Source organism: Rutidosis leptorrhynchoides, chromosome 1, assembly GCF_046630445.1.
Source record: "Rutidosis leptorrhynchoides isolate AG116_Rl617_1_P2 chromosome 1, CSIRO_AGI_Rlap_v1, whole genome shotgun sequence".
In the NCBI taxonomy this organism is placed as follows: domain Eukaryota; kingdom Viridiplantae; phylum Streptophyta; class Magnoliopsida; order Asterales; family Asteraceae; genus Rutidosis; species Rutidosis leptorrhynchoides.
Window position 1 is genome coordinate 460789743 of NC_092333.1, and position 144179 is coordinate 460933921.

The following is a 144179-nucleotide window of genomic DNA, read 5'->3' on the forward strand; positions in this document are numbered from 1 at the left end:
TCAAAAATTAAAACAAACATCATGATAAATTAGAGTCAATTTATATTCATAAGTATATAAACATTAAACATAAATTTAATATAACATAAATGATAAGTAGGTGACAGTGTCGACCATGTGTAAGCAATCATAAATAAATGTTATATAACAAAAATATAAATATTAGTAAACATAAATGAAAATTTGGCGACAGTGTCGACCATATATTTTTTCAGGTGGTATAACCGACCTATATCATTCTGGTGGTATAACCGACCATATATCATTTTGGTGGTATAACCGACCATATATCATTTTGGTGGTATAACCGACCATATATCATTTTGGTGGCAGAGCCAACCATATTTAGTATTAAGATTATCGTGCTGATAACGTGTTATAATTCAGTAGGCTTATAACTACCTTTAGTGGTTTGATTCTTGATGTTATAATTCAGTAGGCTTATAACTACCTTTAGTGATTTGATTCTTGATTTAGAATACTAATAATGAAGTGTAAGAACAAAGATGATAATGGAGAGAAAGAAAGAAACACTTTGTAAGTGTGAGAAATGGTGCAAGTTTAATGCTTGCATTCATGAGTATTTATAGCCTAAAATCTCAATATAAAAATACATACTTTGTGTACCAAAATTGACTATATGTATACACCAAAATTGACTATCCATATCTATATTATTATTATTATTATAACATATATATATATATATATATATATATATATATATATATATATATATATATATATATATATATATATATATATATATATATATTCATTAAGATGTAATTGGTGTAGAATAAATTTTTATCTTATTTTATGTAATTTTTATCTTCTTTGATAATTGTTTAAAATTCACTTAAAGATGTACATTTGATTTGTGTGTAGTTTTATTAATATATGTATATATAAGTCCGTTTTCTTTGATAGTTGTTTTTATCTTTTTTGATGGTTGTCAACTCTTGCTCACTAACGATTCGATACATAAATTTTAAAATATTAAAATTTGGAGCAAGCCGTGCAACGCACGGGCATTGACCACTAGTATTGATAAAAAAAAAAAAAAAAAAAAAAAAAAAAAACAAACAAACAAACAAACAAGAGGCAAAGAAACATTGAATAGAGTTAATTCAAAACGGTCATTAAACAAACTAAACATAAATATCAAATGCAATCTTTCAGATGAAGGTAAAGTCAAAGCCCATCTAAAATCACTATCTTGTTCCTACTTCTACTATTTATTTTGCGAGTAGACATTTTACTACCTAAGACTACTGTAACACAACCAACAATGTAGCACACGAATATCTAAAACAAACGTGCAATAACATACCAAACACACTAAAACATATAAGAAGCACATGCCAAATAAAGAGAACATATAAGAAACACATACCAAATAAAGAGAAAATGCAATTAACAAAATCACAGATAATATAAAGAAAAAGACAGAAAGAAAACATCACTACTAAAACGTATTATCGCTACGAAAACAACAAACGCACTACAAATCGGCACTCCAACCAAAATGCAAGCGGGAACCTGAAGAGAAGAAACATAAAATACATTACAATAATGGACACACGCATACGCCCTGCTTTTCACAAACTAAAAAACTGAAATTGTAATCACAAAATCCAATGTTAGCTACTATTAGTGTGATCACAGTCAACAACGGAAAAAAGATGTTAAATAGATGCCTTCGCAAAAGTAATGAAGCCCTAACTTTTCAAACCATCAACCACCGCAAACTAAAGGAACCATAGCATTTCAAACCGATAAAACCTTAACTTTTCAAATCGAAAAAGCCTGTAGAAGACAACAGTGAAGACAAAAATTGAATAAGAAAGGCATACTCATGCTTATAGGAACTGCTTGCTTAGTATCACTTATAATTTGAGCAAATTATCTAAAAAAAAAATAGTCAACCAAATGAGCCAAACGATTGAGACCCCAATTATTTATGTCGATCGCAATAAAAGAACAAAACGTAAAACCTTATTTTTTTAACCTCGTCGCATTAATCAGTACCGGAGCCACTAACTGTCACCACCATCACATAGTTTAAACACGTATGCCATATAAAAAAGAAAAACTAAAAATTAAAGAAATTATATAAATATGAATCATATAGATATGAATTGTTATACTAGTGTTTTAACAACATCAGACACTTTGTGATATAATGAATCTAACCAAGTTAAAAGATATACAAGCCAATAATAAACATATTAGATGATACAAGCCTTATCCCACGCTAGGCATGCATCAACCTTACAAGGGGAAATGTAGAACTCACTCTCAAAAGCTAGCTTGAAGGAGGAGGGAACACCCAACCTTATAAGGTATCAAGTAGTTTGTTCTCTAGTCAATGTGGGATCATATCAATACCCCACCCTTTAAAGATCCAACGTCCTCGTTGGTCACGGTTGGCACCCTTTCTTTCGGTCCAAGCCACCACTCCGAAGCCTCGTTGGTCACGGCTATGTTGGTCACGGTTGGCACCCTCTCTCTTCCGGTCCAAGCCACCACTCCATAGGCCACCACTCCGAGGTGTTTGGATCTCGAAAGATGGGATCTCTCAATGAAAGCACCAATGATACAAGCCTTATCCCACGCTAGGCATGCATCAACCTTACAAGGGGAAATGTAGAACTCACTCCCAAAAGCTAGCTTGAAGGAGGAGGGAACACCCAACCTTATAAGGCATCAAGTAGTTTGTTCTCTAGTCAATGTGCGATCATATCATTAGACAAACATAAATTACTTGATCAAATTAGGGTTGTATAAAGCAGAAAAAACTAAATATGTTACCAGGAAGGCTATGTTGTCCTTCTTTTTAACAGATTAACCGCTTTGGTCTCATAATCAAGCCCTGTGTGGCAGTAGGAAATCCGCAAAACAGTAAATGAGGATACAGTCATACAGTAAGTTTGACATAATTTGTTACTCCGTTGAAACAACCCAACCCGTATTCCATGCAATAAATTTTTTCTTTTTAAAATGATACACGTTTACGCGCCAATTAAACGATGTAAACCATTCCCCAAGTTCCATTTAAAACATACAACAATCTAAATGTTTACAAAAGGCACGAAGGCCATTAATTAAGTTTAACACAAGTTCGACCCATTAAAATGATAGTTTTAATCCAAACAACACTTCGAGCATGGTTTGGGGCTAAACTACCCAAAACGCTAGGCCAACTTCAAAAGCTTCAACAAGCAACATCAAGGGACATCTAGTGCCCAACAACCCCTTTGCCCTTATTCGCACCTGCATCTAAAAAGATAAACAACGAGAGGGGTAAGCTAACGCTTAGTGAATGCAATAATTATACATGTTCATATATAACCTACTTACTTGCAATCACTTACAAAATACCACATACGAGCTAGCAATTCGACAAACATACAAACATCATGCATAAACTACTATCCACAATTCACAAGAAGCTAGCAACCAACAATAGCATATAGTTCATAATTTAATATGCTAAATACACATTCACACATCCATGGTTAACCGATCATACACGGGAACGGCACTCGAAAGACCGCCGGAGTTCATAACATCCATTAGTGTTACTTAAACACCGCGTAATCACTAATTCCCCCGGGTGATGTCTTAAACACCGCGACTAATTCACCCTCATGACAACGTGGAGTCTTAAACACCGCGATGAATCCACACGTCAATCAAAACAATGAGTGGTGTCTTGAACACCGCGACAATTCCACTCCCATGACAATGTGGCGTCTTAAACACCGCGACAATACCACATGTCAATCAACCATGAGTAGTGTCTTAAACACCGTGACAATACTATTCGTTACTTAGAATGTGGTGTCTTAAACACCGCGACAATGCCACATTCATACTACACAAATAAATACATTATATACGTACACGCATAATTATTCCACTCACCTTAACACCTCGGTGGCGATTTAATGCTTCCGAATGCTTCAAAGTAAGTACCTATTACATAAGTACACATTCAATTACACAACTAGTGGAATTAACCACATTACACATACTTGAGCATTTAATGACCCAATTTGCATTAAATAACTCAACTACATCAAAACCGCCCTTAATTGGCCAAAACACATGTTAAATCACTAAAGGTAGTGATTTAAAGTCTACTAACTTAAACCAACACAAACTTAGGGTAATTCATACCCATTTCACCCAAACTAGGTCAACTTTACTCTTTTGACCCATTTCAACACTTAAACTTACAAACTTGGTCAAACTTAACCCATTTACAATTCTTTCACCATTTAGCAAGTGTTTTAATGCTTAACAACACAATTAACACTTACAAATCTCATTTCATTTGACCAAAACCCTAGATTGTAGCTATTAGGGTTTCATTACAACAACATAACCCAAATTCACCCATTTAACCCTCAAATGGATCATACAAGTCTCTAGTAACCAAAACCCTAGCCATTAACCAATTAAGACTCAAAACATAGAGTTAGAACTTACCGAGACTATCAAAGTGTAGCTAGAGACGCAAGGAACAACTTTAAAACTCGGACTTGGACAAGATTTGGCCTTCTTCCCTTCCAAAATGAGCTCTCTCACTCTAAAACTCAATTTCTCGCTAGATTTGATTTTAATTAAATGAAAATGTGAAGAATGAGTTTTGGATAAGCTTGAACCAGCTTTTGACTCCCAAAACCGGCTACCAAGTGAAAAGACTAACATACCCTTCTTTTAAATTACAAAATAAAAAGGTATGCTGATTTAGGGGTGTGCGCGCCGCGCACACTATATACGCGCCCCGCGCACCAAGTGTAATTTGTGTGAGCCGCGCACCTATAATGCGCGCCCCGCGCACCAAGTGTAAATTCTGTGAGCCGCGCACATGAAAGTGCGCCCCGCGCACCTAGTGTAATTTTTGACTCGTCACTTTTTCTTCATACAAGCGCGCCTCACACCCTAACAAGCGCGCCTCACACATTCTAGAATTTGATTTTTGGACATTTTCTTGCACTTTTAACCAATCGAACTTATACTCACAACCTTTATAACCCGCGATAACATAAGAGCTTCAAAATATAGGAAAACAACACAACTTTCGCGATAAACACTTTAAACTATACATAATTGAGCACGGTTAATATTAAACGTTTACAAGGTAAAAATACTCACCTTAAGTCATCCAATCACATAAACAACGGAATATAAACGTACTATCGATCAAATATGTACCTTAATTTGATGCATGCGAAAACGGGATGTTACAACTCTCCCCCACTTAAATTCGATCACGTCCTCGTGATCCTAGTCAATACTAGAAGTTAAGCACTTCTCTCTCGAACATTTCCATTTTCAACGTGGAGTCACACATGTAGTAAATCACGCATCCGAATTCTCGCCTCGTACACTAACGCATCATTTACAACAACCGTACTTATACTTCCATTTAAACAAAATTTCCACCACTCACTCGGGAGTATACCGTGAAAACTAAACAACATTTTTTTTCCAATGGCCTTATTATTCTATCATTTTCAACGCTATCGGGTAGTCAACCTACGAAACAAACAACCACAACAGTTTGCTCCTACGGCGAGTATCCCAACTCGTGCCATACACTTCACAATCGTCCTAACAGTAGCACAATTCACCGACAATCATCGTCGTTACACCCTTCAATCGTGGGATATTCGGGAATCATCCCGATGCTTTCAGAAAATATCTCGTATTCCTCTTTCGGGAACTTCGCCATTCTAACTCACGTCGCTAACTACCTTCACAATTATTCCAAAGTCCAACTTGGGACTTTTTCGAAGACCACCAAAGCTTTTCTTTCCTAAATAAGCGACACCCGCTAGTCACTATCCACCTAGGCCGCATAGCTAGCTTATTTATCTTTCAACTCAACACTAAGGAGGCGCTTGAAACACCAAGGCTTACACCTTTCTAACTTCGTCCTAACCATTAACTCGGTTACCCACATACATATAGATAGTTAACCACCATGACTCTACTCGCACACAAATGTGATTAACGGAAAAGCCTCTCGAACGGCATACCGCGTACACCCCCAAAATCATAGAAGAAAGGGTGGCCGTCAAGAGCGTACAACACTCGCCACACAATCACAAAACCGCCATCGAAATCGAATCGCCAATTAACATTAACTCTAAGATCATTCCATTTGATCATTTCACATTTGCAAGCATTCTAGAACATGCAATGCACACAATATCTGAAATCTACTACAATAGTTTAGTATACACGGAATCATCACGCGTTTTTCCAACTCCTCTCACCAAAATTTCATACCGAGACATCGTCTCTATCGTATACCATAACAAGCACAATGCTATAGTAACCACGTCCCTAACATGAAGTCAACAAACCAACCGATGAAGACCGTCAAAAGTGAATCCTTACGGGTAACACTTACTACCTAACATTCCTCTTAGTGCGCATACACGGCTAATACGCAACTACCGCATGTATTTGATCAGAACACGGCTATTGTATCACTAGTCACACAACATGGTCCTCATGACCGAACCACCGGCGTATACAACCAGTAGTTCTCAATGCTAACAATAAGGTTATTCAATACAAAACTCAAGGTGTACAAAAACGGCTATTGCAACACTACCAACAATATGTGAGCGAAATGCGGCTACCGCGTTATTATTACCAACGTGTGAGTGAAAACCGGCTATCACTCACAACCATGTGCACAAAATGGCTATGTGCACAACTCCTACGGGCAATCAAAATCATTAATATACAAGTAACGGTTCTTTCCAGGAACCTCTTACCATCAATCACAACCAAGGGTGGTTAACGGAGAGCTAATCCTTCCGGTTATCACTCATCACCTATCACAAGTCAAACGTGGTCAACAGAGAGATAACCCCAAATAAACACATAAATGTAATTACCTCGTAGTACACAAAATGGTTATTGTGTAACTACTACCCAGAGTATACGATGATGAGGCATCGTACCCTTTCTCAAGGTCCCATTACGTTTCCTCGGTAGGAATATGAATCCTTAATGGAGTCGACACAATTTCTTTGATATAACATTACCAACTTCCTCGTGTGGTAGCACAAACTCCCCAACTTAGAACTTCGTTCTTCAATCAAATCGTCAAGATTACAAAGTCAAACGATTTCGCCATTTACCGTCGTACCCGACCATACTTGGCGTAGGTCCCTCCTCCCGAATTCTCAAGAGCTCGATTCGATAATAATAAAAAACTTACGTCTACCGTCACCCGTTTGCGCTACTAAGCGATGACACAATGTCAACATAACACGTATATTTTTAGAACGAATTTACCGCTACCCGCAAGGTAGACGTTTCCAACTATCAACTTCCTTCTACCCGTTACCACCACAAAATCATCCGGCACGATATACACATGCTCTCAAAGGTCTCACCCACCCGACGAACCTCATGGATCACCCACTTCACTACAAAAGCGAACACGCGCTCACAACCCAACACCAAAGTCCGTTCTCATGGCTTAGTAGAATCATTTACCCCATCACTAAGAAATGCTTGGTTGCACCAAGTCTTACGCCCTTGTCCGTCAATACAAACGTCATCATAGGGTGTTTCCATTAGGAATGTTACCCATATCAATACTACGTATTACCGCCATGCATTTGTCCGTAGGGTGCATTTCCACGAGTCAACAACTCAAGCGCTACCCTGGTGCACTATCATCAAAACCACCAACAAACCGAATCTTCACTTGAGACTAATTAGATCTCGAAACAAAGTTTAACCCTCTAATACATTCACGAATCCATCGGCACACAATAAACAATAATAAGGCATATTAGTACCAAAGACGAAAATACCTGAAACAGCATCGTTGGACCCTTGCGCTTCACTGATCATCAGATAGTCACGCTCTAGCCTCCTAACCCGATCGACAAACGATTCGGAACACTCTGACTTTCGGTGTCCCTTCTTTTGGCAAATAAAGCACTTGATCGTGCTTAAAGGTACACTCGTACAATCCCGTGCCAAATTACCTCGTCCTCCACACCTAAAGCACGTAGGCCCATAACCTCCCTTACTCATCTTCTTCACTTTTTCAACACATTCGGGCGTACTTCTCGCCCTTTTACTAGGAGCACCTCTTGATTCGAACTTTCTCTTACCCAAAGAGTGATCAGCAAATTTTGGAGCATGAGATTCAATCCCCATAGTTGCTCCTTTGTCACCGTCACCTTGAGGTTTAGGAAACCTCTTTTCTAACTCTTCCTTCACGACCTTAGGCACTTGGTCTCGGACCATCTCGGTCACTATTCCCTCAAACGACTCCTGGAGAACTTGTTTAACCCTGTCGGCTAAAATCGAAATATAGCGTTCGAACTCGGCCTCAATCCTTAACGTTAACTCATCCTTCCCTTCACGAAGAGGCCCGTCCGTCCCATATTCATCTTCCGTCTTCATTCTAAGGAATGCAAAAACGATCAAACCAAGAACGCATATAAACTCACTCGCACTACAATGTCCCATCTTGCTCGACAATCGTCGTACATTGATCGTTTGGCACGATTTGAACCCGTAACAATGGTAGCTAGTCATTGTTATGCGAGCACACCGCATCAACTTTCTAGTACAACGTCCATCTCGCTTGATGATTACAAACACAACACAAAATTATTAGCGTAAGGTTAGTTCACATAAACCTATGCACTAACCAAACCCGATCCGACCCGAAATCCTACAAGTCCCGCATAAAGCGCACACACAATAAAGTCTAAGTCTAAGCACCTATCTCAAGTCGCCTAAATCCCTTAGACCATGCTCTGATACCACTTGAAACAACCCAACCCGTATTCCATGCAATAAATTTTTTCTTTTTAAAATGATACACGTTTACGCGCCAATTAAACGATGTAAACCATTCCCCAAGTTCCATTTAAAACATACAACAATCTAAATGTTTACAAAAGGCACGAAGGCCATTAATTAAGTTTAACACAAGTTCGACCCATTAAAATGATAGTTTTAATCCAAACAACACTTCGAGCATGGTTTGGGGCTAAACTACCCAAAACGCTAGGCCAACTTCAAAAGCTTCAACAAGCAACATCAAGGGACATCTAGTGCCCAACAACCCCTTTGCCCTTATTCGCACCTGCATCTAAAAAGATAAACAACGAGAGGGGTAAGCTAACGCTTAGTGAATGCAATAATTATACATGTTCATATATAACCTACTTACTTGCAATCACTTACAAAATACCACATACGAGCTAGCAATTCGACAAACATACAAACATCATGCATAAACTACTATCCACAATTCACAAGAAGCTAGCAACCAACAATAGCATATAGTTCATAATTTAATATGCTAAATACACATTCACACATCCATGGTTAACCGATCATACACGGGAACGGTACTCGAAAGACCGCCGGAGTTCATAACATCCATTAGTGTTACTTAAACACTGCGTAATCACTAATTCCCCCGGGTAATGTCTTAAACACCGCGACTAATTCACCCTCATGACAACGTGGAGTCTTAAACACCGCGACGAATCCAAACGTCAATCAAAATAATGAGTGGTGTCCTGAACACCGCGAAAATTACACTCCCATGACAATGTGGCGTCTTAAACACCGCGACAATACCACATGTCAATCAACCATGAGTAGTGTCTTAAATGTGACGACCCGGAGATTTCCGACCAAATTTAAACTTGATCTTAATATGGTTTTGACACGATAAGCAAAGTTGTTAAACTGAATTTCAAAAACTTTGAACTGTGTTCATGGATACAATTTAATTTCGACGATTCCCGACGATTCACGAACAATTGTTTGTAAATAAATATGTATATATACATATATATAAATATAATAAATTAAAATAATAAAAATACAAATTGAACATTAAGATTAAGTATGTAAAATAATATACAAGATAATAAAATAATTATTAAAGTAAAACTATTAAAGTAAAACTATATATATAAATATTTATGATTTCTACAAATGACTATTATATACATACCGGATTATATATATAATTAAATATTATATGAAATAATTAATATTTATAATATTAAAATATTAAAAGTAATTACAAGTTATAATATAAGTTATCATTATTATTACTTTCATTAGTATTATTAACATAAATATTAATATTAACATCAGTACTATTAATATTATTATTTTTTTTCTATAGGAAATATGATACATGTAATTTATTATATTATTGTTATTGTATCATTATTTTGATTAACATCCAATTAATTATCATGACTATTAATTATACTATGAATATTATTAATGTTATCATTTTAATTATTATGATTAAAAGATATTATTAGTAATATCATTATAAGTATTATTTGGTATTATTATTGATAATATTACTAGTATTTATGTTATTATTATTATTATTATTAGTTTCACTTTTATTAACAAAAGTAATATTAAAAATTAATACATGTATAATTAACATTATTATGTTTTCTTTATAAATTTAATATACAGATATAAATATACTTGTTATACAGCCATACAAATTCAGTTATATATAAATACATATATGTATACTAATTACAGTTATATTTTAGACAAATATTTATACTACTATATATATACATAAATACATTTACGTTTTATTATATATAAATAAATACAGAAAGATTGTAACCAGTTGTAATCGTGTTAAGTCTATAGAATAATTGATTTTCCTGTCTCCAATTATTAGTATCAATTAGGAATTCAAACAAACAGATCCAGCCAAAATTAGTTACACATCAATTTTATCTTTTATTTCTTTTTCTGACTTTCCTAACTATCTGTGATTCCCTGTCTACATCGTTAATTCTATACAACTACAAATCAACTTTAGTTGTTAAATATATCTTTCAGATTACACCCTCAATTACCAATTATAAGTCACTGGAAATGTGGAATTAAACAGAAAACCCAGGAGAAAAAAAAAATTCGCTGCACCAGTTTATCCCCTGCTCGATTTTTATTTTTTTTTACAACTCAAATTTGTTTGAATTTTCAAAATGTAAAGATGTTGTATTGTTAGGATTCTTTTACCCAAACTACCTGCAAAATTTCCCATTTCAATTTCTTCTATCGATCGCGAATTTTGGGAGTCAAACTTTTGTTTTCAAAAGTCAACTAATACGTTCTTGGTAAAATTCGAGATTTATGTGATGAATTAAGTTAAATTAATGAATCCAATAGTTTCAAAAGGTGAATTGAAACTTATTTCATTTTATAACTTCTATCTCAAACGTTGCTAATCTCAAAATCAATTTTTTTTTTTAAAACCGTCGCACAGCAGAGAGTTGATTCTGTTTTTTTTTCATTTTTTTTATCAGTGACTCTATTTATAATCTTATTAGTCGTTTACAAGCCCTAAATAAAACCACGAATTAGTTATTTCATGTTTTGATGTTGGTGGAATCGTTAGAGCTGTTGGAGAAGATGATATACCATAAAACAATCGGGTTTAATAAAATAGATATGGGGTAAGAGTCAGATAAGCGAAACAGAAGGATTGGTTATAGGGTGTGGTGCGTGTACGTAAGGTCTCGGGTTCGAACCTCGTTCGATGCATTTTTCTTGAGGGTATAACTTTTCTTCTTTTTCCATTATTATTATTATTATTATTATTATTATTATTATTATTATTATTATTATTATTATTATTATTATTATTATTATTATTATTATTATTATTATTATTATTATTATTATTATTATTGTCATTATTAATTGTTGTTATTATTACTAGTATTAATATTATTGTTATTGTTATTGTTATAATTATTTATTGTTATGGTTATTGTTATAAGTATTAGTTATTATTTATTATCACTATCAAATATTATTACTAAGTATTATTATTATTGATTGGTATTATGGTATCATTAATTAGTATCAATATTAATAACAATAACATGATTAATAAGATTATTAACCTTAATATAGTTATATTATCATCATCTGTAGTATTATTATTAAGTAACATTATTCATAATAATATTTAAGTAGCATTAGTATAAATAATATTTAAGCATCATTGGTATAAATAATATTAATACGATTATCATTAAGTTTATCATTTTAAGAATTATTATCATTATTATAATTATCATTTATCATTTTATAAATACTAGAACCCTTATTATTAACATAAGTATATTATTAGTATTAATCTTATTTTAGAGTTATTATTATTATTAGTATCATTAACATTTATCATTTTCACTTTTGCTATTAGTATTATCATTATTAATAAAATTATTATTATTATTATTATTATTAGTAAATCATTATTATCTAAAATTATTATTTTAATAAATAAATCTTTTGTACACTATATATATACTTATAGTACATACTAGGATTGTATTAATATTCACTAATAAAATTTCAAAAATACAATACTAATCACAAAAATATGTATATAGATATATTAATATCACTAATTGTATAAACACTAATTATTATAAATATATATACATAAAATCGAAATATATAAAAAAAATAAAATAATTTAAGCTATAATATAAGTTTATGTTTTAAAATGGAATTTAGAATAAATTCTATAAAACTATAAATATATAAAGAATACATACTAAAAAATAAAATTTTGTGATTTACATTATATGTATTAATAAATACACAATTGATATAGGTTCGTGAATCCGAGGCCAACCCTGCATTGTTCAATGTAATCATATGTATTTTTACTACAAAATACATTAGGTGAGTTTCATTTGCTCCCTTTTTAATTGCTTTTGCATTATATATTTTTGGGCTGAGAATACATGCGCTGTTTTATAAATTTTTTACGATATAGACACAAGTAATCGAAACTACATTCTATGGTTGGATTATCGAATCGAATATCACCCTTATTAAGTCTGGTAATCTAAGAATTAGGGAACAGACTCCCTAATTGACGCGAACTCTAAAGATAGATCTATCGGGCCCAACAAGCCCCATCCAAAGTACCGGATGCTTTAGTACTTCGAAATTTATATCATGTCCGAAGGAGGATCCCGGAATGATGGGGATATTCTTATATGTATATTGTGAATGTCGGTTACCAGGTGTTCAATCCATATGAATGATATTTTTGTCTCTATGCATGGGACGTATGTTTATGAGAAGTGGAAATATGAAATCTTGTGGTCTATTAAAATTATGAAATGATTATTTATGTTAAACTAATGAACTCACCAACCTTTTGGTTGACACTTTAAAGCATGTTTATTCTCAGGTATGAAAGAAATCTTCCGCTGTGCATTTGTTCACTTTAAAGATATTACTTGGAGTCACTCATGACATATTACAAAAGACGTTGCATTCGAGTCGTCGAGTTCATCAAGATTATTATTTAGATAATTATAATTAGATATGTTATTAAATGGTATGCATATCGTCAATTTTCGATGTAAGGAAGTTTGTCTTTTCAAAACGAATGCAATGTTTGTAAAATGTATCATATAGAGGTCAAGTACCTCGCGATGTAACCAACTATTGTGAATCGTTTGTAATCGATGTGGACTTTGTCCGGATGGATTAGGACGGGTCTTCACAGTTGGTATCAGAGCGGTGGTCTTAGTGAACCAGGTCTGCATTGGTGTGTCTAACTGATAAGTCGTTAGGATGCATTAGTAAGTCTGGACTTCGACCGTGTCTGCATGTCAAAAGTTTTGCTTATCATTTCGTGTCGAAAATTACCTGCTTATCATTCTTAGTCTAGACACGTTTCACTGCATTGACTGCATGAATAGTGTATAAAAAAAATTCATATCTTAGCGTATCTACTACTTCATATCTTAGCGTATCTGTTACTGTAACTTTGCCTGACAACTTCTGTAGATTCTTCCGTAACTTATGGGATTTTAGTATTGTATATGCATATGTAAATTATGTATTACAGGGTACTAATCTACATCCTATAATCTATTTCTTATCGAAAATCCTTCATCTGATCGTACGAGATGAATTCTGCAACCAGTTCGAGTCCCTCAGATTTCGATATCTATTCCGATAGTTATTCCGACAGCTATTCCGACATAGATGTTCACCTAAGCTCCGAAAATAACGCCATCAGCATGAATCAACCAATCAGCCATTATCAATTAATCTGATGGGTTCGTAGTCGACTTAATTAATAGAAACGCGCAGAAGGCAATCCCTTCCACCAACCGAATTCATCTCTTGACAATGAACCTGAAGTGTTTACCGGTGAACCTGTTCGAGACACCATTTTTAGTCTCATTTCCAGGGTAACTCGACAATATTATATTCTATCCACAATTCTGAACCTTATTTATTCGCTCGTTACCGACAATCATCCTGAAAAATAATAAGTCAACGAACTTCGCGCTCGAATAATCAAATCGGAGAATATGGTGCAAAATCTACCAGCTTCAGCAACATCACCGACACCAACAGTACAATCAATAACAGCACCACTACCATCAACAATCCATGCTTCAATATCATCATATGTACTTTGAGTATGATCTTTGTTCTACGTATCATTCTACCTCATTTATCTTCGTTCGACATGGCGAATATGTAATCTCTAAAGTTTTAGAGATTATTTATTCTTGTTCCAACTGAAAAGCAAATGAGTTTAATATCATATTAAATCATTAAATCCATGAATACATCTGAAGAAAATATATATGTATATATGTTTTCATAAAGATTGTAATTAAAAATCCTCTTGTACAAACTGTTAATGGTGAAAATATTTTAACGGGTAGGTAATACCCGAGGACTATTTAAATTTCACATTAATAAGTTACATTGTACGTTCTTCGAATCTGTTTCGACAAGTCATATACTATCCTACTTACATCCACCGATATACAAATCTGTTCACCACAGAATAACCATATTCATACAATTACATTTTTGGATTTTGATCTATCAGAATCCATCAAGTGGCATAACGAAGAAATAATGGACACAATAAAAATTGATTAGAAACAGATTAATTAACAATATGAAATTCTATTAAGAATCCACGCTAACAAAATCCTAGCTAACTGTTCCTAGCTAACTGTTAATTCCGTATTACCATTTAATTATCACAATTTATTTATCGCAGTTATTTTATCGCAATTTATATTCTCGCAATTTTATTTATCGTCATTTAATTTCTGTTATTTACTTTACGCATTTTATTAATTGTCATTTAATTTCTGTATTTATTTTACACACTTTAAATATCGGGACACGTATACAAGGTTTTGACATATCATATCGACGCATCTATGTACATTATTTGGAATAACCATAGACACTCTATATGCAGTAATGATCGAGTTCTCTATACAGGGTTGAGGTTTATTCTATAATAATATATATACTTTGAGTTGTGATCGAGTCTGAGACGTATACGGGTCACGACACGTATTAATTAATTCGAATATTATATATTAAATTATATATAAATTATTGGACTGTTAACTGTGAATTATCGACTGAGGTCTACCAACATTGGATAATTAAAATGAATTAAAATATTGATTATAACATATGAAACTAAACATTTCTTCAAGTTGTCACTTGATTTCATCTTAAACCTCATTTGTATCTTGACGATTACAATCTGCGTTTAAACCTTCATGATTCTTGAAAACACCCCAATCGATAGGATGAATCAACCGCACTTCATCTACGGAAGGAAAGATTTATGCATATAGTTATGCACCTGAGAAACTCTCGGCAACTGAGTAAAAGTTTAACACGTAGCCGCGTCAGATCCTTTGGCATTTATTAGCAAAAATAACTTTGCGATCCCTTTTCAAAGTAGCAAATTTTGTCACAGCTTCAACAAATCAAACTTCAAATTTTCGTTCGACACAACCTTATTATCACCTTGACTTATATGTATGTTCTTTTATTGTTACCGGGGAACCTTTTATATTCCACCATATTACCGTCAGCGTTTAATCAACTAAAAACACAATTCTCTTGAAATCACCTCGGATCGATACCTAATGATTCAGTTATGGTAGCAGTAAATGTAGAGGAATCGGCAATCAGTACTTTGAAAACTCACAGTATTTCTACATCAATAGTTATATGTATACATATAACAAATATCTCCTAGAATTACGATCTTCAAATCTGAAATTTTGAAAAGGCACCCAATTTACGAATCGATACTCTGAATGTTGAAAAAGCTGAATGAAGCAGCAAAAACTGAAGGCAACCGTAAACGACCTTAGTCGTCGAAAGTTTGATGATAAAGAATAATATGTTGGAAAAGCTCAGAAACATTAAAACTGGAAAACGGATAGAGTTAACCATGAAGGAGACCAAGGACAAATACAAGGACCATACCCTATATTCAAAGAATCCAGATAATTCTGGGTCCGTTGAAATCTTTAGAGAATATCTTGCTCCGAAGTCATGCGGAAAGTCTTTCTCCATCAACCATCGAACTTAGAAATTCCAAAATATCATCATCAATATCTTCGATATTTCTGAAAATATTTTTTTATAAATATTCTCGTCCGAAATTATATACCTCTTCGTGTTTCCTATGTATCATTATATTAGAAACATTCAATAGAAAATTTAGTATCGAAAAGAGGATTATGAAAAACTATGAAGGAAGCCATGGATAAATCACAAAGAATAAGTTTGACTTTAAAGAATCCAAATGATTCTGTTTATGATGAAATCTTTAACGAATACCTTGTTTCCGAATCTAAACCCTTACGGATAAATCTTTTTCATCATCCTTCGATATTAGGAATTCCAAGATATCATCGTATCTTTCATTATAAATATCCTCCATATTTCTGAAGATATTTTCATAACTATTCTTATCTGAAATCATTAATCTCTTTCTGATATCAGTGTTACATCATATAGAAACTGTTAGTTTCTATATTCTGTAAACTTTCGAGTCTAAAATATGAATGTTATTGAAGTGATGTTGGGAACTGATGCATGAGTTAGTATAATATAATGACACTTGATCAACGTGATTATATTACAGTAAGTCATGCTGAGTTCGAATGAAACGTGATGATTCACAGACCATAACGTCATCATGTGTCATGTTACATAACTCTTTCATTCTACATAACCTCCGAACATATCAAGAAGAATATATTCTTGATAGTTCTATCTTCTGTAATTTTGATAAATTTGAAAATCAAATCGTGCTATCACGTTCTACCATGCTTAGAACATTATAATCATTTGAAACTCTATATCTAAGAATTCTGGATCATTGTTCGTTTGACTTGGAGTCGGGAAAAGAAAACAAGAGCATGGAGCTCCGAAAAATAAAGGAAAAATATAAAGCCGGTCACAAACATAGGAATTACAAACCGTGTATATCAATGGTTATCGCCACATAAAGACACGGGAGAATCAAAAACACTATAACCCCAAGGGCAAAGTAGAAGAAAACAGATTCCTCCGGTGAAAGTTGGAAAAGGAGAATGATTGTGGCAATAGTCATGATAAGGACAAGGATCAGAACTGGATTAAGCATTTTCACAATCTTTTGGATGTATGAACTAAGAAAGAAAGTATAGGAATTGTGAGAATAATGGAGCGGAAGAGCTTAATTTATAGTGGAAATATTAAACAGAGTAATCGAGACAGATCACCGTATTTAATTATAGAGATCTTAATCTCCTTATTCGACGAAGAATCAAATCTTTTAGATTTCGAAGATTTACTTAAATCCCTTGAATTCCGGAATTTAACCAAGACTACGTCAAAAGTTAAAACGAAACTTCATTTATTCATTTCATTCTTTTGTGATAGCTTCATTCGTGCTCTTCGAATAATCGAATTAGTTTATCTGTATTATTCAATAATGATAAAAACTCTAGTTATCAACTCATATTCGTCATGAAGACATTTTTATTGTTAACCATGATCACCTCGCTCAAATATCGGGACGAAATTTCTTTAACGGGTAGGTACTGTGACGACCCGGAGATTTCCGACCAAATTTAAACTTGATCTTAATATGGTTTTGACACGATAAGCAAAGTTGTTAAACTGAATTTCAAAAACTTTGAACTGTGTTCATGGATACAATTTAATTTCGACGATTCCCGACGATTCACGAACAATTGTTTGTAAATAAATATGTATATATACATATATATATAAATATAATAAATTAAAATAATAAAAATACAAATTGAACATTAAGATTAAGTATGTAAAATAATATACAAGATAATAAAGTAATTATTAAAGTAAAACTATTAAAGTAAAACTATATATATAAATATTTATGATTTCTACAAATGACTATTATATACATACCGGATTATATATATAATTAAATATTATATGAAATAATAATATTTATAATATTAAAATATTAAAAGTAATTACAAGTTATAATATAAGTTATCATTATTATTACTTTCATTAGTATTATTAACATAAATATTAATATTAACATCAGTACTATTAATATTATTATTTTTTTTCTATAGGAAATATGATACATGTAATTTATTATATTATTGTTATTGTATCATTATTTTGATTAACATCCAATTAATTATCATGACTATTAATTATACTATGAATATTATTAATGTTATCATTTTAATTATTATGATTAAAAGATATTATTAGTAATATCATTATAAGTATTATTTGGTATTATTATTGATAATATTACTAGTATTTATGTTATTATTATTATTATTAGTTTCACTTTTATTAACAAAAGTAATATTAAAAATTAATACATGTATAATTAACATTATTATGTTTTCTTTATAAATTTAATATACAGATATAAATATACTTGTTATACAGCCATACAAATTCAGTTATATATAAATACATATATGTATACTAAATACAGTTATATTTTAGACAAATATTTATACTACTATATATATACATAAATACATTTACGTTTTATTATATATAAATAAATACAGAAAGATTGTAACCAGTTGTAATCGTGTTAAGTCTATAGAATAATTGATTTTCCTGTCTCCAATTATTAGTATCAATTAGGAATTCAAACAAACAGATCCAGCCAAAATTAGTTACACATCAATTTTATCTTTTATTTCTTTTTCTGACTTTCCTAACTATCTGTGATTCCCTGTCTACATCGTTAATTCTATACAACTACAAATCAACTTTAGTTGTTAAATATATCTTTCAGATTACACCCTCAATTACCAATTATAAGTCACTGGAAATGTGGAATTAAACAGAAAACCCAGGAGAAAAAAAAAATCGCTGCACCAGTTTATCCCCTGCTCGATTTTTATTTTTTTTTACAACTCAAATTTGTTTGAATTTTCAAAATGTAAAGATGTAGTATTGTTAGGATTCTTTTACCCAAACTACCTGCAAAATTTCCCATTTCAATTTCTTCTATCGATCGCGAATTTTGGGAGTCAAACTTTTGTTTTCAAAAGTCAACTAATACGTTCTTAGTAAAATTCGAGATTTATGTGATGAATTAAGTTAAATTAATGAATCCAATAGTTTCAGAAGGTGAATTGAAACTTATTTCATTTTATAACTTCTGTCTCAAACGTTGCTAATCTCAAAATCAATTTTTTTTTAAACCGTCGCACAGCAGAGTGTTGATTCTGTTTTTTTTTCATTTTTTTTTATCAGTGACTCTATTTATAATCTTATTAGTCGTTTACAAGCCCTAAATAAAACTACGAATTAGTTATTTCATGTTTTGATGTTGGTGGAATCGTTAGAGCTGTTGGAGAAGATGATATACCATAAAACAATCGGGTTTAATAAAATAGATATGGGGTAAGAGTCAGATAAGCGAAACAGAAGGATTGGTTATAGGGTGTGGTGCGTGAACATAAGGTCTCGGGTTCGAACCTCGTTCGATGCATTTTTTTTGAGGGTATAACTTTTCTTCTTTTTCCATTATTATTATTATTATTATTATTATTATTATTATTATTATTATTATTATTATTATTATTATTATTATTATTATTATTATTATTATTATTATTATTATTATTATTATTATTATTATTATTATTATTATTATTATTATTATTATTATTATTATTATTATTGTCATTATTAATTGTTGTTATTATTACTAGTATTAATATTATTGTTATTGTTATTGTTATAATTATTTATTGTTATGGTTATTGTTATAAGTATTAGTTATTATTTATTATCACTATCAAATATTATTACTAAGTATTATTATTATTGATTGGTATTATGGTATCATTAATTAGTATCAATATTAATAACAATAACATGATTAATAAGATTATTAACCTTAATATAGTTATATTATCATCATCTGTAGTATTATTATTAAGTAACATTATTCATAATAATATTTAAGTAGCATTAGTATAAATAATATTTAAGTATCATTGGTATAAATAATATTAATATGATTATCATTAAGTTTATCATTTTAAGAATTATTATCATTATTATAATTATCATTTATCATTTTATAAATACTAGAACCCTTATTATTAACATAAGTATATTATTAGTATTAATCTTATTTTAGAGTTATTATTATTATTAGTATCATTAACATTTATCATTTTCACTTTTGCTATTAGTATTATCATTATTAATAAAAAAATTATTATTATTATTAGTAAATCATTATTATCTAAAATTATTATTTTAATAAATAAATCTTTTGTACACTATATATACTTATGGTACATACTAGGATTGTATTAATATTCACTAAACAAACTAATAAAATTTCAAAAATACAATACTAATCACAAAAATATGTATATAGATATATTAATATCACTAATTGTATAAACACTAATTATTATAAATATATATACATAAAATCGATATATATATATAAAATAAAATAATTTAAGCTATAATATAAGTTTATGTTTTAAAATGGAATTTAGAATAAATTCTACAAAACTATAAATATATAAAGAATACATACTAATAAATAAAATTTTGTGATTTACATTATACGTATTAATAAATACACAATTGATATAGGTTCGTGAATCCGAGGCCAACCCTGCATTGTTCAATGTAATCATATGTATTTTTACTACAAAATACATTAGGTGAGTTTCATTTGCTCCCTTTTTAATTTATTTTGCATTATATATTTTTGGGCTGAGAATACATGCGCTGTTTTATAAATGTTTTACCATATAGACACAAGTAATCGAAACTACATTCTATGGTTGGATTATCGAATCGAATATCACCCTTATTAAGTCTGGTAATCTAAGAATTAGGGAACAGACTCCCTAATTGACGCGAACTCTAAAGATAGATCTATCGGGCCCAACAAGCCCCATCCAAAGTACCGGATGCTTTAGTACTTCGAAATTTATATCATGTCCGAAGGAGGATCCCGGAATGATGGGGATATTCTTATATGTATATTGTGAATGTCGGTTACCAGGTGTTCAATCCATATGAATGATATTTTTGTCTCTATGCATGGGACGTATGTTTATGAGAAGTGGAAATATGAAATCTTGTGGTCTATTAAAATTATGAAATGATTATTTATGTTAAACTAATGAACTCACCAACCTTTTGGTTGACACTTTAAAGCATGTTTATTCTCAGGTATGAAAGAAATCTTCCGCTGTGCATTTGTTCACTTTAAAGATATTACTTGGAGTCACTCATGACATATTACAAAAGACGTTGCATTCGATTCGTCGAGTTCATCAAGATTATTATTTAGATAATTATAATTAGATATGTTATTAAATGGTATGCATATCGTCAATTTTCGATGTAAGGAAGTTTGTCTTTTCAAAACGAATGCAATGTTTGTAAAATGTATCATATAGAGGTCAAGTACCTCGCGATGTAACCAACTATTGTGAATCGTTTGTAATCGATGTGGACTTTGTCCGGATATATTAGGACGGGTCTTCACATTAAACACCGCGACAATACTATTCGTTACTTAGAATGTGGTGTCTTAAACACCGCGACAATGCCACATTCATACTACACAAATAAATACATTATATACGTACACGCATAATTATTCCACTCACCTTAACACCTCGATGGCGATTTAATGCTTCCGAATGCTTCAAAGTAAGTACCTATTACATTAGTACACATTCAATTACACAACTAGTGGAATTAACCACATTACACATACTTGAGCATTTAATGACCCAATTTGCATTAAATAACTCAACTACATCAAAACCGCCCTTAATTGGCCAACACACATGTTAAATCACTAAAGGTAGTGATTTAAAGTCTACTAACTTAAACCAACACAAACTTAGGGTAATTCATACCCATTTCACCCAAACTAGGTCAACTTTACTCTTTTGACCCATTTCAACACTTAAACTTACAAACTTGGTCAAACTTAACCCATTTACAATTCTTTCAACATTTAGCAAGTGTTTTAATGCTTAACAACACAATTAACACTTACAAATCTCATTTCATTTGACCAAAACCCTAGATTGTAGCTATTAGGGTTTCATTACAATAACATAACCCAAATTCACCCATTTAACCCTCAAATGGATCATACAAGTCTCTAGTAATCAAAACCCTAGCCATTAACCAATTAAGACTCAAAACATAGAGTTTGAACTTACCGAGACTATCAAAGTGTAGCTAGAGACGCAAGGAACAACTTTAAAACTCGGACTTGGACAAGATTTGGCCTTCTTCCCTTCCAAAATGAGCTCTCTCACTCTAAAACTCAATTTCTCGCTAGATTTGATTTTAATTAAATGAAAATGTGAAGAATGAGTTTTGGATAAGCTTGAACCAGCTTTTGACTCCCAAAACCGGCCACCAAGTGAAAAGACTAACATACCCTTCTTTTAAATTACAAAATAAAAAGGTATGCTGATTCAGGGGTGTGCGCGCCGCGCACACTATATAAGCGCCCCGCGCACCAAGTGTAATTTGTGTGAGCCGCGCACCTATAATGCGCGCCCCACGCACCAAGTGTAAATTCTGTGAGCCGCGCACATGAAAGTGCGCCCCGCGCACCTAGTGTAATTTTTGACTGGTCACTTTTTCTTCATACGTGCGCGCCTCACACCCTAACAAGCGCGCCTCACACATTCTAGACTTCGATTTTTGGACATTTTCTTGCACTTTTAACCAATCGAACTTATACTCACAACCTTTATAACCCGCGATAACATAAGAGCTTCAAAATATAGGAAAACAACACAACTTTCGCGATAAACACTTTAAACTATACATAATTGATCGCGGTTAATATTAAATGTTTACAAGGTAAAAATACGCACCTTATGTCATCCAATCACATAAACAACGGAATATAAACGTACTATCGATCAAATATGTACCTTAATTTGATGCATGCGAAAACGGGATGTTACATCCGTATCTTATTGTGAAAAAATATTAAATTGAAGAAATGATAACCTTTTAGATTTAAAGCGATACGAACACGTAATTAATTAAAATGTTACAAATATGGGGGACCAACCATCTCAATTGTGAAATTGGCTGTGAGCTCAAACATCTGATAAGATCATCTATCACTTCCTGCGGCGACAGATCTACGGTGTGATTTAACCAAACAAATCAACGCGGAGTTGATATGCGGTTGATTTTTAGACTACTCGTAACAGTGCTGGCCAATGCCGTTGTAGCCTAGCTGGAGGACCAAAAATGCCGGACAAACGCCGTAACGGCGCCGTAGTGGGCGGCGTTGGGGACGATGCAACGGAGAGGGAAACGGGAGTGGTGGACAGGTGGATGATTGTGGTTGGGCTAGGAAACTAGCCGTTGGCCAACGGAAAAAAAAAATTTAATATATTTATTTTATCTATATATATATACATAATTACCTTATAATTTTACACACAACAATTATCTTTCTTTCATTCTTTAACTCTCTTCTTACTAAAAAAATCACAAAAATGGATAAGGCCTTCAAAATGTTTAACTTTTTAATCGATGATTCGGATGATGAAAAAATTGTTACGTTCGTTAACAGTTTATGGGAAGAAGTATTTACGTAAACCAACCGCCGATGATATTGCTCGGCTTTATAATTTTCATTCACAAAAACATGGTTTACCGGGTATGCTTGGTAGTATTGATTGTATGCATTGGGAGTGGAAAAATTGCCCTGTTGCGTGGCAAGGGCAATATACTCGAGGTGATCAAAAAGGCCCGTCTGTTATGCTCGAGGCAGTAGCCTCTCAAGATTTGTGGATATGGCATGCATTTTTTGGTATGGTGGTTTCAAACAACGACATTAATGTTTTAAATATGTCGCCATTATTCAACACCATAAAAGATGGCAGTGCTCCACCTTCACCATTTGAAGTAAACGGGCATCACTATGAGAGAGGGTATTACTTAGGTGATGGTATATACCCGGATTGGGCTATGTTGGTAAAAGCTCCCCACAACCCAATTTACGAACCACGCAAAAAATTTAAAAGGTTTCAAGAAAGTGCAAGGAAAGATATTGAGCGTGCATTTGGGGTACTTCAAGGAATATTTGCAATGTTAAAAACTCCGGCGAGAACTTTAGACTTCAACAAAATTAGAAGACACATGTACGCTTGTATTGTCTTACATACCATGATTCAAGAAAACAATAGTTTTGTGATAACTCACCGAGAGGAAAGAATGATTGCAAGGAATCCGCCACGACGGTTAATCAGGAATTTGAGGGATCGAAATGCTATTGTTAAGGAAATACAAGATCGTCAAGTACACAATATGTTGGAGGCCGATCTAACCGAACATGTTTGGAACTTGTCACCGTTTTTTCGTTCCGCTAATAATGTCGAGTAGTATGTGATGTATTATTCTATTTTATTTTTTATGTGTTTCAGTTTGATGTACTTTTTTTTTATCAATTTAATAATTTATGTATTTCTAGTTCCGATAATATTAATGCAAATGTTGTTTACTTAAAATAGCCGTTTATTGCATTGTTTCATAAAACGATTACATTAAAATAAAAAACCACATAAATTCCTAAAACGATATTACATTATTTCTTAACGGCTATCTTGAACAACTGACTACTTGTCATCGTCACTTAGTGCAGCACCACCTTCATTTGGTGCAACTTCATCGTCACTTGTTGCATAAAATGAGGCTCGCAACTCTGGATCTTCACTGTTCGAGCTTTCTGGTACATCCTCTCCACTGCTTGATGGTACATCTTCAATTTTGGTTGCGCGGACGTTTGGGTTTTTGAAATACCAAACTTCTCTCGGTTGGTATGGTACGTCTCGCTGGATAATTGGAAGGAAAGAATACCAATAACGATACTCACGCGTATCGACCCAATAACTAAGTGTGTCGCAGGGTGTGTAACTCTTCATGTCGTCGGAAAACTGACCTCCGTGATGAACTTTGATGTGAACATTCAATTGACTCATTTTGAAATTTGAGAGGAATTTGAGATGAATTTGAGAGAGTAAATATGATAAGTGTGTATTTTAAGTTGAGGTAAATGAGTGTTTATATAGAGGAAAATTGAAAAAAAAAAACGGCTAGTTTCTAGCCGTTGCAATTCAATTTTTTTTTTAAAATTTAATTTTATTACATTAAATAATAATAATAAGTTAAAAAAATAAAATAAAACAGGAAAATACAAAAATAAATGCCACATCAGCATTCCACTACCACAACACCAACCCACAACACCAACTTTCAACACCACCACTACTCCACTCTCTCCCACAACACATCCTAATCATCAAATAACTCACAACACCACCCTACAACATAGCACACCATTACAAATGGTCTTATGAATAAGCAGATTATTATTATTATTATTATTATTATTTTTTGGAAATGGAAGTAGGGATTGAAGGTATGGGTTGAAGGAATGGGTGGAAGGATAGTGAAGTTTGTAAGCTACCTCAAAGTTTACAGTACCCAATTTTTTTATTTTTATTTTTTTATCAGGTGTAAATGAGCTCAACTAATGTGTAAATAAGCCCAACTAATCTAAATGAGTCTATTTAAAGAGCAATTCCTTAGAACGCATAAAGCTTTAGAAAAAAAAAATAGAAAAACACATGTAAAAAAATGTGAATAGTGTTTTTTGGACCAATGAGAAGTAAGCAAAAAGGGTGGTCATTAGAAGATGGATAATATATCAAATATTAAAGAGAAAATTGCGCTGATAGTCTCTGTGGTTTGTAGCACCCAGCGTGGATAGACAAAGTTGGTGATTTGAGGTTGGATTGTCTCTGTGGTTTGCAAGTGGAGCAAGGATAGTCTAGTTCACTAACATAGTTAACTTTTTCCGTTAAAATTTAACATGTATCAAGCATGTGAGGGTAATTTCATCATTTATCATCCCCTATTTATCCATGACTACAAAATAGAATATAATATAATATAATATAATTTAAATTAATAAACCTACAAATTTTCATCTCCCCCATTTCCTTTAATCTTCATCTTCCCAAATTATACAAATACATCTTACTATATCTCTTACTACATCTTACTATACCCAAGATTGCAGGATCAACTTCATTGTTGTGTTTTGTTCAACTGTGTTGTTTCCCACGTTCTTTTTATGCCAAATCAGGATACGTTTTCATGCAACTTCACATGCTTCCTCATTTGATATTACATCCCATAACCCATCACTCGCTCAATATAAGACACTCGTCTTCTATGGCTAGGGTGTGAATGTGACCTCAGGTTCGGGTAACCCATCAACTGCTTGAAGCTAAGACTCATTAGATAATTTACATTTAATTACTAATAATTCAAATAACAAATACAGTCATCTTGACCCTAAATAGCCAAAAGTCATACTTCATATCAAGATTCAAACAAGAGTACCCCAAATAGGTAAGTAACACTTACTATAAAAGTATAAAACACATATTTATGTAACTATTGAATAGATGAAAATTGAGTAATCATAATCTAAGGGGTCGAGTTATACCTGAGCGCCACCATGTCCATCATACACACCAAAATGTCATTAACAACTGACATAGTTTCATCAGCATCACTTTCTTGAATCATAATGTCATTAACAACAACTCCTTTTTCCATTAATCCGGTGCAGTTTCTATTAAGAATAGTGGATTCAGTAAATACAGCCATTTGAGCAAAATCAACATGATTTTCAAGCGTAGATTCATCAGAAATCGAATTGGTTAAACTAAAAGTAACTGAAACCGTAGGTGGAATCTCGTCCCTCTAATAACCCTCCTAACTAATTACAAATATATCTAATAAAAACACTACGAGACTCGGCTCTTTTTTTATTCAATTGAGATCAAGTTTGAACCTTTATTAAAAAAAAAAAGATATAACAATATACAATTGACCAACAAAGGAGATTTGGTGAGCAGATCCCACTGGATCTGATAAATCCTTTGGATTAATTTCGATAATACAAGAGATTAGGGTTCTGTACCCGATTTCCAGATCTGTATTTGTATTTGTTCATTTTTTTATTTTAAGATTAGGGTTTATATATGTATATGTTGAAGAAATGTTTTAATATATATAGTTATGTATAATCCAAATCTTGTTTGTTGATTTCAATTTGTTGAAAATGTTTGATTAAGAAGAAAAGAAAGAGATGACGAAATTGAGTGGAAGAAAGTGTCAGGACCCGTTCATATACATTATAAACGATTCACAATGGTTGATTTCATCGCGAGGTACTTGACCTCTATATGATATATTTTACAAACATTGCATTTGTTTTTAGAAGACAAACTTTCTTTACACCGAAAGTTGACGGCATGCATACCACTTCATAATATGTCCAACTATAATTAACTTAATAATAATCTTGATGAACTCAACGACTCGAATGCAACGTCTTTTGAAATATGTCATAAATGACTCCAAGTAATATCTCTAAAATGAGCAAATGCACAGCGGAAGATTTCTTTCATACCTGAGAATAAACATGCTTTAAAGTGTCAATCAAAAGGTTGGTGAGTTCATTAGTTTATCATAAATAATCATTTCATAAATTTAATAGACCACAAGATTTCATATTTCCATTTCTCATAAACGTCATGCATAAAAATCATTCATATTGATTGAACACCTGGTAACCGACATTAACAAGATGCATATAAGAATATCCCCATCATTCCGGGACATCCATCGGACATGATAAAAAAAACATCGAAGTACTAAAGCATCCGCTACAACGGATGGGGTTTGTTGGGCCCAATAGATCTATCTTTAGGATTCGCGTCAATTAGTAGACTGGTTTACTAATTCTTAGGTTACCAAGCAAAAAGGGGCATATTCGGCTTCGATCATTCAACCATAGAATTTGTAACATCCCGCCTTTTTCCGTTAGACTATTTTAAAGTCCGTTATATATTTATAACACTTTCCGTTAATAACCGTTTTAAATTATCTCGTTTAGGTAATTCATGCACCCGAATGGAACTTGAGGGACTAGACTTGCCAAATGATCAAAGATGTTACTAGGTCAAAGAGTCAAACCTTCTCTCATCCATTCATTTCATCTCTTTCTCTTTACTACTTCAACTTTTTCTCTCAAAATCAAAACCAAAGAATCATCATCCAAATCTGATCTAGCAAGTGTTTTGCAAAACAAATTACATATTTGGAATCCTTGCATCTTCTTCTTCGATTCCATACCGATTTCATTACATTTGGGTAACTTTCTAAAATCACTAGATTTTGTGTTCTTGATGTTTTTAACTTATAAAAGTGTTAATTAGTGTCTATGGCTCAAGTCTAACATGAATATATGATTTGTATGCTCGATCTTGTTGTTTTGAAGTAACTAGCATGAACTTAAATTTTGGTGTCTTGTTCTTGAGATTTAGTTGCTTAAAAGTTGTTAGATGTTAAAGGTTCATATTTTAATTGTGTTACTAGTATCACTAGCTTCAATTTGATGTGTATGTTGTTTTAGAAAAACTTCATAAACTTGATTATTGATTTTGGTGATGTTGGTTAGGGTTTGATAGAACTAAATGTGAACATTTGATGCATTGAATGCCATGAATTGTTGTTGGTAAGTGTTTGGTTGGATTGTATGCTTGATTACCTTCGAAAAGGCATATTGTATGTAGGTAGTAAGTTCCCGAATCACCAAACCGCATTTATGAACTTGAATGTAATAAATGTTGAGCATTCAATGTAATTTTGGTTGTTGTAAGTGGTAGATTGATTGATGAAATATGCTTAGTTGTTTTCCTCGTCAAAATACCTTTCCGATGATATAAGATACATGTTTTGATTGTTTGCGGGTCATAAATTGGGATTGTTTGGGTTTTGGTTCGTGCATTTGTTTGTTGCAGCAAAGCAGGGTCTGTATACTGATCTGGACGCCGTCCAGATTCTTGGACGCCGTCCAGTCCTTCAATGCTGGACGCCGTCCAGATGCACTGCCAGTGACTGTTTTGATTTGCCATTTTACGAAAAATGTTTGCTATGCTACGCACCTCCGATTCACATGTAACTTGTTCTAACATGCTCATATATGATTAAAAACCTCAGAAAAATAGTTCGAGACCCGACCCGAACGTGTTGACTTTTTCGTTGACTTTGACCCGACATAAGTTGACTTTTAATCAAACTTAACCAAATGTTTGTGCAATCGTTCTAACATGCTTTTATACTTGTATCTTGCATGAAACGTGACAACTTGACTCACATGCTATAGTAATCGAGTTGTAACGAGCCATATGACTAATTGAACACTTTGACCGACCGTGTTTACCGATATTGATACAAACCTATTTGTTTAGGTCAAGACTAGCATTCGTTCTTGCACACGTTTACTTATTGAAGTACTTTTACATACGTGCACTCAAGGTGAGATCATAGTCCCACTTTTACTCTTTTGAACTTACATTTGTGATGAGAAAACATAAACGTTTCTTTTTACTAAGTGAACACAGGTACAGGAAAACAAACATTCTACATACGAGTTTAGAACAAAATCCTCAATTCGATTATCATTAGTTACACTTGCCGGGTGTAAGAGAGAAATTATGTTGTATGGATCCATATGGGTTTGACAAACCCTCATTCAGACGGTTCGCTACCGTCTACGAATGAAATATATTTTCGAGAAACAGTGTATGTTCTAACACTATTATGATGGGGCTCTATGGAAGGAATGCTAAGCCATGATAATTGGGTGCTCGTGAAACCACTTTTGGAATGGTTTACTATTATTTCAATAATATAAATCTTGTGGTTCATTTGTACTTACTTACTTAAACCTATGATTTCACCAACGTTTTCGTTGACAGATTTCTATGTTTTTCTCAGGTCCTTGAACGTTTTGTGATACATGCTTCCACTCATTTCTTTTGATACTTGCTTGGATGTCGAGTATACATGCATACGTGGAGCGTCTTTTGACTTTATCTAAAATTGCGTCGCATAGGTTTCAATTGTACTTATAACTTAGTAACGTAACTTTTGGTTGAACAATTCTTGTAAACTTTGAAACACTCTTACTTTTGAAATGAATGCGACATATCTTTGGTCAAACGTTATTTTAAAGACTTATGACCACGTGACGGGACCTAAGTAGATGGCGCCGTCAAATGATGATTTTGTCGGATCGCTACAGATGGTATCAGAGCGTTGGTTGTAGGGATTTAGAGTTCATTGGTGTCGACCCCGAGTCATAGGGTACATTAGTGAGTCTAGACTACAACCGGCATATAGACTTGAAGTAGGAATTACTTGACTACTTGTGCATTTATACTCGAACGTTTCCACTCATATCTACTCTTATTTCATCTTAATCTCACGTTGTTTAATTTGATTGACACGTCACCTTGACAAGATGAATTAATGCCGAATGCACATATGTGATGACCCGAAAATTTTCGACCAAATTTAAACTTAATCTTATATGATTTCGATATGATAAGCAAAGTCTGTTAAACTGAATCTCAAAATTCTTGAACTATTCAATTACCTTTCGTTTATTCACGATGATGCACGAATAATTATATGTAAATAGATACATATACTATAACTTGAAAACGTAACTAAGTGTTGGGTATATGATACTGTGCATTAATCTTATTTGATTGATTACCTGATTGATATATTTAACTACGGAGTTAAAAGATTATGCCAAACGATTCAAGTAAAAGACATTTACTGAGTCTCTTAAGGATTATGATATCATTACGGGTCTCTATTGAGAGGTCCACGTTGATTTGAGAAATCATTCATTTTTAACGGTATTCGGAACAAATGATAAAGTGTTTGTTTAAATAACGTAACTTGGACACATACAATAATAAGGAATATTAACTGTTGGAATTAGATATATGAATAACCTGTGTTATGTATTTTAAAAACATGTTTATTAAATATTGAATATATATATTTAAATATAATATTAACTTGGTCATAAAACAATCTGTTATTATATATATAATAACAAATAACGAGACGATGATTTATAGAAGTAAATGACCAAAATACTCGAAAGTTTAAGATATACTTTGAGTGGTATAGTTTAGGAATAATTTAAGACTATATTTTGACAAAGGTACGAGTCGCGAAACGTAATGTACAAGTTTTCTCAACGTACGAAGGGACACTCGAAAAACCAGAACCGGAACATAAGTCGAGTGATGACGTACGACTTATCGGAACAAAAATTACAAGTCAACTATGCATGTGAATTTAATATAATATATAATTAATTATTTAAATTAAATATATTATATATATTATATTAAATTATGTCGACAAACAAAATTACAAAAAATATGTGAGCTGGATCTGACGGCCATGCGATCGCATGGCAAATAGGCATAAAACCCATGCGATCGCATGGGCATCAGAATCAGGCCACACCTATAAAAGCTCGAGCATTTTGGTCTCTGTCTTACACACATACATATCATACTCCATATTTATATTATTATTATTATTATTATTATTATTATTATTATTATTATTATTATAATTATTATTATTATTATTATTATTATTATTATTATTATTATTATTATTATTATTATTATTATTATTATTATTATTATTATTATTAAGATTAATATTATTATTAATCTTATTATTATTAATATTATTAATTAGTATTATACATAAAATACTACGACGAGGTTATGAGTGTGTCACTTTCAAAATGGTTTTAAGAGCGGGATAGAGCTAAGGAAATTATGGGTTATTGCCAAAGAGGTTATGGGTAATGTTCGAGGGTATATTTATGAATCAAATCTAGTGTTTATCATCTCGGTTGCGTCTACGTACTTTTCTACAATATTGAATCTCAATATTAATACGTAAGCATTTATATTTTATATTTTATAAATTAATAGTGTATACATACTAGTGCTCGAGTGTATATATTTATACATTATTGTACGCTAAATTTTGTCGTTAAACAGTTATGATGAATCACGAAGTAAATACATATATTACTGATAAAAGGTATATGATATGCATGTTTTTGGAAAGCTGGCGAAAAATCAATAACTTTTCATTTAGAAATCGCGTAATTTCGGTGAACGAATTAAAAGATATGATCAACTGAATTATGATTGACATTGATTGAAATTGCTTTTGAAACTTGTTTGTAAGAATGATAAATTGGATTTTTGAATATTACCAGGCAAGTAAATGAATCCATATATAAGGCACGTCTCGTTTTGTTGAATTATTGTCAAAATTGACTTTTTGAAACGACTTTGGATAACTTTTGTATGTCGATCTCGAGCATTAGGATTGTTATACACTATGACCTGACCTAGCTTGATAGACATTTATTGACCAACATATGTTCTCTAGGTTGAGATCTACGGTTATTTGGTAATCCGAGTTTCGATCACATTTTGGTGAACGACTTTATATGCTGCTAAGGTGAGTTTCATATGATCCCTTTTACTCTTTATATTTTTGGGCTGAGAATACATGCACTTTATTTTAAACGCAATGGATACAAGTACATACTAAATTCTACACTGAGTTTGAACTGAAAATCCCTTAGCTTTGGTAACTAGTAACTGCCAGTTATAAGAACTGGTGGGCGCGAGTAGTAGTATATGGATCCATAGGGCTTGATATCCCCGTCCGAGCTAGAGCACTAGCCTTTTAACGGACGTATGCTATTTGAGAAGCGTACACGTTGGTTTACGTGTATTATTAAGATGATTATACAAAGGGTACAAATTATATATACGTTAAGTTTAGTTACCAGGGTGCTCAATTTCGTAGAATATTTTGATAAACGTTTCTGGATGAAACAACTGAAATCTTGTTATCCACTTTTATATGCAGATTATGCGAAACACTAAAACTATGAACTCACCAACCTTTGTGTTGACACTTGTTAGCATGTTTATTCTCAGGTTCCCTAGAAGTCTTCCGCTTTTTGCTTATATGATAGACAAGCTATGTGCATGGAATCTTACATGGCATATTTTTCAAGAAAACGTTGCATTCACCAATTCGTCACCATGTACCTTATTTAGACTGCATTGTCAACGGAAGTACTATTGTAAACTATTATATAAGGTGATTGTTTATATGTAGAAATCATCAGATGTCGAAAACCTTTGATTTAATATTCATTTATGGTGTGCCTTTTCAAAAGAATGCAATGTTTATAAAACGTATCATATAGAGGTCAAATACCTCGCAATGAAATCAATGAATGACGTATTCGGACAAATGGATTTGGAGCGATCGTCACAGTTGGTATCAGAGCGTTGGTCCTAGCGAACCAGGTCTTGCATGAATGTGTCTAACTGATAGTTGTTAAGATGCATTAGTAAGTCTGGACTTCGACCGTGTCTGCATGTTAAAAGTTTTGCTTATCATTTTTTTGTCGAAAATTACATGCTTATCATTCTTAAGTCTAGACACGTTTTACTGCATTGATTGCATAAATAGTGTATAGACAAAAATTCATATCTTAGCGTATCTGTTACTGTAAACTTTTCCTGACATATTCCAAAAATTTCTCCGTGATTTATGGAATTTGGTATTATATATACATATGTAAATTATGTATTGAAGAATACCAAACTAAATTCTATAATCTATTTCATATCAAAAATCATCTATCTAATTATACAAGATGGATCTCGTATCTAGTTCAAATTCCTTAAATTCCGACAGCTATTCCGATATGGATATTCTCCTGAACTCTGAAGAAAGTGTAACTGGAATGGATCAACCAATTAGCCATCATCTATTCTGGATGAATTGGGGATGGGTTCGTAGCCTACTTAATTATTGGAGACAAGAAGAAGGCGATCCCTTCCATCCACCACATTGCCCTCTTGGCGAAGAACCTGAAGCACTTACCGGCGAACCTGTTCGTAATACCATTTTCTTTCTCATTTCCAGAGTATCTAGTCATGATTATATACTATCTCACATTCTAAATCTTATTCGTCCGCTCGTCCGAATCGACAATCATCCCAGTGTAGTAGAAGAAGTCAACGAGCTTCGCGCTCGGGTAGTGGCTTTGGAGAATATGGTGCAAAGGTTACAAGCACTAGCAGCATCACCGGCATCAACAGTACCACCGAAAACAACACCAACAGTACCATTACCACCACCAACAACATCCGCATCGCAAATCTCAACTTCACAATCTGTTCCACGAGCATCAACGTCATACGCACCGTAGTTACCAAGAAATACCAGCAACAATAACCGATGAAGTATTAACTCATTTCCCCTGAAGAAATTTTATGTATATTTAATATATATGAATTTTGAAATCAAAATAAATCTTTTCGTACCAAGTTATTACGTGTGAATCTTAACTGGTAGGTACTACTCGGTTAATTCATATTACTAATATGCTATGATGTACATACTTCATTAATGACTTAACCATCGTTAACTACAATCTCTGTTTCCAACTCAATGAATTCCATTTCATAATAAACTAAGTATATTATTCAATTATATGGTTGATTTTATACTTTCATCTTCGATGTATTCGAAACTTTCTAGAAAACATCATTCGTACCTTGCGAAGTTAGCAAGAGTTCCATGAGCACCAACATGATTCACTGAGAAAATATCAATAAAACTGAGTATTGATTACATTAGTGAAATACTCCGTAAAGATTATTAAATCTTTAATGTTTTATTCATTTCTAATTCAAGTCAAAAATCAAATGAGCTTAATATGATATTAACTCATCAAATCTGTATTACATCTGAAGAAAATATACATACATATATTTTCATAAAGACGGTAATAAAAATTCTTTTGTACAAAATATTACTTGTGAAATCTTTAACGGGTAGGTAATTCCCGGGAAATATTTAAGTTCACAATTAATATGTTACACTGTACATTCTTCAACTTTGATTCAAAAATTAATAACTATGCTCACAGCGATATACAATCGTTTCCATACAAATTCAATTACATATTCTGATATTGACGGATCAGAATCCAAGTCAAGATTTAACGGGTGACATCATTCTTAGATCTCTACATCTTTCAAAGCTATACTTTGACTTCAAAAATGTGAAAGATCCTTTAGCATTGTTATTACTGAAAATAACCTTGCAATTCCTTTCCAAAAGTATCCAGTATTATCAACCGTTCAACCAGTCAACGACGACCTTTCAGACTTGTAACTTTGGCATATACGTTTTTGTTACTGGGGAACCTTTCATGTTCCACCACATTAGCAGTAAATTTACCAACAACTTCATTGATCTTTGACCTTCCGAAAAATCCTTATACTCATTGAAACCGTATCATGTACTCATCCACATCTTGTAACGGCAATTGCCATACCAACTATCAGGAATTAGCAATCAGTATTTTGAAATCTTGTAGCACGTCTACGCCAACAGTTATATGTGTACATATAACGTCTACCTCTTGGACTTACATACTTCGAATGTGAAGTTTCCGAAAAACACCCCAAACTACGAAACTAGTTCTCCGAATTTTGGAAAAATGTTGATGAAGCAGCAAAAACTGTAAACGACCTTAACAGTCAAAAGTTTGATGATAAAGAATAGTATGGTGGTAAAGCTGAGAAAAAGAGAAAGTTTGAAACTGGAAAACGGATTGAGCAAAGTATGAAAGAGGCTGTGGATAAATCACAAGGACGAAACCTGTCTTCAAAGAATCCAAATGATTCAGTATCTGTTGAAGCCATTAACGAATACCTTGCTTCCGAATCTAAACCCTTGCGGACAATATTCTTCATCATCCTCTGATATTAGAAATTCTAAGATATTATCGTATCTTTCATTATAAATATCCTCCATATTTCTGGAGATAATTTCATAATCATTCTTATCGAAAATCAATTTTCTCTTTACGATATCTGTGTTACACCATAAAAGAAACTATTTTAGTTTCTAAATTCTAAAACTTTCAAGTTTAAAATATAAATGTTTTGAAGTAATGTTGGGAATTGAAGCATGAGTTAATATAATATAATGACACTTGATCAACGTGATTATATTACAGTAAGTCATGCTGAGTTTCTAATAGAACGTGATAAAGGTTCACATATCATACCCTCATCATGAACCATGTTATATAACTCTTTCATTCTATATAATCTCTAAAAATATCAAGAAAATATTTTCTTAATGATTCGGTCTTTTTTTGAGGTATTCTGGTAATTTGACAAGTCAGATTGTGCTATTACCATTTCTTTCTTAGAACATTAGTTATGTTCATCTGAAACTTCATACCTACGAATTCTGGACCATTATCCGCTTGACTTAAGGTCAGGAAGAGAAAACAAAAGCATGAAGCTCCGAAATATAATGGAGAATATAAAGCCCAATAACAACCTCAAAATTTACAAACCGTGTATATCAATGCGTATAGCAATATAAAGACACAGGAGAATGAAAAACACTATAACTCCAAGGTAATGGTAGAAGAAAGTAACTTCCTCTGGTGGTAGATGAAAAAGAAGAATGCCAGATATGAAAGTTAGGAGTATATCAAGAATAAGAACTGGATGAAGCATTTCACAATCTTTTGGAAGTATGAAATGAGGAAGAAGATGTAGGAGTGGTGAAAATAATGAGACGAAAGGGGGTTAATTTATAAGCAAAATAACAGACAGAGCAATCGAGGCAGGTGACCTCATTTAATTAAAGAAGATCTTAATTTCCTTAAATTCCAAAGAATCAAATCTTATTTAGGTTATGAAGACTTTCTATTCCTTAAATTTCGAAAATCAATCGTTACTACGTCAAGAGATAAGACGCATCTCTATTCTCTATTTCACTTTATTACGATAACTTCCCTCATACGCTTCGAGTAATTGGATTGTGTTATCCATATTATTCAACGGTGATAAAACTCTAATTATCAACTCATATACGTCATGAAAACATTTTTATTGTTAGCCATGACGACCTCACTCAAATTTCGGGACGAAATTTCTTTAACGGGTAGGTACTGTGATGACCCGAAAATTTTCGACCAAATTTAAACTTAATCTTATATGATTTCGATACGATAAGCAAAGTCTGTTAAACTGAATCTCAAAATTCTTGAACTATTCAATTACCTTTCGTTTATTCACGATGATGCACGAATAATTATATGTAAATAGATACATATACTATAACTTGAAAACGTAACTAAGTGTTGGGTATATGATACTGTGCATTAATCTTATTTGATTGATTACCTGATTGATATATTTAACTACGGAGTTAAAAGATTATGCCAAATGATTCAAGTAAAAGACATTTACTGAGTCTCTTAAGGATTATGATATCATTACGGGTCTCTATTGAGAGGTCCACGTTGATTTGAGAAATCATTCATTTTTAACGGTATTCGGAACAAATGATAAAGTGTTTGTTTAAATAACGTAACTTGGACACATACAATAATAAGGAATATTAACTGTTGGAATTAGATATATGAATAACCTGTGTTATGTATTTTAAAAATGTGTTTATTAAATATTGAATATATATATTTAAATATAATATTAACTTGGTCATAAAACAATCTGTTATTATATATATAATAACAAATAACGAGACGATGATTTATAGAAGTAAATGACCAAAATACTCGAAAGTTTAAGATATACTTTGAGTGGTATAGTTTAGGAATAATTTAAGACTATATTTTGACAAAGGTACGAGTCGCGAAACGTAATGTACAAGTTTTCTCAACGTACGAAGGGACACTCGAAAAACCGGAACCGGGACATAAGTCGAGTGATGACGTACGACTTATCGGAACAAAAATTACAAGTCAACTATGCATGTGAATTTAATATAATATATAATTAATTATTTAAATTAAATATATTATATATATTATATTAAATTATGTCGACAAACAAAATTACAAAAAATATGTGAGCTGGATCTGACGGCCATGCGATCGCATGGCAAATAGGCATAAAACCCATGCGATCGCATGGGCATCAGAATCAGGCCACACCTATAAAAGCTCGAGCATTTTGGTCTCTGTCTTACACACATACATATCATACTCCATATTTATATTATTATTATTATTATTATTATTATTATTATTATTATTATTATTATTATTATTATTATTATTATTATTATTATTATTATTATTATTATTATTATTATTATTATTATTATTAAGATTAATATTATTATTAATCTTATTATTATTAATATTATTAATTAGTATTATACATAAAATACTACGACGAGGTTATGAGTGTGTCACTTTCAAAATGGTTTTAAGAGCGGGATAGAGCTAAGGAAATTATGGGTTATTGCCAAAGAGGTTATGGGTAATGTTCGAGGGTATATTTATGAATCAAATCTAGTGTTTATCATCTCGGTTGCGTCTACGTACTTTTCTACAATATTGAATCTCAATATTAATACGTAAGCATTTATATTTTATATTTTATAAATTAATAGTGTATACATACTAGTGCTCGAGTGTATATATTTATACATTATTGTACGCTAAATTTTGTCGTTAAACAGTTATGATGAATCACGAAGTAAATACATATATTACTGATAAAAGGTATATGATATGCATGTTTTTGGAAAGCTGGCGAAAAATCAATAACTTTTCATTTAGAAATCGCGTAATTTCGGTGAACGAATTAAAAGATATGATCAACTGAATTATGATTGACATTGATTGAAATTGCTTTTGAAACTTGTTTGTAAGAATGATAAATTGGATTTTTGAATATTACCAGGCAAGTAAATGAATCCATATATAAGGCACGTCTCGTTTTGTTGAATTATTGTCAAAATTGACTTTTTGAAACGACTTTGGATAACTTTTGTATGTCGATCTCGAGCATTAGGATTGTTATACACTATGACCTGACCTAGCTTGATAGACATTTATTGACCAACATATGTTCTCTAGGTTGAGATCTACGGTTATTTGGTAATCCGAGTTTCGATCACATTTTGGTGAACGACTTTATATGCTGCTAAGGTGAGTTTCATATGATCCCTTTTACTCTTTATATTTTTGGGCTGAGAATACATGCACTTTATTTTAAACGCAATGGATACAAGTACATACTAAATTCTACACTGAGTTTGAACTGAAAATCCCTTAGCTTTGGTAACTAGTAACTGCCAGTTATAAGAACTGGTGGGCGCGAGTAGTAGTATATGGATCCATAGGGCTTGATATCCCCGTCCAAGCTAGAGCACTAGCCTTTTAACGGACGTATGCTATTTGAGAAGCGTACACGTTGGTTTACGTGTATTATTAAGATGATTATACAAAGGGTACAAATTATATATACGTTAAGTTTAGTTACCAGGGTGCTCAATTTCGTAGAATATTTTGATAAACGTTTCTGGATGAAACAACTGAAATCTTGTTATCCACTTTTATATGCAGATTATGCGAAACACTAAAACTATGAACTCACCAACCTTTGTGTTGACACTTGTTAGCATGTTTATTCTCAGGTTCCCTAGAAGTCTTCCGCTGTTTGCTTATATGATAGACAAGCTATGTGCATGGAATCTTACATGGCATATTTTTCAAGAAAACGTTGCATTCACCAATTCGTCACCATGTACCTTATTTAGACTGCATTGTCAACGGAAGTACTGTTGTAAACTATTATTTAAGGTGATTGTTTATATGTAGAAATCATCAGATGTCGAAAACCTTTGATTTAATATTCATTTATGGTGTGCCTTTTCAAAAGAATGCAATGTTTATAAAACGTATCATATAGAGGTCAAATACCTCGCAATGAAATCAATGAATGACGTATTCGGCCAAATGGATTTGGAGCGATCGTCACAACATATGAATCAGGGTAATATAATTTTCGGGATTATATTACGGTGACTCGTATGAACGTTCCGACATTATGACATAAAGAATTTAAGATGAGTCAAGGAAAATTTTCTCTCTATCCTTATTCCATATCATGATTAGTATTATTGAAAATACTAATCAACGGTATTCTTGTGTTTTGAAGGAACAATGCCTCCCCGCCGTGTGACACGCCATGAAACTCCCGAAAAAGCCCTTCAACGGATGATAGCCACTGCCGTGGATGCGGCCATGGCCGGTCACTCTTCCAACAACAACAATAATAACAACAACCACAACAACAACAACAATGGAGCCGATAATTTAAACGAGGGATGCTCCTATAAAGCTTTCATGGGGTGCAAACCTCATACTTTTGATGGGACCGGGGGACCGGTTACTCTTACTCGATGGTTCGAACAAACGGAGGCCGTTTTTAGCATAAGCGGTTGTCGAAACCAAGATAAGGTCAAATACTCCACTCACACTTTCGCCGGTGTCGTCCTCACATAGTGGAACACCTATGTACAATCGGTGGGTACCGATGAAGCTCACGCCCTCTCTTGAGCCGACTTACGGGAAAAGATGATCGTCGAATATTTCCCTCGTGAAGAAACCCGAAGGCTCGAACAAGAGCTAGAAAGCGGTCGGAAACGATCTCAAGGCCTATAATCAACGATTTTCCGAACTAGCCTTGATGTGCCCAAACCTTGTGAACCCCGAATCTTTAAGGGTTGAACTTTACATGGATGGTCTTCCAAAGAGCATCAAACACGAAGTAATGTCATCCAAACCCACTAATCATCAAGAAGCTTTGAACATGGCCCGTAAATTGATAGAAAGGGCAGACGAAATTGTAGTGCCGGCACCTAAAGCCAAGGATAAGTTGGGAAACAACAAAAGAAAATGGGAAGCCCCCCAATCAAGCAACAACAACTTTGCCAAGAAGCCTTTCACCTCCGACGGTAAGAAGGGTTATGCCGGAAACCTACCTCTTTGCAACAAATGCAACAAGCATCACTTTGGTGAATGTGGCAAGCTAATTTGCCATAGGTGCCAAGGAGTTGGTCATAAGGCCAAGGAATGTAAAAGTGTCACCCCCGTCGCTCAAAAGGGGCCCAATGCACCAAAGACGGTCACTTATTATGAATGTGGCCAAACGGGCCATTATAGAAATGCATGCCCGAAGAAGAAAGATAACCCCAATACCCGCGGCCGAGCTTTCAACATTAACACCGAGGAAGCCCGAGATGATAATGAACTAGTCACGGGTACGTTTCTTTTCAACAATTCTTATATTTCTTGCTTATTAGATTCGGGTGCCGATAAGAGTTTTGTATCCAAGACTTTGACTCATTCTTTTAGCACTCCACCACTTCCACTAGATACCACTTATACCATTGAAGTGGCCAACGGGAAACTATTGAGTGCCGACACATATTACCGGGGGTGTACGTTAAACATTTTGGGTAATGAGTTTGAAATTGACTTGATACCCATGGAACTAGGAAGCTTCAATGTAATAATCGGTATGAATTGGTTAGCCAAAACGAAATCTCACATCCTTTGTGATCTTAACGCAATCCGAATTCCTATCGAGAATGGTGAACCCTTGATTGTTTATGGCGATAAGAGTTGCACCAGACTCAACCTCGTCTCGTGCCTTAAAGTTAGAAAACTACTCTGTAAGGGTTGTTTTGCGATCCTTGCCCACGTTAAGAAAGTCGAGTCCGATGAGAAGCATATCGATGATGTGCCAATTGTTAGTGACTTTTCCGATGTATTTCCCGACGAATTGCGGGTCTTCCACCTCATCGACCGGTAGAATTCCAAATCGATCTTATTCTGGGAGCCGCATCCGTAGCACGTGCACCGTATAGACTTGCTCCATCCGAAATGCAAGAATTGCAAAGTCAAATCCAAGAACTACTTGACAGTGGTTTTATCCAATGATAATGCTAAAAACAAACATATATTTCATAGCATTATCCCTCAAGAAAGACAAGCTTTTAGTTGCAATTGTTCTATTTACAAGCAATATCCGTTTAAATAATAAAAGGTGAAGACAAAAGACAGATTCGACGAATTGAAGACGCAAACGACCAAAAAGCTCAAAAGTACAAAGTACAATCAAAGTGGTTCAAATTATTGATGAGAAACGTCTCGAAATTACAAGAGTACAAGACGCAAAACGCAAAGTACAAGATATTAAATTATACGCAAGGACGTTCGAAAATCCGGAACCGGGACCAAAGTCAACTCTCAACGCTCGACGCAACAGACTAAAAATTATGAGTCAACTATGCACAAGAATATAATATAATATTTAAATAATTATATAAATTATTTATATATTATATATATTTAAAAATAACGTCGACAAGCAAGAAAACAAAGCAATGTGAGCTGTCCCAGATGGCCATGCGATCGCATGGCCTGGAAGCACGATTCTCATGCGATCTCATGAGCGCAGAATACTGGCCACATCTATAAATTGCAACAAATTCGGCCAGAGTTATAGATATATATCTTTTTCTTTTCTCTTATCCGATGTATCAAATATCACTCCAAATATTAATCTCAATTTGTAATTTTAATTTTAAGTTAGTGATAATAATAAGGTTAGGTTAGTCGAATGTCTTAAGGTTTTGCAAGTTGAAACTCTGTCCGTGTACCACTTCGCTATTAATATCCACTGTAAGTTATGTTTAATTTTATTGTTAAATTAATGTCTCGTAGCTAAGTTATTATCATGCTTATTTAAATTGAAGTAATCGTGATGTTGGGCTAAAAATATTAAGACGGGGTAATTGGGCTTTGTTCCATAATTGGGGTTTGGACAAAAGAACGACACTTGTGAAAATTAGACTATGGGCTATTAATGGGCTTTATATTTGTTTAATTAAATGATAGTTTGTTAATTTAATATAAAGATTTATAATTGGACGTACCTATAAATAACCACATACACTCGATCGGACACGATGGGCTGGATATTTATAAGTACTAATAATAGTTCATTTAACCGGACACGGGAATGGATTAATAGTCAATGGACTTATTAAAACAGGGGTGAATTATATACAAGGACACTTGGTGTAATTAGAGTTTAAGTCCCCAATTAGTTGGAATATTTGACTTCGAATATAAGGATAATTTGACGAGGACACTCGCACTTTATATTTTTGACTGATGGACTGTTATGGACAAAAACCAGACGGACATATTGAATAATCCAGGACAAAGGACAATTAATCCATGGGAATAAACTAAAATCAACACGTCAAACATCATGATTACGGAAGTTTAAATAAGCATAATTCCTTTATTTCATATTTAATTTCATTTTTAATTATCGCACTTTTATTTACTGTCATCGTATTTAATTGTACTTTTAATTATCGTACTCTTTAATTATCGCAATTTTATTTTATCGCACTTTTATTTATCGCAATTTCATTTTCGTTATTTAATTTACGCTTTAATTTAAGTTATATTTATTTTTAATATTTTACATTAGGTTTTAACTGCGACTAAAGTTTTAAAATCGAGAAACCGGTCATTAAACGGTAAAAACCCTCTTTTATAATAATAATACTACTTATATATATTTTTGTATTTTTACAACTATAAGTTAAAACTAATATAGCGTAGAACTAGTTTATAAGATCCCTCTGGAACGAACCGGACTTACTAAAAACTACACTACTGTACGATTAGGTACACTGCCTATAAGTGTTGTAGCAAGGTTTAGGTATATTCACTCTATAAATAAATAAATCACTTGTGTAAAATTGTATCGTATTTAATAGTTTTTCGTAGCAAAAATATAACTATTTCCTAGTACGCCTTGCACACATCAAGTATTTTTGGCGCCGCTGCCGGGGACACTAAAACGCCGAAAGCGCGACGCTATATATATAAAAAAATCTATATATTTGTTGTTAAGAGTTGTTAAAAATTTATAAAAGTATTTTTATTTTAGTTTTTAAAATTAAATTTTTATTTAAGTTATTTATATTTTATTTAATCTAAAATAGAAAACAGAAAAAAAAAAAAAGTAAAAACACGAGGCCCGGTACTGTAGCAGCCCAACTCTGGCCCGAAACCCTAGCCCATGCGATTGCATGAACCCGAAGGCAAAAATCCATGCGACCGCATGAACTTTTCTGACACGCCACATTTGATTTCCTGCTGCAATAATTACGTAATTATTATTATTATATATTTAAAACCCTAATTAGGGTTATATTTAATAATAATTTGTTTTAGTTTTATTTAATTTGTATTTTTAGTTTAATTAGTTTTTATAAATTATAAAATTAATACTTTTATAAAATAAATAATATAAAAATAATATTTTTATAAAAATTGTAATTTTTACAACTTTAAGTATATTTTTATATTTTGTATCTTTTTATTTGTTTTAGCGTAATTTTTGTATTTTTCGCTCGTACTTAGTTTTAAACTTAGTATTTTTCCATAGTTATTTTTATTTCTAGATTTTTAGGCTTTACCGTAAAATCCCTTAAGTGCTTTTTCTTTAGACTAAGATTTAGTTGCTTTAGAATTTTGCGACGCCATTTTAAGATTTTAGTACTTTTTAATTTATTGCCGTTTTAGGATATAGAATTTCTTTTAAGCTTTAATATCTTTAGACGTAAGTTTTAATTTTTAGTTTTTAGACTTTTTAGTTTCGACGCACTACTTTCTTATTTTTATTTTTCGATTTTTTTCGACGTTTTTCCGACGCGCTCTGTTTCTTTCTTATTTTTTGCCGCTCTAGTTTTTAGGACATAGAATTTTTTATTTCTTCTCTAAATTTCTTTAAATTTCAACGAAAAATTATTTTAAGTGGTTGAATTGATAGACATCTAAATTTTCTGTTTCGTAGTAATAGTTGGATTTGTTAGTGGCTGAGTTGTGAGCTTCCGATTTAAAGGGTTCTGGCTCCCTGCTGCATCTATTGGCTATTCGAAATGTGGGCAAAAGCAGAAAAGTCTATCAATTTGATAACTTATATAATTTTTATATTTTATAACTAATAGGATATTCAGTGAATACACCGAGCAAAACGTTCACCACCTTTTGTACATTCACCACCTGTAACTCGATCAAGACATCTAGCAAATATTGTCGCCGTTGATTTTTCTTTAGAATCGCCATCCAGTCGACCAAGTACTCCAATTCAAATTTCCGATAATCCATTTTTTGAACCCGACCTCACAATTGAGAATCCGGAGGATATTCAGGGACAATTCAGAGATCCTGAACCACTAATCTTTCCTCCGAAACCACCAATCATTCAAACAGAGATTATAGAGGAACCCACCATTAAATCAGAATCCTCTAGTGATTCAGATTCAACAAATTCAATTATGAAGAATCTGGAACCTCTAAGTATGGAAGACCGAATGCGAGCTAAACGCACTGGCCAAGGTCACGCAATTACTCAACCAGACATTAATGCGCCAGATTATGAAATCAAAGGACAAATTCTACACATGGTGACTAATCAATGCCAATTTAGTGGTGCGCCGAAGGAAGATCCAGATGAGCATCTTCATACCTTTAATAGGATCTGTACTTTATTTAAAATCTGAGAAGTTGAGGATGAACAGATATATCTCATGTTATTTCCCTGGACTTTAAAGGAAGAAGCCAAAGATTGGTTAGAATCGTTACCTGAAGGGGAGATTGATACATGGGACGTTTTAGTTGAAAAATTTCTTAAACAATTCTTTCCGGCATCTAAAGCCGTGAGACTTCAAGGAGAAATTGTTACGTTCATGCAAAAGCCAAATAAAACTCTATATGAAGCATGGACAAGATTTGGAAAGTTATTGAGGGGATGTCCGCAACATGGTTTAGACACCTGTCCAATAGTACGAATATTCTACCAAGGATGCGACATCACTACAAGGAAAGACATCGATATAGCAGCTGGTGGTTCCATTATGAAGAAAATCGCAACTGACGCTTACAAAATTATTGATAACACTGCTTCCCACTCACATGAGTGGCACCAAGAAAAAGATATCGTTAGATCATCTAAAGCAGCTAGAGCTGATTCTAGCCATGACTTCGATTCCATTTCTGCAAAGATAGATGCTGTCGAGAGACGAATGGAAAAGATGACTAAAGATATTCACTCAATACGAATTAGTTGTGAGCAATGTGGAGGACCACATTTGACAAAATATTGTCTCAGTATTGAACTAACAATGGAACAAAGAGAGAATGTTTCATACATAAACCAAAGGCCTGGAAATAATTATCAGAATAATTATCAACCGCCAAGACCAATCTACAATCAAAATCAGAACTATAACCGAAATGTTCCATACAATAACCAACAAGGTCCAAGCAATCAACAAGTATCTAATAATACTTACAATCAGCAAAGACCTAATTTTCAAAATAAACCACCACAAACCGATGATAAAAAGCCAAATTTAGAAGATATGATGTCGAAGCTAGTTGAATCTCAATTTCAGTTTTTCACATCTCAGAAACAAACCAATGAACAAAATGCTCAAGCATTTAGAAATCAACAAGCTTCGATTCAAAATTTAGAACAAGAAGTAAGTAACCTAGCAAGGTTGATAGGTGAAAGAAAACCGGGAAGTCTACCTAGTGATACAAATGCTAACCCCCGGAATGAAACAGCTAAAGCCATTACCACAAGAAGTGGTATTACACTTAAATCACCTGAAATACCTATAATTTCTGATGAAGCTATTCCTACTCCACAAGAACCACAACCTGAACAAGATAAGAAAAAAGAACCGGTAGTTGAAAAGGTTAATGAAGATAACACAGTTAAGGCTAAACCTTATGTTAAACTATACCAACCACCACTTCCTTACCCGAGTAAAATGAGAAAAGAAAGACTTGAAGCCGAGCAATCCAAATTCTTGGATATGTTTAAACAAATAAATGTCAATCTTCCTTTCATTGATGTGATTTCAGGAATGCCAAGATATGCTAAATTTCTGAAAGATCTAATCACAAATAGAAAGAAAATGGAAGAACTCTCGGCTGTTACTATGAATGCTAATTGTTCTGCAGTGCTTTTGAATAATATACCAGAAAAATTATCAGATCCAGGAAGTTTCACAATTCCATGTTTTCTGGGTAGTCTTAGTTCAATAGAAGCATTGACAGATTTAGGTGCTAGTATAAATCTAATGCCGTACTCACTATACGCTAAACTAGACCTTGGAGAATTGAAACCAACACGAATAAGCATACAACTAGCAGATAGATCAGTAAAATATCCTAGAGGGATAATGGAGAACATGCTAGTTAAAGTTGGTACTTTAGTATTTCCAGTAGATTTTGTTATTCTGGACATGGAAGAAGATTCTCGAGTTCCTCTCATATTAGGAAGACCATTCTTAAACACGGCTAAAACAATAATAGACGTGTTTGGTAAGAAACTGACCCTAAGTATAGAGGACGAGAGTGTTACCTTTTCTGTTGATAGAGCCATGCAACAACCACAATCTGCAGATGATACATGTTATTATATTCAAACTATAGATTCACATGCAGAATTGTTAGAAGAATTTCCAGAATTACAAGGAACAGGAGAATGTTCTTTAGGAGAAGGAACTGAACCAATTGATGAAACTGAAATGTTAACTACACTTATGGCTAATGGGTATGAACCAACAACAGAAGAAATTCAAATGCTAAAAGAGGAAGATAGATATCGATATAAATCATCGATAGAAGAACCACCGATATTAGAATTAAAGCCACTTCCAAACCATTTGGAATATGCTTATTTACATGGAGAATCTGAATTACCTGTAATAATATCATCTTCCCTTACGGAAAATGAAAAATCTCAACTCATTACTGTGATAAAAGCTCATAAACCAGCTATTGCATGAAAAATTCATGATATTAAAGGAATAAGTCCTTCGTATTGCACATATAAAATCCTTATGGAAGAAGGTCATAAAACGAATGTGCAACGCCAACGAAGACTAAATCCTAATATGCAAGATGTTATTAAGAAAGAAATTATTAAACTGCTAGATGCAGGTTTAATTTATCCAATCTCTGATAGTCCATGGGTAAGCCAGTTCAATGCGTACCTAAGAAGGGTGGCATGACTGTCATCACAAATGAGAAAAATGAGCTTATTCCTACTAGGACTGTAACAGGATGGCGTGTTTGTATTGATTATAAAAATTAAATGACGCCACCAGAAAAGATCACTTTCCCTTACCTTTCATTGATCAAATGTTGGAAAGATTAGCCGGAAATAGTTACTATTGTTTTCTTAATGGTTTTTCCGGATATTTTCAAATTCCAATAGCACCTGAGGACCAAGAGAAAACCACATTCACGTGCCCTTATGGTACTTTTTCTTATAAACGCATGCCATTTGGACTTTGCAACGCCCCTGCAACCTTTCAAAGGTGCATGATGGCGATTTTTCACGACATGATAGAAGAATGCATGGAAGTTTTCATGGATGACTTTTCAGTATTCGGTGATACATTTGAATCATGTCTAGTTAATCTTTAACAAATGCTTATTAGATGCGAATAATCAAATCTAGTTCTTAATTGGGAGAAATGCCATTTCATGGTTAAAGAAGGCATCATTCTTGGTCTTAAAATTTCAAAGGAAGGAATTGAAGTGGATAGAGCTAAAGTAGATGTAATTGCTAAACTTCCACATCCCACCAATGTTAGAGGAGTTAGGAGTTTTCTAGGGCATGCCGGTTTTTACCGACGTTTCATAAAAGATTTTTCTAAAATTGCCACTCCTATGAATAAACTCCTAGAAAAGGATGCTCCATTCATCTTTTCAGATGAATGTATCAAATCTTTTAATATTCTTAAAGAAAAACTCACTAATGCGCCGATCATGATAACTCCAAATTGGAATCTACTGTTTGAACTAATGTGCGATGCAAGTGATTTTGCAATGGGAGCCGTTTTAGAACAAAGGATTGAAAAATGATTTCAACCTATATATTATGCTAGTAAGACATTACAAGGAGCACAAACGAATTATACAACTACTGAAAAAGAACTCCTTGCTATTGTCTTTGCTTTTGACAAATTTCGTTCATATCTCGTTCTAGCTAAAACGGTGGTCTATACCGACCATTCTGCTCTTAGATACCTATTTTCGAAGCAAGATGCTAAACCAAGATTAATCCGTTGGATCTTACTCTTACAAGAGTTCGATATTGAAATCCGAGATAAAAAGGGAGCAGAAAATCTCGCAGCTGATCATCTTTCTCGTCTTGAAAATCCAGAATTAGAAGTTCTAAATGAATCGGCCATACAAGACAACTTTCCTGATGAATATCTATTGAAGATAGATTATAATGAAATTCCATGGTTTGCAGACTATGCAAACTACTTAGTATGTGGATTCCTTGAAAAAGGATTATCGTACCAAAAACGAAAAAAATTCTTTAGTGATATAAAACACTATTTCTGGAAAGATCCACATTTGTTTAAAAGTTGTCCCGATGGAATAATACGCCGATGTGTATTCGGAGATAAAGCTAGTAAAATCTTAAACCATTGTCATACAGGACCAACAGGAGGGCATTATGGGCCTCAACTTATAGCAAGAAAAGTTTACGATGTTGGATTCTATTGGCCTACAATTTTCAAAGACGCACACAATCTTTGCAAATCCTGTGATGCTTGTCAAAGGGCCGGAAAAATAAGTCAACGTGATGAAATGCCACAAAATGTCATTCAAGTATGTGAAGTATTTGACATTTGGGGTATTGAATTTATGGGTCCATTTCCAAAATCACATAATAATCTCTACATTCTCGTTGCCATTGATTATGTATCTAAATGGGCGGAAGCACAAGCTCTCCCGACTAACGATGCACGAGTTGTAGTTGTAGTGACCCGAACTTTTCCATGTTTATATATATTAATTGAGATTGATATTTACATGATTAAATGTTTCCAACATGTTAAGCAATTAAACTTGTTAAGACTTGATTAATTGAAATATGTTTCATACAGACAATTGACCACCCAAGTTGACCGGTGATTCACGAACGTTAAAACTTGTAAAAACTATATGATGACATATATATGGATATATATATAGTTAACATGATACTATGATAAGTAAACATATCATTAAGTATATTAACAATGAACTACATATGTAAAAAAAACAAGACTACTAACTTAATGATTTTTAAACGAGACATATATGTAACGATTATCGTTATAAAGACATTTAATGTATATATATCATATTAAGAGATATTCATACATGATAATATCATGATAATATAATTATTTAAAATCTCATTTGATATTATAAACATTGGGTTAACAACATTTAACAAGATCGTTAACCTAAAGGTTTCAAAACAACACTTACATGTAACGACTAACGATGACTTAACGACTCAGTTAAAATGTATATACATGTAGTGTTTTAATATGTATTTATACACTTTTGAAAGACTTCAATACACTTATCAAAATACTTCTACTTAACAAAAATGCTTACAATTACATCCTCGTTCAGTTTCATCAACAATTCTACTCGTATGCACCCGTATTCGTACTCGTACAATACACAGCTTTTAGATGTATGTACTATTGGTATATACACTCCAATGATCAGCTCTTAGCAGCCCATATGAGTCACCTAACACATGTGGGAACCATCATTTGGCAACTAGCATGAAATATCTCATAAAATTACAAAAATATGAGTAATCATTCATGACTTATTTACATGAAAACAAAATTACATATTCTTTATATCTAATCCATACACCAACGACCAAAAATACCTACAAACACTTTCATTCTTCAATTTTCTTCATCTAATTGATCTCTCTCAAGTTCTATCTTCAAGTTCTAAGTGTTCTTCATATATTCTACAAGTTCTAGTTACATAAAATCAAGAATACTTTCAAGTTTGCTAGCTCACTTCCAATCTTGTAAGGTGATCATCCAACCTCAAGAAATCTTTGTTTCTTACAGTAGGTTATCATTCTAATACAAGGTAATAATCATATTCAAACTTTGGTTCAATTTCTATAACTATAACAATCTTATTTCAAGTGATGATCTTACTTGAACTTGTTTTCGTGTCATGATTCTGCTTCAAGAACTTCGAGCCATCCAAGGATCCGTTGAAGCAAGATACATTTTTCTCTTTTCCAGTAGGTTTATCCAAGGAACTTAAGGTAGTAATGATGTTCATAACATCATTCGATTCATACATATAAAGCTATCTTATTCGAAGGTTTAAACTTGTAATCACTAGAACATAGTTTAGTTAATTCTAAACTTGTTCGCAAACAAAAGTTAATCCTTCTAAATTGACTTTTAAAATCAACTAAACACATGTTCTATATCTATATGATATGCTAACTTAATGATTTAAAACCTGGAAACACGAAAAACACCGTAAAACCGAATTTACGCCGTCGTAGTAACACCGCGGGCTGTTTTGGGTTAGTTAATTAAAAACTATGATAAACTTTGATTTAAAAGTTGTTATTCTGAGAAAATGATTTTTATTATGAACATGAAACTATATCCAAAAATTATGGTTAAACTCAAAGTGGAAGTATGTTTTCTAAAAAGGTCATCTAGACGTCGTTCTTTCGACTGAAATGACTACCTTTATAAAAACGACTTGTAACTTATTTTCTGACTATAAAACTATACTTTTTCTGTTTAGATTCATAAAATAGAGTTCAATATAAAACCATTGCAATTTGATTCACTCAAAACGGATTTAAAATGAAGAAGTTATGGGTAAAACAAGATTGGATAATTTTTCTCATTTTAGCTACGTGAAAATTGGTAATAAATCTATTCCAACCATAACTTAATCAACTTGTATTGTATATTATGTAATCTTGAGATACCATAGACACGTATACAATGTTTCGACCTATCATGTCGACACATCTATATATATTTCGGAACAACCATAGACACTCTATATGTGAATGTTGGAGTTAGCTATACAGGGTTGAGGTTGATTCTAAAATATATATAGTTTGATTTGTGATCAATACTGAGATACGTATACACTGGGTCGTGGATTGATTCAAGATAATATTTATCGATTTATTTCTATACATCTAACTGTGGACAACTAGTTGTAGGTTACTAACGAGGACAGCTGACTTAATAAACTTAAAACATCAAAATATATTAAAAGTGTTGTAAATATATTTTTAACATACTTTGATATATATGTATATATTGTTATAGGTTCGTGAATCAATCAGTGGCCAAGTCTTACTTCCCGACGAAGTAAAAATCTGTGAAGGTGAGTTATAGTTCCACTTTTAAAATCTAATATTTTTGGGATGAGAATACATGCAGGTTTTATAAATGATTTACAAAATAGACACAAGTACGTGAAACTACATTCTATGGTTGAATTATCGAAATCGAATATGCCCCTTTTTATTAAGTCTGGTAATCTAAGAATTAGGGAACAGACACCCTAATTGACGCGAATCCTAAAGATAGATCTATTGGGCTTAACAAACCCCATCCAAAGTACCGGATGCTTTAGTACTTCGAAATTTATATCATATCCGAAGGGTGTCCCGGAATGATGGGGATATTCTTATATATGCATCTTGTTAATATCGGTTACCAGGTGTTCACCATTTGAATGATTTTTATCTCTATGTATGGGATGTGTATTGAAATATGAAATCTTGTGGTCTATTATAATGATTTGATATATATAGGTTAAACCTATAACTCACCAACATTTTTGTTGACTTTTTAAGCATGTTTATTCTCAGGTGATTATTAAGAGCTTCCGCTGTCGCATACTTAAATAAGGACGAGATTTGGAGTCCATGCTTGTATGATATTGTGTAAAAACTGCATTCAAGAAACTTATTTTGTTGTAACATATTTGTATTGTAAACCATTATGTAATGGTCGTGTGTAAACAGGATATTTTAGATTATCATTATTTGATAATCTACGTAAAGCTTTTTAAACCTTTATTGATGAAATAAAGGTTATGGTTTGTTTTAAAATGAATGCAGTCTTTGAAAAATGTCTCATATAGAGGTCAAAACCTCGCAACGAAATCAATTAATATGGAACGTTTTTAATCAATAAGAACGGGACATTTCAGTTGGTATCCGAGCGTTGGTCTTAGAGAACCAGAATTTTGCATTAGTGTGTCTTATCGAGTTTGTTAGGATGCATTAGTGAGTCTGGACTTCGACCGTGTTTACTTGAAAAATGATTGCTTAACAAATTTTGTTGGAAACTATATATTTTTAACATGTGAATATTATGTGATATATTAATCTCTTAACGCGTTTGATATTATGTGATAGATGTCTACCTCTAGAACAAGTCCCATTGACTCACCTAATAATAATGAAGAGTCAAATGTAAATTGGAATGATTCGTGGACTGATTCACAAGTTCCCGAAGAGGAACCGGAAGAAGAGGCGGAACCGGAAGAAGAATCGGAACCGGAAGAAGAATCGGAACCGGAAGAAGAATCGGAACCGGATGAAGAAATAGAACCGGTGGGGGAAATAATAAAACAGTTAAGTAAAAGAAAATCCTCAACCAACCGACCAAGGTTAATTATGGTCAATGGTGTTTCCGCCAAGGAAGCAAAATATTGGGAGGATTACCAATTCTCCGATGAATCGGATTCCGACGAGAATTCCGATGATGTTATAGAAATTACCCCAACTGAATTTAAAAAGGTAAAAGAAAATAATAAGGGAATGGGCATAAAAATAGAGAAATCTAATTCCAACCCCGATGAACTTTATATGTATCGTCAACCCCCGAAGTCCTTAAGTTGTAACAATGACCTGGGAACCTCTAAACCACCAGGTTTTTCTAAACCAATGTGGAAAATGACGGCTCGTATTAGGGGAACATCATATATCCCTAGAAACAAAACGAACCAAAACCGAAGAAGAAGAAACAAGCGAGTCGGAATAAGATAGTTGTATTCGTGTGGTGTAATATATGTAATATAGTGTGCTTATGCTTTATGATATATGTAAAAATTGCTTGTATTAATAAGTATTTTTTTTATGAATCTAACTCTTGTCTATTTTACAGTATAAAAACACAAAATGGATAGACAACCCAATATTTTAAGAGACCTACCCGGAGACATGATTGATGAAATCTTGTCTAGAGTCGGTCAGAATTCTTCGGCACAACTATTTACGATGTGTTTACTTTGATGCATATATTGCGGGGAACCCAAATGCTATTTTACGCAATGGGTTAAGAAATTATTTTGACTCAATATATCCGAATATTGGACTTCGTGATTTAGAAAAACGGCTAACATGCAACATAAAGAAGCATGTTATGCTTACGGATTAGTAATGTTCGCTTCTCACCAAAGTGAGAACAAGAACATCGGGCTACAACTATTAAACAAAATGTTCCCACAAGTGACGGAGTCGGTAATTGGGGTAAGAAATGAGGTTTTTAGATTGTTACGGGACTGTTGGACATTACGTAACCCTCGTCCCTTTGACGACGTTACAACACGCTGTCTTATCAACGGCCATAACGGTTATGTTCCACAAGACCAAGGATGGGAAGTAATCCTAGTAAAACCAGAATGCATGACTTGTTTCTGGACGTATGAATTACGTGTCTTTATTGCCTTTGCTGAACGACTTATGTACTAGCTAGAATTATCTTCACAACCATCTTGTATCAAATTTATTGTGTGCTATATTTCATGCTATATGTAAAATAAGCGGTATTGTAAGTTTGTAAAATATTGTGTAAAAGTTTGAACGCGAAATATTATTATAATCAGTTTTTCATATAGAATTGTAGTAGTTGAATTGTATATTAGCTACTAAGTATGAACTTAACGGGTAGGTACTACCCGAATTTAAACTTATAAAACGCTAATATGAAGAAAAAGCTTTTATAAATGAGTTCATATTATGCTACGAAATACTATTAACTACTCTTAATATTCTGTATGATTAACTTGTTCCATTTGACTATTTTAAAGGAAATGGCACCGACTACTCGACACACCGTGAATATGAATGAAGAAGAATTCCGTACTTTTCTAGCTTCAAACATAGCCGCAGTACAGGCTGCGCTACATACCAACAATAACCTTGGATCTAGCAGTACAGGAAATCGTGTAGGATGCACCTACAAAGAATTCACTGCCTGCAAACCTTTGGAATTTGATGGAACCGAAGGACCGATCGGATTGAAACGGTGGACCGAGAAGGTCGAATCGGTGTTTGCCATAAGTAAGTGTACTGAAGAGGACAAAGTGAAGTACGCTACGCATACCTTCACAGGTTCTGCGTTAACATGGTGGAATACCTATCTAGAGCAAGTGGGACAAGACGATGCGTACGCACTACCATGGTTAGCATTCAAGCACTTGATGAACGAGAAGTACCGTCCCAGAACCGAGGTCAATAAGCTCAAGACAAAACTTAGAGGGTTACGAACCCAAGGATTTGATATTACCACGTACGAAAGACGATTCACAGAATTGTGCCTATTGTGTCCGGGAGCATTCGAAGATGAGGAAGAGAAGATCGACGCATTTGTGAAAGGATTACCGGAAAGAATCCAAGAAGATATAAGTTCACACGAGCCCGCCTCCATACAACAGGCATGTAGAATGGCTCACAAACTAGTGAACCAGATTGAAGAAAGAATTAAAGAACAGACTGCTGAAGAGGCCAATGTGAAGCAAGTCAAAAGAAAGTGGGAGGAAAACGGTGATAAGAATCACCAATACAACAACAACAGCAATTACAACAATAATCGCAACAATTATCCCAACAATCGCAACATCAATCGCAACTACAACAAACGGCCCAACAACAATAACAACAACAACAACAACAACAACAACAACAACAACAACAACAGCAACTACAACAATCATCCCAACAACAATAATAACCGCAACAACAACAACAATCAGAAGCAGCTATGCCAATGGTGTGAAAAGTATCACTCGGGGTTCTGCACCAAATTTTGCAACAAGTGTAAAAGAAATGGTCATAGCGCGGCGAAGTGTGAGGTCTACGGACCAGGGGTTAATAGAACGAAAGGAACAAATGGTGTCGGAACGAGTAATGGCGGAGCAAGTAGTGTCGGAGCAAGTTATGCCAATGTAGTTTGTTATAAATGTGGAAAACCGGGCCACATTATTAGAAATTACCCGAACCAGGAGAACACAAATGGACAAGGCCGCGGAAGAGTTTTCAATATTAATGCGGCAGAGGCACATGAAGACCCGGAGCTTGTTACAGGTACGTTTCTTATTGACAATAAAGCTGCTTACGTTTTATTTGATTCGGGTGCGGATAGAAGCTATATGAGTAGAGATTTTTGTGCTAAATTAAGTTGTCCATTGACGCCTTTGGATAGTAAATTTTTACTCGAATTAGCAAATGGTAAATTAATTTCAGCAGATAATATATGTCGGAATCGAGAAATTAAACTGGTTAGCGAAACATTTAAGATTGATTCGATACCAGTAGAGTTAGGGAGTTTTGATGTGATAATCGGTATGGACTGGTTGAAAAAAGTGAAAGCAGAGATCGTTTGTTACAAAAATGCAATTCACATTATACGAGAAAAAGGAAAACCCTTAATGGTGTACGGAGAAAAGGGCAACACGAAGCTACATCTTATTAGTAATTTGAAGGCACAAAAACTAATAAGAAAAGGTTGCTATGCTGTTCTAGCACACGTCGAGAAAGTACAAACTGAAGAAAAGAGCATCAATGATGTTCCCATTGCAAAAGAATTTCCCGATGTATTTCCGAAAGAATTACCGGGATTACCCCCACATCGATCCGTTGAATTTCAAATAGATCTTGTACCAGGAGCTGCACCAATAGCTCGTCCTCCTTACAGACTCGCACCCAGCGAGATGAAAGAACTGCAAAGCCAATTACAAGAACTTTTAGAGCGTGGTTTCATTCGACCAAGCACATCACTGTGGGGAGCTCCTGTTTTGTTTGTCAAGAAGAAAGATGGTACATTCAGGTTGTGTATCGACTACCGAGAGTTGAACAAACTTACCATCAAGAACCGCTACCCACTACCGAGAATCGACGACTTATTTGATCAACTACAAGGCTCGTCTGTTTATTCAAAGATTGACTTACGTTCCGGGTATCATCAAATGCGGGTGAAAGAAGATGATATTCCAAAGACTGCTTTCAGAACACGTTACGGTCATTACGAGTTTATGGTCATGCCGTTTGGTTTAACTAATGCACCAGCTGTGTTCATGGACCTTATGAACCGAGTGTGTGGACCATACCTTGACAAGTTTGTCATTGTTTTCATTGATGACATACTTATTTACTCAAAGAATGACCAAGAACACGGTGAACATTTGAGAAAGGTGTTAGAAGTATTGAGGAAGGAAGAATTGTACGCTAAGTTTTCAAAGTGTGCATTTTGGTTGGAAGAAGTTCAATTCCTCGGTCACATAGTGAACAAAGAAGGTATTAAGGTGGATCCGACAAAGATAGAAACTGTTGAAAAGTGGGAAACCCCGAAAACTCCGAAACACATACGCCAGTTTTTAGGACTAGCTGGTTACTACAGAAGGTTCATCCAAGACTTTTCCAGAATAGCAAAACCCTTGACTGCATTAACGCATAAAGGAAAGAAATTTGAATGGAATGATGAACAAGAGAAAGCGTTTCAGTTATTGAAGAAAAAGCTAACTACGGCACCTATATTGTCATTGCCTGAAGGGAATGATGATTTTGTGATTTATTGTGACGCATCAAAGCAAGGTCTCGGTTGTGTATTAATGCAACGAACGAAGGTGATTGCTTATGCATCTAGACAATTGAAGATTCACGAACAAAATTATACGACGCATGATTTGGAATTAGGCGCGGTTGTTTTTGCATTAAAGACTTGGAGGCACTACTTATATGGGGTTAAAAGTATTATATATACCGACCACAAAAGTCTTCAACACATATTTAATCAGAAACAACTGAATATGAGGCAGCGTAGGTGGATTGAATTATTGAATGATTACGACTTTGAGATTTGTTACCACCCGGGGAAGGCAAATGTGGTAGCCGATGCCTTGAGCAGGAAGGACAGAGAACCCATTCGAGTAAAATCTATGAATATAATGATTCATAATAACATTACTACTCAAATAAAGGAGGCGCAACAAGGAGTTTTAAAAGAGGGAAATTTAAAGGATGAAATATCCAAAGGATCGGAGAAGCATCTTAATATTCGGGAAGACGGAACCCGGTATAGGGCTGAAAGGATTTGGGTACCAAAATTTGGAGATATGAGAGAAATGGTACTTAGAGAAGCTCATAAAACCAGATACTCAATACATCCTGGAACGGGGAAGATGAACAAGGATCTCAAGAAACATTTTTGGTGGCCGGGTATGAAAGCCGATGTTGCTAAATACGTAGGAGAATGTTTGACGTGTTCTAAGGTCAAAGCTGAGCATCAGAAACCATCAGGTCTACTTCAACAACCCGAAATCCCGGAATGGAAATGGGAAAACATTACCATGGATTTCATCACTAAATTGCCAAGGACTACAAGTGGTTTTGATACTATTTGGGTAATAGTTGATCGTCTCACCAAATCAGCACACTTCCTGCCAATAAGAGAAGATGACAAGATGGAGAAGTTAGCACGACTGTATTTGAAGGAAGTCGTCTCCAGACATGGAATACCAATCTCTATTATCTCTGATAGGGATGGCAGATTTATTTCAAGATTCTGGCAGACATTACAGCAAGCATTAGGAACTCGTCTAGACATGAGTACTGCCTATCATCCACAAACTGATGGGCAGAGCAAAAGGACGATACAAACGCTTGAAGACATGCTACGAGCATGTGTTATTGATTTCGGAAACAGTTGGGATCGACATCTACCGTTAGCAGAATTTTCCTACAACAACAGCTACCATTCAAGCATTGAGATGGCGCCGTTTGAAGCACTTTATGGTAGAAAGTGCAGGTCTCCGATTTGTTGGAGTGAAGTGGGGGATAGACAGATTACGGGTCCGGAGATTATACAAGAAACTACCGAGAAGATCATCCAAATTCAACAACGGTTGAAAACCGCCCAAAGTCGACAAAAGAGCTACGCTGACATTAAAAGAAAAGATATAGAATTTGAAATTGGAGAGATGGTCATGCTTAAAGTTGCACCTTGGAAAGGCGTTGTTCGATTTGGTAAACGAGGGAAATTAAATCCAAGGTATATTGGACCATTCAAGATTATTGATCGTGTCGGACCAGTAGCTTACCGACTTGAGTTACCTCAACAACTCGCGGCTGTACATAACACTTTCCACGTTTCGAATTTGAAGAAATGTTTTGCTAAAGAAGATCTCACTATTCTGTTAGATGAAATCCAAATCAACGAAAAACTTCAATTCATCGAAGAACCCGTCGAAATAATGGATCGTGAGGTTAAAAGACTTAAGCAAAACAAGATACCAATTGTTAAGGTTCGTCGGAATGCTCGTAGAGGACCTGAGTTCACCTGGGAGCATGAAGATCAGATGAAGAAGAAATACCCTCATCTATTTCCAGAAGATTCGTCAACACCTTCAACAGCTTAAAATTTCGGGATGAAATTTATTTAACGGGTAGGTACTGTAGTGACCCGAACTTTTCCATGTTTATATATATTAATTGAGATTGATATTTACATGATTAAATGTTTCCAACATGTTAAGCAATTAAACTTGTTAAGACTTGATTAATTGAAATATGTTTCATATAGACAATTGACCACCCAAGTTGACCGGTGATTCACGAACGTTAAAACTTGTAAAAACTATATGATGACATATATATGGATATATATATATATATATATAGTTAACATGATACTATGATAAGTAAACATATCATTAAGTATATTAACAATGAACTACATATGTAAAAAAAACAAGACTACTAACTTAATGATTTTTAAACGAGACATATATGTAACGATTATCGTTGTAAAGACATTTAATGTATATATATCATATTAAGAGATATTCATACATGATAATATCATGATAATATAATAATTTAAAATCTCATTTGATATTATAAACATTGGGTTAACAACATTTAACAAGATCGTTAACCTAAAGGTTTCAAAACAACACTTACATGTAACGACTAACGATGACTTAACGACTCAGTTAAAATGTATATACTTGTAGTGTTTTAATATGTATTTATACACTTTTGAAAGACTTCAATACACTTATCAAAATACTTCTACTTAACAAAAATGCTTATAATTACATCCTCGTTCAGTTTCATCAACAATTCTACTCGTATGCACCCGTATTCGTACTCGTACAATACACAGCTTTTAGATGTATGTACTATTGGTATATACACTCCAATGATCAGCTCTTAGCAGCCCATGTGAGTTACCTAACACATGTGGGAATCATCATTTGGCAACTAGCATGAAATATCTCATAAAATTACAAAAATATGAGTAATCATTCATGACTTATTTACATGAAAACAAAATTACATATCCTTTATATCTAATCCATACACCAACGACCAAAAACACCTACAAACACTTTAATTCTTCAATTTTATTCATCTAATTGATCTCTCTCAAGTTCTATCTTCAAGTTCTAAGTGTTCTTCATATATTCTACAAGTTCTAGTTACATAAAATCAAGAATACTTTCAAGTTTGCTAGCTCACTTCCAATCTTGTAAGGTGATCATCCAACCTCAAGAAATCTTTGTTTCTTACAGTAGGTTATCATTCTAATACAAGGTAATAATCATATTCAAACTTTGGTTCAATTTCTATAACTATAACAATCTTATTTCAAGTGATGATCTTACTTGAACTTGTTTTCGTGTCATGATTCTGCTTCAAGAACTTCGAGCCATCCAAGGATCCGTTGAAGCTAGATCCATTTTTCTCTTTTCCAGTAGGTTTATCCAAGGAACTTAAGGTAGTAATGATGTTCATAACATCATTCGATTCATACATATAAAGCTATCTTATTCGAAGGTTTAAACTTGTAATCACTAGAACATAGTTTAGTTAATTCTAAACTTGTTCGCAAACAAAAGTTAATCCTTCTAACTTGACTTTTAAAATCAACTAAACACATGTTCTATATCTATATGATATGCTAACTTAATGATTTAAAACCTGGAAACACGAAAAACACCGTAAAACCGGATTTACGCCGTCGTAGTAACACCGCGGGCTGTTTTGGGTTAGTTAATTAAAAACTATGATAAACTTTGATTTAAAAGTTGTTATTCTGAGAAAATGATTTTTATTATGAACATGAAACTATATCCAAAAATTATGGTTAAACTCAAAGTGGAAGTATGTTTTCTAAAAAGGTCATCTAGACGTCGTTCTTTCGACTGAAATGACTACCTTTATAAAAACGACTTGTAACTTATTTTTCAGACTATAAACCTATACTTTTTCTGTTTAGATTCATAAAATAGAGTTCAATATGAAACCATAGCAATTTGATTCACTCAAAACGGATTTAAAATGAAGAAGTTATGGGTAAAACAAGATTGGATAATTTTTCTCATTTTAGCTACGTGAAAATTGGTAACAAATATATTCCAACCATAACTTAATCAACTTGTATTGTATATTATGTAATCTTGAGATACCATAGACACGTATACAATGTTTCGACCTATCATGTCGACACATCTATATATATTTCGGAACAACCATAGACACTCTATATGTGAATGTTGGAGTTAGCTATACAGGGTTGAGGTTGATTCCAAAATATATATAGTTTGAGTTGTGATCAATACTGAGATACGTATACACTGGGTCGTGGATTGATTCAAGATAATATTTATCGATTTATTTCTATACATCTAACTGTGGACAACTAGTTGTAGGTTACTAACGAGGACAGCTGACTTAATAAACTTAAAACATCAAAATATATTAAAAGTGTTGTAAATATATTTTGAACATACTTTGATATATATGTATATATTGTTATAGGTTCGTGAATCAACCAGTGGCCAAGTCTTACTTCCCGACGAAGTAAAAATTTGTGAAGGTGAGTTATAGTCCCACTTTTAAAATCTAATATTTTTGGGATGAGAATACATGCAGGTTTTATAAATGATTTACAAAATAGACACAAGTACGTGAAACTACATTCTATGGTTGAATTATCGAAATCGAATATGCCCCTTTTTATTAAGTCTGGTAATCTAAGAATTAGGGAACCGACACCCTAATTGACGCGAATCCTAAAGATAGATCTATTGGGCTTAACAAACCCCATCCAAAGTACCGGATGCTTTAGTACTTCGAAATTTATATCATATCTGAAGGGTGTCCCGGAATGATGGGGATATTCTTATATATGCATCTTGTTAATGTCAGTTACCAGGTGTTCACCATATGAATGATTTTTATCTCTATTTATGGGATGTGTATTGAAATATGAAATCTTGTGGTCTATTATTATGATTTGATATATATAGGTTAAACCTATAACTCACCAACATTTTTGTTGACTTTTTAAGCATGTTTATTCTCAGGTGATTATTAAGAGCTTCCGCTGTCGCATACTTAAATAAGGACGAGATTTGGAGTCCATGCTTGTATGATATTGTGTAAAAACTGCATTCAAGAAACTTATTTGGTTGTAACATATTTGTATTGTAAACCATTATGTAATGGTCGTGTGTAAACAGGATATTTTAGATTATCATTATTTGATAATCTACGTAAAGCTTTTTAAACCTTTATTGATGAAATAAAGGTTATGGTTTGTTTTAAAATGAATGCAGTCTTTGAAAAACGTCTCATATAGAGGTCAAAACCTCGCAACGAAATCAATTAATATGGAACGTTTTTAATCAATAAGAACGGGACATTTCAGTAGTCAACTTCTTAAAACGTCTTTTTGCAAGGTTCGGAACACCGAAAGCTTTAATAAGCGATCGGGGTACTCATTTTTGTAACAATCAACTTGAGAAAGTTCTCAAAAGATATGGAGTAACTCATAAAATTTCAACCGCTTATCATCCACATACAAGTGGACAAGTTGAAAATACCAACCGTGCTTTAAAACGTATTCTAGAGAAAACTGTAGGATCAAATCCAAAGGAATGTTCCATGAAATTGGAGGATGCACTCTGGACTTTTAGAACAGCCTACAAAACTCCAATTAGAACCACACCTTTTAAACTCGTTTACGGAAAAACATGTCATCTTCCAGTAGAAATTGAACACAAAGCATTTTGGGCTTTGAAGACATGTAATCTTGATTTACATGAAGCTGGACGACTACGGTTAAGTCAATTAAACGAATTAGAAGAATTAAGACATGAAGCATACGAAAATTCGTTAATCTATAAGGAAAGAACGAAGAAATGGCATGATAAAAAAATCAGAAGTTCAAAAGAATTTAAAGAAGGAGACAAAGTTCTTCTTTTCAATTCACGATTCAAGCTATTTCCTGGAAAATTGAAATCAAGATGGTCTGAACCATTCATACTCAAAAGAGTTTTCCCATACGGAACAATAGAGTTAATAAATTCAAATGGAATTAAATTTAAAGTTAATGGTCACAGAGTTAAACATTACATACATGGTCTGATGGAAGTTGACAATGAAGTTAATCACAATTTCAACACCACATCTAACTAAGTGTGGGGAGGTTCGAATCTTTTTAGGGTAATATGTATTTCTGTTAGAGTTAGATATTCTGTTTTCATGTAGTTCTCGAGAATGGAATCCGAATGGTCTTTCTCTAGCAGACCCTAAAGAACTAGTCTTCTCCCCCCATTCTGAATTTTTATTTTTTTTAGGTTTTACGAGATGAAGAATTCCTTTGATCTGAACCATGGTCTAATGCTACACGCTTTGATTACTAAACGTAATAATGACACACTCCCTAGTGACCTGGTATCAGTAATAAGAGCCAAATTGGACGGAGTAAGAAAAGAACTCAGAAACGATCATAATAAGTTACATTTTGGTAAAGGAAAATCAAAATCTGCAGCGAAAAGAAGAGCACGACACCTTGAAAGATGTCACAAATGCAGAAAATGGTCACACGAAGGAAAATGCTTGACGAATCAGACATATTCCAATACCGAGTTCGTTACTTTATGCAGAGAAGGACCGTTCATATGTTTCGAAGAAAAATCGTTGAATGCTCGAGGTTATGCCTATGTAGCTATGGAAAACCAATTAGTCCGACTATCTTATGAGTGGGCTAAAGCAGGTCACTGAGAATTCTATCTAACAGGTAAGTATGTACAGTTTTTATTTTTATTTTTATTATTTTTAACCTTTTGATAATAAACGCTAAATCGTTCGCTATAAAGTATTAAATTGGTATTCAATAAAATTAGGTATGCGTAACCAAAATTATTGATATCATGCAAAAATTTATTACATCACTGCGAAATTTACTGTTTATTCTTAAAGGTATAAATATCTTTAATCAATCAACCCAAAATATTTCAGAAATTCGTCAGGAGTAAAACTAGGTAATATAGCCGAAATTACTTTACCGAAAAGAGGGGCGTATATTTTTGACAATATTTGATTAATTAAAGTGGGATAAAAGACCAAAAAGATTTTTAATTTTAATTTTACTTTGTTTTTTTATTTATATTAAATTATTATTATAAACTTTTTAAAATTAATATATATTTAAATTTATAAATATTTGAAAAATTAATATTTTTAATATAAGTTTGTATGTATAAAAACAAAATTATAATATAAATTTGGTGTAAATTTTTAAAATTTTAATAATATGAATTTTTAATTTTATGCATTTTAAATTTAAGTTTGGTGTGAATTTAAAAACAAAAATTTACTTTATTTCACTAAGTTAAAAATTTGATTTTTAAAATTCGTCGTGAGTTGAAAACTAGGTCGTTGAACCGAAATTTCTCTACCCAAGGGAGGGACGAGAAATTTTATTATCATTATTTTTAATCTTATTGAATTAAAGTATGCCAAAAACATTTAAAAAATCCAAAAATCTTTACTTTTAAAACCGCGCTTAAAAAATGACAAATTTTAAAATTTTGTCGAGGGACGGACTAGGACATCGTTCCGAAACGCCCTCATCCTAAAAAGAAACAAAATTTTAATTTTTAATTAATTATATGTTTCATTAGTATAAGGTTTTTTTTTTAAAAAAAAAAGGGACCTCATGCGATCGCATGAGATTTACCCTGTAACCTCATGCGATCGCATGAGGCTGAAATTCAGGTCAGGAACAAAAGCTCCAGTGAGCTATTCTCTGTATCCACACACACACACATAAACACACGAACATACACCCCAAAACCTCTCAAATTTCATCATTTTTTCACTAAATTTCACCAAATTTCTCGCTACAATCCGCTCTAAACATGAATTTGATAAGGAGTTTATCAAGAAAGGTAACAATTACATCCCTAAACCTCTTTAAATTTGATTTTTAGTGTTCTTGAGCAATATTTTTCCTAATTTGATTTTGTTAATTTCTAGTGTAATTAGAGTTAAATTGTTAGTATTTTATGCATGTATAACCTAGATTGATGCTATTTAACATGATTTGAAGCCAAAAACTTCAAAAATTTTAGGAATCTAGGGTTTGTGTTCTTGAGTAATTTGGGGCTTTTTGATATAAACACGTTATGGCCGATTTTTGTCATTAATTATTGCTAAATTAAGTAGTGTAACATGTTTAGGTAGCTAAATGATCCAAACTTTGATCCTAAACATGATTTTTGAGAATTAAAGTGGACTTTTTAAGTCTAAAATTTATGAACTTGATTAATTTGATGTAAATGTCATTTGAAACTTGTTTAATTGCTGGTAATGGTTGTTTTAACATGTTATTTAAGTTAAATGCTTATGAACTTTGTAAACATTTTCATATATGCTTATTTAAAAAAAGTGTAGAATTGTAAAAAATTGTGAAAATGTGTATAAGTTTAATTTTGATTTAACATGTTATTGTAATTGTTTCAATTTGTTATTTTACTAACACTAATGCATATTTGGATGCACAAATTTTGTGTTTAATGTGTTGTGCAGAGATTTACAGATACTGATGGTGCATCATCATCATCTAGACAACCACAACCGGAACCTGAATCAGAAATGCAATATGAACCTGAACAAGAACCACAACAGGAACCACAACAACAGCCTGATCAACACGTACCTTATTATGATCCGCTATAATTTGTTGATGCCTTTATAGTATTTCCAATGCATCCGCCAGTAGAATACCCAACGATTCCTGAACACACGTTGCATCCTAATCTGAGATTCGATAGAAGCTGGAGAGATTACCAGACATATCAAAGTAACAAATTCAAACTGATACCGAAAAATGTAGAAGTGCCAAGGGTAATCGATTGGGAGCCTTTGGAAAGGGTCCAACTTGCTAACTCAGTTAGGGAGCATCTGATCCAAAGGTATGACAGTTCTTCTTTTCACGATTGGGAACGTCTATTCACCATTCGTAGACCTGTATATAAGGAATGGTGTATTGAGCTTTTGAGTACTATAGCGTTAAATGCAGATGTAGATAGATTAGATGATAAAAGTTTTCTTAGATTTATACTTGGCCGTAGGATGTACAGGATGTACAGGATGTCCATGCTGGACATGGCCAGAGCTTTGCAGATATATGCTCCTGGTGAATTACTACTACCTGATTGTATGAATTTGATTTATCGTGGTGAAAGGGTAGATAGGAATTTTATCACACTCCCAGTTAGGGCCTGGGCAAAATGTGATTCAATATCATAATACATACCAACATATTATAAAATGAGAACAATAACTATATGAATAAAACCAAATTGTATTTGAATAACACAGCGGAAGAATTAATAATGTCGTTACAAGAATTATAAATTGTTCAAATGCAGAAAAGTAAATATGCGATAAGTCTTGATCCTAGCCAAGTAAGTCAACACATAAGCAGTAGATATAGAGGTCCTGATCATTCAGTACCTGAAACAAACATGCTAAAAGTGTCAACCAAAAAGGTTGAGTGAAATTCATAGGTTTAACAAATATGTTTGACCATTTGTTTTTAGACCACAAGATTTGTTATAAAAGTAGATCACGCAGATCCAAAAGTAGTACTGATTCGTGATATTTTAGACTAAACGTTTGTTTTGTTGCCCCGATCATAAGTTGGCAGTACCTTATCACCATGTTTAAATCATTATTAAGTAATACAAAGACATCGCGATCAAATGTATCGGGGACGTTACTCCCGATAGGCCTACCCCCAATAATTAAGAATGCCTTATCTTGAAAGCAATTAAAAAATATCACTGTGGGGTCTTAGTAGCATAAGCTAGTCATAGTACAGTTTAGGTTCGTACTTGTGTCTAAGTTGTTTAAAGTATAAAAGCAGCATGTGTCTCACCCCAGTAAGTATAAAAAGTGCTATAGCAATAAGAGTGGGGCTATGAAAGTCACCTTAGTAATTCGATGAGATAAAGTAATCCTTAAAGAGGAAGTATGGATGATCGAAGCACGGAATAAGTCAACCTAAGAATAAGTTAAGAATAGTTTAGATGTTTTGCCCGTATTATGATAAGTGTAAGTATTTTCTTTTATAGTAAGTTTAAAGAAGGTTTATCGTTTTGGAAAGGCTTTTCATACTAGACAAGCTTTCAATCTAACACTTTCAATTTAAAATGGCCTTTTCAGGTCATAGGTTTCTGAGCCACAGGATCCTTTAACTCGGTAATCCAAACTCTCCGCCTAGACTTTCGAGCGTCCATCCACTCGAGAAAGATCAAGATCTATACCCATCTAATATACCGTTCCAATACGTTTTTAGGTGTGTATAGGAATACAACACTTTAAATACTTTTTACAATAAGTATTTACTTAAGTTCGATTGTATTATCGTTATAAAGATTGTTTGGTTTTTAAATCCTAATAATAAGTAGGATATATTTAAGTAGGTAAACAAGTGTTATACATAGAAATTGTGTTTTATGAATGGGTATGTATTAATATCAAGTTAATATGTATATATATATATATATATATATATATATATATATATATATATATATATATATATATATATATATATATATATATATATATATATATATATATATATATCTTATATGTTAAAATATGTATAGTTTAATTTTAAGTTTTATGTCAATATAAGTACCAATAATTATCTAAAAATGCTAACAAGTGTTTTATTGATTTCATAACAGTAAGTGACATGTATAAAACATTATAAAAATTTTCTATACATAAATATTAAGTTTTATGTATTAAATATTAAAAAAAAATTTTATAGCTAAAATACAAATAAATAGATAAACAAGTTTAACAACACATTTTATATTTTTCTTAGGTTCTACTGACCAAAATAAACTTAGGAAAAATTTATAAATTTTTGTTATGGTGTAAAAGTATTTATTTCTAATTTCTTTTTCGGTTCAAGATAAATCAAAGTTTATAAAGTAATAATTATTATATCAACTCAATTAATTCATCTAAAATTTTCGTATGCCTAATATAGTGTATTAAGCTTAGAAAAATTATTTGTATATTTATATTAATAGTTTAGCTATTTAATTCAACTTTTGTATTGTTTTTAGTTTAAATTCGGAATTAAATAGAAATATATAATTATTAATTCTAAAAATAATTTTCATAACTTTCTTATTAGTTCCTAAGTAATTTCCATTAATTATTGTAGTCATAAACATGTTATATCATTAAATTCTATTTTTATTTTTAAAATAGATTTTCCGGTACTATAGCAAAAGTAGAAGAAAATACAAATTAATTATTTAAAATGACAAATAAATCAAACATAAATTTTTATAATTACTTTTATGACCTAAGGAATAAGTGAAAATTATAAAACATAATATATAAAATTGTTTACTATTTATTTCTTCATTATCTATATATACCGAATATAAAAAAGTCAGTTTTTGATTTTTAATAAATATAAATTCGAATGTATAATTCATAAAAATAATTTTTATAGTCATTAGGATACTTAATACTAATTATCATGTATTTACATTATTTATTATAATTAATTTCATATTTATTTGGTATTTAACATAAAACTAGCACAAAATATGATAAAAACTAAATAAAAACTATAAAAATAATATAGAGAACTTACAAAAATAATTTTTGCAGAGGTTTGAGAGTATGATCTTCAAGTGAGAATAAATTTTTGAGGTGTAAAGGATTTTGAAAGAAATGGCTAGTATTTATAGGTGAAAACTTGGTAAAAAAAAATATATAAAAGAAATAAAAAGAGAAAGAAAAGAAAAATAAAAATATTAATAATTGTATCAGCCCATAATTTGTATTAAATAAACAAAAGTGTTTTTATAAAGCTAGATCTAGATCTAGAATAAAATTAAAAAAATAAAAAGCAAAAAGTATTAAATTTTTTTTTTTTACTATTTGGCGCTACAGTAACTTTATATATATATATATATATATATATATATATATATATATATATATATATATATATATATATATATATATATATATATATATATACAATGACTATAACCTTCATTTTTATAAAAGATATCATTGTATAGATTAGTTTTTGTAAGTGGTAACATATTCACATAAACTTTACATCTTATAAATATGTATATACTTTTTAGTTATATATAAATATATATGTATATATAACTTTGTCAAGTATAAAGTTTATAAATTTAACTAATAAACTTATGTTACTTGATATGAATTTATATGTTGTAAACTTATTTATTTTAAGTATACATTATATAAATTACTTGATAAGTTTAGGTTTCGTTATATAATATAAACTTATAGATGTACTTTGTTGAATAATATTTATCCGTTTAACGTTTGTTAGTTTCGTATATATATATATAACGACCATTCATTAATACTTAATCTTTTTTTTTCGGGCATTTTAAATTATACGGAAGAAAATATAGATGAAAAAATGAGGGGCGTTATAGTACCTCCCCGTTAATGAAAACTTCGTCCCGAAGTTTTAAGTGGAGTTCCCGTCTGCTTCATCAACAGTTGGGAAGAGATGGGGGTATTTCCGTATCAATTGGTCTTTGCGTTCCCAGGTATATTCGGGGCCTCTACGCAAATTCCAACGGACTTTAACAATAGGTATGTTGCTCTTACGAGTTTCTTTGACCTCTTCTTTCATAATCTCTATAGGTTCTTCGATAAAGTGCATTTGCTCATCAATGCGGATATCATCCAAAGGAATAACAAGAGTATCTTCGGCGAGACACTTTTTTAGATTTGAGACATGAAACACATCATGTACTTGACTTAGTTCAGCTGGAAGTTCTAATCGATACGCAACGGGACCGATTCTTTGAATAACTTTGAAAGGTCCAACATAACGCGGACTGAGTTTACTTCGTTTACCGAAGCGGATAACACCCTTCCAAGGAGATACTTTCAACATAACGTTATCTCCAACTTGGAATTCTAACGGTTTTCAGTGAGGGTCGGCATAACTCTTTTGTCGACTACGAGCGGTTTCTAAACGCTTCTTGATTTGCACGATCTTTTCGGAAGTTTCATGAATAAGTTCAGGACCAGTTAATTGTCTGTCCTCGAGTTCATCCCAACACAACGGAGATCTACATTTGCGACCGTATAAAGCTTCTAATGGTATAGCTTTAATACTAGAGTGATAGCTGTTGTTGTAAGAAAACTCGGCTAAAGGTAGGTGTTTATCCCACCCTTTACCGAAATCGATAACACATGCTCGTAGCATATCCTCCAAAGTTTGGATAGTTCGTTCACTTTGACCGTCCGTTTGCGGATGATAAGCTGTACTCATGTCGAGTCGAGTTCCAAGAGACGCTTGCAAGGATTTCCAGAAATTGGAAGTAAATCGACTATCGCGATCCGAGATAATAGAAGTAGGGACACCGTGACGAGTAACAATCTCTTTAACATAGAGTTGAGCTAACTTTTCCATTCTGTCAGTCTCTTTGATTGGTATGAAATGTGCAGACTTAGTGAGATAATCAACTATGACCCAAATCGTATCATTGCCATTTGCAGTCTTAGGCAATTTTGTGATAAAGTCCATAGCTATACCATCCCACTTCCACTGTGGAATATCGGGTTGAGTTAGAAGACCAGAAGGCTTTTGGTGCTCGGCTTTGACTTTCGAACAAGTAAGACACTTACTCACATAAGTAGCAATGTCGCCTTTCATGTTGGGCCACCAGTAGAACTCTTTCATATCATGATACATTTTACTAGAACCGGGATGAATAGAATACCTAGTCTTATGTGCTTCATCCAAGACTAGTTCACGGAGATTACCATAACGAGGAACCCAAATTCGATTACCAAAGTATCTTGTACCATTGGACTTAACTTGCAGTTGGTTTTCGAAATTTATAGGTCCTTCTCCTTCGATAAGTGTTGGTTTAATAGCTTCAAGTTGAGCTTCACAGATTCGTGATATGAGATTTGATTTGATTTTTAGATTCAGAGCACGAACACGCTTAACATCGTCTTTTCGACTAAGGGCATCGGCAACTACATTCGCCTTGCCAGGATGATATTTCAGTTCACAGTAATAATCGTTCAAAGTCTCAAGCCATCGACTTTGTCTCATATTCAACCGTTTCTGATCAAAGATATGTCTAAGACTTTTATGGTCAGTGTACACGGTAAAATAGGTACCATAGAGATAATGTCTCCATTCTTTAATGCAAATACCATGGCACCTAACTCAAGGTCGTGTGTGGTATAGTTCTCCTCGTGTTTCTTCAACTGTCTAGATGCGTAGGCAATAACCTTTTCACGTTGCATTAAAACACAACCAAAGCCTTGCTTTGAGGCATCACAGTAAACAACAAAATCTTCAGTACCTTCAGGTAAAGATAGAATCGGGGCTGTGGTCAACTTCTCCTTCAGAATCTTGAAAGCAGATTCCTGTTCTTCGGACCACTCAAACTTCTTCCCTTTTTGAGTTAGCTTCGTAAGAGGTTTGGCAAGAAGGGAAAAATCCTTTATGAATCTCTGATAATAACCGGCAAGTCCCAAAAATTGACGAATATGCTTCGCAGTCTTTGGTATCTCCCAGTTCTGGATAGCGGTAATCTTAGCTGGATCGACATGTATTCCTTTACTATCAACAACGTGTCCAAGGAATTGTATGGTTCTAAGCCAAAACTCACACTTAGAAAATTTTACGTAGAGTTGTTCTTTTCTTAAGAGTTCAAGAATCAATCGTAAATGTTGCTCATGTTCTTTCTCGCTTTTAGAATAGATCAAGATGTCGTCGATGAAAACAATAACGAATTTATCAAGGTAAGGCTTGCAAACACGGTTTATAAGATCCATAAATACGGCTGGAGCATTGGTTAAACCGAAAGGCATAACACAGAATTCGTAATGTTCGTATCGGGTGCGGAATGCAGTCTTAGGAATGTCGGATTCCTTGACTCTGAGCTGGTGATAACCGGATCTTAAATCAATCTTAGAATAAACGCTTGACCCTTGAAGTTGGTCGAATAGATCATCAATGCGAGGTAACGGGTAACGGTTCTTTATGGTAAGCTTGTTGAGCTCTCGGTAATCAATACACATTCTCAACGTACCATCCTTCTTTTTGACAAATAAGACAGGAGCTCCCCACGGGGACGTACTTGGACGAATAAAACCTAGATCCAAAAGTTCTTGGAGTTGGTTAGAAAGTTCCTTCATTTTGGAAGGTGCTAAACGATACGGTGCTTTAGCAATGGGTGCAGCACCTGGAGATAAATCGATTTGAAATTCAACTTGACGAGGTGGTGGAAGACCAGGGAGATTTTCGGGAAACACATCGGGAAAATCTTTAACAACCGGGATGTTTTCAATACGCGTTTCTTCGAATTTGATCATTTTAACGTGAGCTAGTATGGCGGAGTAACCTTTCACAAGGTACTTACGGGCTTTAAGACATGATATGATATTAAGATTGGAACAACTTCATTCGCCTTGGATAATAAGAGTTTCTCCACTTCCTAACGGAATTTGAACGGTCTTATCGAAACACATGATGGCTGCTCTCAATGGACCTAACCAATCCATTCCAACCACTACATCGAAACTACCTAGCTCGACCGGCAAAAGGTCTATCTTGAATTCCTTATCGGCTAGAATTAGGTTGCAGTTTTTATATATTTTATCAACTTTCATTAACTTCCCATTAGCCACTTCTACTAATCGTCTGGTTTTTAGGGTTTGGGGCTTTTCAGTAAAGAGGGTGCAAAACTCATTTGACACATAACTCTTATCGGCTCCCGTATCAAATAAAATAGTGGCATAACAATTATTGACGAGGTACGTACCGGTAATGACCTCATCCTCATCACGGGCTTCTGTAGCAGTAATCACAAAAGCACGACCTTTGGCAGTAGCATTTGCTCCAGTAGCTGGAGTATCTTTCTTCTTTGGACAATTCGGGCTAATATGCCCCTTTTCACCACAAGTATAGCATGTTGGAGGAGCTCTAGCCGGAACAATGTCTCTATTCTGAGGTAGGTTTCTACAAGTCTTTGCAGCATGGCCTATCTTCTTACATATTGTACACACAGTAGTGCACTTTCCCGGATGATGCCTTTCACATCTAGAACAAAACGGACTAGTACCCTGATAACCGGGTCTCGTACCATTCGCCGGTTTCTTATTAACATTTTGAGCTGAACCCTGAGATGGTTCAAATTTCCTCTTATTGTCACCGTTTTTAACTTCGACTTGTTTATTAGCCGAAACTCTCCTACGTTTAGCCATCATTAAACTCTGTGCCATGTGGATCACAGCATCCACAGTAACCTTCTCGATAGAAATCACATTCCCTTGAACATCCTCGGGTAGACCCTCTATATACCGCTCTATCTTGCGGACTTCAGTTGGGAACATTTCGGGACATAAGGTACAGAGCTCCAGAAAACGATTGATATAGCTTTCGATATCGGTTCCTTTAACTCTGAGTTCCCAGAACTCAGCTTCGAGTTTTTGGACTTGACTTCTTGGGCAAAACTTATTGACCATCATTCCTTTGAGTTCATCCCATGGGGTAGCATTAGCATTATCTATTCCCACAGATTTGGTATGAGCAGTCCACCATGTCATAGCATTGCCAGTGAGTGAACTTGTGGAAAACTTCACTCGATCATTATCTCCGCAGTTACAGACATGGAAGATTGATTCTAGCTTTTCAAACCATTGGACCAGTTCTACGGCTTCTTCTTTTCCACTAAAAGTGGGTGGTTTACAGTTCTTAAAATTTTTATAGGAGCAAGTTTTAGGAGGAACATTATGATTGTTGTTGTTATTGTTATTGCCTTGGGCGGCAGCCAGCAACAATTGAAATTGCTCAGAAGAAAGAGTGACATTTGGCATAAGATTGTTGTTGTTGTTGTTACCACGAGTTGAGTCAGCCATTGATCTTCAATACATAAATACATTATTAGTTGAAGAATCAAGGTGTTATAAGTTCATAATCAAGATTTATAACGTTTGCACAACACACATAGGTGAATAAGACAATATGCTTAAATAAACAATTAACATTATTAGAAACGAGGCATTATATAAGCCTTTATTACATGAGTTTGGAATGGAAAAAGTTTAGGCATAAGCCTTTACATAGATAGGTAAATGGAAAAATATGAAACAAAAGATAGGTTTTAGTTCTTCTTTTTCTCGTTCTCAGCTTCCTTCATAAATTTCTCTATCTTTTCATTTTTCTCCTTTTGTTTCTCGTGGAGGTATTCAAGATTAGTGATGCGGCTGTTGACAAAGTTGTCGTTGAAATCCTTGATAGCCAGTTGATGATTGATCCGGTTTTTCTCTATTTTCATCTTAGACTCAACTAGTTCTTGGAGGTAGGCAAGAGATTGCTTTCCCCAACGGGTATTCCGTTCTTCCTCAGTCTTCACTTTCATTACTGTCTCCATCACTTTGTCCATGTTATTTTTTACAAGTTTTTCTAGTCTTTCAGTTTGAGAGTCGAAGGACTCTTTGATGATTTCTTTCAAGATTTTGTTTTCATTTTCTAGGTTGTTTAGACGCACTTCTATTCGAGCAACATGACGTCTACTAAACTCCCTATTCTTCTCACAACTACTCTGAAGGTTGAGGATATCAGACTTCACCCTTACGTGTTCCATGTTATTACAAAATAATGGATCGGCTTCTCTAGTGGCGGCGGGTTTTGGTTGTTTTCTCTTTCGAGATGAGTTTTCAGATGATTCTTTAATAGGCTATTCTTCAGGCTCATAACCTGAGAAGTCACTATCGTAGTTAGGGAGGTCTTGAAGAGCATTCCGTTTGGGAGTATTCATCGGTTGATGAGAGTAGGCAGTATTGGCATGATGTTTTCCTTTGCTTTCATTTCTCGGGGTTGTATAATATTCGGGAGACCCACGCGAGTTGTAACGAGTGTTCGGGCTATAGTTCATTGGTGGTGAAGGAGGACTATAAAGTGGGCTTTGAACTGATTTTTCGATAGAAGATCCTTCAGTATCTTTCTCAGCTGGTTTGAAAAGAGTCATTTTGTTTATTTGATGATAGCTTGACATTCTAACATTAAGATAGAGATTTTGATTAGATTTTTAAGCTAGGATTGTAAAGAATGAGAGGTAGGGTTGAACTCTTTGCTTTAACATTCTAAGGTAATCCTAAGTGATTTAAAGTCTAAGGCAGGAAAGGTTATATTTTCCTAGATCGCTAAGGTACCCTAGCTAACAAGTAAGGCACACATAAAATGCAATCCTGGTTCTCTATAACAGCCTGGTTATGCTCTGATACCAATCTATCACACCCCCAGTTAGGGCCTGGGCGAAATGTGATTCAATATCATAATACATACCAACATATTATAAAATGAGAACAATAACTATATGAATAAAACCAAATTGTATTTGAATAAACGCAGCGGAAGAATTAATAATGTCGTTACAAGAATTATAAATTGTTCAAATGCAGAAAAGTAAATATGCGATAAGTCTTGATCCTAGCCAAGTAAGTCATCACATAAGCAGTAGATATAGAGGTCCTGATCATTCAGTACCTGAGACAAACATGCTAAAAGTGTCAACCAAAAAGGTTGAGTGAAATTCATAGGTTTAACAAATATGTTTGACCGTTTGTTTTTAGACCACAAGATTTGTTATAAAAGTAGATCACGCAGATCCAAAAGTAGTACTGATTCGTGATATTTTAGACTAAACGTTTGTTTTGTTGCCCCGATGATAAGTTGGCAGTACCTTATCACCATGTTTAAATCATTATTAAGTAATACAAAGACATCTCGATCAAATGTATCGGGGACGTTACTCCCGATAGGCCTACCCCCAATAATTAAGAATGCCTTATCCTGAAAGCAATTAAAAAATATCACTGTGGGGTCTTAGTAGCATAAGCTAGTCATAGTACAGTTTAGGTTCGTACTTGTGTCTAAGTTGTTTAAAGTATAAAAGCAGCATGTGTCTCACCCCAGTAAGTATAAAAAGTGCTATAGCAATAAGAGTGGGGCTATGAAAGTCACCTTAGTAATTCGATGAGATAAAGTAATCCTTAAAGACTAAGTATGGATGATCGAAGCACGGAATAAGTCAACCTAAGAATAAGTTGAGAATAGTTTAGATGTTTTGCCCGTATTATGAAAAGTGTAAGTATTTTCTTTTATAGTAAGTTTAAAGAAGGTTTATCGTTTTGGAAAGGCTTTTCATACTAGACAAGCTTCCAATCTAACACTTTCAATTTAAAATGGCCTTTTCAGGTCATAGGTTTCTGAGCCACAGGATCCTTTAACTCGGTAATCCAAACTCTCCGCCTAGACTTTCGAGCGTCCATCCACTCGAGAAAGATCAAGATCTATACCCATCTAATATACCGTTCCAATACGTTTTTAGGTGTGTATAGGAATACAACACTTTAAATACTTTATACAATAAGTATTTACTTAAGTTCGATTGTATTATCGTTATTAAGATTGTTTGGTTTTTAAATCCTAATAATAAGTAGGATATATTTAAGTAGGTAAACAAGTGTTATACATAGAAATTGTGTTATATGAATGGGTATGTATTAATATCAAGTTAATATGTATATATATATATATATATATATATATATATATATATATATATATATATATATATATATATATATATATATATATATATCTTATATGTTAAAATATGTATAGTTTAATTTTAAGTTTTATGTCAATATAAATACCAATAATTATCTAAAAATGCTAACAAGTGTTTTATTGATTTCATAACAGTAAGTGACATGTATAAAACATTATAAAAATTTTCTATACATAAATATTAAGTTTTATGTATTAAATATTAAATTTTTTTTATAGCTAAAATACAAATAAATAGATAAACAAGTTTAACAACACATTTTATATTTTTCTTAGATTCTACTGACCAAAATAAAGTTAGAAAAAATTTATAAATTTTTGTTATGGTGTAAAAGTATTTATTTCTAATTTCTTTTTCGGTTCAAGATAAATCAAAGTTTATAAAGTAATAATTATTATATCAACTCAATTAATTCATCTAAAATTTTCGTATGCCTAATATAGTGTATTAAACTTAGAAAAATTATTTGTACATTTATATTAATAGTTTAACTATTTAATTCAACTTTTGTATTATTTTTAGTTTAAATTCAGAATTAAATAGAAATATATAATTATTAATTCTAAAAATAATTTTTATAACTTTCTTATTAGTTCTTAAGTAATTTCCATTGATTATTGTAGTCATAAACATGTTATATCATTAAATTCTATTTTTCTTTTTAAAATAGATTTTCCGGTACTGTAGCAAAAGTAGAAGAAAATACAAATTAATTATTTAAATTGACAAATAAATAAAACATAAAATTTTTATAATTACTTTTATGACCTAAGGAACAATCAAAAATTATAAAAAATACTATATAAAATTGTTTACTATTTATTTCTTCATTATCTATATATACCGAATATAAAAAAAGTCAGTTTTTGATTTTTAATAAATATAAATTCGAATGTATAATTCATAAAAATAATTTTTATAGTCATTAGGATACTTAATACTAATTATCATGTATTTACATTATTTATTATAATTAATTTCGTATTTATTTGGTATTTAACATAAAACTAGCACAAAATATGATAAAAATTAAATAAAAACTATAAAAATAATATAGAGAACTTACAAAAATAATTTTTGCAGAGGTTTGAGAGTATGATCTTCAAGTGAGAATAAAATTTTGAGGTGTAAAGGATTTTGAAAGAAATGGCTAGTATTTATAGGTGAAAACTTGGTAAAAAAAAAATGTATAAAAGAAATAAAAAGAAAAAGAAAAGAAAAATAAAAATATTAATAATTGTATCAGCCCATAATTTGTATTAAATAAAGAAAAGTATTTTTATAAAGCTAGATCTAGAATAAAATTAAAAAAATAAAAAGCAAAAAGTATTAAATTTTTTTTTTTACTATTCGGCGCTACAGTAACTTTATATATATATATATATATATATATATATATATATATATATATATATATATATATATATATATACACATATATATTTTTTTTTTACAATGACTATAACCTTCATTTTTATAAAAGATATCATTGTATAGATTAGTTTTTGTAAGTGGTAACATATTTACATAAACTTTACATCTTATAAATATGTATATACTTTTTAGTTATATATAAATATATATGTATATATAACTTTGTCAAGTATAAAGTTTATAAATTTAACTAATAAACTTATGTTACTTGATATGAATTTATATGTTGTAAACTTATTTATTTTAAGTATACATTATATAAATTACTTGATAAGTTTAGGTTTCGTTATATAATATAAACTTATAGATGTACTTTGTTGAATAATATTTATCCGTTTAACATTTGTTAGTTTCGTATATATATATAACGACCATTCATTAATACTTAATCTTTTTTTTTGGGCATTTTAAATTATACGGAAGAAAATATAGATGAAAAAATGAGGGTCATTATAAATTTTGACGCGAACGCCGTCTGGAGGCGTATGTCAAATTATAGTGTTTTCACGCTGGGAGGAAAACACTCCTACTTACATATTAACAAAGCCGAGCTTCGTATAATTCATAGATTTTTGGCTAACTCGATTACACAAAGAGGTCACAATAAGGAGAAAATGACCTTACATGATTTATTTTACCTAAAGTGTATTCGAGACCCAAGAGGCTTTGTTAATATCCCTTACTGTGTTGGTTTTTATTTGTCTAAGATGGTGGAAGGAATACAGGAAGGAGGAATAATAGAAGGAGGTATTTTTGTTACTCTCATTGGAGAGTATTTGGGTGTAGATAGGGACCAAGGGGTCCACTTTTGAAATGTAGGGAACAGGTTGAGCCTTTAGGATTGAAGGTCTATCAGGGTGCTAAGGTATTAAAGAGCAGACGAAACCAGGCAGTACCCTATGAAGGTCATCATCCACAGGTAGAGAGAGGATCGGATGAGGAAATGGAGGAAGCGGATGACATTAGGGATGTCATTAGGGAGGCTATGACTGACGTCTACCAGCGTGTAGATGAGGTAGATATGACAAACGGGGAGAGATTTAGTCGGATGGAGCAGTGGAAAGCCCGAAATGATTACGAGCATTCCAGGCAACGACAGCATGATAGATGGGACTATCATCAGCGTCAGATCATGAGCCGGCTGTCACCTCAGGATCACTACGTACCGACCCGACCCGCTTACTATCCTCCACACCAGCCCGAGATGAGACCACCATATACTCTCTACGACCCTAACTAGGCCTACCAGTACACCTATCACCAACCATGGAACCCGAACAACAACATGAACTGGAACCCCTATCCAGATTGATATAGTTCCAGTTGGTGATTTCTATGATTTTTATCTTTTTATTATTTTTATTTATTTATGTTTAAACATTAAACATATGATATTGTGATATATTAATGTATGGTTTTATATTTTTATTATTTTGTACTAATATTTCATATTTGATTTGAAAGTGGGATTTTAAGTCCCATTTCAAATTACCATGCATGTTTATATTTGTATTGTATGTATTTTATTTCATATACACAACAGGGTAAAACAGCGCATTTTCAAAGACTGGCATTAAGTTCAACAAAAGCTACTGATTTTGACGATAAAACGAAAAACAAATGTGATGTAACAACAAGACGGAATGAACAAATGATATGCACCATTTATCATTCAGCAAACAAATGCCAATATATTTGGAAACTTTGGTAAAATTTAATCATTTTTCTACGCGAATCACCCTCAATAATTTAAATTGTTACTGATTTCTTGCAAATGAGGGCATTGCAAGATCTTAAGTGTGGGAAGAGGTTAAATTTTTTCGGATTTTTAAAAATTTTTAATTTAAACACTTGGTTACCATTAAAAAAATACTAGTAACGCAGTAGTTGTATTAGAATCTAGTGCTCTCTGATAATAAAGAACAGCCCTAGTCTTATATACTGACTACCCAATTCTAGTAAAATTTTTCAAAATTTTCAATTAAATGAATTCAAAATCATGTTTATACATATTTATGAACGATAAAACTAGGTGTCAACACCAAAATTATTGTTACCTTAGAAAGGACATAAATTGAGAAACAAACCAAAATGTTAGAATTCATTTAAAATGGAATAGAGGACAATAAAAAGGAAAATAAAAGCCAAGTGTGGGAAAAATTTACCAAGTTATTTAAAAACATATATCACATATTTTTGTACAAATAATTGAAGATACTTTTGTTTTGGACAAAAGTAACCGTTTTACCCGGTAAATTGTAAGATATTTGAAAGAAAGATGGATCTACACGATGAATCAATTCCATCATTAAAAGAAAGTAAAGTCTTCCGAAAAAGAAATGCGCTTCTTGATTTAGGTCAGGAAGTTGTCATCCAGACAAGTTGTAGAGTCTACGAAAAACCTTGAAAAGTTTTCTCGAAAATCAGCCGGAAATCCACGGACCTCAGCATCAAACAGGGTCGCCAAGTGGTCAGACTTATCCTAACCATGAGAGGATCTGTCTCGTAAAATAGGGAGGACGCCGTGCAAATTAGCTTGATAAGACTAATGAATCAGATCCCCAGAAAGGATAATCTCCTTAAAAGATCAAAAATCAGCTTTTAAGCCTGATATTACTCAATCCTAGAGATTGACTTTAAAGATTGAGAATTACAAACTCATGGAATTCGATGATATCTAAACTCGAGCTTGAACGAGAAAATATTTTGATCAAAATTACAAACCAATTTGTTTTCTGCGTTCATTACCATTGAACGTAAAATCCTAAGAATTCACGTGGAATTCATTAGGTCACCTGAACCAAATCGGGTGTCAACCGTAAGAACGGTGGTTGCATAGCATGGTCGAAGATAGGACCTTGTGCCAGACTGAAAAATTATAGGGTGAGCTTTACTATTGCTCCTACAAAGGATATTAATTGCATCCGACACGTTATAGACCATAATTAAAAGCATGTCAGGGGACATTGCCTTAACAGTTGCTTGTTCAACGCTTTCCTTTACAACCGAACGGTAGTTTACCGAAAGGTAATATACGGAGTAAGTAAACAGGATGTGTTGCTTTCCCAATACAAGGTTAGCAACGGGTGACACAAAACTGCAAGTTTTGAGCTAAAATTTTCAAATCTGAAACCCACAAAAACAATTTGCAAACACCGGTGAAGGGTTATTCCGGAAAACTTATCTAGGGTAAAAGCTAGATTTAATTTTTAAAAAGATCAAATGTTTTCATAAAGATTCAATTTCCTAAAGGATCTAAATTTTAATAGTCATGTGGGACTGTAAACCACAATGTTACTATCATTGTTTATACCGCCGTATAGAAATCATCGATGTACAAAGTGTGAAGAATAAAGAAGTGATTCTAGTATTTTTATTTCAAGACTTTATTGCTTGAGGACAAGCAACGCTCAAGTGTGGGAATATTTGATAATGCTAAAAACAAACATATATTTCATAGCATTATCCCTCAAGAAAGACAAGCTTTTAGTTGCAATTGTTCTATTTACAAGCAATTTTCATTTAAATAATCAAAGGTGAAGACAAAAGACAGATTCGATGAATTGAAGACGCAAACGACCAAAAAGCTCAAAAGTACAAAGTACAATCAAAGTGGTTCAAATTATTGATGAGAAACGTCTCGAAATTACAAGAGTACAAGACGCAAAACGCAAAGTACAAGATATTAAATTATACGCAAGGACGGTCGAAAATCCGGAACCGGGACCAAAGTCAACTCTCAACGCTCGACGCAACGGACTAAAAATTATGAGTCAACTATGCACAAGAATATAATATAATATTTAAATAATTATATAAATTATTTATATATTATATATATTTAAAAATAACGTCGACAAGCAAGAAAACAAAGCAATGTGAGCTGTCCCAGATGGCCATGCGTTCGCATGGCCTGGAAGCACGATTCTCATGCGATCGCATGAGCCCAGAATACTGGCCACATCTATAAATTGCAACGAATTCGGCCAGAGTTATAGATATATATCTTTTTCTTTTCTCTTATCCGATGTATCAAATATCACTCCAAATATTAATCTCAATTTGTAATTTTAATTTGAAGTATGTGATAATAATAAGGTTAGGTTAGTCGAATGTCTTAAGGTTTTGCAAGTTGAAACTCTGTCCGTGTACCACTACGCTATTAATATCCACTGTAAGTTATGTTTAATTTTATTGTTAAATTAATGTCTCATAGCTAAGTCATTATTATGCTTATTTAAATTGAAGTAATCGTGATGTTGGGCTAAAAATATTAAGACGGGGTAATTGGGCTTTGTACCATAATTGGGGTTTGGACAAAAGAACGACACTTGTGGAAATTAGACTATGGGCTATTAATGGGCTTTATATTTGTTTAATTAAATGATAGTTTGTTAATTTAATATAAAGATTTACAATTGGACATACCTATAAATAACCACATATACTCGATCGGACACGATGGGCTGGATATTTATAAGTACTAATAATAGTTCATTTAACCGGACACGGGAATGGATTAATAGTCAATGGACTTATTAAAACAGGGGTGAATTATATACAAGGACACTTGGTGTAATTATAGTTTAAGTCCCCAATTAGTTGGAATATTTGACTTCGGATATAAGGATAATTTGACGAGGACACTCGCACTTTATATTTATGACTGATGGACTGTTATGGACAAAAACCAGACGGACATATTGAATAATCTAGGACAAAGGACAATTAACCCATGGGAATAAACTAAAATCAACACGTCAAACATCATGATTACGGAAGTTTAAATAAGCATAATTCCTTTATTTCATATTTAATTGCACTTTTAATTATCGCACTTTTATTTACTGTCATTGTATTTAATTGCACTTTTAATTATCGTACTCTTTAATTATCACAATTTTATTTTATCGCACTTTTATTTATCGCAATTTCATTTTCGTTATTTAATTTACGCTTTAATTTAAGTTATATTTATTTTTAATATTTTACATTAGGTTTTAACTGCGACTAAAGTTTTAAAATCGACAAACCGGTCATTAAACGGTAAAAACCCCCTTTTATAATAATAATAATACTACTTATATATATTTTTGTATTTTTACAACTATAAGTTAAAACTAATATAGCGTTGAACTAGTTTATAAGATCCCTGTGGAACGAACCGGACTTACTAAAAACTACACTACTGTACGATTAGGTACACTACCTATAAGTATTGTAGCAAGGTTTAGGTATATCCACTCTATAAATAAATAAATCACTTGTGTAAAATTGTATCGTATTTAATAGTTTTTCGTAGTAAAAATATAACTATTTCCTAGTACGTCTCGCACACATCATCCAACCTAGCCTTTCACCATGGGGCACTCCGATTTTGTTCGTTAAGAAGAAAGACGGATCCCTACGAATGTGCATTGATTATCGTGAACTAAATAAATTGACGGTTAAGAACCGATATCCTCTTCCTTGCATCGATGACCTCTTTGATCAACTACAAGGATCTCGTGTATATTCGAAAATCGATCTCCGCTCGGGTTATCATCAATTAAGGGTTAAGGGGGAAAATGTCTCCAAAACCGCTTTCTGGACTCGTTATGGTAGTTATGAATTTCTTGTTATGCCATTTGGTCTCACTAATGCACCGGCGGTGTTCATGCACCTTATGAACCGAGTGTGTAAACCATATCTCGATAAATTCGTTATTGTGTTCATCGATGACATCTTGGTCTATTCTAAAAGCGAAGAAAAGCACGAACAACATCTCCGACTTGTGCTTGAACTCTTGAGACAAGAACGACTCTATGCCAAATTCTCCAAGTGTGAATTTTGGCTGAAGGAAGTTCAATTTCTTGGCCATGTTGTAAGTGATCAAGGTATTAAGGTCGATCCAACAAAAATCGAAGCCATTAGTAAATGGGAGACTCCTACTACTCCTACTCACATTCTTCAATTTTTGAGTCTCGCCGGGTACTATCGTAGATTCATCGAAAACTTCTCCTTGGTTGCTCGTCCTCTAACCGCGTTAACTCACAAGGGAAAGAAATTCATTTGGGCAATCGAACAAGAATCCGCATTTCAAATCTTGAAGACAAAGCTAACCACCGCTCCTATCTTGTCACTTCCAGAAGGCAATGATGATTTTGTTGTATATTGCGATGCCTCGAAACATGGTTTTGGGTGTGTATTGATGCAACGAAAGAAAGTCATTGCTTATGCCTCTCGACAATTGAAAATTCATGAACGAAACTACACGACACATGATCTTGAACTCGGAGCCGTTGTCTTCGCACTTAAAATGTGGAGACACTATCTTTATGGAACCAAGAGTACTATCTTCACCAATCACAAAAGCCTTCAACACATCTTCGATCAAAAGCAACTAAACATGAGACAACGATGATGGATTGAAACTTTGAATGATTACGATTGTGAGCTTCGTTACCATCCGGGAAAGGCAAATGTAGTAGCCGATGCCTTAAGTCGAAAAGAAAGGGTGGTGCCTCTTCGTGTCCGAGCTTTAAACATCACCATTCACACCAACCTCAATAGTCAAATTTGTATAGCCCAAGATGAGGCTCTCAAGGATGAAAACATCTCTCTCGAACACTTGAACGTCCTCACCTCTCGATTCGAAGTTAAGGAGACCGGACTCCGATATTTCGCCGGAAGGATTTGGGTGCCTAGTTATGGGGATTTACGAAACCTCATTCTAGATGAAGCCCACAAGTCACGATACTCGATTCACCCCGGCGCCAATAAGATGTACCACGATCTCAAAGAACAATATTGGTGGCCGAACATTAAAAGGGACGTCGCTACTTATGTTGGAAAATGTGACGACCCGGAAATTTCTGACCAAATTTAAACTTAATTCTTATTTGATTTCGACACGATAAGCAAAGTCTGTAAAGTTGAATCTCAACAATTTTGAACTATTTTTATGAATCCATTTGACCTTTGACTTTTCCCGACGACGCACAATACGATTACTTGTAAATAGATATGTATATAATTATATATATATATATATATATATATATATATATATATATATATATATAACAAAATGAAATATTATATATTGTAATTGTTAGAATTAATTACGTAAATAATAATAATATATAATAAATATTATTTAGAAAGTATATATACATATAAATAAAGTGTATAGAATATATATTTAGTGATTTCAAAGTTATTTAGTAAACAACGGTAACGCTCAATTGTCATTCAATTGATAGTAAACGAGTTAAAAAGGAACTTATGTGATTTTAAAATAAACGATGATCCGAAAATGAGTTTTATAAATTATAGGCTTATTAAAAATATAATAAATAATGAAACACACCAACTAGGTATGACGTCAAGAATTTTAAAAGGTTTAAAACAATATAGATATATATATATAATTTTTATAAATATAAAATTAACCAATCATTGAATCATATTAAACTAAAATACATTGGGTTTTAGATAACAGATAAAAATTAAATACCAACCCGTGACTACACATTTAATACCCGAGTTTATTTAATTATTACACCGTGTTATATCTATACCCGTGATTAACCAGTAAAACACCCGTGACCTTATCTAATCTATCTATATTCCAGATTCATTTTATCAAACACCCAATTTTTCTCTCAAGAACACCCACTACTATTCATCATCATCATCAATCTTTTATCACTCAAGAACACCTTAAAAACTTGATGGATCATAAAATCGTTTATATATTCGGATTCCTCTCGAAGAGCTCTACACATCCATACCAACAATTTCATGATTTGTGTAAGTTTTAAAAACTCAAATTTTTGGGTTTTCATGTTTTTGTTACATATTAGGGTAGATATAGTGTCTATTGCTCAAGTCTATATGATTATACATGATTGTATGTGTTATATTGCTCGTTTGATGTGTTTATGTTTAATCCCGAATTTGTTTTGTGTGGTTACAGAAAATTGGTTTTCTTGAATGTTAAATATTATGATATAATTAAAATCCTCTCGAAAAATTAATAATTTTAGGCTTTAGATTCGCGTATTTTCATTACCGTATGCTTAAGATATGATTGATTGAAGTTTTTGTGATGAATATGTGATTATGTCAAATTCTGGAAAAATGGACATAGAATTGAATTCTAAACTGATCATAATTGTGTAGAGGATTTAAAAACACTCAAGTTAGACTAGGATATCATGCTATTTGGATTTGTAATACTCCCGTTATGCTTAATTGATCGTATATGAAAAACTGATTTGCTCAGTATTATAAAACTGACTTTTAAATTTATTTGAAGTATGATAGTGATTTAGGACTTTGCATATATGAAAATTTCATATGTTGTAGTTAACATTTCATCTAGGCCTTGCATCATTTGGATTTGTGAAGCTTGAGTAATGTGCGTGTCGAAATGGTAACCTGCATTCTGTCCAAATCTGTAACGTATGTACCTATAGTTTTATAGTAAGAGTTGTACACCTTTTGAGACCTTGGCCTTCTGGATTATCGAACTTTGTATGTTATGTGATAAATTTCTAGTTTATTGAAACCTCTGAAACCCGATACATTGTGCACACTAAGGCCGTAGATTTGGTAACTTCTGAATTGAGCTGAAACAGAATGTCCAATTTGATTGAATAAACTGTACCAATTGGCTAAACAAAAGTTTCTCATTTAAGGATATGTGGTAATTTGACTTGTCCTTGAACTAGGACCACTGACCTAGCTTGATTTGCATGTCCCTAGCTCCGGTTATAGCCATTACGAGATTGGTGCGCAGTCAGAAACTGATTTAGCGAACCATAAATGTACCTCTTCTGAAACCCGACTTGTAGACATCGTATGAGGCCCTGGATGGATTTTTTGGAATCGATTTTGAGTCTACCTTTGATCTGGAGTTTTCCATGTTACCATGTTTTATGTGTTATGAATTATGTCCGATGTTTGTATGACGCGCGTGAAAATTTGTGACAATACGTGTTAACTCTAAACTAAACAGGCCAATATGTTTAATTAACTTAAGTTCTGGAAAATGTAGATTTTATATTTGAAAATTTCATGATTAGTAGTTAAGTTTTCATATAGGTGTTGTATCTTAAAAGTTTCTAGATTTTGAGATAATTGCATGCGAAAATGGACACCCGAACTTGGACCGTCCATTTGGACACTTGACCCGTTTGAGTCTAAAAATGTCAAAAGGGATAACGGTCAGCGTAAACAAATTCTATATGTTGATTTAAGTATGCCTGCAAGTTTTGGTGCTTTAAAAATGAGTTTTGGGTCTATTTTGGTTTAAAGAGAGATTTATGACCTATTCGGGTCAAACGTGAATAAATTGACCCATATGCATAAATTTGGAAAACGGAAGTCACCAACACATCTAAAATGTCATTTTTGAGCTGTGATACAAATTTGGTTAACTCAGGTCAGCCGGATTCAAATTTGGATCGTTAACCGAAAGTTTTAGCATTTTTAACAAAAGTGTCAAAAATGACTCTCGAGCCTACTTTGCGGACTCATAAGTTGAAATTGGTTAAGTTTGGATAAAAACCATTAATTGATATTGAAAGTATTTACGACAAGCTTTAAAACGATATGTTATATGTATGATTTTGTCGAGACTAAACTGGTCTAAAACGAGTACGAAAATGGAACATCAGGGCTGATCCAATGCTGTTAACAACAGCAAAACTCAGCATTTAGTGTTTTGAAGGACTGTTTTCGCGAGGTCATAACTTTCAAACTGTAACTCCGTCTTTGTCAAATAAACTGTCTATAGAAAGGTGGGATGACATACTTTCCAACGGTCACGACCCAAAGTATTATATCGGATTTGGTGGGACCCGAAATCAGCTGTAAAGTTACTACATATACATATATGTAAATAATATTGTTTTTACTAAATAAAAATGTATAACTTAAGTTTGACCTATGTTTGACTATTTGACCAACTTGAGTAATATTATGAGATTGTTGACTGGTGTTGACTATGTTGACTGTGTTTGACTTGCGTTTGACTTATATTTGACTTAATTTGACTTTTGTTGACTTTTGCTAAATTTTGCTAAATTTATGAGTAGGACTTGAGCAATAAGACTATACGAACCCTATAGACCGACCTAGCTTATTAGACACTTATTGACCAACATATGTTCTCTAGGTTGGGGTCTACGGTTACTTGCATTCCGATTTTCGGTCACATCTCTGTGATTTATTTCTGAAGTTGTCAGGTGAGTTTCATTTGCCTTTTTACCCTTTATATTTTTGGGCTGAGAATACATGCGCAATTTTTATAAATGATTTACAAAATAGACACAAGTACGTGAAACTACATTCTATGGTTGAATTATCGAAATCGAATATGCCCCTTTTTATTTAGTCTGGTAATCTAAGAATTAGGGAACAGACACCCTAATTGACGCGAATCCTAAAGATAGATCTATCGGGCCCAACAAGCCCCATCCAAAGTACCAGATGCTTTAGTACTTCGAAATTTATATCATGTCCGAAGGAGGATCCCGGAATGATGGGGATATTCTATATGCATATTGTTAATGTCGGTTACCAGGTGTTCAATCCATATGAATGATATTTTTGTCTCTATGCATGGGACGTTTATTTATGAGAATTGGAAATATGAAATCTTGTGGTCTATTAAAATTATGAAATGTTTGTTTATGATAAACTAATGAACTCACCAACCTTTTGGTTGACACTTTAAAGCATGTTTATTCTCAGGTATGAAAGAAATCTTCCGCTGTGCTTTTGCTCATCTTAGAGATATTAATTGGAGTCATTCATGACATATTTCAAAAGACGTGTCATTCGAGTCGTTGAGTTTATCAAGATTATTATTAAGTCAATTATAGTAATATATATTATGAAATGGTATGCATGTCGTCAACCGTAGATGTAATGAAAGATTGTCTTTTCAAAAATGAATGCAATGTTTGTAAAATGTATTATATAGAGGTCAAGTACCTCGCGATGTAATCAACTGTTGTGAATCGTTCATAATCGATGTGGACTTTGTCCGGATGGATTAGGACGGGTCCTTTCAGTTGGTATCAGAGCGGTGGTCTTAGCGAACCAGGTCTTGCATTAGTATGTCTAACTGATAGTTGTTTAGATGCATTAGGAGTCTGGACTTTGACCGTGTCTGCATGTCAAAAGTTTTGCTTATCATTTTGTGTCAAAAATTATCTGCGGGGAATCACTTGCTTATCATTCTTAATCTAGACATATCTTACTGCATTGATTGCATGAATAGTGTATAGACAAAAATTCATATCTTAGCGTATCTGCTAATTCACATCTTAACGTATCTGTTACTGTAGACTTTATCTGACACGTTTCCTTATTTCCCTTCGTAATCTACGGAATCTTCTATACTATAAATAGGTATTCTATGTAATTAGAATATCATCCGATATCCGAAAATCATTTCATATCAAAAATCTTTTATCTAACCGTGTAAGATGAATTCTGCAACAAGTTCAAGTTCCTCGGATTTCGATATGGGTTTCCACTCGAGCTTCGAAAGTGGTGTAATCGGAATGAATCAACCAATCAGCCATCATCAATTCTGGATGAATTGAGAATGGGTTCGTAGTCGACTTAATCAATGGAGGTGAGAAGAAGTGATCCCTCTCACCAACCATATTGCCCTATTGGCAAAGAACCTGAAGTACTTACCGGCGAACCTATTCGAAACACCATATTCACCCTCATTACCAGGATATTTCACAACAAATTATATGATATCCCAAACTCTGAACCTTATTCATCCGCTTGTTAAAACCGCCAATCATCCCAGAGTAATAGAAGAAGTCAACAAACTTCGCGCTCTAGTAGTGGCTTTGGAAATTATGGTGTCAAAATTACCAGCTTCAGCAACATCACCTACATCAACAACACCACCAGCATCAGTACCAACAGCACCAATACCACCAACAACACAAGCCTCAACATCCGCATCACAAGCCCCAACCTCACAATCTGTACCTCAAGCATAATCTTGTTCTACATGACGTTCTACACCATTTATCTTCGTTCTACATATTCGTTCTACATCGAATATATTCGTTCTACGTATCGTTGTACATCAAAGATTCTTGTGTACAAACTGTTAATGGTTAAAATATTTTAACGGGTAGGTAATACCCGAGGAATATTTAGATTTCACATTAACATGTTATACTGTACATTCTTTAAATACGATTCAACAGTCATTTACTATCCTACTTACAACCACAGATATACGTATCCGTTCATCAAAGAATAACTATTTTCATTCCAATTCAATTTCATATACGAATTTCTGTCGATCAAAATCCAAGTCAAGATTTGACAAGTGGCATAATGGAGAAAATAATAAATAAAATAAAAATTGATTAGTAACCAATTAATTAACTACGTAAAATTTTCTTCATCATCTTCAAATCTTAAATATTTTAAATTCTAAGATTTTATATTGGACTATTAGACTACTAACCTTGGACAACTAAAAAGCATTAAAAGAATAGGAGATGTCAATTATAACACATTCTGATTTAAAATATCGTTAATAAGCTACATCTTCTACAATTAAATAATTTTCTCAAGGTTGCCACTTAATTTCATCTTAAACAATCTTTTGTATCTTAGCGATTACAATTTTCATTCAAACCCTTCAAACTCTTGAAAATACCTCGGATTGATAACCAATGATTCATATATGAGAGTGCTGATGAAGCAGCAAAAGCTATAGATGGTCCTAATGACCAGAAGCTTAATAATAAAGAATGGAGTGTTGGAAACGCTCAATAGAAAATTTGGTACTGAAAAACGGATTGAGCAAACCATGAAGGAGACAGAGGACAAATACAAGGACCAAACCCTATATTCAAAAAAAAAAAAAAAATCCAGATAATTCTATATCCTATGAAATTTTTAGAGAATATCTTGCTCTGTACTCATGTTAAATCTTGTGGAAAATCTTTCTTCATCAACCTTCGATCTTAGAAATTCTGAAAATATCATCATAAATATCTTCGATATTTCTGAGGATATATTCATAACTCTTCTTGTCCAAAAATTATCTATCTCCTCGTGCTATCTATGTTACATCATAAAGGAAACTATTTTAGTTTCTAAAGTTCATTGAAATTCGAGTTTATATTATGAATGAATTCTGGAGAAGTGTTGGAAATTGAAGCATGAGTTAGTATAATATAATGACGTCAGGCCAACGTGATTATATTACAGTAAGTCATGCTGAGTTTCTAATGGAACATGATGATGGTTCACAGTAGATCACACCCTCATCATGTACCATGTTACATAACTCTTTCATTCTACTTAACCTCCGAACATATCAAGAAAATATATTCTTGATAGCTCTATCCTCAGTAATTCTGGTAATATAACAAATCAAATCGTGCTATTACGATCCTTCCTACTTAGAACATTATGATCAATCGAAACTTTATACCTACGAATTCTGGACCAGTATTCGCTTGACTTAAAGTCAGGAAGAGAAAACAAGAGCATGGAGCTCCGAAATATAAAAGGAAATATAAAGCTGATCACAAACACAGAAATTAAAAACCGTGTATAACAATGCGTATAGCAAAATAAAGACATGGGAGAAGGGAAATAAAATAATTTCTAGAGCATAGTTGAAGTAAACATATTCCTCTGGTGGTAGTTGAAAAAGAAGAGTGATTGATACGATAATCAAGAAAATATCAAGGATTAGAATTGGATTAAGCATTTTCAAAATCTTTTGAAAATATGAACTAAGAAAGAAGGTATTGGAATGATGAAAATAATGAAACGGGAGAGATAAATTTATAGTGAAAATATCTGACAGAGCAATCGAGGAAGATTACCGTGTTTAATTATAGAGATCCTAATTTCCTTAAATCACGAAGAACCATATCTTATAGATTTCAAAGATTTTCTTTAAATCCCTTGAATTCCGGAATTCAACCATGACTAGTCAAAAGTTATGATGAAACTTGTCTTTCTCATTTCACTATTTTGTGATAGCTTCATTTGTGCTCTTCGAAAAATCGAATTGTTTTACCCATATTACTCAAAGATGATAAAACTCTATTTATCAACTCATATTCGTCATGAAAACATTTTTATTGTTAGCCATGACCACCTCACTCAAATTTCGGGACGAAATTTCTTTAACGGGTAGGTACTGTGACGACCCGGAAATTTCTGACCAAATTTAAACTTAATTCTTATTTGATTTCGACACGATAAGCAAAGTCTGTAAAGTTGAATCTCAACAATTTTGAACTATTTTTATGAATCCATTTGACCTTTGACTTTTCCCGACGACGCACAATACGATTACTTGTAAATAGATATGTATATAATTATATATATATATATATATATATATATATATATATATATATATATATATATGTAAATAATAAAATGAAATATTATATATTGTAATTGTTAGAATTAATTACGTAAATAATAATAATATATAATAAATATTATTTAGAAAGTATATATACATATAAATAAAGTGTATAGAATATATATTTAGTGATTTCAAAGTTATTTAGTAAACAACGGTAACGCTCAATTGTCATTCAATTGATAGTAAACGAGTTAAAAAGGAACTTATGTGATTTTAAAATAAACGATGATCCGAAAATGATTTTTATAAATTATAGGCTTATTAAAAATATAATAAATAATGAAACACACCAACTAGGTATGACGTCAAGAATTTTAAAAGGTTTAAAACAATATAGATATATATATATAATTTTTATAAATATAAAATTAACCAATCATTGAATCATATTAAACTAAAATACATTGGGTTTTAGATAACAGATAAAAATTAAATACCAACCCGTGACTACACATTTAATACCCGAGTTTATTTAATTATTACACCGTGTTATATCTATACCCGTGATTAACCAGTAAAACACCCGTGACCTTATCTAATCTATCTATATTCCAGATTCATTTTATCAAACACCCAATTTTTCTCTCAAGAACACCCACTACTATTCATCATCATCATCAATCTTTTATCACTCAAGAACACCTTAAAAACTTGATGGATCATAAAATCGTTTATATATTCGGATTCCTCTCGAAGAGCTCTACACATCCATACCAACAATTTCATGATTTGTGTAAGTTTTAAAAACTCAAATTTTTGGGTTTTCATGTTTTTGTTACATATTAGGGTAGATATAGTGTCTATTGCTCAAGTCTATATGATTATACATGATTGTATGTGTTATATTGCTCGTTTGATGTGTTTATGTTTAATCCCGAATTTGTTTTGTGTGGTTACAGAAACTTGGTTTTCTTGAATGTTAAATATTATGATATAATTAAAATCCTCTCGAAAAATTAATAATTTTAGGCTTTAGATTCGCGTATTTTCATTACCGTATGCTTAAGATATGATTGATTGAAGTTTTTGTGATGAATATGTGATTATGTCAAATTCTGGAAAAATGGACATAGAATTGAATTCTAAACTGATCATAATTGTGTAGAGGATTTAAAAACACTCAAGTTAGACTAGGATATCATGCTATTTGGATTTGTAATACTCCCGTTATGCTTAATTGATCGTATATTAAAAACTGATTTGCTCAGTATTATAAAACTGACTTTTAAATTTATTTGAATTATGATAGTGATTTAGGACTTTGCATATCTGAAAATTTCATATGTTGTAGTTAACGTTTCATCTAGGCCTTGCATCATTTGGATTTGTGAAGCTTGAGTAATGTGCGTGTCGAAATGGTAACCTGCATTCTGTCCAAATCTGTAACGTATGTACCTATAGTTTTATAGTAAGAGTTGTACACCTTTTGAGACCTTGGCCTTCTGGATTATCGAACTTTGTATGTTATGTGATAAATGTCTAGTTTATTGAAACCTCTGAAACCCGATACATTGTGCACACTAAGGCCGTAGATTTGGTAACTTCTGAATTGAGCTGAAACAGAATGTCCAATTTGATTGAATAAACTGTACCAATTGGCTAAACAAAAGTTTCTCATTTAAGGATATGTGGTAATTTGACTTGTCCTTGAACTAGGACCACTGACCTAGCTTGATTTGCATGTCCCTAGCTCCGGTTATAGCCATTACGAGATTGGTGCGCAGTCAGAAACTGATTTAGCGAACCATAAATGTACCTCTTCTGAAACCCGACTTGTAGACATCGTATGAGGCCCTGGCTGGATTTTTTGGAATCGATTTTGAGTCTACCTTTGATCTGGAGTTTTCCATGTTACCATGTTTTATGTGTTATGAATTATGTCCGATGTTTGTATGACGCGCGTGAAAATTTGTGACAATACGTGTTAACTCTAAACTAAACAGGCCAATATGTTTAATTAACTTAAGTTCTGGAAAATGTAGATTTTATATTTGAAAAGTTCATGATTAGTAGTTAAGTTTTCATATAGGTGTTGTATCTTAAAAGTTTCTAGATTTTGAGATAATTGCATGCGAAAATGGACACCCGAACTTGGACCGTCCATTTGGACACTTGACCCGTTTGAGTCTAAAAATGTCAAAAGGGATAACGGTCAGCGTAAACAAATTCTATATGTTGATTTAAGTATGCCTGCAAGTTTTGGTGCTTTAAAAATGAGTTTTGGGTCTATTTTGGTTTAAAGAGAGATTTATGACCTATTCGGGTCAAACGTGAATAAATTGACCCATATGCATAAATTTGGAAAACGGAAGTCACCAACACATCTAAAATGTCATTTTTGAGCTGTGATACAAATTTGGTTAACTCAGGTCAGCCGGATTCAAATTTGGATCGTTAACCGAAAGTTTTAGCATTTTTAACAAAAGTGTCAAAAATGACTCTCGAGCCTACTTTGCGGACTCATAAGTTGAAATTGGTTAAGTTTGGATAAAAACCATTAATTGATATTGAAAGTATTTACGACAAGCTTTAAAACGATATGTTATATGTATGATTTTGTCGAGACTAAACTGGTCTAAAACGAGTACGAAAATGGAACATCAGGGCTGATCCAATGCTGTTAACAACAGCAAAACTCAGCATTTAGTGTTTTGAAGGACTGTTTTCGCGAGGTCATAACTTTCAAACTGTAACTCCGTCTTTGTCAAATAAACTGTCTATAGAAAGGTGGGATGACATACTTTCCAACGGTCACGACCCAAAGTATTATATCGGATTTGGTGGGACCCGAAATCAGCTGTAAAGTTACTACATATACATATATGTAAATAATATTGTTTTTACTAAATAAAAATGTATAACTTAAGTTTGACCTATGTTTGACTATTTGACCAACTTGAGTAATATTATGAGATTGTTGACTGGTGTTGACTATGTTGACTGTGTTTGACTTGCGTTTGACTTATATTTGACTTAATTTGACTTTTGTTGACTTTTGCTAAATTTTGCTAAATTTATGAGTAGGACTTGAGCAATAAGACTATACGAACCCTATAGACCGACCTAGCTTATTAGACACTTATTGACCAACATATGTTCTCTAGGTTGGGGTCTACGGTTACTTGCATTCCGATTTTCGGTCACATCTCTGTGATTTATTTCTGAAGTTGTCAGGTGAGTTTCATTTGCCTTTTTACCCTTTATATTTTTGGGCTGAGAATACATGCGCAATTTTTATAAATGATTTACAAAATAGACACAAGTACGTGAAACTACATTCTATGGTTGAATTATCGAAATCGAATATGCCCCTTTTTATTTAGTCTGGTAATCTAAGAATTAGGGAACAGACACCCTAATTGACGCGAATCCTAAAGATAGATCTATCGGGCCCAACAAGCCCCATCCAAAGTACCGGATGCTTTAGTACTTCGAAATTTATATCATGTCCGAAGGAGGATCCCGGAATGATGGGGATATTCTATATGCATATTGTTAATGTCGGTTACCAGGTGTTCAATCCATATGAATGATATTTTTGTCTCTATGCATGGGACGTTTATTTATGAGAATTGGAAATATGAAATCTTGTGGTCTATTAAAATTATGAAATGTTTGTTTATGATAAACTAATGAACTCACCAACCTTTTGGTTGACACTTTAAAGCATGTTTATTCTCAGGTATGAAAGAAATCTTCCGCTGTGCTTTTGCTCATCTTAGAGATATTAATTGGAGTCATTCATGACATATTTCAAAAGACGTTGCATTCGAGTCGTTGAGTTTATCAAGATTATTATTAAGTCAATTATAGTAATATATATTATGAAATGGTATGCATGTCGTCAACCGTAGATGTAATGAAAGATTGTCTTTTCAAAAATGAATGCAATGTTTGTAAAATGTATTATATAGAGGTCAAGTACCTCGCGATGTAATCAACTGTTGTGAATCGTTCATAATCGATGTGGACTTTGTCCGGATGGATTAGGACGGGTCCTTTCAGAAAATGCCTAACTTGCTCCAAAGTCAAAGCCGAACATCAAAGACCGTCCGGACTACTTCAACAACCTGAGATCCCGCAATGGAAGTGTGAAAGGATAACGATGGATTTTATCACCAAACTACCAAAGACGGTGGGCGGTTATGATACTATTTGGGTTATTGTTGACCGCCTCACCAAATCCGCGCACTTCCTAGCCATGAAGGAAACTGATAACATGGAGAAACTCGCACAACTTTACATTAAATAAATCGTAGCCCGTCACGGTGTACGCTTATCGATTATCTTCGATCGAGATGGCCGTTTTGTTTCTAGATTTTGGTGTACTTTACAAGAAGCGTTGGGAATGCGTTTAGACATGAGCACCGCATATCATCCACAAATCGACGGACAAAGCGAACGCATAATTCAAACTTTGGAAGACATGCTACGAGCTTGTGTTATCGACTTTGGTAAAGCTTGGGATAAGCACTTGCCTCTCGCCGAATTCTCCTACAACAATAGTTATCACGCGAGTATTAACGCCGCACGATTCGAAGCTTTATATGGCCGAAAATGCCGTTTACCTCTTTGTTGGGCCGAAGTAGGCGACACACAAATCACCGGACCCGAACTCATTCATGAAACAATCGAGAAGATCGTTCAAATTCGAGATAGGCTTAGGACGGCCCGTAGTCGTCAAAAGAGCTATACCGACAAATGACGCAACGACCTTGAATTTCAAGTCGGTGATCGCGTAATGTTAAAAGTCGCAGCTTGGAAAGGTGTAATCCGTTTTGGGAAAAGCGGGAAGCTAAATCCGCGGTATATTGGTCCTTTCAAAATCTTGGAGCGTGTTGGAACCATTGCTTATCGTTTAGATCTTCCGCCTCAATTGAGCTCCGTTCATCCTATGTGACGCCCCGTACAAAACCATCGTGTACGATTCATCAACAACAGGATCTTTACACGATTGAATACTACATGCTGCTTGAAAACCAGTTTGCATTCATAAAAAAACATAGCGTTTTACAAAAGATAACGTGACACAGAGGTCATTACAAAGCCATTATTCAAATAACATAAGTTGCGAATGCAAATTAAAAGTTTCATGATTGAGACATCTCTAAGTTATGCAGCAGTTATATAACACAGTAGGTCCTTAACAGCAAGTCTAAATAGCATGACAGCAAGTCTAACAGCGGAAGCAACAAACCTCTAAGCACCTGAGAAAACATGCTTAAAAACGTCAACAATAATGTTGGTGAGCTATAGTTTAAATTGTAACAGTAATATAAGATTGACCACGAGATTTCAATGTTTCAAAACAGTATGAAAAGCATATGTATAACCGTGGGCACATGGTAACTAGACTTAACGTAAATATAAATATCACCCCCTAAAAGTACACCTGGAGAGTGCGTATGTCCTCGAAGTATTAAACACCCATTAAATGCTAGCGCGACTAGCCCGAGTGGGGATGTCAAACCCTATGGATCCATATCTAATATTCGCGTCTACCGGTTCAAAAACCAATAGTTAAACGTTACCGTGCTAAGGGGAATCTTTATGCCGTTGTATAACCCACACATATGTAAAGTTTAAGTACTCGTGTCAAGTAAGTAAAACATAAAAAGCACATGTATTCTCAGTCCCAAAAATAGTATAAGTAAAAAGGGAAGCTATAACTCACAGTGATAAAAGCGGTAAAGTCGGTAATGAAAGTATGCAAGTAGTAAGTCGGTCCGAAAGGTCGTCAACCTAAATCAAACGTTACTAGGTCAGTAGGTTGTCTTTATAAGTTCTAATAGTGCATAAAATAAGTTTAAGTGTCATCATCATCATCGTTCATCATCATAAAAGCTAAGTAAGTTTGACAAGAATAGAGATCGAAACAATAGGCTGAATTCGATCAGCTGTTACGACCTCTACGTAAATCGAAAAGACGCGTAATCAGTGGCTATGGCTCTGTATATGAGTCCCCTAGTTTCTGACCAATTTCCAGAACCAAACTCGTCTTCCGTGGTGACAGTTTAAGTGCTAGTTGGTCAGAAATTTCAGCACAACGTTAATAGGGTGTAATGACTTTCGGAAGGCCATAAATCCTAAACCGTAACTCGGATTAAGACAAGGTCTAAACGGAAAATTATCTAATCGAACCGAACTAACTAAAAAATTAACTTTCCAGTAGCCCAGGTGGTCTGATCAGATACGAAAAAAAGTAGGTAAGGTGCTCCGGTGGGGTTCTTAGTTCTTGATGCTCATCACGGTTCTCATCCTTAATGCTTGTAGCTTCAAGTGTACAACTCGTTGATGGGTTAGCATCACCATGACTAAGATTCTACCATCAACACACAACATTTTAAGACCAAGTAAGAACACAACTCATTTAAGAGTCTTAGATGGATGATGAACCAAGGTTACATCATATCCTTAGTCTTAACACAATTACAAGTTACATTTACAACTAAAGCTACAAACTTTACATCAATCAAATAAGTATGAACGTAATCTAAGTCAAATGAAGTGATGGAACCCTAAGCTAGAGAGCTTGGATCCCTTTCACACAAGTTATAAGGTCACAAAGCTAGAAAGCTTGAACCTTTAGTGTTCTTGAAGATCTTGAAGCATAAAGCTTGGATCTTTAAGTTATATGAAGACCATAAACACAAGTTTTGATATTTATATCAATATAATGAGATCATAAGTTAGAAAACTTAGATCCAACAAAAGATATGAATATTCAAGCTAGAAAGCTTGCATCTTGATTGTTCTTGAAGATTTTAAAGCATAAAGCTTGGATCTTTAAGTTACATGAAGATTACAAACACAAGTTTCAATATTTATAACAAAATAAAAAGATTAAAGTTAAAAAGTTTTAGATCTACAAAGTTGGTGAAGATTCAAAGCTATAAAGCTTGAATCTTCCATGTTCTTGAAGGATTCATGCTTGAATCTACAAGATGTAATCAAGATCAAAGCTAAAAAGCTTGATCCTCCATGGATGATGATGAACACGAAAAGGAAAGGAGAAGAAGAAGAAAAATTAAAAACTTACAAGTTTTAGAGTGAGAAAGACTAGAAAGGAAATAAGAGAGTAAGTGTGTGTGAAAATACAAATGAGAGCAAGTGTTAAATGGATGGAATGGCTTAGTATTTATAGGCAAATGAGGGTGGGAGGGAGTCCTCATGGCCGTGATTTTTAGGGGGGACAAAGGGGGACAAAAAGTTACTTTTTGGTTAATGGTTGTCTAAAGTTGATGCTTATGTTGGGATCCCATGCAACATTAAGGATAATACTTGACATAAATGCTAGTATGTTCCCTCTAATAAATAGGCATTTGTCTTACTTATTATTGGGTCACTATTAATTAATAAGTGGGCTAAATAAATGGGCTACTAGCTAGAGTAGGGTGGGCTTAAGTCCAACAAGGTAGAAAGTCCAACAAAACTAACTAGTAAGCATAATTAAATTACTACGCATAAATAAGCATCCATATACCCAAGTAATTTTTATTATGAAATAATAATTAATATTTCGTAGTCGTAATATTCCGATTACGACAAAAGTTAAACGTGTGCTCAGTTCGTGGTTTATTCGAAACGTCAAGTGACACTAACGGTCATAAAGCATCCAGTGAACAAGTTAAGTATCCTACGTACTCTAAGGAATGTATATAAAGGTTCCAGAGTATAAAGTAGCATAGTACGCACAAATACGCAGTTTCGTGAAAACACAAAGCACAAAAGCAAGTCGAAAAAGTCGGGTCGTTACATTACCCACCTGCTAATGGAAATTTCGTCCCGAAATTTAAGCTGTGGCAGGTGTTTGAGTCGGGAAAAGGTGAGGATACTTCTGCATCATTTGATCCTCTCGTTCCCAGGTGAACTCAGGTCCACGTTTGGCATTCCATCGGACTCGGACGATTGGGATTCTGTTGTGTTTCAAAACTTTGACCTCACGGTCCATAATTTCGATAGGCTCTTCAACGAAGTGGAGTTTGTCATCAATCGTAAGTTCCTCCAGGGGTATGATAAGTTCCGGTGGAGCAAGACACTTCTTCAAATTTGATACGTGGAAGGTAGGATGAACTACTCTCAATTAAGTTGGAAGATCCAGACGGTAAGCTACGGGTCCAACACGTTCCAAAATTTCGAAAGGACCAATGTATCATGGGTTTAACTTTCCACGCTTTCCAAAGCGGATTACACCTTTCCAAGGTGCGACTTTCAACATCACACGGTCACCCACGTTGAATTTGAAGTCTTTACATTTAAGATCAGCACAACTCTTTTGGCGATCACGGGCCGTCTTAAGTCTCGCTTGAATCTGGGCAATCTTCTCCGTCGTTTCATTTACTATCTCGGGTCCGGTGATTTGCACTTTGCCTAACTCGACCCAACAAATAGGAGAACGGCACTTGCGGCCATACAACTCTTTAAAAGGTGCGGCATTAATACTCGAGTGATAACTGTTGTTGTAAGAGAATTCAGCTAACGGCAAATGCCTTTCCCTAGACTTTCCGAAGTCAATAACACAGGCACGCAACATGTCCTCTAAAGTCTGAATCGTTCGTTCGCTCTAACCGTCGGTCTGCGGGTGATATGCAGTGCTCATGTCGAGACGAGTTCCCAAGGCTTCTTGCAAAGAACGCCATAATCTGGAAGCAAAACGGGGATCGCGATCTGAGATAATTGATAGAGGCACACCATGACGAGATACAACCTCCTTTATGTACAGTTGAGCAAGCCTCTCCATCGTATCTGTTTCCTTCATCGCTAGGAAATGAGCAGATTTGGTAAGACGGTCAACGATAACCCAGATTGTATCGTATCCGCCCACCGTCTTTGGTAGCTTCGTGATGAAGTCCATCGTAATTGCTTCCCATTTCTATTGTAGGATTTCCGGTTGTTGAAGTAATCCAGATGGCCTCTGATGTTCAGCCTTAACCTTTGAGCAAGTCAAACACCTCCCAACATAAGTTGCAACATCCTTCTTAAGATTTGGCCACCAATACTGTTCCTTAAGATCGTGGTACATTTTGCCGGCTCCTGGATGAATCGAATATCTCGACTTGTGGGCTTCATCAAGTATAAGGCTTCGTAAATCTCCATAACGAGGTACCCAAATTCTTCCGGCATAACATCGGAGTCCAGACTCCTTAACGAAACAACCCAACCCGTACTCCGTATGATAAATTTTTTTTAAAATATAATACACATTTACGCGCCAATTAAATATGTAACCCATTCCACACGATTCGTCAAATCACACTACGAGTTTAATGTCTACAAAAAGGCACAAAGGCCATTAACGAATGTGATACAAGTTTGACCAACAACAAATGATAGTTTATAACCCAAACGACACTCGAGCATGGTTTGGGGCTAAACTACCCAAAACGTTCGGCCACTTCAAAAGCTATCCCAAAAGCATCCCCTGTCAACACAAACGAGAGACAACTAATCCAACCGTATGCCCTTACCCTTGTCCAAGCCGGAACCTATAAAATGGTAAACAACGAGAGGGTAAGCAATGCTTAGTGATTGCAACAATTATACATACATATATATAATCTACTTACTTGCAAACACTTACCAAATTCGCATACATACTAGTTACATACTTAGCATACATTTCACAAGTATAACGCTAAGTACCACGATAGCAAGGCTAGTATAACAATAGCATATATCACAACAACACATTATGCTAAAATACAAGTATAACGATGATGTTCACAACATCCATAGTACTCAAGATTGTAACACCCCAACCCGCAATCCATACGATAATTTTTTTTTATACGACACAATTGCACGCCAATTAAATATGTAGCCCATTTCACGAGTTCTATTTAAAGCGCACAACAGTTAATTGTTTACAAAAGGCACGAGGGCCACGAATAAAGTGTAGTACAAGTTTGACCATCTACAAATGATAGTTTATAAACCAAACGACGTTCCGAGCATGGTTTGGGACTAAACTACCTAAAACTAGGCCAACTTCCAAAAGCACCAACATAGCATCAACACGGGACACCTAATGTCCGATAACCCCCTTACCCTTAACTGAGCCTGCATCTAAAAAGATAAACAACGAGAGGGTAAGCTAACGCTTAGTGAATGCAATAATTATACATATACATATATAATCTGCTCACATGCAATCACATACACAATTACCTCATACACGCTAGCAATTTAAAAGGCGTACCAACGCAAGGCATAATGCTAAATCCCCAAGACCACAAGCTAGCAAAACGAAAGCATATATAACTCGAACAATATAATATGCTACACTAAAACACATAACCATGGTTAACCAATAGTACAAGGGAATGGTACTTCGGATTTCCCATCGGTGTTCCCAACAACCATTAGTGCACAACAAATTATAACACTAACCCCGGAGTGGTATCGATCGCCCGAACTTTAAACCCACCCGTCACGTGTAATGTGGTATCGAACGCCCGAACTTTAAACCCACACTTCACGCCCACACACATATATGACATGGTATCGAACGCCCGAACTTTAAACCCACATCATATAATGACTCGATGTGGTATCGATCGCCCGAACTTAAAACCCACATCGAACCTCGTACAAGTAAATACATTATATACACACATGTATAATCATTTCACTCACCTCAAGTCTCTTGTGAAAGCTAACCGAGCTTGCAACCCTTCAATGTAACGTACCTATTACATTATGCATTTATTAACATACAAACTAGTTGAATTAAATGCCAACCACAACCCTTGAGCATTTAATGACCCGTTTGCATTAAATGACTCAACTACACCAAAACCGCCCATTAATGGCCATGCCTCGTCATAAATCACTAGATGCTAATGATTAGGGTTTAATAACATCAACTAACATAAACTTGGTGTATTTCATAACCATTTCACCCGATTGGGTCAACTAGTGCTCTTTTGACTCTTTGACTTACAAATCAAGTCAAACTTACACAACAACAACTCTTTCATCATTTTAAAAGTGCATTAATGACTACAACCTCATTTAGTACTTACAACCTCAAATCACAAGACTAAACCCTAGATAATAGCTTTTAGGGTTTCCTTTCAACAATCCAACCCAAGACCCACCCATTTAACCCTCAAATGGGTCACACTAGTTCCATAAGAACCAAACCCTAGCCATAAACCAATTAAAACTCAAATTATAGAGTTAAGACTTACCAAGACTATGAACGTGTAGCTAGAGATACGATGAACAACTTTAATTCTCGCTTCTAGGATCGATTCACAAAACTTCACCTTCAAATCTCAAGATTAATCTTAGCGGGTTTTATGTTTTGGGAGGAAAATGTGAAAGAAAAAGGAAAAGAATATAAGAAATGAAGATAAGTGGTGGATACTAAAGACTCTATCCAGATCTACACGCGAAAAGACCAATTTGCCCCTAAACCCTATTAAATTTGAGCTAAATTCGGAGTCTGAACTGCAGACTTGCCGCGGCGCGGCTCATTTGTCGCGGCGCGACATAAAGAAGGAAAAACTACCCTTCTTAACTCAATTTCTGATCTGGATTTACTTTGTTCGTCGCGGCGCGGACCAGTTTGTCGCGGCGCGGCGTTAGCCTAGGTCTGGTCACTTCGACAATGAATCATGAAACAAGGTTTCAAACACAAACACAACAACTTCCACCCTTCCTATGCACGTCCAAACCTCAACCTTAAGTCTCGCATGACTTGACGCCAGTCACGACACATTCATATACACGTACACGCACGCATTCGAATATACCCATATATATATATATATATATATATATATATATATATATATATATATATATATATATATATACACACATATATATATATATATATATATATATATATATATATATATATATATATATATATATACACATATACATATATGCACTCACACCTAACTAACACTTTAGTTCATTTAATCACATAACGAGTAAGTTATAAGCGTACTATTGATTAAGTACGTACATTTAGACGTGCACGGGAAAACAGGGTGTTACAACTCTCCCCCACTTAAATCGGAGCGCGTCCTCGTGATCCAAGCCGCATGACACGAGGGAAGATAAACCAACACAAATTCTTCGGGATCCCAAGTAAACTCGGAACCTTTACTACGACGCCATTGGACTTTAAAGGTCCTCACCTCTTTGTTACGCAACATTTTCACCTTTTCATCAAGTATAGCAATTGGCTCTTCGACATACTCCAACTTGTTGTTTAACTCGATCTCATCTAGTGGCATCCACGAAGAATCATCCGCAAGACACTTACAGAGATGGGAAACATGAAATGTATTATGGATCCCCGCAAGCTCTTCGGGTAATTCCAACCGATAAGCAACTTCACCAACACGAGCTAAAATCTTAAACGGCCCAATACGGCCCAATAAACCGAGGAGCTAACTTTCCCCGTTTTCGAAACCGAATAATACTCTTCCATGGCGAAACCTTAAGCATCACCATATCGCCTTCTTCAAATTTGATCGGTCGCCTACGTTTATCGACGTAAGACTTTTGTCTATCTTGCGCCGCCTTTAAACGAGCCCGAATCATATCAATTTTGCTATTTGTCTCCAATACCAAGTCGGTACTCCCGACTTCCCTTTGACCCACTTCACCCCAACAAATCGGGGTTCGACACCTTCTTCCATACAACATCTCATACGGTGGCATTCCAATACTAGAGTGAAAACTATTATTGTACGAGAATTCCACCAATGGTAAATGTTCGTCCCAACTACCGCCAAAATCAATAATACACGCACGTAACATATCCTCCAATGTTTGATTCGTACGTTCGGTTTGACCATCTGTTTGAGGATGATACGCCGTACTCATATTCACCCTCGTACCCATGTCTTCATGAAACTTTTTCCAAAATCGAGAAGTGAAAAGCGTGTCCCGATCCGAAACAATAGACGCGGGAATGCCATGTCTCGATATCACCTCTTTAATGAACATCTTCGCGAGTGCCTCCGACGATATTGCTTCTTTAATAGGAAGAAACAACGCACTCTTCGTCAATCTATCAACAATCACCCAAATAGTGTCAAATTGGGTTCTTGCCGTTTTCGGCAACTTGGTAATAAAATCCATAGTAATATGCTCCCACTTCCACATCGGGATTTCTAGCGGTTGCAACTTACCATACGGCTTTTGGTGCTCGGCTTTAACTTGCAAACACGTGACGCATTGCTCCACATACTTAACAACGTCGCGTTTCATGCCCGGCCACCAATAATCTTTCTTCAGATCGAGGTACATCTTTGTCGCACCCGGATGAATAGAATATTTAGACTTATGCACTTCATCAAGAAGCACTTTTCAGAAGTCACCCATCTTTGGCACCCATACTCTTTCTTGAAACGACAACAACCCGCGCGAACCCATAGTAATGGATTCTGATTGCCCCACGATTCGTTCCGCATGCTTGTTGTGAACGTAAGCCTCTATTTGAACTTCACCAAGCTTTTCGAGAAAATCGTTAGTAATAATCATACGTAACAATCCCAATCGTAACGCCGGGTGGTGACTCTTTCGGCTTAACGCATCCGCAACCACATTCGCTTTGCCCGGATGATAGAGTATCTCACAATCATAATCCTTCACCACATCCATCCATCTACGTTGACGATAATTCAAATCCCGTTGATCAAAAAGATGTTTCAAACTCTTGTGATCCGAATAAATCGTACACTTGATACCATACAAGTAATGGCGCCAAATTTTCAAAGCATGGACCACCGCCGCTAATTCGAGATCATGAGTCGGGTATCTCTTTTCATGTTCCTTTAATTGGCGAGAGGCGTAAGCGATGACTTTACCTCGTTGCATTAGAACACACCCGAGCCCATTCAAAGAAGCATCACAATAGACCGTCATATCATCTACACCTTCCGACAATACTAAGACCGGAGCTTGACACAATTTCTCTTTCAATAATTGAAAAGCGATTTCTTGCTCGTTTTCCCAATTAAAACTCGCGTTCTTCCTCGTCAATTTCGTCAATGGAGAAGCAATTTTAGAAAAGTCTTGGATAAATCGACGATAATAACCGGCCAATCCGAGAAAACTTCGGATTTCCGTAGGCATAGTCGGTTGTTCCCAATCCTTTACCGTCTCTATCTTCCCCGGATCCACTTCAATACCATTCTTGTTCACAATATGGCTAAGGAATTGAACCTTCCTTAGCCAAAATTCACATTTTGAGAATTTAGCATACAATTTCTCTCTTCTCAACGTCTTTAATACTTCACGCAAGTGGTGTTCATGCTCTGTCATGCTCTTAGAATAGACAAGAATATCGTCAATGAACACGATTACCGACTTGTCCAACATAGGTTGGCACACTCGGTTCATAAGATCCATGAATGCCGCCGGTGCATTCGTAAAACCAAAAGGCATAACCACAAATTCAAAATGCCCATAACGTATACGAAAGGCCGTTTTCTCGATATCTTCCTCACGGACCCGCATTTGATGATAGCCGGACCGTAGGTCAATTTTAGAGAAGTACGTAGCGCCTTGAAGTTGGTCGAATAAATCGTCAATCCTAGGCAACAGATAACGATTTTTGATCGTCACTTTATTTAACTCCCGATAGTCGATGCACATACGCATACTACCATCTTTCTTCTTCACGAACAAGACCGGAGCACCCCATGGCGAAACACTCGGTCGAATAAAACCCTTCTCAAATAACTCTTGAATTTGATTCAACAATTCTTGCATTTCCGTCGGTGCTAAACGATACGGAGTTTTAGCAATGGGAGTAGCTCCCGGAACCAACTCAATGCGAAATTCGACTTGTCTTTCCGCCGGAACACCCGGCAACTCATCCGGAAAAACATCTTCAAACTCACTTGCCACCGGAATTTCACGAATGGGTGGTGGCTCATCACGAGTATCAACAACATGGGCAAGAAAAGCCATGTCGCCACTATCAAGGAAACGACGTGCCCGTGCAAAAGTGCATATCGGCACCGGTCTCCATCGTTTATCACCATGAATAATTAACTCTCCCCCACTAGGGGTCTTCACACGAATAGATTTCTCATGGTACGCAATATCGGCTCTATTATGATCGAGCTAGTCCATACCAACCACGATATCAAAATCACCCAACGTCATCGGAATGAGATCAATATTAAAGTTCTCGAAACCAAACACAACATTACAATTCTTACACACATCGACCACTAGCACCGTCTTGCCATCCGCTATTTTGACTTCTACCGGACGACTTAACTTAGCTAACGGTTTATTAAGTTTAGGCACAAATTTTGGAGACACAAACGATAAATTTACACCGCTATCAAATAGAATCCTTGCCGGATTAGAGTTAACCATGAAAGTACCTGAAACGACTTCATTGGATTGCTTGGCTTCGTCATTAGTCATCAAATAGTTACGTCCCCTAGCCGATCCCGTCGCCTTCTCCATTCTTTTAACTTGATCATTTCGGAACACTCCGACTTTCGGTGCCCTTCTTTTTGACAATTAAAACACGTGATTGTATTAGTAGACGGTTTTGGGCAATCACGGGAGTAGTGACCCTTTTGCCCACAATTGAAACATGTGACCATGTGACCGCTAGAAACACCCCTCTTCACGCTACCGACACTTACGGATGCTCCCCTACTCTTCTTGTTCGAAAAATTAGAAGCTTCAAACTTTCGTTTACTCGGCGCATAACTAACCGGACTCGGAGCTTGCGCTTCAAACCCCTTTGCCACCGCCAAAAGCTTAGCAAAGGTCTCAACATGACCAATACTAATTTTACCCTTCAAATCATCTCTAAGGGTCGCATGAAAGTCTTCCATTAACAATTGATCATTCCCCACATACTCGGGGCAAAAATGCGCCTTAGCGAGAAAGTTGGTTTTAAGAGTGTTTAGGTCCAAAGACCCTTGGCGCATGTTCCTTAACTCGTTTCGAAATTTGGAAAGATCCGCTTGCGTACGATATTCAAGGAAAAACTCCTTCTTGAACTCCGCCCCAAGACAACCCCACAAAGACCGCATCACCCACCATATCAATTTTACCATCGAGCCAATCTTTAGCATGGCCCCTCAAAAAACTAGTAGCAAGTCTAGTCTTCTTCTCGGGTGGGCACTCGGTCGTGCGAAAACAACCTTCAACATCGGAGATCCAAGCCGCACTCTTCATGGGGTCGGGATCACCGTGAAAGTGAGGAGGCTTAGTCGCCAAGAAGTTCTTATAGCTAAACTCCAACTCTCCCACATTTTGAGGTCTAGGAAACCTCCTTTCAACTTCTTCTTTAACGGCATTAGTCATCCGTTCTTGAATCATATCAACAATTTGTTCCGAAACCGACTCTTCGAATATTTGTTTAACCCTTCGTGAGAAAACCGAAACATAGTTTTCTAAAGCGGTCTCGATCTTGGTAGTCATCTCATCTTCCTCTACATGAGAGGGACCACCATTGTCATTCGTATGCGTTCCCTTTCTCGTCTTCATTCTAAAGGTTAAAAATGGATTAGACATCGTCAACAATTTCATACACATATATATACCTATGCATATGACCGCACGCACACCACATCTAGCTCGATACTTGTCGCACATCCTTGCTTGACTTGACTTGCAACCGTAATAGTGGTCGCGACTCACTATTACGCTCACATGCCATGCCATGCTCAAACGTATCACAACCATCTTGCTCGATGTTCAAAACAATAGCACACGATTAGTAACATCATAACATAGCATAGTTGTCCACTTATGCATCAAAGGACTAATCAAACCCCGCACTGACCCGTAGTCCTACAAGTCCCGCATATAATTCTACAACACAAAAGTCTAAGTCTAGGCGCCTATCTCAAGTCACCTAAATCTCTCAGACCATGCTCTAATACCACTTGTAACACCCCAACCCGCAATCCATACGATAAATTTTTTTTTATACGACACAATTGCACGCCAATTAAATATGTAGCCCATTTCACGAGTTCTATTTAAAGCGCACAACAGTTAATTGTTTACAAAAGGCACGAGGGCCACGAATAAAGTGTAGTACAAGTTTGACCATCTACAAATGATAGTTTATAAACCAAACGACGTTCCGAGCAGGGTTTGGGACTAAACTACCCAAAACTAGGCCAACTTCCAAAAGCACCAACATAGCATCAACACGGGACACCTAATGTCCGATAACCCCCTTGCCCTTAACTGCGACTGCATCTAAAAAGATAAACAACGAGAGGGTAAGCTAACGCTTAGTGAATGCAATAATTATACATATACATATATAATCTACTCACATGCAATCACATACACAATTACCTCATACACGCTAGCAATTTAAAAGGCGTACCAACGTAAGGCATAACGCTAAATCCCCAAGACCACAAGCTAGCACAATGAAAGCATATATAACTCGAACAATATAATATGCTACACTAAAACACATAACCATGGTTAACCAATAGTACAAGGGAATGGTACTTCGGATTTCCCATCGGTGTTCCCAACAACCATTAGTGCACAACAAATTATAACACTAACCCCGGAGTGGTATCGATCGCCCGAACTTTAAACCCACCCGTCACGTGTAATGTGGTATCGAACGCCTGAACTTTAAACCCACACTTCACACCCACACACATATATGACATGGTATCGAACGCCCGAACTTTAAACCCACATCATATAATGACTCGATGTGGTATCGATCGCCCGAACTTAAAACCCACATCGAACCTCGTACAAGTAAATACATTATATACACACATGTATAATCATTTCACTCACCTCAAGTCTCTTGTGAAAGCTAACCGTGCTTGCAACCTTTCAATGTAACGTACCTATTACATTATGCATTTATTAACATACAAACTAGTTGAATTAAATGCCAACCACAACCCTTGAGTATTTAATGACCCGTTTGTATTAAATGACTCAACTACACCAAAACCGCCCATTAATGGCCATGCCTCGTCATAAATCACTAGATGCTAGTGATTAGGGTTTAATAACATCAACTAACATAAACTTGGTGTATTTCATAACCATTTCACCCGATTGGGTCAACTAGTGCTCTTTTGACTCTTTGACTTACAAATCAAGTCAAACTTACACAACAACAACTCTTTCATCATTTTAAAAGTGCATTAATGACTACAACCTCATTTAGCACTTACAACCTCAAATCACAAGACTAAACCCTAGATAATAGCTTTTAGGGTTTCCTTTCAACAATCCAACCCAAGACCCACCCATTTAACCCTCAAATGGGTCACAATAGTTCCATAAGAACCAAACCCTAGCCATAAACCAATTAAAACTCAAATCATAAAGTTAAGACTTACCAAGACTATGAACGTGTAGCTAGAGATACGATGAACAACTTTAATTCTCGCTTCTAGGATCGATTCACAAAACTTCACCTTCAAATCTCAAGATTAATCTTAGTGGGTTTTATGTTTTGGGAGGAAAATGTGAAAGAAAAAGGAAAAGAATATAAGAAATGAAGATAAGTGGTGGATACTAAAGACTCTATCCAGATCTACACGCGAAAAGACCAATTTTCCCCTAAACCCTATTAAATTTGAGCTGAATTCGGAGTCTGAACTGCAGACTTGCCGCGGCGCGGCTCATTTGTCGCGGAGAGACATAAAGAAGGAAAAACTACCCTTCTTAACTCAATTTCTGATCTGGATTTGCTTTGTTCGTCGCGGCGCGGACCAGTTTATCGCGGCGCGGCGTTAACCTAGGTCTGGTCACTTCGACAATGAATCATGAAACAAGGTTTCAAACACAAACACAACAACTTCCACCCTTCCTATGCACCTCCAAACCTCAACCTTAAGTCTCGCACGACTTGACGCCAGTCACGACACATTCATATACACGTACACGCACGCATTCGAATATACCCATATATATATATATATATATATATATATATATATATATATATATATATATATATATATATATATATATATATATATATATATACACACACACACACACACATATACATATATGCACTCACACCTAACTAACACTTTAGTTCATTTAATCACATAACGAGTAAGTTATAAGCGTACTATTGATTAAGTACGTACCTTTAGACGTGCACGGGAAAACAGGGTGTTACAAAGATCTCAAGGCTAGTCCAACGAATGGTATCGTCAACATCGAACTTAAACCCCTTTCGCCTACATTAATGTGGTATCGTCAACACCGAACTTTAAACCCACATATGAGTTATTTTCAACATCGAACTTTAAACCCTCATCAACTCACTACAATAGTCGTATGGCATCGTCAACATCGAACTTTAATTCTATACGTGAGGTATCGTCAACAACGAACTTTAAACCCTCATCACAACACAATATACTCTAGTGTATGGTATCGTCAACAACGAACTTTAAACCCACACCCCACAAGTAAATAAATTATATACATACACATATAATTATTCCACTCACCTTGTCACAAGGATGATTTAGCACTTCCGAGCTTCAACGCAATGTACCTAAATCATTAAGTGCACATTCAATTTCACAACTAGTGGGATTTACCACAATACTCCCACTTGAGCATTTAATGACCCAATTTGCATTAAATGACTCGACTACACACAACCGCCCATAAATGGCCAAGACTCGACTTTAATCACTAAGACTAGTGAATTAAAGTCTATTAACTTCAATTAACACAAAACTTAAGGTAATCCATACCCATTTCAACTAATTAGGTCAACTAGTACATTTTGACCCATTTTATAACACTTAAACTCACAATCAAGTCAAACTCGCCCATTAACACCTCTTTCATAATTCTTAAAGTGCATTAGTGGCTAACAACACCAATTGACACTTACAACCTCAAATCACAAGGCCAAAACCCAAGATTATGGCTATTAGGGTTTAATTACAACAACATAGCCTAAACTCACCCATTTTACCCTCAAATGGGTCATACAAATCACTAGTACCCAAAACCCTAGTCATTAACCAATAAAAACCCAAACTTAGAGTTAGAACTTACTGAGACTATCAACGCGTAGCTAGAGACACAAGGAACAAATTTAAATCTCACTCCTAGGTTTGATTCACAAATCTCTAACTTCAAATCTCAAGATCAAGCTAGGTGGGTTTTGTGTTTTGGGAGAGAAATAGGAAAGAAAATGGAAATAAAAATGAAATAAATGGATGTGTGGTGGAGAGTTAATGCTCCCACCAGATTTACATGTCAAATTACCATTTTGTCCCTCAAAGTCATTTAATTTAAGCTAAAACCGGAATCAGAACTGCAGAATTGCCGCGACGCGGCGCTAAATGTCGCGGCGCGACGTTACAAAGGAAAAACCACCACTCTTAACTCAACTTCTGATCCTGGTTTGCTTGCTTTGCCGCGGCGCGGACCCATTTGTCGCGGCGCGGCTTAAGGCACGATCTGGTCAGCTCGACCATCTTACAAAAAAAATCGTTTATACAACATTAATTCGTTCAAGCCTTCAATACACGTCTAACTCTCATATCTAAGTCTCACAAGAATTAACACTATCCGAAGCTCCTTTAAGACTTATTTACTCACACATTAACAAGTATACATATATATATATATATATATATATATATATATACATAATTACGCATAAACAACGAGTTACATACGTACAAATGATTAAGTATGTACCTTTCGATATGTACGGGAAAAACGGGATGTTACAACTCTCCCCCACTTGAATCGGAGCGCGTCCTCGTGATCCAAGCCGCATGACAAGAAGGGAGATAAACCAACACAAACTCTTCGGGCTCCCAAGTAAACTCGGAACCCTTACTACGGCGCCATTGAACTTTAAAAGTCCTAACCTCTTTATGTCTCAACCTTTTGACCTTCTCATCAAGTATGGCAATCGGTTCCTCGATATACTCTAACTTATTATTTAGCTCAATCTCGTCTAATGGCACCCAAGACGAATCATCCGCAAGACACTTCCGGAGATGGGAAACATGAAATGTATTATGGATCCCCGCAAGCTCTTTGGGTAATTCCAAACGATACGCGACTTCACCAACACGAGCTAAAACCTTAAATGGTCCAATAAACCGAGGAGCTAACTTTCCTCGTTTCCGGAATCGAATAATACCTTTCCATGGCGAAACCTTAAGCATAACCATGTCACCTTCTTGAAATTCGATCGTTCGTCTACGTTTGTCGGCATACGACTTTTGCCTATCTTGAGCCTTTTTCAAATGCTCTCGAATCACATCAATCTTACTATTCATCTCTAAAACCAAATCGGTACTCCCAATTTCCTTTTGTCCCACTTCACCCCAACAAATCGGGGTTCGACACCTACGCCCATAAAGCATCTCATAAGGTGGCATCCCAATACTAGTATGATAACTATTATTGTACGAGAATTCCACCAAAGGTAAGTGCTCGTCCCAACTACCACCAAAATCGATAATACACGCCCGTAACATATCCTCCAAAGTTTGATTCGTACGTTCGGTTTGACCGTCCGTTTGAGGATGATACGCTGTGCTCAATTTCAATTGCGTACCCATATCTTCATGAAACTTTTCCCAAAACCGAGATGTAAAACGGGTATCTCGATCCGAAATAATAAATATAGGAACACTGTGTCGTGAGATGACTTCCTTGATAAACAACTTAGCCAAAGTCTCCGACGATATCGCTTCCTTAATGGGAAGAAACAAAGCACTCTTCGTCAATCGATCTACTATAACCCAAATCGAATCAAATTGGGTTCTCGCCATTTTAGGTAACTTTGTGATGAAATCCATGGTAATGTGCTCCCATTTCCATTTCGGGATTTCTAACGGTTGTAACTTACCATACGGCTTTTGGTGCTCGGCTTTAACTTGCAAACACGTAATGCATTGCTCAACATACTTCACAACATCACGTTTCATGCCCGGCCACCAATAATCTTTCCTTAAATCAAGATACATTTTCGTCGCGCCCGGATGAATGGAATACTTTGACTTATGTGCTTCATCAAGTAGCACTTATCGATCATCCCCCATCTTAGGCACCCACACTCTTCCTTGAAAAGACAACAGACCCCGCGAGCCCATAGTAATGAACTCCGATTGTCCCACAATTCGCTCCGCATGCTTGTTGTGAACGTAAGCCTCTATTTGAATCACACCAAGTTTTTCAAGAAAATCGTTAGTAATAATCATACGTAACAATCCCAATCGTAACGTCGGGTGATGACTCTTTCGATTTAACGCATCCGCGACCACATTCGCCTTGCCCGGATGATAAAGTATTTCACAATCATAATCTTTCACCACATCCATCCACCTACGTTGACGATAATTCAAATCTCGTTGATTAAAGAGGTGTTTCAAACTCTTATGATCCGAATAAATCGTACACTTGACACCATACAAGTAATGGCGCCAAATTTTTAACGCATGCGCAACCGCCGCCAACTTAAGACCATGAGTCGGATATCTCGTCTCGTGTTCCTTTAATTGTCGAGAGGCATAAGCGATGACTTTACCTCTTTGTATTAGAACACACCCGAGTCCATTTAACGAGGCATCACAATAAACCGTCATGTCTTCCACCCCTTCCGGCAAAACCAACACCGGAGCTTGACATAACTTCTCTTTTAACAATTGAAAAGCAATTTCTTGCTCGTTCTCCCACACAAACCTCACGTTCTTCCTCGTCAATTTCGTCAATGAAGAGGCGATCTTAGAAAAGTCTTGGATAAACCGACGATAATAACCGGCCAATCCGAGAAAACTTCGGACCTCCGTAGGCGTAGTCGGTTGTCTCCAACTTTTCACCGTCTCTATCTTCCCCGGATCTACTTGGATACCGTCTTTGTTCACAATGTGGCCAAGGAATTGAACCTCCCTTAGCCAAAATTCACATTCCGAGAACTTAGCATACAACTTCTCCTTTCGTAATATCTTCAATACATCACGCAAATGACGTTCATGCTCGTTCATACTTTTCGAGTAGACTAGTATGTCGTCAATGAACACAATCACCGACTTGTCCAACATGGGTTGGCACACTCGGTTCATAAGATCCATGAATGCCGTCGGTGCATTCGTAAGACCAAAAGGCATAACTACAAACTCAAAATGCCCATAACGCGTTCGAAAAGCCGTTTTCTCTATGTCTTCCTCACGGACCTGCATTTGGTGATAGCCGAACCGTAGGTCGATCTTAGAGAAATACGTCGCACCTTGGAGTTGATCAAACAAATCGTCGATCCTAGGCAATGGATAACGATTCTTGATTGTCACTTTATTCAACTCCATGTAGTCGATGCACATCCGCATACTACCATCCTTCTTTTTCACGAATAAAACCGGAGCGCCCCACGGCGAAGCACTCGGTCAAATAAAACCCTTCTCAAGCAACTCTTGGGTTTGATTTAACAACTCTTGCATTTCCGTCTGTGCTAAACGATAAGGAGTTTTAGCAATGGGAGTAGCTCCCGGAACCAACTCAATGCGAAATTCAACTTGTCTTTCCGCCGGAACACCCGGTAACTCGTCTGGAAAAACGTCTTCGAATTCACTAACCACCGGAATTTCACGAATAGGTGGTGGCTCATCACGAGTAACAACAACATGGGCAAGAAAAGCTATGCCACCACTAATAAGAAAACGATGTGCCCGTGCAAAAGAACATATCGGCACAAGTCTTCTTCGTCTATCGCCATTAATAATCAACTCTCCCCCACTTAGGGTCTTCACACGTATAAACTTTTCATGGCATGCAATATCGGCTCTATTTTGATCGAGCCAATCCATACCAACAACGATATCAAAATCGCCCAAAGTCATAGGGATGAGATCAATTTTAAAGTTTTCGGTACCAAAAACGACATCACAATTCCTACACACATCAACCACTAGCACCGTCTTGCCGTCCTCTATTTCAACTTCTACCGGACGACTTAACTTAGCTAACGGCCTATCAAGTTTAGGCACAAATTTTGGAGACACAAACGACAAATTTGCACCGCTATCAAAAAGAATCCTTGCCGGATTAGAATTAACCAAGAAAGTACCTGAGACAACTTCGTTCGATTGTTTGGCTTCATCATTGGTCATCAAATAGTTTCAACCTCGAGCCGTACCCGCCGCCTTCTCTTGCCTTTTAACATTATCGTTGTTCAAATCGGGACACTCTGACTTTCGGTGTCCTTCTTTGTTGCAATTAAAACAAGTGAGCTTGTTTGTTGAATTTGGCTTCGGACAATCTCGAGCCATATGTCCACGTACCCCACAATTGTAGCAAGTAGGGACAAAGTTCCCAAAACCACCGGTAGCGCCCTTCTTCACACTATTGACACTTTCGGAACCCTTTTTGTTCTTGTTCTTTTTATTTGACAAGTTCGAATAACTCGAACCTTCAAACTTTCTTTTTGAAAAAGTGAAATCGCTTTTTCTTGGAACCTCCGGCTCAAAACCCCGAGCCAACTCGTATAGCTCTTCAAAAGTCTTAGCCATTCCCCGACTAATCTTACCCTTGAACTCGTCGTTCAAAGTACGGTAGAAATCTTTCATTAGCTTGTGATCGTCGCCAACATATTCCGGGCAAAAGCGAGTCTTTGCCAAAAAGGTAGACTTGAGAGTAACCAAGTCCATCGAACCTTATTGCAAATGATGCAACTCGTCCCGGATTCTATCAAGGTCGGAAGAAGTTCGGTATTCTTGGAAGAATTCCTTCTTAAACTCCTCCCATGTCAAGCTCATGCATTGCTCTTCACCGTATAAATTGATTTTATCGTCCCACCACAACTTGCCTTCCTCACATAACATGCTAGACCCATACCTCGTCTTCTTCTCGGGAGGACATTCCGCGGTACGGAAAGCTCCCTCGATATCGGAAATCCAACAAGTGCTTTTCAATGGATCCCTCACACCATTAAACATCGGAGGTTGAGTATCCTTGAAGTTTTTTTAGTGAAAGTCCCGCCTTCCTTCACCTCCATCACCGTGAGGATAAATGTTTCTAGCATCAAGGGCCTCTTCGATAGTGGCCTTCATTCGTTCATTTATCAAATCGGTCACTTGCCCATCGACCGAATCTTGGAAGACCTTTCGGACGTCCGTAAGAAAATCCGCTTTTAACTTTTTAAAGACGGCCTCAACCTTAGCCGAAAACTCGACGTCCTCGCTTGTACTTCCGTTATCATGATCGGGTCCGTTTCTCATCTTCATTCTATAAAACGGAAAGGGTCAAACCATGAACGAAAAGCATAACACGTGAGTATATACATGCGTACCACACTACCCCATCTTGCTCAACAATCATCGTACATTACTCGTTTGACATGATTTGCACTCGTAACAACGGTAGCTAATCGTTGTTACGCGAGCAAGTCGCATTAACTCGCTAGTACAACGCCCGTCTTGCTTGATGATTGCTAAACACAATACAAAACAATTAGCACAAGGTTAGTTCATATAAACCAAGGCACTAACAATTCCCGATTAGACCCAAAGTCCTACAAGTCCCGCATAAAGCGCTCACACAATAAAGTCCAAGTCTAGGCACCTATCTCAAGTCGCCTAAATCCCTTAGACCATGCTCTGATACCACTTGAAACAACCCAACCCGTACTCTGTATGATAAATTTTTTTTAAATATAATACACATTTACGCGCCAATTAAATATGTAACCCATTCCACACGATTCGTCAAATCACACTACGAGTTTAATGTCTACAAAAAGGCACAAAGGCCATTAACGAATGTGATACAAGTTTGACCAACAACAAATGATAATTTATAACCCAAACGATACTCGAGCATGGTTTGGGGCTAAACTACCCAAAACGTTCGGCCACTTCAAAAGATATCCCAAAAGCATCCCCTGTCAACACAAACGAGAGACAACTAATCCAACCGTATGCCTTTACCCTTGTCCAAGCCGGAACCTATAAAATGGTAAACAACGAGAGGGTAAGCAATGCTTAGTGAGTGCAACAATTATACATACATACATATAACCTACTTACTTGCAAACACTTACCAAATCCGCATACATACTAGTTACATACTTAGCATACATTTCACAAGTATAACGCTAAGTACCACGATAGCAAGGCTAGTATAACAATAGCATATATCACAACAACACATTATGCTAAAATACAAGTATAACGATGATGTTCACAACATCCATAGTACTCAAGATCTCAAGGCTAGTCCAACGAATGGTATCGTCAACATCGAACTTAAACCCCATTCGCCTACATTAATGTGGTATCGTCAACACCGAACTTTAAACCCACATATGAGGTATCGTCAACATCGAACTTTAAACCCTCATCAACTCACTACAATAGTCGTATGGCATCGTCAACATCGAACTTTAATTCCATACGTGAGGTATCGTCAACAACGAACTTTAAACCCTCATCACAACACAATATACTCTAGTGTATGGTATCGTCAACAACGAACTTTAAACCCACACCCCACAAGTAAATAAATTATATACATACACATATAATTATTCCACTCACCTTGTCACAAGGATGATTTAGCAATTCCGAGCTTCAACGCAATGTACCTAAATCATTAAGTGCACATTCAATTTCACAACTAGTGGGATTTACCACAATACTCCCACTTGAGCATTTAATGACCCAATTTGCATTAAATGACTCGACTACACTCAACCGTCCATAAATAGCCAAGACTCGACTTTAATCACTAAGACTAGTGAATTAAAGTCTATTAACTTCAATTAACACAAAACTTAAGGTAATCCATACCCATTTCAACTAATTAGGTCAACTAGTACATTTTGACCCATTTTATAACACTTAAACTCACAATCAAGTCAAACTCGCCCATTAACACCTCTTTCATAATTCTTAAAGTGCATTAGTGGCTACCAACACCAATTGACACTTACAACCTCAAATCACAAGGCCAAAACCCTAGATTATGGCTATTAGGGTTTAATTACAACAACATAACCCAAACTCACCCATTTTACCCTCAAATGGGTCATACAAATCACTAGTACCCAAAACCCTAGTCATTAACTAATAAAAACTCAAACTTAGAGTTAGAACTTACCGAGACTATCAACGCATAGCTACAGACACAAGGAACAACTTTAAATCTCGCTCCTAGGTTTGATTCACAAATCTCCAACTTCAAATCTCAAGATCAAGCTAGGTGGGTTTTGTGTTTTGGGAGAGAAATAGGAAAGAAAATGGAAATGAAAATGAAATAAATGGATGTGTGGTGGAGAGTTAATGCTCCCACCAGATTTACATGTCAAATTACCATTTTGTCCCTCAAAGTCATTTAATTTAAGCTAAAACCGGAATCAGAACTGCAGAATTGCCGTGACGCGGCGCTAAATATCGCGGCGCGACGTTACAAAGGAAAAACCACCACTCTTAACTCAACTTCTGATTCTGGTTTGCTTGCTTTGCCGCGGCGCGGACCCATTTGTCGCGGCGCGGCTTAAGGCACGATCTGGTTAGCTCGACCATCTTAAACACACAAAAAATCGTTTTACACAACTCTCATATCTAAGTCTTCAATACACGTCTAACTCTCATATCTAAGTCTAACAAGACTTAACACTATCCGAAGCTCCTTTAAGACTTATTTACGCACACATTAACAAGTATATATATATATATATATATATATATATATACACACAATTGATTAATATATATCTACACAATTACGCATAAACAACGAGTTACATACGTACAAATGATTAAGTATGTACCTTTCGATATGTACGGGAAAAACGGGATGTTGCACTTAACCTCGAATTTAGTGACGAGAATGTTCAAGTATTCACGTGATATGTTCTCCTCTTTGAGTGCCTCTTCTTGGGCTACTCGGATCTGGCTGTTGAGGTTCAAATGAATGGTGATGTTCAAGGCACGGACGCGAAGCGGTACCATTCTCTCCTTTCAGCTCAAGGCATCGGCTACAACATTGGCTTTGCCAGGATGGTAACGGAGTTCACAATCATAGTCGTTCAGCGTCTCAATCCATCGACGTTGTCTCATATTCAGCTGCTTATGATCAAAGATGTGCTGGAGGCTTTTGTGATCGGTGAATATGGTACTCTTTGTCCCATAAAGATAGTGTCTCCACAAATTTAAAGTGAAGACAACGGCTCTAAGTTAGAGATCATGGGTAGTGTAGTTTTACTCGTGTATCTTCAGTTGTTGAGAAGCATAAGCAATGACCTTCGTTCTTTGCATCAATACGCAACCAAAACCATCTTTCGAAGCATCGCAGTACACAATGAAGTCGTCACTGCCTTCAGGAAGCGACAAGATAGGTGCGGTGGTTAACTTCTACTTCAGGGTTTGAAATGTTGATTCTTGTTCATTCTCCCAAACGAACTTCTTCCCTTTGTGAGTCAGTGCGGTCAAAGGACGCGCAATCAACGAAAAACCTTCAATAAATCTCCGATAATAACCGGCAAGGCCTAGAAATTGGCGGATGTGAGTTGGAGTAGTGGGTGTCTCCCACTTGCTGATAGCCTCGATCTTCGTGGGATCAACTTTGATACCTTGATCACTCACAATATGACCCATAAATTGGACTTCCTTCAACCAAAATTCACATTTGGAGAATTTGGCATAAAGTTGATCTTGTCTCAAGAGTTCAAGTACTAGTCGGAGATGTTGCTCATGTTCTTCTTCACTCTTGGAGTAGATGAGGATATCATCTATGAAGACGATAACGAACTTATCCAGGTATGGCTTGCATACACGATTCATGAGGTCCATGAATACAGCGGGTGCGTTGGTTAAACCAAATGGCATCACTAGAAACTCATAATGACCATAACGGGTTCTGAACACAGTCTTCATCACATCACTCTCCTTCACCCTCAACTGGTGATAACCGGATCGCAAATTGATCTTAGAGTAAACGCTTGATCCCTGCAGCTGATCAAAAAGATCGTCAATTCGGGGAAGAGGATATCGGTTCTTGATCGTCAATTTGTTGAGTTCGCGGTAGTCGATACACATGTGGAAAGATCCGTCCTTCTTCTTCACGAATAAAATAGGTGCGCCCCAAGGCGACGAGCTCGGTTGGATAAACCCTCGGTCGAGCAATTCCTGTAATTGACTCTGCAACTCTTGTAGTTCGGAAGGTGCTAGTCGATAAGGTGCGCGAGCTACGGGTGCAGCTCCCGGCACTAGATCGATCTGGAACTCCACGGCTCACGGTGGCGGTAATCCAGGCAGTTCTTTCGGAAAGACGTCGGGGAATTCATTCACGATTTACACATCATTCACGCTCTTCTCTTCTGTTTCCAAAGCCTTCACGTGTGCTAAAACAGCAAGACGTCCTTTCTTCATGATCTTCTGCGCTTTCATACAACTAATGAGGTTCAGCTTCAAACTACATCTCTCTCCGTAAATAATCAGTGGCTTACCATCTCCTTGTGGTATACGAAGAGCTTTATCTCCACAGATAATGTCGGCCCTCACTTTGGTCAACCAGTCCATGCCGACAATCACATCAAAGCTCCCCAATTTGATGGGTATCAAGTCGATCTCGAAATCCACACCAACTATGTTGATAATAGCTCCTCGGCCAATTTGGTCAACTTTCTCAAGTTTTCCATTAGCTACCTCAACAAGCACACTTTCCTTTAAAGGAACTAACGACCAATCTATCTTAGAGAAAAAATGTCTACAAACATAGCTCCTATCAGCACCAATATCAAATAGGACAGAAGCTAATAGATTGTTGATAGTGAATATACCTGTAACCAAGTCGGGGTTCTCACGGGCATCCCTTGCGTTTAAATTGAAAGCTCTTCCACGCGGGGGTCCGCCGTCCTTTCGCTTATTGGGACACTCATTCCTGAAATGGCCTTGTTGTCCACACTCATAACACTTTCTTGGTCCATTGGGGTTGGTCCTCACAGCTGGGATGGGAATCTTGCAGTCTTTGCCAATATGCCCGGTCCTTTTGCACTTTTCACAGACCACGTTACAGTACCCGGTATGGTGCTTGTAGCACCTCTTGCACTGCGATAGACTACCCTTGTAGTTGGGGTTCGAACTAGGGGTCAGGTTGGGGTTCCTTCCGTCGTTATGCCTCTTAGCGGGGGTTTGATCATAGACTCTCCCCTTGTTGTAGTCCCACTTACGCTTCTCACCACTGGCTCCCGATTTAGATTTTGCCTTTTCCGATTCCTTGCTGATAATTTGGTTCATAAGGGTTTGCGCCATGCGCATAGCTGCCGGGACATTGGGTGGATTAGAAGAGGTAACATTTCCTTGAATGGACTTGGGAAGTCCCCATAAGTATCGCTCCATTCTCTTAAATTCCGGGGTAACCATCGTGGGACACATCAGCGCTAATTCCAGATACCTACGGTTGTAACCATCAAGATCGTTTCCCACAACCTTCAACTCCCAGAACTCAGCCTCCATTTTCTGTATCTCTGCTCTGGGGCAGTACTCTTTGATCAGGGCTCCCTTAAATTCTTCCCACGGAGTGGCATAAGCCTCGTCAATACCCTTAGCTTGAGCCAGTGTGTTCCACCAGGTTAGGGCGCCGTCCGACAGCGTACAGGAGGCATACTTGGTTTTGTTCGTCTCTGAGCAGTTGCTCACATGGAACACGGCTTCTAGTTTCTCAAACCATCTAGTCAATCCAACCGGCCCCTCGGTAGCACTAAAGTTGTGGGGCTTGCAGCTTTGAAACTCTTTATATGTACACCCGACACGAATGGGCTGGTTAACTGGTGGAGCTTGTGGGTTGATTTCCATAATAGCTGTGGCTACTCTTTCCGCAATCATTTCCTCAATTTGGGCTGCTGTGGATGCTGCTCTTCCGTTTGCCATTTCTCTACTAATCAGAAATTTTGACTTAAGTCAAAATCAAACATTTAATAAATAGTAATATAGTATAAGGCAACCAACATGGAACCAACGCAACACATGTTAACTAAGCAATGCAACCAGATATAGATACCACAAAATCACCATACAGTAACGTAATATAGAACACCGTGCAAAAGTAAACAACACTAAGTTCCATTCATTAATAATAAGTTGCATACATCCGCATAGGTTCGTACAGTACATGAGTAAAACATGAAACTACAACGAGATTACATAATTAAATCTACTACAATGTCCTATGGTGACGGTGGGTAAAGGATGTCCATTACGTGGGACATCTGGTCCTCGAGCTCAGTTACCCGAGCATGGAGGATCTCCACTTCCCTCGTCAGTTCCTCAACAGAGGGAGATGGAAGGGCAGGCGGTGCAGTTGGTACATATGGTGCAGGTGGTGCAGATGGTCCAGCGCCAGAAGTAGATGGTGTGCAACGGTAAGCCTTACGCACGAATGGATCGACAGGATACGACACAACCCGCTTGCGGGCGGTGACCCTAGTCCTCAGTCCATGTGCGCTAACGAACGACCTACCTCCGTTAACCCCTGGAATTACGGTACCATCGAAACGATACCGCTTCTTCGGCGGGGTAGAGGGTGGCTGCACGGGTGCCTCTTCAGGGTCCTCATCGGAATCATCGTCACTGGAAACGTCAGAGGATGAGTCGTCGGATGATGAGTCATTGAAAATAGCTAGAGGTGGCGGCGCTCGGCGGCCGGTAGTCATAATCCGGTATCTAAAAGGTGGGATCGGTATGACACGTCCATCAGGAAGGCGTCGGTACCAATGGTTATGATCATTACGGAACGGAACGTCCCCGTATTCCCCGGGAATCACAGCACCACCAAGATGCGGCTGTGGCTCCAGAGGTACTAGGATGAGTGGAGCTAGAATCTCTGGTGGATCCTCGTGTCCGTCTGAGGTGATCATTGGGTCGGGTGCATGGCCACTGGCTCCAGAGGACGAAGCGCCAGAGTCACTGGAGTGTGTCAACGACGGGATCTGTGAATCGGCAACAATGGCAGGCGAGGTGGAGGGTGAAAGGACCCGTTCATATACATTATAAACGATTCACAATAGTTGATTACATTGCGAGGTATTTGACCTCTATATGATACATTTTACAAACATTGCATTCATTTTTAAAAGACAATCTTTCTTTACATCAAAAATTGACAGGCATGCATACCATTTCATAATATCCACTATCCAACTATAAATTGATTTAATAATAATCTTTGATGAACTCAATGACTCGAATGCAACGTTCTTCGAAATATGCTATGAAAGACTCCAAGTAATATCTTTAAAATGAGCAAATGCACAGCGGAAGATTTCTTTAACACCTGAGAATAAACATGCTTTAAAGTGTCAACCAAAAGGTTGGTGAGTTCATTAGTTTATCATAATCATTTATTTCCATCATTTTAATAGACCACAAGAATTTCATTTCCAGTTCTCATAAATATACGTCCCATGCATAGAGACAAAAATAATCATTCATATGGTGAACACCTGGTAACCGACATTAACTAGATACATATAAGAATATCCCCTATCATTCCGGGATCCTCCTTCGGACATGATATAAATTACGAAGTACTAAAGCATCCGGTACTTTGGATGGGGTTTGTTAGGCCCAATAGATCTATCTTTAGGATTCGCGTCAATTAGGGTGTCTGTTCCCTAATTCTTAGATTACCAGACTTAATAAAAAGGGGCATATTCGATTTTGATAATTCAACCATAGAATGTAGTTTCAATTACTTGTGTCTATTTCGTCAAACATTTATAAAAGCGCATGTATTCTCAGTCCCAAAAATATAAAGGGTAAAAAGGCAAATGAAACTCACCATACTGTATTTCGTAGTAAAAATACATATAATGTCATTGAGCAAGTGCAAGGTTGGCCTCGGATTCACGAACCTAAATTAATTATATATATTTATGTGTTGGTCAATATTTGTCTAACAAATTAGGTCAAGTCTTAGTGTACCACAATCCTAATGCTCGAGACTAATATGCAAAAGTCAACAAAAGTAAATTTGACTCAAAATAATTTCCAAAAATCTATACATGATTAATATATAGTTTAAATATCGTCGTTTTATATTTTTAAATATTTTTAAAAGACTTATTAGAGTAAATAATATAATCTACTTATTAATAAATAAAATTTTATATTAAATTTATATAATAAAATATACTTTTATATATATTTAAGTAATAAAATTTATAGGGTTCATTTAATATCATAAAGATAATATGATAGGTATTATTAAAGTAAGTTATTACACGAAGTAAAATATGTTTGTATCACATATTTATTTGATAAAATAATATCTATAATGATAGTAAGTAAAAGTTGTATTATTTTGTAATAATAATTATTATTATAAAAATATCAATATTTATAATTACTAAGATGACATTATGATAAAACGATAATTCTAATTATGATAACTTCAATATTTACGATAATTTTTAATATTATCTTTAAAATAATAATTCTATTTAAAATAATAATAATACTGATATTTTATAGTAACAATGACATTTCTATTAAAATGATAATTTTTGTTAAAATGATAGTTTTAATACTAACGATACTTTTAATAATAATAGTAATGATAAAAATAATAAGAACGATAATTTTATCTAAATAAATATCTTATAATATTTTAATTTCATCATGAAACTCTTACCCATTATTTCCTAATCGTTTCGTTTAATAGCTTGTAATCGTCTTTTATATCGTGTTGATAATAATGATAATAATAGTAATCAAAATAATTAGGTGTTACAAATATTTGTTTTAATTACACTAATATTAATAATGATAGTTATTATAACATTATTAACGATAATACTAATAATTATCTTAATGATAATATAGTAATAATAATAATAACAATAACAATGACTATTTTTAAATAATGATATATATATTAATAATGATAATAATAATAATAATAATACCAATAATAATAATAATAATTGGATAATAATAATAATACTAATTATAACTTTAACGATAATAACGATAGTAAAAAAAAAACAATTTTTAATGATAAATCCCTTTTATTGATAAAGATAATAATAATGATAATAATAAGATAAAACTAGAACGACGATAAAAATGACAATAATAATAATAATCATTTTTAATAAAAATATCGAAAATTCAATTGATTAGAACTTCTAATCCGTTCATCGAAACCATTCAATATCTAAAGGAAAAGTTCTTAATTTTTCGCTAGCTTTCCAAGGACATGCATATCTTATACCTTATCTCAACCGCAAGTGTAACTAATTCAAGATTCAACCTAACCTGTCTAAGGGCAATATCAAAAGTACAAGCATGCATAATCCTAAATACTCGAGCACTAGTCAGGGATACACTATTAGTATGTAAAAGTTAAATTATGAGTACTCACGTATCAATATTGAGATTCAATATTGCAGGAAAGGTACGTAGACGCAACGGAAATGATAAACACTATATTGACCTCACGAGCATACCCGTGAACCATACTCAATCACCTCCATAGCTATAACCCATAATTTCCTTAATCCTATCCTACTCGAAAAACAATTTCGAAATCACTCGGACAGCACTCCGTCGTAATATTTTATGTATACTAATAATATCTTGAAATAATACGGAGTAAATATATATATGTAAATCGATTGAGAGAGTTTAGAGAAAAATATTTTCAAGTTTCTATGAAATAATGAAACCTATTGAATTCTATTTATAATAGATTTTTGAATTATTAAAGTGAATTATTAAAGTATGAATTATTAAAGTGAATTATTAAAGTATGAATTATTAAAGTGAATTATTAAAGTATGAATTATTAAAGTGAATTATTAAAGTATGACTTATTAAAGTATGAATTATTAAAGTGAATTATTAAAGTATGAATTATTAAAGTGAATTATTAAAGTTAAAGTAAAGTAAAAATAAAGTAAAGGGAAAGTTTAAGTATAGTAAAAGTATAAAACTATGTACGTATAATACGCGTATAAATATATATAATATTAATTTAAATCATTATATATATTTAATAAAATAAAATATAAATATCGTTATCTTTATCATACTAGTTAAGTAATGAGTTGTCAAAAGTGGTTCTAGATATTTATAAAAGTTATATATGTTTTAATAATAAAGTTCTTTTTAAACTGAAAACGTTTTTGTACGTTTGAAACTAAATAGATCAATCGAGTCTTTATGAGATTCAATCTTCCACTATCCTTTGTCTAGTTCTCAATGATTGACAATTTGTTCTTATTTATAAATCACTTTACCATTTTCCGAATATTGTTAAAATAGAAAGATTTCTCAAATCAACGTGGGCCTTTCAACAGAGACTTGTAATCATAATTCAATATATCTGATAATTCAATCATTTGATCTTATCTTCTAATTCCATTGATAAACATTTTGAAACAGATACAATCATATAAAGTATTTAATCTAATATTTTGTTTACGTTTCAAGTTATAACATATATACACATATACATATATAATCATATTCGTTTAATGGTTCGTGAATCGTTGGAACTTGGTCGAGGTTGAATGAATGTATGAACATAGTTTAAAATTCTTGAAATTTAACTTAACAAATATTGCTTATCGTGTCAGAAACATATAAAGATTAAAGTGTAAATTTGGTTGGAAATTTCCGGGTTGTCACAGAGGGTGAGTCTGAGTCGCTCTCCAAAATGACAACGGGCGGGATATCTGACATCTGAACAAGGAAAAATAACTTTTTTCGTGTCAGCAAGTCATAAAGCAAGCACGTATTAGGCACTACAGCAACCTAGGTTGTCTAAAACAGTATACAGCATGGCAATAATAACAACGCTAAACAGAAATAACATGTGAAAGCAGATAGTAATCATGCAATAGCGGAAATAAGCATACAGCAAGTTTGCATGGCAGTAAAGATAAGCAATAGCATGCAGTAATATCACATAGCAGTAAAAGTAATCAGTAGCATGCAGTAAGTTCCGCAGAAACAAGTAAACTAGCAAGTTGTAGATTAGTCCTATTAGAGAATCCTACTCGAGTCGGTCTAGACTCACTAATGCAACCTAATTCCCTACAACCAATGCTCTGATACCAAATGTGATGCCCCGTACAAAACCATCGTGTACGATTCGTCAACAACAGGATCTTTACACGGTTGAATACTACATGCTGCTTGAAAACCAGTTTGCATTCATAAAAAGACATAGCGTTTTACAAAAGATAACGTGACACAGAGGTCATTACAAAGCCATTATTCAAATAACATAAGTTGCGAATGCAAATTAAAAGTTTCATGATTGAGACATCTCTAAGTTATGCAGTGGTTATCTAATACAACAGGTCCTTAACAGCAAGTCTAAACAGCATGACAGCAAGTCTAACAGCGGAAGCAACAAACCTCTAAGCACCTGAGAAAACATGCTTAAAAACGTCAACAAAATGTTGGTGAGCTATAGTTTAAATTGTAACAGTAATATAAGATTGACCACGAGATTTCAATGTTTCAAAACAGTATGAAAAGCATATGTATAACCGTGGGCACATGGTAACTAGACTTAACGTAAATATAAATATCACCCCCTAAAAGTACACCTGGCGAGTGCATATGTCCTCGAAGTATTAAACACCCATTAAATGCTAGCGCGACTAGCCCGAGTGGGGATGTCAAACCCTATGGATCCATATCTAATATTCGCGTCTACCGGTTCAATAACCAATAGTTAAACGTTACCGTGCTAAGAGGAATCTTTATGCCGTTGTATAACCCACACATATGTGAAGTTTAAGTACTCGTGTCAAGTAAGTAAAACATAAAAAGCGCATGTATTCTCAATCCCAAAAATAATATAAGTAAAAAGGGAAGCTATAACTCACAGTGATAAAAGCGGTAAAGTCGGTAATGAAAGTATGCAAGTAGTAAGTCGGTCCGAAAGGTCGTCAACCTAAATCAAAGGTTACTAGGTCAGTAGGTTGTCTTTATAAGTTCTAATAGTGCATAAAATAAGTTTAAGTGTCACCATCATCATCGTTCATCATCATAAAATCTAAGTAAGTTTGACAATAATAGAGATCGAAACAATAGGCTGACTTCGGTCAGCTGTTACGACCTCTACGAAAATCTAAAAGATGAGTAATCAGTGGATATGGCTCCGTATATGAGTCCCCTAGTTGCTGACCAATTTCCAGAACCAAACTCGTCTTCGTTTGACTGTGGCGACGGTTTAAGTGCGAGTTGGTCAGAAATTTCAGCACAACGTTAATAGGGTGTAATGACTTTCGGAAGGCCATAAATCCTAAACCGTAACTCGGATTAAGACGAGGTCTAAATAGAAAATTATATACTCGAACCGAAATAACTGAAAATCAACTTTCCAGTAGCCCAGGTGGTCTGATCAGATACGAAAAACAGTAGGTAAGGTGCTCCGGTGGGATTCTTAGTACTTGATGCTCATCACGGTTCTCATCCTTGATTCTTGTAGCTTCAAGTGTACAACTCGTTGATGGGTTAGCATCACCTTGACTAAGATTCTACCATCAACACACAATATATTAATACCAAGTAAGAACACAACTCATTTAAGAGTCTTAGATGGATGATGAACCAAGGTTACATCATATCCTTAGTCTTAACACAATTACAAGTTACATTTACAACTAAAGCTACAAACTTTACATCAATCAAACAAGTATGAACATAATCTAAGTCAAATGAAGTGATGGAACCCTAAGCTAGAGAGCTTGGATCCCTTTCACATAAGTTATAAGGTCACAAAGCTAGAAAGCTTGAACCTTTACTGTTCTTGAAGATCTTGAAGCATAAAGCGTGGATCTTTAAGTTATATGAAGACCATAAACACAAGTTTTGATCTTTATATAAAAATAATGAGTTCATAAGTTAGAAAACTTAGATCCAACAAAATATATGAAGATCCAAGCTAGAAAGCTTGCATCTTGATTGTTCTTGAAGATCTTGAAGCATAAAGCTTGGATCTTTAAGTTACATGAAGATTACAAACACAAGTTTGAATCTTTATAACAAAATAACAAGATTAAAGTTAAAAAGTTTTAGATCTACAAAGTTGGTGAAGATTCAAAGCTAGAAAGCTTGAATCTTCCATGTTCTTGAAGGATTCATGATAGGTCAGATCATGATGAGATTGAGAGAAATGATAAGATAGAGTGAGATTCGGTATGTAGGAAGGAGACTCGGTATGAGAGAGAATCGGTAAAATTACATTCCACAGCTTCTAGAACTCATTTACAATGCAATGGCTATCTATTTAGGACTACTTAGGTTCCTTATATAGCCCTCTTCTAAGGAACCTTCATTTAAGCTTAATTCACATTAACACTATACAACTTCGGGCTCCTAACAATCTCCCCCTTAGTGTTAAATGTGAACTTTACAATATAATCCTATCGAAAACATCTAAAGGAACTTTGTTCCTCTGAAGTGAACTTTATATTTGAATCCCTTGAGATTCTCATATCTTCATATATTCACTCTTGTTTTGAGATGACTTTTCAATCTTGTGAGAATGTACTTGACAATCTCATTATCTTCAGTTGAATAGCAGTTATTGATCAGTATCCATCTCATGTATTTGAAAGCATACATCAACGTTCCGTCTGAGTATCTTCTGAAATTTGAGACTCTGATGAAGATCTTTGTATAGTGAGAATTGACAAATGCAAACCCATATGGACAGTCGCTCACTTCAAGTAAGGACATGTATCTTAGCTCTTCAATCACTTTATTTGGTGGTTTGATTTCGAGCTTTTTGTGTCCAGATTCCAATCCCATTTGAAAATCATGAACAGACATCCATCTCATCGAATCAAGAATAAACCTGTAGACTGCCTTCATTGTAGTAGCATGATAAGTTGTTGCAGATTCATTCAAGTTAATCAAATAATTGTAAATGAAAATAATGTCGTCCATCTTCAGTTTATCAAAATCCGCTTCTGAAAACTGATAATCCTCATCATCCATTCTTGTAACTTGAAACAATGGCATCTTCACTTCATTCTTATTAATCATCAAAATCTTATTTATGCTTTTGATATCTGAATTCCGCTGAATTTGAAGTTTCTCTTCATTCTTCAATTTGAATTTATTACGAACACTCAGATAAGCTTTGAGATATTCTGGTTTCTTATGATATTTCCATGCACCCAGAACACTCATTGATGCAGAAAAGACGAGATCAGAATCACCATAGATTCTATACGCTTGTTGTTCAATAAATGGTGAACGAAGAATCTTTTTCTCTTCATCCTCATTTAGTTGGTAATCAGTATCACGCTCAAGAACAATCTCTGCAGTTTGAAATGGAACATTCAAATCAGGAGGAGTCGTAGTATCTTCTTTGCCATTAGAGAAAATCTCCTTTTTGAAGTGTATTCCAAATTCATCAGTTGGAGATGTCAAGTTAACAAATTGATGATCATTGAATTCATTGGCGACACTCGATGACCCCTTCAAAATATCTTCAATGTTGTCAAAATTTTGATTGTTCTCTTGAGATGACTTATTCTTTGATTGATCAGCTGTATCCATAATCATCAACATTCCTGAGTCACCCTCTCTCTGACTTTTTGATTCATCTAGAAAACTTTCACACTGGATTTCCTCAATTTCATCACTACCAGAATCAGATATATCAACAACATCTTTATCCTTCTGTTGACTAGATGTACCAGCTTCATAACCACTGGACCGATGACCACTTTGTCTATTCTCCCCCTCATGAAAATTGTCGGGATCGAAATCATCATGATCAGGCATGTGAATTGGTCCAGGTGACTTGCATGGAGAGAAAGGATACACTATCCTTGCTTGTTCAAGATAAATCATCATAGTCTCACGAACTTCATCAAGATCAGTTCGTTTAGCAAACTCGGCAAGATAGAGCTCCTCCACCTCATTGTCAGAGAGATACTGTAATCCATATCTATTTGAAATCCGTGAAGGTGACCCAGTTGGTGAAACAACGGTGTAACCATGAACAAAAGCAGCAACATCTATTGAAGGTGATGTCGATGGAAGTGTTTGAGTTGCCATGAGCGCAGGTAAGGATGATTGTGCGGTATTATTCTTATATGTAGGGCTGTACATACTACTAGTCAGATTCGTGATATCCCCTTCTGATGGAGGTTGGGTAACAACCGGAGTTGTCACCGGCGAAGTTTCTTTCGAAGCATCCGCCTCCATGACTTTAGTCTCATGGGACTCTGACAGAGTAGCAGAACTACCCGTCAGTTTAGCTCTCGCAGAAATATTGCTATCTCTGACTCCCGAAATCATTGATATACCATGAGGTGGCAAATCTCTTTCAGTTAAGGACTCTTCCTCCAGACCCTGAGATTCAGAATCTGGAAGAGAAGTGGTTTGATCCAATGGATCACTTTCATGAACCAAGGGATCAGTCTGCTGGAAGTCTGATAAATATCCCGAAGGATTGTCATGTTGACTCGTTTCCATGGGACGCGGCAGATCTCCCTCATTAAGATAAGCCGGACCTCTAGACCCTGTTGTACATTGAGGCACAGGAGGATTTCCAGCCGATACGTAGGGTGCCTTTTCAAGATTTTTCGGCTCCCCTTCAGCTGTTCCGGACTTCAATGATTGAGTTGCCTCAATCGATTGAGTCAACGCAGACTTTACTGCAGAGGAAGACTTTACTTCCTTAGATGCCGAAGCACCTTGCTTTGTAGGATTTATTATTAAGTCCTGTTTAGATTGGATGGGCTTAGTGGTCTTTTTACCATCCGTGCGTTTAGATCTCTTGCCTACCGAAGCTTGCGCTTCATTTAGCGTAGGGCTTACTGTTATTATTGGATGTGATACGGAAATAGGTGAGGGTGACCTAATTGATTCTAGGTCTTGGTCTGTATCACCAACGGTTGTAGTAACTGCTTGGCGGACGATAGGTGTCGAAGTCCTAGATCCAGTTACTCGTTGGCTTGGCGGAGTCTGAATCATCTCATCAGGTATATATCGAGTTCTCTTAGGAGAATGTTCGGGAGACGATTCAGATGCTGTTGCTGAAGTGTCGGTGTCATTGCTCACTTCGGGTGTTGTGGAAAGGGTTGGTTCAATCCTAGTTGGACTAGGTTCCCTGATCCTCACGGGTTGAGCTTGGTGTGCTGCCCTTGATCGTTTAAGGTTCACCCTAAGTGGAGGATTAGCTGGTCCGGGTGGTTGTACTACAGGTTCCTCTACAACCTCTGGGGCTGGAACCGCGGCGGGTTCAACTTATTCTTGTTGTACCGGGTTCGGAAGAGGTATTCCTACTGCCTCAAAATAAGAACGTATACGAGCGTCTTGGGGTTCAGCTAGCCTCACTAGCCAATTTGGAATCGGCGCAGTGAATTGATTATCAGATACCATCGAGGTATTCATCTTCAGCTCCCCAAATCGTTTCATCTGTAATCCATGTGTACCTGGTATAAATATATTTGCATTTCTGCAAGCATTTATAGCATCATGGATAAAGATACAGAAAAACCTTTCACAAGGGATGTATGAACCCCTTGGTTTATCAACTTGAGCTTGAACCAAATCCCATATTAGTTCTGCATAGTCAGGAGCTTCTACTCTTATGAAAGAGTAGAACAACTTCAGCATAGGCACAGTCAGGCTGTCGGATCCACTCCTTGTCATCAGCAAGCATCTGTTGATGATTGAGAAGATCACATACCACCTTGAGTGCAGATATTTCTTCCGAAACTTAGCCGGAGGAACATTGCGGGCTCCAACATAACCAAGAGCGAAGACATATGACATCATCTGCTGAGTAGCATGAAAAGCAGGAGCATTCTACACAACAGGAAGTCTAAATATCCTCCTAAAATCAGCCTTAGTGATACTCCTCCTCCCTTGAACTCCTCTCAGTTGAAATTCAAAACGAGCTTGTATTCCCTCTGGATTTTCAGCAGTAGGTTGTGTAGCTTCCACAAACCTAATTGTTCTATTAAGTAGCTCCAGATCTGTTACAGGTACACTGACTGTAGAGTTTAGAGCAGGCCACATAGTGTGTCTCTCTAGAATTGCAGTTCAGTAGTTGCAGGGTATGTTGGTTTCAGAGTTGATGAAGTGATTGTTCATCAATTAGCTGTATAAATAAGAGATAGAAGACCACAAGATATTTAACATAAAGCATATATCTTTATTCTTATTTTCCTTTGAAATCCTTTGTATATGTTTTATCTTTTATATTTTATGATTTTTATGGTTTTTCAAAGATATAAAAATCCTTTATTCTCAAATATGAACAAGTAATTGACAATCATGACATTCATATGATATTCATCACAATACAAATTCATCATGAAAAATCAATTATATAACACAAAGAATCAGAACAACACTTAGTCAATTTTTAAGCACAATTCAAGCAGATTCGGTAGTCATGAAAACTTGAGATTCTGTAACCAAATAAGCTTGAGTTTTCAGATCAGAAAGATATAGAATAAACATGTTAAGTGTTTGAAGATAAAAATCAGAAAGTTTCAAGGTACCAAAAGTCAGACTCGGTATCAAGAGAAGAACAGATTCGGTATCTCTAAAATTAACATGAAGTCACTCAAACATGCATATTCTATCATGTAAAATCACAACCATAATCAATTAACCACTCAATTAGAAGCAGATCAACATGTTAATCGTATGAACAGACTCGGTACTGTAGATAGAACATATTCGGTAGATACAGAATCCATCAAACAATCAATTAAACATGTAATCAAACTTGGTCAAATGATAGATCAATAAATATAACTCAGAGTAGACAAGAATTCATGTTAATTAACCAAATCAATTGAGTTTAATCAAAGATTAGTAGAATACGACTCAGACTCGGTATAATCAACAAAATTTCAAAATTGAGAGTCACAATCCAGTTATTTTGATCTTTTCTGGTTGAAAACATTTAATTATCTCAGATCTACACGTATGTATCTAAAGCAATGATTAAAATGAAATTATACCAAAGATTTGAAGAACAGAAGAACTGATTCGGTAGATTAGGCAGATTCGGTATGTTCAATTAGACTCGGTAGGTAATTAAGCACAGTAAGAGAGTTAGTTTGACTTTGACCCTCCTTTTATAGATACCGAAGATAAAGTACCGAATGGGCTTTACCGAATGGGCCTATTTTACCGAATACAGTCCACTTTTCAAAATTTTATCAATTTAACTTCAAAATCTTGACAAATTGATTTTTCCTATTAAAATTCATTTCAATCTTTTCATGATAAACAATTCTGAGACAATTTTTGAAAACTTTGAACTTACCGAATCTGTACTGTTGGATGTCAGATTCGGTATAATGCTAAAAATAGCATTTATTCAGTAAAAATCAAATATTTTTGGATTTTATCTTTTCCAATTTTTATGATTTTTTTTTAAAAATAAGATTTGTACTTAAAAGAACTTTGAATTAGTGAACAAAGTACAAATCTTCAGTGATACCAATTGTTAAAACGGGTTGCATACTGAGATGTATACATGCCTTAGTGAATTATTTCAGATATAAAACAAAGAATTTATGAATTCACTTTTGAAAAACAATATTTTTTTAGTAAATTTTCTCATTTTCTCCCTTTTTCTCCCCCTCAAAATGTGATATACAAGAATGTAAATCAGCATTTTGATAAAATTCCCAAGAAAATGAATTAACTCCCCCTTGAAATATGATATCAATGAGTTACCTCCCCCGTACGTAACCATTGAACAATTATATCATAAGTCTAAAGGCTCCCCCTTAAAAGATGATATCCAAAGCATATGAAAGTAGTTGCTCCCCCTAGAAAGTATCTACTCTCCCTAAACACAAGATCCCAAGAATAAGTCCCAACAGATCTAAGGAATATCAAGAACTATACTCTACCATGCCAATCTCTTTGATCAAGAACTTTAGCCTAAGTTCATCTAAGGGCTTAGTGAACATGTCAGCTAATTGCACTTTTGTAGGCACAAAGTATAACTCTACATCCCCTTTCTCTACATGGTCCTTAATGAAATGATAGCGAATATCTATGTGTTTGGTCTTAGAATGCTGGACCGGGTTGCTTGTAATTGCAATAGCACTTTGTAAATCACAGTAAATCGGGGTCTTAGAAAACTTAAAGCCATAGTCTGAAAGTTGAATTTTCATCCACAAAACTTGTGAAAAACAATGAGCTGCAGCAATGTACTCAGACTCCGCTGTTGATAAAGACACACAGTTCTGCCTTTTGGATGACCAACCAACTAGCCTATTCCCCAACATCTGAATTGATCCAGATTTGCTTTTTCTATCAACATGGCAACTGCCATGATCCGCATCAGTATAAGCAGTGAGATTGAAATCGGATCCATGAGGATACCAGATCCCAAGGTTAGGTGTACCTTTAAGGTACTGAAAAATTCTAACAACCGCTTTGGAATGAGATTTCTTAGGGTTTGACTGAAAGCGGGCACAGACAGTTACAGCAAGTGTAATATCGGGTCGACTTGCAGTCAGATACATTAAAGAACCAACCATGCTTCGATAAAGTGTAATATCAAAGGGTTCCCCATTAGTATCAGCATCCACTAAAGTCCTCATTGGGGTTGTCATTGGTTTTAAAGCAGTCATTTTAAAATGTTTTAGCATATCATTGATATACTTTGTTTGACTGAGAAAAATCCCGTTTGGTAATTGTTTTACTTGTAACCCCAAAAAGAAATTTAACTGGTCAAGCATGCTCATTTCGAATTTGTTGGCCATAAGGTCACCAAATTCTTTGCATAAGGCCGGGGACGTGGAACCAAAAATAATGTCATCAACGTAAATTTAAACCAAGAGAATGTGACCGTGGTTTTTACGGATGAATAGCGTTGTATCAATCGTTTCACGAGAAAATCCATTGTCTAGCAAATACTTTGTTAAGGTCTCGTACCATGCACGCGGTGCTTGCTTCAGACCATATAAAGCTTTCTCCAAGTAGTATACGTAATTTGGATGAATGGGATCGACAAAGCCTTCTGGTTGATCGACATAGACTTCCTCTTGAAGATGACCATTCAGAAAAGCAGTTTTGACGTCCATTTGAAACACTGTGAACTTCATATGAGAAGCAAATGCAAGGAAAAGACGAATAGCCTCAATCCTAGCAACCGGAGCAAACGTTTCGTCATAATCAATACCCTCTTGTTGTCGATATCCCTTAGCCACGAGACGTGCCTTATTCCGAACCACAATTCCATCAGAATCCTTCTTGTTCTTAAAAATCCACTTAACCCCTATTGGTCGTTGACCCGTTGGTCTTGGAACTAATCGCCATACTTTCAACCATTCAAATTAATTGATCTCTTCTTGCATTGCAACCACCCAGTTCGGATCTAGTAAAGCTTGAGCAACCGTTGTTGGTTCAATCTTACTAAGAAAGGCAGTGTATAGACACATATTCCAAGTAACCCTTCGAGTTGAGACTGGAGCAGATGCATCACCAATAATAAGATCTATTGGATGACTTTTAGTCCATCGGTTGTGTGGAAAAAGTTGTACATCAGTGGTATCCATTGAAACATCAACCGTTGTTGACGTTGAGCCTTGATCTGCTTGATCTGATGTAACATGATCTAATGGATTCAATTGATTATCTGGAGAAACAGCTGGAGTTGTATCAACTGATGAATCTTGAATTGGTTCAAGATTATCAGTAACAGGAGGTGGTAGGGAGGATGAAGAAGCAACAGGTGAATCAGTTAGTGTTGTATCATCATCAAAAAGACTTTGTTGAGTCTCCACAGTAGTTGACTGTGATGGTGTAACCGGTACGGCTTGAACATTTGAATTCCATTGTGGAGCATAAAGACTATCAAACAAAATATCCAGTTCCTCTGATATAACCGTAGGAACACCCTTCGTTGAGAAAATTAAGTTTTGCGTGGAAGAAGAAGTAGCCAGGTTAGGATCGGGTTTTGAACTGAGTTGTTCAAAAGCCATTCCCAAAAATTCATCGAACTTGACATTTATGCTCTCTTTAATTGATTTTGTCCGTTTGTGATAAACCCGATAAGCAACTTTGTTCGAAGAATAACCGAGAAATATGGCTTGATCACCATTTGGATCAAACTTTTCGAGGCTGTCAAAATCTTTAAGCACATAGCATATACAACCAAAGACACGGAAATATTTGACATTCGGGTGTCTACCATATAATAACTCATATGGAGTTTTATCAAAACGTTTATTAACAATACAACGATTTTAGGTATAGCATGCAGTTGAAATGGCCTCCCCCCACATTTTTGGAGGTAGTTTGGAGTAAGCAAGCATCGTTCGAGCTGCTTCGCACAACGTACGATTACGTCGTTCGACTACTCCATTCTGTTGGGGGGTCCGAGTAGCAGAGAACTGATGTTCAATGCCTTAGTCTTTCAAATAACTATCAAGCGGGGCATTCTTAAATTCCGTCCCATTATTAGTTCGAATGCTCTTAACATGTTTGTTAAAAGAGCGTTAAGTCTTTTTAATGAACTCAATGATAATGGCGGGGGTTTCTGACTTAGTTCGCAAAAGAAAAATCCATGTAAACCGGGTATAGTCATCGACAATTACAAGCACATGTTTCTTGCCACCGAGGCTAGAAATATGCATGGGTCCACGTAAGTCCATATACAATAATTGCAAAGACGGTGAAGTACTAGGGTTTTGCTTAAGCGGATGATTAGACCGTTTCAGCTTACCCATTGCACATGATGGACACACATGATGCTTATCATATTGAAAGGTTGGAATACCATCAACTAATTCTTTAGAAACTAGTCGATTGATACCCTTGTAATTCAGGTGTGACATCCGATGATGCCATAACCATGAATTTTCTTTGGTAGAACGAGTAGCCAAACACATGGTTGCATGTGAAGGTGCATCATTGAGGTCAATAGTGTATAGTGAAGCACAACGTTTACCAACAAGAAGATCATTTCCTTCGGTGGGTTGCATCGAGCATTGTCGACGTTCAAACAGAACTTTAAGATCTCCATCGCAGAATTGACTCACACTAAATAAACTGCACCCCAAACCTTCAACATATGAAACCCGTTTGATTGTTATGCCATTTTGCACATAATCTCCGTAACCCGTTATCGCTGCAATTTCATCATTTCCAAAAGTAACCGTTCCTAGGAATTTGTCAATGAAGTTAACAAGCAAGGATTTATCGCCCGTCATTTGTTGAGAACAACCGGAATCGATATACCAAATACAGACGTCGAAACCCTGTAAATGTGAATTTCCTAGAGTTTAGGTACCCAAAGTTTCTTGGGTCCTCTACGGTTAGTACCAGCAATAAACTTTGGATCAAAAACAAGATAATCACGTAAAGCATCATGCAGTTTAGACAATAAAGCATCATTTAAAACCACATTACATGAAGCATCATACGCAATATCAAGTTTTACATCGTTATTAGAAGTCTTAACACACAATTTATTCCAAGTAGATGTTTTGTTCACAGACGAAAATTGAAAAACATGAGATGATTTCCTAGGACGACTAGCAGATTGCATTGGTTTGGTTGCTACTTTCTTAGTCCTGGACTTAGGAACCCATACAGATTTGTAATTCAAGTTTGGATTATGACCTGTGACACGAAAAACACCTTTGTTAGTTAGACGTCCAAACTTTTCAGTTGACACATGAGATGATTGATTTTACAAAATTTCCAATTTGATTTTACGTTCTTTTGCATCATACTCACTTAAATCAGGTTTAGGACATGTGTGTTGTGTGGACTTAACTGATGTCGTTAAAAGACTCGCTTTTGAAGTTTTTGTCATTGGAATCATAGGAATCTTTTCATTTGACACAGAACCATCGGGAGAATGAACCTTTTTGACAACAAATTGAGTTGTAGAAACAACTTTCGAACCACGATTGTCAAATTAAGAACTTAGAGGATTTTTAAGAATAGTAATGGGTTTTACATCCTTAGATGTTGTTGTTCCCTTCCCCTTCTTAGTAATCCCACCAATACATTCAAGCACATTGGTTTCAACATTAGACGATTGCTTAAGTGTGTTAGCTTGTTTCAGTTGAATTATCTTTTGTTTTAAGTTTTTAACCTCAAGACATAATTCTTCAGCAGAAACTATCACTTCACCCTCCTTAAAAGCATAAGTACATTCTTTCTTAGGTAGTGAAGGCAATTTATCACACAAAGCAAGCATTTGTTCTAATGATTGGCACTTAAGTTGCAAGTCAATATTCTCCTTTTCTAGTTGAGCTACTATACGATTCAAATTACGTACAGCAGGTAAATGCAAATAATAATCGTGCAAAGGATCAAGTTAACTTTCAAAATCTATCAAAGGTTCAATGATTGGTTCATTATGAGGTTCTACTTTTTCATCTAAAGACTTTTGACCTAGAGATTCTGTCTCAAAGAAAACAGTAAGTTCATGTGCTAGGTCTTCACGGAAAACATTATCAGAACATGCAGGTAAAGCAGGTAGAATTGGTTTCACATCAAAAGTTGATTCATCAAACACCTCATCTATGTTAACAATGCTGGAACTAGGTTTGTTAAACACTTCATTCTCAAGCATTAAAATGTATTTCTCTAGCATGAGTGTAGGAATGTAAACCAATCTACGTGTCGGCACATAATTAGCACATTGCACATTCTTTTCAGTTTCAACAAGTTCCTTCAAGAAATCAGGATTTGATTTACCCATTTTTGCATTAATTTTCTCATACATTAAGCTAATTTGATGGTATTTTTTAGATTTGTTATTAACAATAATATCATCAAAATCAGCATCAGAAGAATGCACAAAATGCGGTGGTAAACCAGCTTGAAAGTAATCAGAATAATATAATCCTGGAATCTTTTTGGAAGCTCCATCTAAGATCTTAGGATCTTCATAACCCAGCCCCCACTTTTCACCGTAAATAGTTTTTGGTCTATTCATGAAAATCGTTTGTTTTGAAAGTTCCATATCCATGATAGCTTTGGATTGCTCTGTTCGATAGAGTTTCTCCTCATATCGAGCAAGTTGTGCTTTCATTTGAACAGACTCTTTTGACAACGAAGAAATTTCAGTGTCTTTTTCAATTATGGCGTTTTCCAAATGAATAATTTTCTTGTTTAGCTTTGAAATTGTGGGTTCATGTTGGTTTTTTAAATCAGAAAGATCTTTTTCTAAGAATTGAACTTTTTCTGCAAGTCGTTCAGATTTTAAACGATAATCAGTTCGTTCGACTTTAATCGGATGAATTGTCTTTTTAAGATCTTCCAACTTAGTTTCCGTAGAGTTGAGTTGGAGAGTCAATCGTTGTACATCTATTTGCAATTTGGATGAGGAAGGTCTGGTCTCATTTAGTTTGATTTTATCTTTTAAAATCATGTTTTCAGATTTTAAGCCTTTGACTTCTTTTGACATTGAGACCAGATTCTTCATCAAGTCATTTTGCATTTTTATAAAATCAGGTGAGATTTCAGTTAATTGTACCTCATCATTGTCAGATGTTGAGTCAGAATTCTCCAATGCTTCCTTAGCTTTGATGAGCTTAGTCACCTTGCAAACATTTGCATGTTCCACCTCTGAGTCTGAATCATCAGTCCAGTTAAACCAAGTATCATCAACCGGTTTCAGCTCTCCCCCAGTTTCCATAATCTTAGCCATCAACATTTTCTTCTTGTAGTAAGATGCGTCATTCTTCTTAGGCATCTTGCACTCACGAGAGTAATGACCAGCTTTGCCACAATTGAAACAGATTGAATCTTCCTTCTTGGAATCATCAGCACGTTGTTGTTTGGATTGATCAGCTTTCTTATAGTACGAGGAAGATGATGAGTGTTTGCGTTGATTGCTTGATTTGCCTTTAAACTTGTGTTTGTTCAAGGAGTTTGTGAACATGGCTGCCATCTTGACTAATTCAAGGTGAGAATCATCAACATCAGAAAGATTCAACTCTTCAGAATCAGTTGATTCTTCAACAAGCACTTTCTTGGACAAGCTTTTGGAAAATGATTTGCTCTTCTTTTTGGCAATTAGGGCAAGAGGATTGCTCGGAGAAGACTCTTTCCTTCCTTCTTGAAGTTTAGACACCTCAGGTTGGTAATGCATAAGAACTCCAACAAGCTCATGAATAGTCAACTTGTCAATCTCTTTGGTAGATCGAACAATGGTTCAATAAGGAAGCCAATCAGCATTGAGCTTTTTGAGGAATTTCATGTTGACTTCAGCATGTACTTTTACAATCTTACACATTTTCAACTCATTGAGAACACCATTGAAACGACGGTAGGTGTCCTTGAGTAGTTCTTCTGGTTCCTGCTTGAAATCTTCATACAATCCCTGAGCCTTATTCAATTTAGTAACGTCTGACATGTCATAACCTTCTTGTTGTCATTTGATCTCATCCCATATATCTTTTGCAGTAGTGTTGCTATCAACATTTTCAAATAGCTCATATGGGATAGCTTGCATGACAATATTCTTAGCCTCTATGTCACCCTGAGCTCTTTCACGTTTATCACCAGAAAGTTCATAGACTGGAATTGGCATACCAATATCCGGATGAAAATCAACAACTGGACCATCTCTCAGAGAAGCCCATATATGTTTAGCTTTCTCACCCTTATAGTCTATGTACTGAGTGATACGATGAAGCCACTGAGTGTACTTGCCATCAAACAACACTGGAGGTCGGGAATCTGATCCAATGATAAGAGTGTCCTGAGTAGACATCTTAAATTGAGGTAGATTCGGTATAGATTCGGTATTAAACACAATCTATGATTAGGGTTCAGTATAAAATCTAACAAGAATGTCAGATTCGGTAAAGATTCAATACAGTAGCAG

The 144179-nt window shown here is 34.9% G+C and overlaps 1 protein-coding gene across 1 annotated transcript; it reads left to right on the plus strand.

Moving 5' to 3' along the window:
- Positions 1–23973: 23973 nt before the first annotated feature.
- Positions 23974–24825, plus strand: LOC139904099 (uncharacterized). Its single transcript, XM_071886036.1, has one exon. It carries the CDS (start codon positions 23974–23976, stop codon positions 24823–24825), a length of 852 nt encoding a protein of 283 aa, XP_071742137.1.
- Positions 24826–144179: the final 119354 nt, after the last annotated feature.

Excerpts from the sequence above, each read along its gene's own strand:
- LOC139904099 (XM_071886036.1), top strand. The coding sequence starts at position 23,974 with ATGATTCGGATGATGAAAAAATTGTTACGTTCGTTAACAGTTTATGGG.